Here is a 142,199-nt window from a genome sequence, read left to right on the forward strand (position 1 = left end):
ACAAACAGTAGCTGGGCAGGGTGGCGGGTGCCTGTAATCCCAGCTACTCGGGAGGCTGAGGCAAGAGAATTGTTTGAACCCAGGAGGTGGAGGTTACAGTGAACTGAGACCGCGCCATTGCACTCCAGCCTGGGCAACAGAGTGAGACTCTGCCTCAAAAAAAAGTATTCTGATGAGACTTCTGAATAAGAAGGACTCAGGACAAAATACTTGTACTAGAGCAGAACAGGCAGGGGAGGAACAAAAGTGGAGGCAGGCCAGGTGCGGTGGCTCACGCTTGTAATCCCAGCACTTTGGGAGGCCGAGATGGGCGGATCACCTGAAGTCAGGAGTTTGAGACCACCCTGACCAACGTGGAGAAACCCCGTCTCTACTAAAAATACGAAAAAATTAGCTGGGCGTGGTGACGCAAGTCTGTAATCCCAGCTACTCGGGAGGCTGAGGCAGGAGAATCGCTTGAACCTGGGAGGTAGAGGTTGTAGTCAGCCGAGATCTGGCCATTGCACTCCAGCCTGGGCAACAAGAGCGAAACTCAAAAAAAAAAAAAAAAAAAAAAAAGGGGAGGCAAAGGAAAAAACTCCCTGAAAGCTCATACAATGGCAGGGAGCGAATGTGTCTCTCAGGAATCTCTTGCCTTTTTCACCCAAACATTAAGCCCTCCTCAATCTGCTTTTGGCTTCCATTATAGCCTTTGTTTGGGTTTTGTCAGGAAAACGAACAGTTTTGAAAAAGCACTATAACTGGGCTTCCTCTGGTCTCACACCACACTACAACAATCAACACAGAAGATTTCCATGCTCTGGCTGGGCGTGGTGGCTCATGCCTGTAATCCCAACACTTTTGGAGAACAAGGTGGGCGGATCACTTGAGGTCAGGAGTTTGAGACCAGCCTGGCCAACATGGGGAAACTCTGTCTCTACAAAAAAAAAAAAAATACAAAAATTAGTTGCGTGTGGTGGCCTGTCCCTGTAGTCCCTGCTACTCCGGAGGCTGAGGCAGGAGAATCGCTTGAAACTGTGAGGTGGAGGTCATAGTGAGCCCAGATTGCACCACTGCACTCCAGCCTGGGCAACAGACCAAGGCTCTGTCTCAATGGGAAAAAAAAAGAAGAAGAAGATGACTTCCATGATCCCAAAATATATGGGGATTTCTCCCCACCAACAAGCAGTCGGTTCTGAGGCAGACACCAGCTGGGCACACTCCACTTCAATTCTGACACTCTATCTAGGGATACCGCCAGATCCCAAGGGTTGAGGGCTCAGTCCCCAAGACACCAGTTGCAATTCTAGGCCTCCAGATCTTCTGATGGATCAGCTTCAAGCTGGGGTTTCCATGATCCCTTCTTTGGGTTTGATTAATTTGATAGAGCAGCTCACAGAACTCAGGGAAACACTTATGTCTACTGATTTTTTATAAAGGATATTACAAATAACACAGATGAAGAGATGCGCAGGGCGAGGTAGTTATGGAAGAAGGGGTGAGGACCTTCCATGGCCTCTTCGCATGTGCCACTTTGTGTGTATTCAGGTATCCAGAAGCTCTCTGAATCCTGTCCTCTTGCGTTTTTGTGTGTGTGTTGTTTTTGTTTGAGACAGAGTCTCGCTCTGTTGCCCAGGCTGGAGTGCAGTGGCACCATCTTGGCTCACTGCAACCTCCACCTCCCAGGTTCAAGTGATTCTCCTGACTCAGCCTCTTGAGTAGCTGGGACTTCAGGTGCCCGCCACCACGCCCGGCGAATTTTTTGTATTTTTAGTAGAGACAGGGTTTCACCGTGTTAGCCAGGATGGTCTTGATCTCCTGACCTTGTGATCCGGCGGCCTCAGCCTCCCAAAGTGCTAGAATTACAGACGTGAGCCATCGCGCCCCGCCAATTTTTGTATTTTTAGTAGACATGGAATTTCACCCTGTTCGCCAGGCTGGTCTCAAACTCCTGACATCAAGTGACCCGCCTGCCTTGGCCTCCCAAAGTGCTGGGATTACAGGCGTGAGCCACCACGCCTGGCTCTTGGGTTTTTATAGAGGCTTTATTAGGAAGGCATGATTGATTAAGCATTGATCATTGACCCTCTGCCCTACCGAGAAGTTGAGGGTGGGGCTGAAAGTCCCAACTCCCTAATTATGTCTTTCTCTTTCCAGTGACCAGCCCTATTCTGAAGCTGTCAGTCACATTAGCATACAAAAAGGCAGGCGTCTGGAGATTCCCAAGACTTTAGGAGTTGTAGGCCAGGAAATGGGATGAATACCAGATACGTATTTCACAACATCACACACACAAATAAACAAAAAACACTCAATGCATTTCAAGCACAGGAGAATTAAATGTCAGGAATAGGTGCGTACAAAACCACTGGAAGAACTGGAAGAGCAAAAACCAGGGAATACCAATGCTATCTTCAGGTCAACCACTAAAGCTCTAGTCTAGTACACAGAAATTCCTGCTGGGGAACTGCAAGACATTCCCATTGGTGGACACACCTTCCCAGCTATGTCAAGGTGGGGTGCTGGTAAGCAAGCACATGATGTCTGCAGCAGTCCATGCATCTGTCTGCTGCAGTCAGAAAATAAGAAAATAGTTTTTACCTTTGTTCCATCTCCCAATTCTCTCTCTCTCTTTTTTTTTTTTGAGGCATAGTCTTGCCCTATCACCCAGGCTGGAGTGCAGTGGTGAGCTTTCGGCTCACTGCAACCTCTGCCTCCCAGGTTCAAGCGATTCTCATGCCTTAGCTTCCTGAGTAGCTAGGACTACAAGCACGCCCACCAAACCTGGCTAAATTTTTTTTCGTATTTGTAGTAGAGATTGGGTTTTGCCATCTTGGCCAAGCTGGTCTTGAACTCCTGTCCTCAAGTGACCCGCCCGGCTCGGCCTCCCAAAGTGCTGGGATTAGAGGAGTGAGCCACCGCACCCGGCCCCAATTCTCATATACATATATGTGTGTATATATGCATATTTTTTTTTGGCAGAAGGCAAATAACATCCATCACCGCGGAGCCAAAGGGATCTTGGAATTATTGTTCCCTGGCGTCCAGTCCCCCTGATACATAGAAAGAACACAGACAGGAATAGGAATAAATGCAGATTACCTCCTCCCTCCAATCTTTCCCCACAACCCCCACCATCTGGCACTGAGGAGATCTCCCAACTTTTATGAAGGTTGTAATTTCAATTCCAAATGGCCGAAAAACTTTTCGGAGACATTCAGCCCAGCCCTCCTAGCTCACCACCCGCCTCCGCCTGCCACACAGACATTTTACCTACTGTTCTTTGTGGTGTATTTTCCTGCCCTCTTTTCTGTTAGGTAACTAGAGCATCCTGATGGCGCTGGTTCCAGGTTCTTCTTCCTCAATGCAAGCCCGCCAAAGGAAAAACCAATCAGAGAGAGGTGTTTTTCCCGCCTCGCTCTAAGCCCCACCCCAACCAATCACAAACATCCACGCAGCCCTCCTGGGCATAAAAGAAGCAAACCCCCCATCTCTCTCTGTCTCTCTCCCTCTCCCTCTCCCTCTCCCTCTCCCTCTCCCTCTCCCTCTCCTGCCCGCTCTCGCTCGCACTCTCTCTCCCTCTCTCACTCTGTCTCTCTCTCTCTCTCTCCTGCCCTGCCCTGCCTAGCCTGCTGCCTCCAGTAAAGATCTCTTGGCCGAGCCGGTGTGCCGTGGTCTTAAGTCTGAGAGTCACTGTTTCACTGGTGCCGTGACTCGGATTGGGACTCCCCGCCTCCGGCGGGACCCCAGTCCCCCTCAGACTCAGACCATGCCCCGGCCGGCCTTCGCCCAATTTCCTGTCCGCCGAACAGCGCATCCACCACCGGCTCCTGTTTGGTAAGTCCCCTTCCGTAGTCTGCCGCCTAGTCCTATACTGTGGTGACAGACTCCTGCTTCCCCTCCTCGACCCGCAGGGAACGGAGTTTTCTCCCTCTCCTCCCCGCCCCTCCGGCCTGAGCCTCCGCCCCGAGCCTCCGCCCCGCGCCATACTGTTGGCTACATACAAAAATCTTGGTACCAAGTGGCTCACGGTCCCTCGGCCATGCTGTTGGCCCTTCAGTCCCTTCGCCTTGGTGACGACTAACTGAAGGCCCTGAACCTGATTACAGTGTTCGGCTAACTAGGGGACGCCCTCTTAGCCCTCACTGCCTCTCCGTCCATGGGAGGCTCCGCATCCCTGCCGGCCGACTCCCCCCTAAACTGCCTTCTAGACAATCTGGCTACCCTAGGCCTTGCCGCTGACCTCAAACCTAAACGCTTAATCAAATTCTGCACGCAAGATTGGCCAACCTACCCCTTAGACAACCAAAATGAATGGCCCCTTATGGGACCCTAGACCCTGAAATTCCCCAGGGCCCTTACAATGATTGTGCGCATGGGAGATTGGGCAGAGATCCCCCATGTTCCTAACTTCTCCTATTAGACGGTAAGCCTCACCTCTTTCTGTCCCTGTTAACCCTAACCACAACAAGTGCCATGACTGGCCTCCACTCCAAAAGCCTTTCCCAACCCCCTCCCCTTCCTACTTCCGATTTTAACCCTGCTGACGAACCGCCGCCATATCACCATCCCCAACCTCACCCCTCTGCCACCGCGCCGCCGCCAACAACCCCAGCCCTACCCATCGGAGCGCAGGCAGTCCCCGACCACAATCCTGGCTGCAATTATAACTCCCAAGACGGTGTCACAGCCCAAGACCACTTTGCCACCTGTTTAATAACAGGTCTCCGGAAGGCAGCTCAAAAGGCAGCCAATTTTGATAAACTCCACAATATCAGACGCCATGCCTCTGTGTCCACCACTCACCGCCAACCCCCTGGACCCTGCTTTAAATGTGGGAACAAAGGTCATTGGGCTCGTGAGTGTCCTAATCCCAGGCCACCCAAAAGACCGTGCCCCAAGTGCCAACAATCCGGCCACTGGGCGACTGACTGCCCCAGCTCCCTTGGGGGAGATGGGCCAGACCCCATCCTAAAGCCGATCTCATTAAGTTGGCAGCCTACGACTGACGGGGCCCTAGGACCTCTTCCCGACACACACCATCACCACGCAGGAGCCCAGGGTGCCTCTTGCGGTGAGTAGGCGTCTCGTCATTTCCCTCCTACTTCCTCGGTTCTGCAGGAGTATTAAGGCGCTGTCTCCACCTCTGGCCCTCCTATAGTCAAAGTAGGGGGCCACCCCATGCAGCCAAAGACCACCCCGCCCCTAACATGCTCTCATAAGTTCCTGATCATGCCCCAGTGCCCCCCTTCCTTTCCTCACACTTCCCGGCGTCTCCAGCGACATCTCTCAAGCCGCCGAAGACCTCCTTCAGCAGCTAGACTCCTCCTCTGTTTCCGTCTCAGTACAGCAATCCTGGCTCTTACTTCTACAGGAAGGAATCCAACTGTTAAACACCTCTAATATCTCTCTCTCCAACTGCTTCCTATGTGCCAGCCTTAATAAACCGCCGCTTATTGCTGTTCCTGTCGCCCTCCCAAACGCTACCAACACTTCTGATCATTCACCACCCCGCAGCACCCCCTTAATATCCGGTGTTCCCCTCTTCAATACGTCGCAGGCTGTTAACCTGCTACACAGACTCCCCTGAATCCTTTTCCTTCTGCAATACCTCCACCTCCTACCCTAACTCTTCCGCCCCCAATGGATACTTCTTCTGGTGTAACCACACTCTTTACAAAACAATCAATTCCTCCATCAATACCACCTGCTTCCCCGTCACACTCCTGCCACAACTTACCCTCCTCTCCCTTTCTGAAGGGACCACCGCCTTCAACCTTAACCACCGTCCCATGAATCAGGCCCCAAGAAGAAGACGGGCTGTCTTTATACCTGCCATCCTTGGCCTCTCCCTCGCAACCTCCCTTCTAGGCTCCGCTCTAGGGGCCACCTCCCTCGGATACGGAGTCTCGCAGGTTAATGAATTAAAGATACACCTAGAATCCACTATTGAACAAACTGTGCAGTCACTAGCCGCCCTGCAACGACAAATCACCTCTTTAGCCGGAGTAGTCCTCCAAAACCGCAGAGACCTAGACCTCCTGACAGCTGAAAAAGGAGGCACATGCATTTTCCTCCAAGAAAGCTGTTGTTACTTTATTAATGAGTCCCAGGTTGTCGAGACTAACATAAAAAATCTTAATGACATAAGACAAAAACTCCTCGAAACGAATACAGGCTTCTCACTTTGGGACACCCTAAAAATGCCTCTCTTAGCTTGGGTCCTACCATTTCTGGGACCCCTCCTAGGAATAGCGGCCTTTTGTACCCTTCTCCCCTGCCTAATAAAGTTCATGCAGCAACGAATCTCCTCCTTATCTAACCAGACTTTTAACCAGCTTCTCATCAGGCACTACCAACTCCTAGCAACCGAAGAAGACGACCAGGACTCACCTACCCATGGCCTCCACCTCCAGGACCTGTAATTTCTTAGATTTCCTCCAGGCCTTCCAAGAAGATATGTGGCTCATAGCAGATCCTTCCCTGCCATACGGATGGCTCGCGTCCATAGATGACCTCTACTTACAAGGGACATCTTTAGACTTCACACCCCGGGAAGTGTTCACCTTCAGCGCCGTCTTCCTTGGCCTCCTGCTATTGCTCTGCCCCTACAGTCCTCCAATATCCCTTCCCACGACGCCCCCGTTCAGCAGGAAGTAGCCAGAGGAACAGCGACGCCCACCTCCCCACTTCTTAAAAAACAAAAAAGGGAGGAATGTTAGGTAACTAGAGCACCCTAATGGCACTGGTTCCAGGTTCTTCTTCCTCAATGCAAGCCCGCCAAAGGAAAAACCAATCAGAGAGAGGTGTTTTTCCTGCCTCGCTCTAAGCCCCACCCCAACCAATCACAAACATCCATGCAGCCCTCCTGGGCATAAAAGAAGCAAACCCCCCACCTCTCTCTCTCTCTCTCTCTCTCTCTCTCTCCTGCCCTGCCTATCCTGCTGCCTCCAATAAAGATCTCTTGGCCGAGCCGGTGTGCCATGGTCTTAAGTCTGAGAGTCACTCTTTCATTTTCCATCTCTACTTTCCTGCCTCTGGATAGTCTGTGCCTCCTGGGTACAGAGCCCAGAATCTGTTAAGGGTGATTGGAGGAGGAAACTTAGCAGAGAAGCAAGAAAGAGAACAGGTTCTATTTTCCCCTAGTCTAAGTACAAGTAATGTTCTGATTACTTCTGTCCTCTCTTCCCCATATTAGAACAACTGGAATTTTAAAAGTTCATTCTCTTGCTAAAACTGTCATGAGACAGCTGGAGATGGTACATTTACAAAAAATCCAGTTCTAGATGGCTAACTTTCAAAGCAAGACGACAGTGAAAAATGTTTATCTTAATATCCTTTGTACTTTTGCCGAGTGCAGTGGCTCACGCCTGTAATGGTGGATCACCAGGTCAGGAGATCAAGACCATCCTGCGTAACACGGTGAAACCCCATCTCTACTAAAAATACAAAAAAAAAAAAAAAAAAAAAAAAAAAAAATGGCCGGGCGTGGTGGCACGTGCCTGTACTCCCAGCTACTCAGGAGCCCGAGGCAGGACAATCGCTTGAACCCGGGAGGTGGAGGTTACAGTGAGCCAAGATCCCGCCACCGCACTCCAGCCTGGGAGACAGAGCAAGATTCCGTCTCAAAAACAACAAAATATCGTTTGTAGTTCTACACACACACGTATATGTATGTACAGTACACATATTTAAAAAAACTATATATACACACACACACTTTTTTTTTTCCTGAGTCTCTTTCTGTGGCCCACGTTGGAGTGCAGTGGTGCGATCACATCTCACTGCAGCCTGAAACTCCCGGACTTCAAGCAATCCTCCCACCTCAGCCTCCAGAGTAGCTGGGACTTCAGGCTCACGCAACCACGCCCGACCAATTTTTGTATTTTTTGTAGAGACAGGGTTTCACAATGTTGCCCAAGCTGGTCTCGAATTCCTGGGCTCAAGCCATCCTACCGCGTCGGTTTCCGAAAGTGTTGCGATTACAGGCGTGAGCCATAGCGTTACATATGGGGGGGGCGGAAGAGAGAGAAAGAGGGAGAGAGATAGAGAAGAAGAAGGAGGAAGAAGGAAGAAAGAAGAAGAAAGAAAAGAAATATAGAGAGGGTGTTCAAATCTACTGTTCAAGTGCTTTCCATGTACTTATAATCTCTTTTTAAAATCCCATCCAGCTCTGTTGAGATGAGAAAACTGAAGCTCTGAGAGGTTGAGTAACTTTATCGCGCTCCCGCAAAGATAAAAGAACCGCCATCTGCCCATATTAATTTCCCTGAGATGAAATGTGACAGGGAAAGATACCTCAAAATTAAGGAAATGGAGAGCTTCGAGAATCATCTTCCATCTCCGCCGAGTCCCCCAGGAACTTGGCCTGGAGTCTTTGGGCTGTCCCACCTGATCCTGCCCCAATGCGGCTCCACACCCTGGCAGGGGGCTTACGGAGCGTCCCGGCCCCCGGCACCAGCCAGCGTCGGAGTGGGCAGGACTGGAGACGGCAGCCTTCGGTCCATGGGAAGCGAGACTCTACGGAAGGGCTGGGAAGAGGGTAGGGAGAGGGGGCGGGGGCGGGAACTGTTCCGCCCCCTCCCCTCTGTCTACTTTCATTGGCCAAGCTCTTCCTGGCCCCAACCCACCTCCCGCCTCCAGGGCGCCGCTTAAAGTGTGCGGAGCAGGTGCCTTGGGTGGAGCCACAACTTTGCGCGAGTGTCTTGGTTGAGCGCAGCGCCCATTCATTGCCCGCGAGCGTCCATCCATCTGTCCCGCCGGCTGTCCAGCGAAAAGGGCTCCAGGCCGGACGCAGCCGCCACCCGGGGGACCGAGGCCAGGAGAGGGGCCGAGAGCGCGGCTGACCCTTGCGGGCCGGGACAGGGGACGGTGCCGCGGCCATGCAGTCCTGTGCCAGGGCGTGGGGGCTGCGCCTGGGCCGCGGGGTCGGGAGCGGCCGCCGCCTAGCTGGGGGATCGGGGTCGTGCTGGGCGCCGCGGGGCCGGGACAGCAGCAGTGGCGGCGGGGACAGCGCCGCGGCTGGGGCCTCGCGCCTCCTGGAGCGCCTCCTGCCCAGACACGACGACTTCGCTCGGAGGCACATAGGCCCTGGGGACAAAGACCAGAGAGAGATGCTGCAGACCTTGGGGCTGGCGGTAAGGACCTCCACCCGGCCCTCCGCGGCCTCCCCTCCGCCCTGCCCGGGTTCTGCCTGCGCGGCCTCCCGACTCCTGCTTTGAGCTCTGCTGCACTCCGCGTGGTCCCCGCACCCTGGGTTCCGGGCCGTGGCGTGGAAGCAAATTCGTGCCTTTAGTCCTCGTGCTTTCTTACTTCTTAACTGCTTACTTTCTCCTGCACCCAGTCTTCGTGCCTCAAAAGTGTACATTTTTAAACTACCCCCAGCCCAAGTGGCCCTGTGGATGGACCTTAAGTTTGCAAGAGGAGGAAGACCCCATGGTTAAGGGGGGGCTTACCGGTTAGCTCCGGTTGCAACTGAAATCCAACCCCGAGTGGCGGAATCTCCACCCCACTTAACGATTTTCTTTCCTCCAAGTCATTCTGGCTTGCTCAGAGTTTTCCTTTTCTCTTTAAAAAGAACCCTAATTAGGCGATTTAAATGAGGTTCCCACAAGCCTTTGTAGTCGCAAAACACAGAGGTGACTCTTTTAACTCAGAGGCACTTTCCTCTGCTTTTCGTTTTAATTTTAGAGCGTTGATGAATTGATCGAGAAGACGGTCCCTGCCAACATCCGTTTGAAAAGACCCTTGAAAATGGAAGACCCTGTTTGTAAGTGGCCGGGAGGGCTCCCTTGGACTTAGATTTTTCTGGTCTTTTTGCCTATTGTGGTTCCCTGAAGATCCAGCTCTGGGGTTAGGATTGCTCAGGACTGGGAATGTGTGGATTAAAATAAAACAGTGGCGGGTACCTCCGGAGCCGCGGGAAGGTGGGATATTTGGTTCTCGGAGCAGACAGTTTTGTGTTAGGAGGGAGTCGATGTTGTGCGGTTCTTGGTCTTTATCCTAGGGCCCCCTCGAGCTTCGCCTGCGTTTTGTAGCAGATTCCCCACTTCCTAGGCACCCTCTCACCGGTCAGGGTGCTCTCATACTTTGGGTTGAGAGGTGTCATTACCTGCGCAGACCTGGATAGACTCAAAGGATCTAGGAATTGTCTAAGGTCGTGCAACTGGGGAAGTGACCAGACATCTGGCCCCCCTTCCCCACGCTTTTTAGATCGCAGTAGCTTCCAATTGTTTTCTTACCTCACGTCCAAATTTTATTATTTACCAACTGAAAGACAGCAGTACTTTTCGAGTCCGAATGGTTTTTCTTTTCTTTGTTTTTTTTTTTTTTTTTCGTTTTTTTTGAGACAGAGTCTCTGTCGCCCAGGCTGGAGTGCTGTGGCTTGATCTCGGCTCACTGCAGCCTCCGCCTCCCTGGTTCAAGCAATTCTCCTGCCTCAGCCTCTTGACTAGCGGGGATTACAGGGGCGCGCCACCACACCAGGCTCATTTTTATATTTTTCGTAGAGACAGGGTTTCTTCATTTTGGCCAGGCTGGTCTCGAACTCCTGAATTCAGGCAATCCGTCCGCCTCGGCCTCCCAAAATGCTGGGATTACAGGCACGAGTCACTGCGCCCTACCTCGAATGGTTTTTCTAGAAAAAACACACAAATAAGATTTACATTTGGTTAAGAAAGGTCAGTTTACTCATAGACTTTCTTAGAATTTGATTTTAGGTTTAAAATATTTTTAATGGTCCAAGATTGCTTTTCACGGGTATTTTTATGTGGGTATTTGACTTCCATGGGGTTGGGGGTACAATCCATAAGTCAAGGGCACAGGCAGAGTTCTTAAAAAAACTCATCTGGTTATCTCACTTTCAATCATGGAGATACTTATCTCTTTTTCTTCTAGAGTCAAATGAAGAGAGAGCAGCTGTTTTATTTTGTTGCTATGATAGAAAGGATATAGTGTTCAGATGGCAAGCTTTATTTTGTTTGAAGGTGGACATTTGAGGTCTGGAGCCTATCTGCTTCAGGTTGGCTGCTCAGGCTATGCTGAGGGCTGCTGCCTTTGTTGGTTTCAAATCTCGTGGTCATTGAAGAAAACCTGCATGTTTTGTTGAATTGAACGAATTGAGATTTAGGGATGGCCGGAGGGAAGCCTTATCTATTTCCATTTTAGAAAACCAGAATCCTGGCTGGGCACGGTGGCTCATGCCTATAATCTCAGCATTTTGGGAGGTCTAGGCAGGTGGATTGCTTGAGGCCAGCAGTTTGAGACCAGTTTGGGCAACATGGTGAGACCCCATCTCTACAAAAAAATACAAAAATTAGCCGGGTGTGGTGGTGTGCGCCTGTAATCCCAGCTACTCTGGAGGCTAATGTGGGAGAAACACTTGAGCTGGGCAGTTGAGGTTGCAGTGAGCCAAGATGGCTCCACTGCACTTCAGCCTGAGTAACAGAGTGAGACCCTGTCTAAAAAAAAGAAAAAAGAAAAAAGAAAAGAAAATCAGAATCCTAATTCATTTGATGTGTGAAGAGTGAAGAGTTGTATATCTTTAAAGCAGGGTATTTTAGGTGAATACTTGAACAAGTGAATCCCTTTCTGAGACTTTCAAAGTCAGGGAATGTTTAAGTTAGCTATTTTTATAATATATATACTCTAAAATAAAATGTTCTTTTCAGAGCATTAAAGCCTGGGAAACATGGCAAAGTTGTGTATCCTTTTTTAGTTTAGTTCTTGGTTCCAGCTGAATAATTTGAACATCAAGGGATTCTGATTCTTCACTGTGGAAGTGGCTCCTGAAAAGTAATTTGCAACTTGAATATGAACTTTATTTTTTTATTTTTATTTTTATTTTTGAAATGGATTCTTGTTCTATTGCCCAGGCTGGAGTGCAGTGGCATGATCTCAACTCACTACAACCTCTGCCTCCCTGGTTCAAGCCATTCTCTTGCCTCAGCCTCCTGAGTAGCTGGGATTACAGATGTGCACCACCATGCCTGGCTAATTTTTTGTATTTTTAGTAGAGATGGGGTTTCTCCATGTTGTCCAGGCTGATCTTGAACTCCTGACCTCAAGTGATCCACCCACTCTGTCCTCCCAAAGTGCTGGGATTACAGGCATGAGCCACCATGCCCATGCCATATAAATTTTAAACCTAGCAGCTTCTGTGACATTTTGAGCTTGTTCCATCTAGTTTGGGATGATACACGCAGAGAATATTGCACAATCAGAAGTCTCCCCATTCCCTGAAATGGACCAGTTCTCCAACAAAGCTTGCTTCTTGGAATAGTGAGCTGGGGGTGTTGGGAGAGTGGAGGAGGATGCATCTGCAAAGGATGAATTTTGACTCTGAGGTGTGCACGTGTCATGGTGAATGAATATTCTCCAGGTGGGGAGAGCAAATTGGTGCATGTAAGCTCTGATAGTAGCATTTCCATTTAATAGTGAAGCACCATTACTCAAACTTGGTTTCATGTGAATTCCTGTGTTCTAGTGTAGTCAGGGAGGAATTCTGGATTAAGTATTTGTTTGCCATGTACAGAGAAAACTGTAGTGAGAGCTAGTTATAGGAGTGTTAAATGTCCTCATTGCAGAGTAAAGATTGTGATCAGTTTGGAAATACTTGGGTTACTTACTACACATAACTCAGTAATCTCAGACATTTACGTAGTGCTTACCATGTACTGGACACTCTTTAACGTGCTTTCATGTATTAATGTATATTACAACCCTGTGAGGAAAATACCATTAATACTTCTGTTTTAAAAATGAAGAAACCATGATATTCAGATGATGCACGACTTGCCCAAGGTCATAGCTGGTAAGCGCTGGAGGCAGAATTCAAACCCAGGCAGCACAGCTCTACTGTTCACACACCATCCACTACTTTGCTCTCTCTTCATTTTATCCTTTGCAAGGTCGTGGGTGTACAAAGTGGAAAACTTCTGTCCTGACTCACCTGGAATGTCCAGTTTACAGATGTACACAAACCCAGTTGCACTAGAATCACGCTGCCATATGCCAGCTGCCCCAGCGGAAACACAGCAGCTTCCTGGCAGCACAGATGTGGGAACACTCAGGCCTGCTGCTAGGGCAAGGGAAGGGGTCACGGAAGTGCAATACTGAAGAATGAGCAGTGATGCTCTGCTAGATAAATCTGGAGGACGCTGCTGGAGGTAGTGGGATTAACATGTATAGGACAGAATGGCCAGACAGAACCAGCGAAGGACGGGTGGTTCATCAGTCACAAAGAATGCTCCCCCTCTTCTGGGACAATTCAGGAAGTGCCTTGAAAAAATACTATGATCATGAACTGGCTTGCTAAGTAAGTCATTATTTAGAGAAACAAGCGAAGCTATTCAGTCCAAAATCCTGTCCTGTTCAAATGAATCCCCCATTCCCCATCCACACGCACTCAACAACAACAAAAGGTCTGGAAGGATATGTGTCACTGGCAACACTGGTTTCTCTGAATGGTGCCCTTATTAGTGGTTTTAGTTTTCCTTTAATTACTTTGCAGTTTTGGAATTTTCTGCAGTGTAGGTATTCATTTTATAATTAATTCAAAGTTAAAAATTACTTTATGACCAAAGCCAGTTACTTTTAGCTATGGTATGCCTCACTGTGTAGTCTTTTCAGTGAATTCATCTCAAGGTAACTAGACTGAACTAGACTGAACTAATCTTAGATAAACTGCAGGGATTAAAGTTTACACAAAATTGCACATTGCTTGTGGAAAAGAGAGGAGAAACTAAACCCTCCAATGTTAACATTATTCAACTAGAGCTGAGGAGATGAGTTGTCAGAATGATGGACTTGTGCCAGCTGAATGTTCCAGAGTGACTTCTACTAAATGGTTAATGGAGGGCAGTGAGCGGAGGGAGGGAGCATTGTGTAATGCAGCTGCGGGTGTTGGCTTTGTCACCCTAGCTGGGTTGCTCACTCTCCTGAACTGACCCCAGGGGCAACTAGGCCGGGGCAGCTGTTCCCCAGGCCGAGGCCACGACTTGTCTTTAGCCGGATGATGCCCATTGCCAGGTCCTGCCTGTAGGCCCTGCAGTCTGTGACAAGGCTTTCCTTTGGCCATTCCTGACTCATTCAATTCCCATCTTACGTGAATTATAATTTCTTCTTTAGGATGATTCCAATAAATTTCCATTAAATGACTGTAGCAGTAAAGACTAGCTAAATGAGACAAACAAAGCCTGTAATGAGCTTGCTATATAGCAAGGGAGTCAGGTTTGCATTTTGACAGAGGAGAGGAAAGCTTTATTGTGGAAAAAAGGGATCCTTTAGGTATGTTCTGATCGGAGGTTGTTTACAAGGGAAGCTGTCTGAGGGTTTACTAGAAGTCGGGCATCTGATGTGATTGGTTATGGGTACATATTTGGCTTAGCCTGGTTGGTCCTATGTTGGAAGTGGGGCAAAAATTAGGGAAGCTATCAGTTATTAATCAAGTGCTGGGCATTTGGGGCCAGTTGTTAGGGAAGTTATTGTTGGGTTTCCTGGATTGTCACTAGAGATAGCAATCTGGCTTTCTATGTAAGACTAACTTGCAGCAGACTGGCTTCCTGGATTGTTTATTCTAAGTAAGCGGGTTAGTTTCCTGGACAGGTGTGGGTGAAAGTTCTGTTTTTAAATATGGTCTGGTAATTGCCTATTTGTATATGTAGTCCCTCACAGCAGAATCTGTTTTGTCCTTATATATATTTTTTTATGGTGAAAAGATATATATATATATTTAGAATTAGGCAGCTGGACTCAGTTAAGATGATCCCAATTTTGCTGGCAACATCCAAAGCATCGTAATCAGGAGCCAGTTGAACATATGCCTTCTTCTCTCCATCAGGCCGAATCAGGGTGTTGACCTTGGCCATATCATTGTCATAGAGCTTCTTCACAGCCTGTTTAATCTGCTGCTTCTTGGCTTTAACATCCACAATGAACGCAAGTGTGTTGTTGTCTGCTATCTTCTTCATGGCCGACTCAGTCAGTGGTCAGCGGAAACTTGATGATAGCATAGTGGTCAAGCTTGTTTCTCCTGGGGGCGCTCTTCTGAGGATATTTGGGCTGTCTCCAGAGTCGCAGTGTCTTGGGCCACCAGAAGGTGGGTGGTGTGTGGATCTTCTTTTTTTTGTGGTTGTGGACACATTTCAACACCGCCTTCTTGGCCTTTAAAGGCTTTGCTTTGGCTTTGGCTTTAGGAGGGGCGGGAGCTTCCTTCTTCGCTTTCGGCGCCATCTTGTGAAAAAGCCGTATTTTTGTCATTAATTCTCAATAGGCTGATACCTGACTGATAACCTTGGACAGTCACCTTGTTGCCTAAATTGTTAAATGTTTACTGACTACTATTGAAAGACACTCTGAGGATACACATTTTTTTTTTTTTTTCTGAGACAGAGTCTCGCTCTGTTGCCCCGGCTAGAGTGCAGTGGCATGGTTTTGGCTCACCACAACGTTTGCCTCCTGGGTTCAAGCGATTCTCCTGCCTCAGCCTTCTGAGTAGCTGAGACTACAGGCACGCACCACCAAGCCCAGCTACTTTTTATATTTTTAGTAGAGACAGGGTTTCACTATGTTGGTCAGGCTGGTCTCAAACTCCTGACCTCGTGATCTGCCTGCCTCGGCCTCCCAAAGTGCTGGGATTATAGGCGGGAGCCACCGCGCCCAGTGAGGATATACATTTGAATAAACATAGTCACTATCTCCAAGGAGCTTATATCTTACCTTCTTAACGTAAATAGATCAGACAGACAGTTAAAAAGTTCCAGGGGCCATGAGAGCTGTGGGTAAAATGCCATGAGTGTTCAGAAATGATATGAAATGGGATGGAAAGACAGAGTTAAGAGTTGGAATACATCTTCTCAATGTAAAGAAGCAAAGATGAAGCTGGGAGCAGTGGCTCATGCCTGTAATCCCAGCACTTTGGGAGGGCGAGGGAGGTGGATCATCTGAGGTCAGGAGTTCAAGACCAGCCTGACTAACATGGTGAAGCCCGTCTCTACTAAAAATCCAGAAATTAGCTGGGCGTGGTGGCACATGCCTGTAATCCCAGCTACTTGGGACGCTGAGGCCGAGGCAGAAGAATCGCTTGAACCCAGGAGGTGGAGGCTGCAGTGAGCTAAGTCGTGCCATTGTACTCCAGCCTGGGCAACAGTGAGACTCTGTCTCAAAAAAAAAAAAAAAAAAAAAAAAAAAAACTCAAGGAAAGGCAGTACCTTCATTGAGAAAAAGGAAAGGGAAAAATGCAATGTGCAAGACGTAATTCGGCACGCACTTGAGTATTGTTGCAGGATCATCCCTGATGGAATCTTAAATAATTATGCTATCAATTATTTGGGGGATATTCAAATAATTGTCGAAGTATATCATGGTAAAAGTGGAGTGGTGAAAATATTTGTTTTAAAAGTGATGAGATTACAGGCTCACACCTGGAATCTCAGCACTTTGGGAGGCTAAGGTGGGTGGATTAGTTGAGCCGAGTAGTTCAAGATCAGCCTGGGCAACATCTTGTCTCTTTAAAAAAAAAAAGTAAAAAAAAATTTTTTAATGTGTTGAGTCCTAAAATAAATTATGATCAGTTTTTCCTTTCTTATTAAAATTAGAATCCCAAACTAGAAATCTCAGTCTTGGCTGGGCATTGTGGCTCATGCCTGTAATCCTAGCACTTTGGGAGGCTGAGGCGGATGGATCACTTGAGGCCAGGAGTTCAGCATCAGCCTGGGCAACATGGCAAAACCCTGTCTCTATTAAAAATACAAAAATTAGCTGGCCGTGGTGGTGCATGCCTGTTGTCCCAGCTGCTCAGGAGGCTGAGGCAGGAGAATAGCTTGAACCTGGGAGGTGGAGGTTTCAGGGAAGAGAAGTTTGCAGTGAGCTGTGATTGTGCCACTGCACTCCAGCCTGGGCTACAGAATGAGACTTCATCTCAAAAAACAAAAACAAAACAAAATTAAAGTTAAAAAACCCTCAATCTTGATAAAGTATCTTTTTTTTTTTTTTTCTTTTGAGAGAAGTCTCGCTCTTATCCCCCAGGTTTGAGTGCAATGGCTCGATCTCGGCTCACTGCAACCTCTGCCTCTCGGGTTCAAATGATTCTCCTGCCTCTGCCTCCCAAGTAGCTGGTATTAAGTCGCCTGCCACCACGCCTGTCTAATTTTTGTATATTTTAGTAGAGACGGGGTTTCACCATTTTGGCCAGGCTGGTTTCGAACTCCTGACGTCAAGTGATCCGCCTCCCTCGGCCTTCCAAAGTGCTGGGATTTTCCAAAGTGCTGGGGTTACAGGCATGAGCCATTGTGCCCGGCCTTTTTTTTTTTTTTTTTTTTTTTTTATAAGAAAAGAACCAAAAAAACAGTTCTGCTCTGTCACCCAGGCTGAAGAGCAATGGCACGATCTCGGCTCACTGCAACCTCCGCCTCCTGGGTTCAAGCAGTTGTCCTGCCTCAGCCTCCCGAGTAGCTGGGATTACTGGCGCCCACCACCATGCCCAGCTAATTTTTGTATTTTTAGTTGAGACGGGGTTTCACCATGTTGGTCAGGCTGGTCTTGAACTCCTGACCTCAAGTGATCTGCCCGTCTCAGCCTCCCACAGTGCTGGGATTACAGGCGTGAGCCACTGCTCCCAGCCTATTTTGGGTTTTTTAATTTTATTTTTGAGACGGGGTCTCACTCTGTTGCCCAGGCTGGAGTGCAGTGGTGTGATTACAGCTCACTGCAGCCTCGACCTCCTGGGTTCAAGTGATCTCGCACTTCAGCCTCCTGAGCAGCTGGGACTACAGGCGCATGCCATCATGCCCGAATAATTTTTGTATTTTTTCTAGAGACAATCTTACTGCGTTGCCCATGCTGGTCTCAAATTCCTGGGCTCAGGAAGAAATCCTTCCGACTCTGCCTCCCAAAATACTAGGATCATAGGCGTGAGCCACCTTGCCCGACCAATTTTATTTTTTAGAGCAGTTTTAGGTTCATGGCAAAACTGAGTGAAAGCTGCAAAGATTTCTCATTAAACCCACTGCCCCCACACAAGCGTAGAGCCTCCCATTATCAGCATTGCCTACCAGAGCATTTGCTACAATTGAACCTACATTAATGCATCATTATCACCCAAAGTGTTGTTGTTTTTTTTTTTGAGACCGAGCCTCGCTATGCCACCCAGGCTGGAGTGCAGTGGCATGATCTCGGATCACTGCAACCTCCGGCTCCTGGGTTCGAGCGATTCTCCTGCCTCAGCTTCCTGAGTAGGCGAGACTATAGGCGTGAACCACCACGCCTGGCTAATTTTTGTATTTTTAGTAGAGATGGGGGTTTCATCATGTTGGCCGGGCTGGTCTTGAACTCCTGACCTCAGATGAACTGCCCACCTTGGCCTCCCCAAATGCTGGGATTATAGGTGAGCCACTGGGCCTGGCCTCACCCAAAGTGAAGATTGTTTACGTTAGGATTCAGTCTTGGTGTTGTACATTCTAGGAGTTTAGAAAACTGTAGTATAACATCTATTCATTATTATCATTTTTATTTTAAAACATTTTATTTTTATTTAGTTTTATTTATTTTCTTTGAGACAGTATCTTGCTATGTCACGCAGGCTCGACTACAGTGGCATGATCACAGCTCTGTGCAACCTCGACTTCCCCAGCTCAGGCAATCCTGTCATCTCAGCCTTCCAAGTAGCTTAGACCACAAGGAGGACCACCACACCCAGCTAATTTTTAAAATTTTTTTGTAGAGATGGGGGTCTCAATATGTTGCCCAGGCTGGTCTCAAGCTCCTGGGCTTAAATGATTCTCTCATTTTGGTCTCCCAACATGCTGGGATTATAAGTGTGAGCCACCATGCCCAAATCCTATTACTATTATTATTTAGAGACAGGGTCTTGCACTGTCACCCAGACTAGAGTGCAGCGGTGTGACTATAACTCACTCTAACCTCAAAACATACTCAGTGCATCAAACTGAAATCAATTATACTGTATTATAAATATAGTGCTATTCTTGAGGACTATTACGGTGCATAGGACCATTTGCCCATACATAAAGTGCCCTAGACTACTCAGCTTTTGGTTTTTGGATTGGTGTTTGCTATCACCTTTGTTATCAGTGGGTTATTAAGCTACTATTGCCAAATATTCTACAGCTTCCTCCAGCTGCTTCCATTCTGCACTTATTGAGAGTCAGCTGTAGAAGATAAGATACTGCTTTAGGCACTTGGTGTACAAAAGTCAGGAGGTAAAAGATGATAAAGATATCCCCAGCTATAGGTTATAACTTATAAGGAAATAGGTATTGAATAGTTTAATGGGTCTGCAAATAGGATGGAGACTTAGTCTGAAGTTATGGCATGAGCAGAGGCGTGGAAGTGTGGAAATACATGGTTATTTGAGGGATGGTGAATAGACCATGTGGTTAGAAAGTTAGATTGCAGAGGGACATGAAAAACAAGGTATGGGGCCACAATATGGACGGCTCAGAGCCAAAAGGGATTTATTTTTCCCCCTCTAAGTAAAGGGTAGACAGGAAAAATTACTATAGAGGGAAGTGGAAGGATTGATCCTGTGTTTTGCAGAGTGCCTCTGAGATCAGAGGCAGGGAAACCAACTGGGAGACTGTTGGAGACTTTAGATGTGAGATGTAAATGTGCATTAGTTCAGGTCCACCAGGAAGCAGACACCAAAATGATGTTAGATACACAAGACATTTTTTTCGGGGGTAGAAGCAGGAGAGGGCAGGGGAGCCTCCAAATTAATGCAGGTCTCACTTTGGTGGAAGGGGAGAGAAGTAGAATGAAGACTGGGTAGAAAGAGTCTTACGGTACAGACCTAAGAGAGTTTCCATCAGGCCCACATGGAGTCCTGGAGCTGCAGCTGCCCATGGGAGGAGTCTCATGTTTCCAGAGAATGAATGAGTCTGCATTAGTTTTCGGCAGAGCTTAGTCACTGGCTTTGGGCAGCCCAGGAGAAGCATGGCGGTTTTTTTTTTTTTTTTTTGGAGACAGGGTCACCTAGGTCACTAGGCTCAAGTGCAGTGGTGCAATCTCGGTTCACTGCAACCTCTGCCTCCCAGGCTCAAGCAATCCTCCCTCCTCAGCCTCCCTAGTAGCTGGGACTGCTGGTGTGAGCTACCACGCCCGGCTAAATTTTGTATTTTTTGTAGAGACGGAGTTTTGCCATGTTGCCCAAGCTGGTCTTGAACTCCGAGCTCAAGCAACCTGCCTGCCTCGGCCTCTCAAAGTGCTGGAATTAGAGGCGTGAGAAGCATGGTTTTGGGTTTGTTTTTTTTTTCTTTTTGAGACAGAGTCTTACTCTGTTGCCCAGGCTGGAGTACAGTGGCGTGATCCCAGCTCACTGCAGCCTCCACCTCCCAGGTTCAAGATTCTCCCGCCTCAGCCTCCTAAGTAGCTGAGATTACACACCTAGCTCATTTTTGTATTTTAAGTAGAGATGGAGTTTTGCTATGTTGGCCAGGCTGGTCTCGAACTCCTGACCTCAGGTGATCCACCTTCCTCGGCCTCCCAAGTGCTGGGATTACAGGTGTGAGCCACAGTGCCTGGCCAGAAGCACGGTTTTTGTACAGACACTGGTTGATCCAGAGAGGCAGGAGGTGAGGTTGTCAGTCAGTTTCCAGATGGGGTGGTGATGTTGATGTCATTTATTAACAGAGGGGGAACAGGGAGAAGAGGAAGGAGAGATTGGGTCTTACTTGAGCAGAACTGTATTTGAGGTATTCGTGGAATATGCATTTGGAAAAGTTGAAGCAAGAGTTGGAAAGTAGAGTCTAGAGATCTAGAAAGAGAAGAGATGGAGTTGCAGATTTAGTAAGTTTTCTGAACAAATTCAAGAGAATTAGTGAAATTTCCCAGGGATGGAGAGTGGGGAAGAAAGCAAAAGCCAGGATACAGGGAAATAAAACATGCAGAAGGAGAGAGGCAGGGCAGTCTGAGATGAAGTCATCAGTGGCAGGAGGATATATTTTCAGGCAGGGAGTTGTGGACCCCTGTGTCGTATTCTGAACCTTTCTTAGGCAGAAGAGGGAAGAAAGTCTGCATAAAGACATTAGGATCCTCCAAGGTGGGAGGAGTTGAGGGGCTGCATTTCTGACGATCTCTCTGTATGAGAGACAGGAAGGCTGAGACTGAGCACTAGGGAAAAGTGAATTGCAGAAGAGCTATTGTGCGCATCTGGGTGGCGAGGGCCCTTGATCAGCCTGCAGACAGGGTCTGCTGAGAGCATCCGGGTGGCGAGGACCCTCCATCGGCCTGCAGGCAGAGTCTGCTGAGAGCATCTGGGTCGCGAGGACCCCGATCGGCCTGCAGACAGGGTCTGCTGAGAGCATCTGGGTGGCGAGAACCCTTAACTGGCCTGCAGGCAGAGTCCGCTGAGAGCATCTGGGTGGCGAGGACCCTTGATTGGCCTGCAGATAGGGTCTGCTGAGAGCATCTTGGTGGCGAGGACCCTCGATCGGCCTGCAGGGAGGGTCTGCTGAGATTGAATAGCGGGAATTTGTAAGGCCTGTTTGACTGTCCTCCACCCCACCATCAGTCAGTGACCTGGAGGCAGAAACAGAGAAATGTGGTGACTGAGTTCAGCCGAGGGGAGGACTTCAAGGTCCGCTAGTCAGCTCAGTGAGGTTGAGAGAGAGGTGGGGCAGTCCCACCCACATTCTGTCTGGAAGCTCAGTGACCCGCCTCAGGAGGCTGGGAGTGCGGGCCTGGGCTGCACCAGGGTGGGTGCTAGAGAACAGGAATGTGAGCCGCTGTGGGCGAATCTGTGTTGTGACTTCCATTCTTCGTGTCCTCTTCCCACCCCATCAAATAGCCTGTGCCTTGCTTAAACAAGTCTCAGTTTTACAATGTATGAATAACTTTGATCTCATTTTGACTCAAGTTTGCTTTACTTTTTGTTAAGTCCAGAGTATTTATACAAAAATGCAAACTGAGAATTTTAGTAAGAATTCTCAATGCCTGTATCATCAACATACTAACTGACTGAACAATGAAGAAATAAAATTTTGGAAAGTCTGAAATTATTGTAGACATTGCATTATTTTACGCAACTTTCTTAATAGCTACAGGTTTCCACTGATAAATGTTTCTCTGAGGCTCATGCATTGTGGGATGTAGTTGAACCAAATGTGAGAACAATTTGTGCATTGATTCGTCATCATGAGTCTGACGGGTGAGTTCCTGGGAATATTGAGCTAGCCGTATGTGAAAGTTTAGGTGAATTTTCATTACAACACATTGATTCACCTGTATTTTCTGAGCATTTCCTATAAGAGATTACAATTTACTTGGTGTGATTTTGGGTTGGAATGCAAATTTCTCCATATGACTTGTTTTTGAGGCAGGGTCTCACCCTGTCCCTCAGGTTGGAGTGCAGTGGCATGATCATGGCTCACTGCAACCTCAACTTCCTGGGCCAAAGAGATCCTCCCACTTCAGCCTCCCGAGTAGCTGGACTACAGGCATGTGCCAAGACATGGACTAATTTATTTCATTTTGTAGAGACGGGGGTCTTGCTGTGTTGCCTAGGCTGGTCTCAAACTCCTGGGTTCAAAACATCCTCCTCCCGTAGCCTCCCAGAGTGCTGGGATTACAGGCGTGAGCCACCGTGCCCGGCCCATATGCCACTGATCTATGAAAAATTATCTTTTTCTCAAGCATGATACATTGTTTGAGTTGGACTCTTAGGACCTAGCCTTCCCTTCTTGTTCTTGCTCTGTAGGCCATGACAATATACCTCTGGGGCAGCAAAGAGGGAAAACAAATCCTCTGGGACTTGCACTGATTCAAACTCAGCATTTGTCCTGATTACATAGGTCAGCTGGTATTCCAGATAAATACTATGAATTGCAATGTTTCTCTGTACATTTCTTAACATTTGTAGATTAAATGAAAAGGGGCCTCCCACAGGAAGGAGTATGATCCAAGTTCGAAGAGTAAAATAACAGACATAGCATCCCTTGTCCCACTCCCCACTGTGAATGTTGTTTTGGTTTTGCTACAGCTGATAGGTTCTTGAAGCTGTGCATCTCTTGGGTGATCAGGAAGAGCTGCAGAGACTGCAGAGACCAGGGACCAAGGAGTCATCAGAAACACAGCTGGGACATGCCTCAACTCCTTTTCAGTGGAGATGTCCTGAAGAGGGCGGTAACCCCATAGGGTCATAAAGGACTGAATGAGGCGTGGTATTAATTGGCTGAGCAAGAAGACAGAGAAGAGCCTGGCAGGATTAGAGCAAGGAGACTCAGAGCCCCAGCTTGGGCCTGCATGCTGCTGCCCTGACCACATCCTCACACATGCCACAGCTCTGCCGGTCTACAAGGGTTTTAGGTTCAGTTTCCTCTGTACACTGTCCAGAGCGTATGGATTGACTTGGCTTCCTGGAATGATTCAACACATTCCATGATGCAGCTGACTTTGGTAGTGAAACCCTCCTCTGCCCAGGTAGGAAACTTGACAAGTAATAGGGAGTTGGGTCTATGGACTCGGTAAGTGGGCTTGATCCAGGTGGCTATGGGGGAGAGAAAGGAGTGCTATAAATGACTGGGTGATGTTGGGGAAAGGCTCAGCATGCAGATGGAATTTGCATCCAAATTCTGACTTCTGTTCAGAAAGATGAGAAAGTCCTGCCATGCTGTCATTCATGGTCTGTTTATCTTGATTGACACCCCAGCCCCAGCCCATGGTTCCCTCGCAACTTTACAGCCAAGGATTAGGATGTTGGCAAGAACAATCTGCCCAGGCAGTCTCTGTCCTCACATTCTGGCCCCAGCTTTCCCCTCACCCTCTAGCAGAGAAAGGCCTTTCTCAAACTGGTGACACTGGGCAAATTCAAATATGAGTGTGTTGGTTTTCAGTACTGATGATTTCCTTCGAGACCTTTTCCTAGTGTCTTGCTAAGCACATGGAGGGCGAAGAGTGAGGGAGGCTCTGACGCGGTTAGTGGCTGCTGTCTGTGAGGTGCTGCTGGCCGGGCTCCCCAGAACATGGTCTGTGGATGGCCTGCCGATGCCCGGGACCGATGGGATATACACCCATGCACCCATGTATTTTACAAGGAGGATTTCATTCTACATGCAACATTTTAATTTTATTTATTTATTTTTTTTCTCAGACGGAGTCTCACTCTGTCCCCCAAGCTGGAGTGCAGTGGCGCTATCTCAGCTCACTGCAAGCTCCACCTCCCGGGTTCACACCATTCTCCTGCTCAGCCTTCCAACATGTTAATTTTAATTTCAAATACACAATATAGGCACATTGTTCAAAACTCAAAAGCACAAAAAGATATACGGGGAGACCAGGCGGGGTGGCCCATGCCTGTAATCCCAGTATTTTGGGAGGCTGAGACTGGAAGATTGCTTGAGGCCAGGTGTTTGAAACCAGCCTGGGAAACATAGCGAGACCTTGTCTCTCTTAAAAAAAAAAAAAAAAAAAGATATATAGTGAAAAGCAAGCCTCCTTCCCACATCTACTACCTTCTATTTATTATCAATTTCTTGTGAATCATTGCAAACATGTTCTGCTAATATATAAACATATGCATATATAATTATTTTTAAAATATAAATGATAACATAATATTGTGTGTATATATATATATATATATATAGTATAAAACTTTAGGTATAGCATTTTCAGATTGTCAAAGAAGCAAAAAGCAAAACCTGAATACATTTTCCCTTATAAATGAGGCCAAAAGAAATTGTAGGGCTGTGTTTGGGGTAATGGGTTAAGGATGGGAAACAATGTGTGTATGTGTGTGTGTGTGTGTGTTTAGTTGTGGCACGTATCTTGACTCATACAGATTGCCTGTCCATTTTAATAACATTTTTCCAGTTCTTGTGGAAATTCACATAAACAGGATATTAAAACCTAATCCTAGTAATGTATTGAAAATTTAACAGCTATTGGGGGGCCGAGGTGGGCAGATCACCTGAGGTCAGGAGTTCAAGACCAGCGTGTCCAATATGGTGGAAGCCAGTCTCCACTAAAAATACAAAAATTAGCCAGGCCGGTGCCTCTAATCCCAGCTACTCGGGAGGCTGAGGCAGGAGAATCGCTTGAACCCAGGAGGCGGAGGTTGCAGTGAGCCAAGATCATGCCGTTGCACTCCAACCTAGGCGACAGAGTAAGACTCCATCTCAAAAAAAAAAAAAAAAAAAAAAAACCCAAAGAAAATTTAACAGCAAAATCATCTTATTGCTATTGGAGAGTATTTATTTGATGCAATGGTTAGTGCAAAACTGTTGCTATTTTGGGCGCAGTGGCAAAGGGGTTGCTATAGAAAGGCTCTTATGTAGAATGATGTAAAGAGGAAGCATTCATTCTAAATTCTGAGAAGCAGCAGCAGTGCAAGTTCTTACCTGCAGATTGTTAGGAAGTGATGCCTAGGGGCCACTGAACTCTGTTTTTGGTACATTAGGACCAGGAGATTAGGCAATGCTCTGAGGCAGAAGAATAAACAAGGTCAGAAGCAGGCATTTATTCTGCAAGAAAAGAACTTACTGTGTAGGTTCCTGAAGGATTGCCTGAATTCCTTCATGGCCGAGAGTGCAAAATAATGCGCAGCTGTTGGCTGCCCTGCATAGCCATAGGCAAGGATCTGGAAGATGCCATCTTGTCTCTAAGTGTTTCTTTCTTTTTCTTTAGGCAGGGTCTCGCTCTGTCACCCAGGTGGGAGTGCATTGGCGCAATCACTGCTCACTGCAGCCTCCATCTCCCGGGCTCAAGCAATCCTCCTGTCCATTCTTTGATTTTTTTGTAGAGACGAGGTCTCACTATGTTGGTCAGGCTCGAACTCCTGGGCTCAATCGTTCTGCCTCGGCCTCCCAAAGTGCTGGGATTACAGGCGTGAGCTACTGCCCCCAGCCTTCAAGCATTTCTTAATGGATGCCCCCTTTTCTCATTTGGTCTCTTTCCCCCCTGGTTAGTTTCATTGTAGTTCATGTTCAGGAATTAGGCTTGTGCACAGGAGCACGCCGGTTTTGTCCAGTTGAAAGGAAAAGTGTGAGGAATGTGCTCTGCTATGAACTTTGCTCTGGGGGGAAAATCTAGTTTTCTTTTTCTCTTTTCCCATTTGCTGTCCAAGGTTTGGATGGCACAATCACCTTCTCAGAATGCTTCTTTTACTACTTAGGAGGAAAAGGCTGCCACTTTGGGATTTAAGGACCCCATACCGTTTCCTCTAGAAAGGGAGCTCTTTTCCACGGGAGAAGAGGTGTACAGTGGTAGGAATTGTGTGCTTAGTTAGGATTTGGGGTTTTATTTAGACATCATCATGTCCCTTAACTTGGACTTAGAGACTGGATTCTGTGAAGTTCAATTTCAGGTTGGTTCATCAAGTAGATCTCTGATCATGGACTTTTCTGTGTTCTCTCCTTTTCTCTGCATCTATTGCTGTCTTGACATCAAAGTAACTCAAACTCTGGGCTTCTAGGTACACTGGGTTGGTTCTTCTGCAGATCTGGCCAAAGTGATATGTCATGAGTGGGTATGAGAAATGGCAACCAGTGAACAAACATTTGAAACAATTCAGACACTCACTAGGCTGTATGTTTGGGGAATTCTTTTTACTATGTGTGACTGTGGAAGCCTGAGGTCTTAGATTTTATCACAGTAAGAAGCAGCTTACCCCTCTGTTCATCAAGTCACAGACTGTCTTGGCTTCTAGCTGGGAAGTTTTTGTTGGGAAGTTTTGTAGTGTTGGGCAACGGATGAGTGAATGGAAAGAAGCATGACTAGGGGTCTACCCTTAATGGCTCAGAAATGTCCATTAACTTGTTGTATAGGGGACAGCTCCTTCTATTAACTCACTTTGTTCTCAACAGAAGGTAAAATTGGGCATAACTACCAGCTATCATGAGAACCAATCCAGGAAAACTAATTAGTCCCAAGCTGGATGGGGACAGAGTCCACAGGTGCTTGAGAAGTTTGGCTGGTCATATAGAGACTAGGGTATATATTTATTGCCTTAGAAACTTCTTTGTCCCATGTTTGACAGTTTTTATGCTTCTGGGTCTTACAGATAATTAATATTTTGTTCTTTATTTAAGCTAGTTTGCCGTCTTTTTTTTTTGAGACGGAGTCTCGCTCTGTTGCCCAGGCTGGAGTGCAGTGGCGGTATCCTGGCTCACTGCAAGCTCTGCCTCCCGGGTTCACACCATTCTCCTGCGTCAGCCTCCTGAGTAGCTGGGACTACAGGCGTGCACCACCACACCCTGCTAATTTTTTTGTATTTTTAGTAGAGACGGGGTCTCACCGTGTTAGCCAGGATGGTCTCTATCTCCTGACCTTGTGATCCACCTGCCTCAGCCTTTCAAAGTGCTGGGATTACAGGCGTGAGCCACTGCGCCCGGTCCTTTTCTTTTTCTTTTCTTTTATTTTTTTAAGACGGAGTTTCACTGTTGATGCCCAGGCTGGAGTACAATTTTCCTGTGAAAGGAAAATTCAAATCTCTCTTATACTTGAGAGTCTAGGGACTCCAGACATCACCATCCCCCATAGTAGCTCTGATGATTTTCACATTTGAATGAAACACTTGAAATTTTTAAAAGGCCAATTAGTATAAATGAAGGACAAAATAATTAATTATAAAGACCCATACAAGTGGTCAGTCTTGAAACACAGTGGCAGGCACCATCTTAGTTCTTGTGTTTCTTCTTCTGTCAAGTGAAAAAATAAACTACCACTTTTATCTTCCGCAATACTCCCATTCAATTGAGCTGCTTCTTTGTATTTTTTATTTTTTATCTTTTATTTCAATCCTGCTCCTTCTGTAGTCAACTGAGCTTCTTGACTGGTCTCCTGGAGCTAATTGTCAGGACTGGGGTGGTGCCCCACCCCCTTCCTGGGATCCTAGCCTCCTCCTTCCTTTGGGTGAGATCCTATCTACTCCTTCCCAGGAGGTGGCCTCTGCTGCAGACCCGTAAAACTTTAACCCCACCTTTCCTATCAGTGAGAATTAACATAACAGCTAGGGCTACTATTACAGGAGTGGAAAATAAAACCATAGTAAAGAGACCTTCTAAAAGTCTGCAAGCAAAATCTAAACACACTTGAGCACCTCTCTATGGGGCGAGAACATAGATTTTTGCTGAAGGCAGGCAGAGGGGTGGCATTTTGTGTTCTCAGAGGGAAGCGATCTGGAGTTTGGTTTAGTTTAGGATTCTTCTCAGCTTCTAGTCCCGTGCTCCAGGGCTTCCATCACCTCCATGACTTTCCTGAATCTGAGTCCTTGAAGTGCATTTTTCAGAAAACTTCGATCCTACCCTTCTCCTTCCTTTGGGTGAGAGCCTATCTACTCCTTCCCAGGAGGTGGCCTCTGCTGCAGACCCATAAAACTTTAACTCCACCTTTCCTGTCAGTGGGAATTAACATAACAGCTAGGGCTACTAACATAGGAGTGGAAAATAAAACCATAGTAAAGAGACCTTCCAAAAGTCTACAGGCAAAATCAAAAGAACACATTTGAGCACCTCTATATGGGGCGAGAGCTAGATTTTTGCTACAGTACCTACTGAGGGACTGTAATTGTGGTTCTTGGCACAATAGCCAAATTCCTATCTCTCTAATCCTATTTTGTTTCTTGGGGCTGGGTATGAGGAAGGAGAGTCCTGCACTGGAAGAATTATGTTAGCAGTTTCACTTACTGTGAGGACTGTTGGTTTAAATAACCCTTTTGGCTCCCACCAATGTCCATTTAGCTATTTCTAATTATTTCAACTACTATAATATTATTTTTCTCCAGGCATGCAGCCAATTAAAAGTCAGCCATTGAGTTGGTTCTCTCAGCCGTGCTGCTTGTGGAACAACATGACTGCAAGGCTGTATTGCTTTCCTTTCCCATGCCAGGCTGTGTGAGTGAGAGAGCAATCAGTGCAAATCTTTGGGCTGGATAACTGGCAGTGCTGGTTTGACCTCTGGCCAGGTCACTCTGAGGGATTGTGGGGGAGGCTGCTGCACCCCTCTGCACAGACTTCCAACACATCCCAGAACCGTAGCACCAGCTCTCTTAAGCCAGAGGATAATGTTAGTTAGTAAAGAGAATGATGCTATTTGGGTCGATTACTTCCACTACTAGAATCTTAATGATGTGTAGGAAACCGTGTCTGGCAAAGTGCTGGAGTTCACCTGAGCCTTTTTTTTTTTTTCTGGAGACAGTGTCTCACTCTGTCGCCCAAGTTGGAGTGCAGTGGCGTGATCTCAGCTCACTGCAACCTCCGCCTCCCGGATTCAAGCGATTCTCCTGCGTCAGTCTCCCAAGTAGCTGGGATTACAGGCACACGCCACCAGGCCCAGCTAATTTTTGTGTTTTTAGTAGAGACAGGGTTTCACCATGTTGGCCAGGCTGGTCTTGAACTCCTTGACCTCAAGTGATCCTCCTGCCTTGGCCTCCCAAAGTGCTGGGATTACAGGTGTGAACCACCACGCCCAACCAACCTGAGCCTTTTTTAACTGGCCAGCTGGGCCCAAGAGTATTACCGTGTCTCCTAAAAATGACTGATATAGTTTTTTTATTAGTTTCCTGTGGCTGCCATGTAATATAGTACCACAAACTAGGTGGCTTCAAACAACAGGAACCTGTTCACTCCAGTTCCGTAGTCAGAAATCAAGATGTTGGCAGGGTTGGCTCCTTTCTGAAAGCTCTGAAGGAGGATCAGTTCCCTGCCTCTCTCCCAGCTTCTGCGGGTTGCTAGCAGTCCATGGCACTCCTTGGCCTGTGGATACATTGCTCCAGTCTCTGCTGCCATCATCATATGGCATTCTTCTTGCATGTGTGTCTGTGTGTCCCAATTTTGCTCTTCTTATAAGGACACCAATCATTGGATTAGGGCTGACCCTAATCCAGCATGATCTCATTTTAACTTGGTTACATCATTGGAGACCCTATTTTCAAGTAAGGTTGTATTCAGAGGTACCATGGGGTTAGGATTTCAAAGCATCATTTTTGGGAACACAATTCAACTCGTAACACTCCTCTTACCCATCTCCCTCCTGGACTATAGTGCTGGCCTCTTACTGTATCTCCCTGAGCCAGGGTCTCCGCTCAGTGACCTTTCCACACCATCAGTAGAATTATCTTACTATATTGTAAAAAGAATCATATTATCCAGCTTGATTTCCAAAGACTATGCTCAGTTTGACAGACAGAGCCCTTCACAGGTTGTTGTCATTGGAGAACTGGACCAGTGCAGAACAGGGACCTGTCCCCCCTGCACAGGATCATAATTGAAGCCGGACTCGCCTACAAGGCACTGCTAATTAATCTTTCCTCCTGCTGAGCGTCTGAATCATTCTGCCCCAAGAAGATTATTTGGGAGGTGACTGGACTTTTTGCATGATTGTTCCTGGGGATGTTTTCCTTGCTTATCTTCTCAGATGTGGGTTTATTGCATTTTTACTTATTTCCTAAACTTTCAATGAAAGAAGGCAAGATCATCTTCCATAAGGTAGTTAGATTATATTACTCATGAGACTAATACCTTCAAGACTCTCTTTCCTTACTCTACTGTGGCAAAGTACCATATCTCTTGTGAATTTATTTCCTGGGAAAGCATGTGGAGTGCGGAGTGTGTGAGTGTGTGAGTGTGTGTGTGTGTGTGTGTATGTGTGTGTGTGTGGTGGAGGGTAAAAGTATTTTACTTGAGGATAAAGATTGATGCAAATAATATTCAGATAGAGTTCAATAGGGTTAAAACAATGTAAAGTGTCTTCCTTGCCAGTTTGCTGTCTTAGGTTTTGCTGTACCTACGTTTTTCTCTGACAGAGGAACAATAAAATAAATGAATTCCTAGGGTTAAGTGACTGAGCCCGCAAGAAGATCTTAAAGAAGACAGCCATTGGGAGGCCGCGGCGGGCGGATCACGAGGTCAGGAGATCAAGACCACGGTGAAACCCCGTCTCTACTAAAAAAATACAAAAAATTAGCCGGGCGCGGTGGCGGGCGCCTGTAGTCCCAGCTACTCGGAGGCTGAGGCAGGAGAATGGCGTGAACCCGGGAGGCGGAGCTTGCAGTGAGCCGAGATTGCGCCACTGCACTCCAGCCCGGGCGACAGAGCGAGACTCTGTCTCAAAAAAAAAAAAAAAAAAAAAAAAAAAGAAGACAGCCATTTGCCTAAGTAGTTAAATCCAAGTTAAATTTTAGTAGCATGATCTATCTCTATGCAGAGAGGTAAAGAAAGAACCATATGATGTCATTTGTATCTAAAAAGTACCCTTCAGTGGCAGGGTGCGGTGGCTCACGCCTGTAATCCCAGCACTTTGGGAGGCCAAGGTGGGCGGATCATGAGGTCAGGAGTTCGAGACCAGCCTAGCCAATATGGTGAAACCCCATCTCTACTAAAAATACAAAAATTAACCAGGTGTGGTGGTGTGAGACTGTAGTCGAAGCTACTTGGGAGGCTGAGGCAGAAGAATCGCTTGAACCTGGGAGGCAGAGGTTGCAGTGAGCCAAGATAGAGCCACTGCACTCCAGGCTGGGTGACAGAGCAAGACTCCCTCTCAAAAAAACAAAAAAGGACCCTTCAGTATAAGAGCTGTCCATGTAGCAGCTCTCAACTTAGTCCAGTGAGTTAAAGTGTGAGACTGGATTAGTGATCCTTTAATTTAAAGTCGTGTGACCTCGGCCAAGTGACTGTCTTCAATCCTCAGTGCCCTAGGCTGCACGAAAAGCGTATGGTACAATTCCTGGCAGAAAATGTTCAATAAATTTCAAATGCTATTATTATTTTGTGATTATACGAATGACCCAAGAAAGGGTCCCACCTGCATCCAAGTATGTTTATACTTCTTAATTACCAAAGTGCCTTCATGAGAATGCTGGTAGAAACTGCATGAGGATGTGTTTTTTTTTCTTTCTTTTTTTTTTTTTTGAGACGGAGTCCCGCTCTGTCGCCCAGGCTGGAGTGCAGTGGCGCAATCTCGGCTCACTGCAAGCTCCGCCTCCCGGGTTCACGCCATTCTCCTGCCTCAGCCTCTCCGAGTAGCTGGGACTACAGGCGCCCGCCACCACGCCCGGCTAATTTTTTGTATTCTTAGTAGAGACGGGGTTTCACTGTGGTCTCGATCTCCTGACCTCGTGATCCACCCGCCTCGGCCTCCCAAAGTGCTGGGATTACAAGCGTGAGCCACCGCGCCCGGCCTTTGTTTTTGTTTTTGTTTGAGATAGGGATCTCACTCTATCACTCAGGTTTGAGGGCAGCGGCGCCATCTTAGCTCACTACAATCTCCGCCTCCCAGGCTCATGTGATCCTTCCACCTCAGCCTCCCAAGAATCTGGGACCACAGGTGTGAACCACCACGCCTGGCTAATTTTTTGCCTTTTTTTGATAGAGACAGGGTTTCACCGTCTTGCCCAGGCTGGTCTTGAATTCCTGACCTCAGGTGATCCGCCCACCTCAGCCTCTCAAAGTGCTGGGATTGCAGGTGTGAGCCACTGTTCACAGCCCTGCATGAGGGTCTTTGATTACAACTGATATTTTCTATTGTTGGGTGATGGCCTTTTTTGTAAGTGGCCCTTTCGGTGACACAAAGGAGGAATGTGCAACTGAGTAGAACAATTTTAGAGAAAATGTAGATTATGTGTTAATTAGACTGAAGCCGTGCCTACTTCTAGAGAGTATAAGGCAGTTTAGAAGTAAAACACAGTATTTTACTGGGAGTAAGACAGAATTTTTATTTAGCGTATATACAGCAGAAATAGAAAGGGAACAGAAAAAGCCTGGAATGAGGCAAGTGTTAAAATGGGCAATTCTAGCAAACAGAACCGAATAAGGAACAGTTAAAACAATGGTGAGGGGCCAACCTTGAGGAGAAATTGAGTGTTGTTTGGGGATTTTTTTTTTTTTTTTGAGATGTTGCATACAGTACTTAGTGTTGGTTGGATGGATGACTCTTACATTTTCCATACAATTATTCTGTCATAAATACTCAAAATGAGGGATTTAAACTGTAATTAGAGCTCTTTTCTGAGACATCTTCTCTCTGTAACATTTCTCTTTTTCCCACAATCAGGTGAAAATGAAATCCTTGCAACTCTGCATGCCATTTCAAGCAAAAACCAGATCTGGAGATCGTATATTGGCATGGGCTATTATAACTGCTCAGTGCCACAGACGATTTTGCGGAACTTACTGGAGAACTCAGGATGGTAATGTATTTCTCGATTCAGGAAGAGGACTACTGTGATTTGTGTAAATTCTCTCCATCCTCCATCTGTCCCCTTGCAGTCTCAGAGCCTCCACACTGACACCCACCTCCCAGTGCTGTCTCCAGCCTCTGGGAACCTAGTGGGTTTCTCTGGATCGGGAAATGTTCTTGCTCAAATGTTGAGGAAATAGAAGTTTCTTCCCACTTCCAGTCCCATAAAATCTGCTAGGATGCTAAATTGTGGATCTGGTCATCTCTTCCTCTTCTGCAGCTTAATTTCTGTGCCGTATTTGAGTAAGATGTGAAACCTGCAGGTGGGCAGATTCAGGCCTTTACTCCTCCTTGGAGACACTGGGACATAGGCTGCTTCTGAGCTATCTCAGTGAGTCAGTGGTGGAGTCTGGGAGAGAATCTTGGTCCACTCTCTTCTGTCAGGATCCCCCCCGACCACCCTGCCCAGACGGAGTCTTGCTGTGTATCCCAGTCTGGAGTGCAGTGGCATGATCTTGGCTCACTGCAACCTCTGCCTCCCAGGTTGAAGCAATTCTCCTGCCTCACCCTCCCAAGTAGCTGGGATTACAGGCGCCCACCACCACGCCCAGCTAATTTTTGTACTTTTAGTAGAGATGGGGTTTCACTATGTTGGCCAGGCTGGTCTCGAACTCCTGACCTCAGGTGATCCGCCCCCTTCGGCCTCCCAAAGTGCTGGGATTACAGGCGTGAGTCACCACGCCTGGCCCTTCTGTCAGGATTTTTAAGGGGGACAGATAATCGTGTTCCCTTCCCCTCCCACCCCCAAAATTTTTGATTCACAACTGAGTGACAAAAAGACATGGTGTTGGAGATCATAATATCGGCTTTATTGCTAGCACTTTCTAGAGAAAGAGAACATGTGCATTCTGTAGACAGGCTCTTCCAGAAAAGATAAGAGAGAGAGGCCTGAGCTATGCATGCTCAGTTACTTATTCCAGTCTCACCTCAACAGTTAGATAAGTCACTACTACTTCTTCTTCTTTTTTTTTTTTTTTTTTCCTGAGACAGAGTCTCACTCTGTCGCCCAGGCTGGAGTGCAGTGGGACGATCTTGGTTCACTGCAACTTCTGCCCTCCGAGTTCAAGTGATTCTCCTGCCTCAGCCTCCCGAGTAGCTGGGATTACAGGCGCCTGCCACCGCGCCTGGCTAATTTTTTGCATTTTTAGTAGAGATGGGGTTTCACCATCTTGGCCAGGGTGGTCTTAAACTCCTGACCTCGTGATCCACCCACCTTGGCCTCCCAAAGGGCTGGGATTACAGGCGTGAGCCACCGTGCCCAGCCAAGTCACTCCTACTTCTAGGTGTGTGTGTGTGTGTGTGTGTGTGTGTGTCCATCTGTGTCTGTCTCCTGTCCACTCCGGTCCTCACTGATTGTGTGGTGTGTGTGTGTGTCTGTCCGTCCACGTCTGTGTCTCCTGCCCACTCCAGCCCTCACTGATAGAACAACACTGAAAGCATTTCTCCTGCATTTGAGAAAATACTTCTAGTCCACTTCCATGCTATTTTGTTGTTTTCCATTGCTGTTTGCTGTATGATGTAAAGAACCAAAAAGGCCAGGCACGGTGGCTCACACCTGTAATCCCAGCACTTTGGGAGGTTGAGGCGGGTGGATCATCTGAGGTTGGGAGTTTGAGACCAGCCTGACCAACACGGAAAAACCCTGTCTCTACTAAAAATATAAAATTAGCTGGGCGTGGTGGTGCATGCCTGTAATTGCAGCTAGTTGGGAGGCTGAGGCAGGAGAATTGCTTGAACCTGGGAGGCGGAGGTTGTGGTGAGCCAAGATTGCAGCATTGCACTCCAGCCTGGGCAGTTCAGGAATCTGCCTCTGTTGTTCATTGGGAAATAATGTCTAACTGTAGAGGAGGAAAGGTGGGGACTCCCAGGCTCTTTTTTCCCATCTTTTTGGATTGGTGCCATTTTATACACCAGAAACACTGAGTTGAAATTTTATTTCAAATGATGAATTAGTCTTAAAAGGAAGACATCTTATTTGAAAATATAGGTGTCCACTTTTCATTTCCAGCATGGAAACAAATCAAACATAGATGGAGTATGATGATAATTCCTAGGTGATTTTTAAAAAATTAGTTTGTGGAAGAGGTAAGTTTAATTTCTAGCAGGATCATCATGACACGAGGACAGAGTAAGTTGTTGCCTCTGCAATTCAAAGTTTTCCTAGCAAGGGGCACAGATTGGCTTTCAGATTAACATATGTAAAAACCAACTTTACTAAAGGGAATGCAGGCTTCACTAAATGGGAAATCATAAGTTGTACCAACAGCAGCTTTTGAAATACCCAAGTACATGCTCCCAATCAATGAGTGTTAACAACTTGATAAACACTTTGCATCTTTGTCTGCTTTTCCGTCATTGCAAACGTAATCCTGGTGCGTGCATGTGCTTTGTCCTAGATGCAATTATTTTTATCATATCATTATAGGAGTCAGATCTCTCAGCACAATCATTCCTGTATTTCTGTCCCTGTACATAACTCTTGGTTTCAATATGCTCCACTTTATTAATAAAGGGACAGGAAAATCAAAGAACTAGTTTCTCTGTAGCGTATGTGAATGCATTTGCATTGATGAAGGCTTCTTTTTCATTGTGGTATTGGTAAAAATTTGAATGTAAACTCCAAGGTTAATTTCAAAAGAAAATGGCCTCTTTCTCTTCCCCCTTAAGAAAAGCCTCAAAAGTACGTGAACGGGCTGCAGCATTCCATCCGTCTGAATACTGGCCAGCAGCCTTTGCTCTTGTGGCCGTACAGAATATTCACCTTATTGCTTTCTGGCTGTGGGCAGATGTTAATTTACCATAGGAGCAGCCAGTGTTTTGAGAAGGAGATGATGTTGTCCTGTACTTTTCATTTACTTTTTGGGTGCATTTTAAATACTGTTTCTTTCTATTCTCTGAAAGCTGATCTGAACCAGAGAGTGATATTACATCCCACTAGCGCTGATAGGGAGGTCTGTACACATGTGGGTGGTAGATTTCACATTATCATCCTTCTGAATGGTTGCCATAGAGATGGAACCAACAAATTCCGGAGACGTGAGGGGAAAATAAATGGATGACATAGCCTCGAAAGAAAACAAACATTTGGGCTCTTGCAAGAAAATTTACATCAGGTCTAGAATTTATTTTACGGGGTTCACTATTCCAAATTTTCAACTACTGATAACATCAGAACATTTACATTTTCCTTGTAGCTATTTCTGTTTTGTATATTTTTGGCAGCAGGATTAAAATGAGAGAATCTCAGAAGTGTTTGTCTTGCAGACCCCCATGAGCCCCTTTCCCAAATTCCAAAAGAAAGTCACAGCCAAAATGATAGAGAACACTAATTATTTCGGGTTAAATATTAATGCCATGTTGAATATATCAAGCATCCTATTTGAGCTGAACTAAATGCCTTCTTGGATGCGCAGATACCTTTTTATATGTTAAAATATATTTAGGAACAAACCAGTTGAGTTAGTCATTTGGAACATAGACATTATAGATCACAGGCACATTTTCTTAATCATTATGTTTTACCTAATTGAGTTAAACTCTTGTAAACATGATGGCAGGCCTTGTGATAGCATTTTTCTCCTGAAATGAGGGTTATTTATCATCTCTCAAATCCGAGGCTCACTGTCCTTTAATAGATCATTGCTAAGAGCATTAATACCTGTTTAATTTCAGTAGTGCCAAAAACCTCTAGACTAATACAAGAAGTTTACATTTAAAAGGAGTGAGATTACATATTTGGCATCTTTGCAAGACAACCATTTTAAAGGTCTCTAACTTTAGCAGTGCTAAATAACATTAACCTCACCTTGGACTTATAAAAGGGTTGAGAGAGAAATATTACATAAGGGATGAAAAATTTGTAACTAATTTGAATAAATAGTTTTTAAGTGGAAATATGTAATAATATCTAAAGAGAATTCTGCAGAAGTCCTTTTAGGAAAGGTCTATCAGCATATGCTTTAAAAACTCTTTGGAAGATGAAAACGAAAAAAACTCCAACTTTTCAAGAGCCAGTGGGTCATTGAAAATACTGATCCTGAGCCAGGCGTGGTGGCTTGTGCCTGTGTTCCCAGCTCCTTGGGAGGCTGATTCAGGAAGATCATGTGAGTCCAGAAGTTTGAGGCTGTAGTGCCCAATCATCGCACAGGTGAACAGCCACTGCACTCCAGCCTGGGTAGCATAGCACAGGCCTGTATACAAACAACAGAAAAAATCCTGATTAGGCCAGGTGCGGTGGCTCACGTCTGTATCCCAGCACTTCGGGAGGCCAAGGTGGGCAGATCACTTGAGGTCAGGTGTTCGAGACCAGCCTGGCCAACATGGCGAAGCCCTAGCTCTACAAAAAATACAAAAGAAATTAGCCAGGCATAGTGATGGCACCTGTAATCTCAGATACTCAGGAGGCTGAAGCAGGAGCATCACTCGAACCCAGGAGGAGGAGACTGCAGTGAGTGGAGATTGCGCCACTGCACTCCAGCCTGGGTGATAGTGAGACTCCGTTTAAAAAAAAAGAAAAGAAAATACTAGTTATATACTAAGTCGTGTTTTTTTTTTTTTTTTTTAAAGACAGGGTCTCCGTCTGTCACCTGGACTAGCGTACAGTGGTGCTCTAATAGCTCACTGTAAACTGGAACTCCTTGGCTCACGTAATCCTCCTGCCTCAGCCTCCTGAGTAGGTGGGACTTACAGGCCCCTCGCCAGGCTAATTTTTTTTTTTTTTTTTTTTTTTTTAAGTCAGAGTCTGGCTCTGTCCCCCAGGCTGGAGTGCAGTGGCACCATCTCGGCTCACTGCAAGCTCCGCCTCCCGGGTTCATGCCATTCTCCTGCGTCAGCCTCCCGAGTAGCTGGGACTACAGGCGCCCGCCACCACGCCCGGCTAATTTTTTTGTATTTTTAGTAGAGACAGGGTTTCACTATGTTGGCCAGGATGGTCTCGAACTCCTGACCTCGTGATCCGCCCACCTCGGCCTCCCAAAGTGCTAGGATTACAGGCTTGAGCCACCGCGCCCGGCTATTTTTTTTTTTTTTTAATTTTTAGTAGAGACAAGGTTTCTCTGTGTTGCCCAGGCTGATCTTGAACTACTTGCCCCAAGAGATTTTCCTCCCAAAGTGCTGACAGGTGTGAGCCACCACACCTGGCCTGTATACTGAGTCTTAAAACATATACAGACACATATAGACAGAAAGCTAGGGATTTTAAAAGTTTTTGAATTTCTTATGATTCAAAATAACTTACAGATGCTAATTTACAGTTGCTATTATTCACTTGAATAACCTTTGGACAGTACATTAGTCTGATTTGAGCATTAAGAAAAATATCTCATATAGGTGATGTTATTTCCATTGAAAGCCAAGAGATAGTGGCTAGAGCGACGTTTAGTTATTTGTCCCAGTTCGCAAGTACACTCATGCCCTGTGTAGTGATATTTTGGTCAGTGACAGATTGTATATATGACAGTGGTCCCATAAAATTGTAATTCTGTATTTTTACTGTATCTTTTCTGTATTTAGAAACAAAAATACTTAACCATTGTTTTACAATAGCCTATAGTATTCAGTACAGTAACATGCTGTACATGTTGGTAGCCTGGGAGTGATAGGCTATATCACGTAGCCTAGGTGTGTAGTAGGCTATACCTTCTAAGTACATGTAAGTACACTCTAGGAAGTTCACACAACAATGACTAAATCACCTAATGATGTATTTCTCAGAACATATTTCTGTTAAGCCATGCATGACTGTAGAAACTTAGTAAGATTAAGGCTTGGCACAGTGGCTCACTCCTGTTATCCCAGCAATTTGTTTTTTTTTTTTTTTTTTTGAGACGGAGTCTCGCTCTGTCACCCAGGCTGGAGTGCAGTGGCTTGATCTCGGCTCACTGCAAGCTCCGCCTCCCGGGTTCCCACCATTCTCCCGCCTCAGCCTCTCCGAGTAGCTGGGACTACAGGCGCCCGTCACCACGCCTGGCTAAGTTTTTTGTACTTTTAGTAGAGACGGGGTTTCACCGTGGTCTCGATCTCCTGACCTCGTGATCCGCCCGCCTCGGCCTCCCAAACTGATCCCAGCAATTTGTGATGCTCAAGTGGAAGGATCACTTGAGCCCAGGAATTTGAGGCCAGCCCGGACAACATAGTGAAATCCTGTCTCTACAAAAAAAAAAAAAAAAAAAATTGAAACCCAGGGCTTCAGCTGGGCGTGGTGGCTCACACCTGTATTCCCAACATTTTGGGAGCCTGAGGTGGGTGGGTCGTTGAGCCCAGGAGTTTGAGACCAGCCTGGCCAACATGGTGAAACTCCATCCCTACAAAAACATATAAAAATTAGCTGGGCGTGGTGGTGCGTGCCTGTAGTCCCAGCCACTCAGGAGGTTGAGGTGGGAGGATTGCTTGAGCCCAGGAGATGGAGGTTGCAGCGAGCCAAGATCAGGCGACTGCACTCCAGTCTCAATAAAACAAAACAAAAACCAAAACCCAGTGCTTCTTAATACTTAGTAGTTTTGAAGATGCAGGGATATCTGTGAATCACTGTGTTGTTTAAGAGAATGCAGACAGATATGCTCTTTCTGGAGAGGAACATGGTACTGTGCCCTGGGAGCCTTAGAACTAATTATCAGGTTGGGCATGATAATTACACATGACTCACGCCTGTAAACCCAGCATTTTGGGAGGCCAGGGTGCGCGGATCACCTGAGGTCAGGAGTTGGAGACCAGCCTGGCCAACATGATGAAACCCTATCTCAACTAAAAATACAAAATTTAGCTGGATATGGTGTCATGCACCTGTAATCCCAGCTACTCAGGAGGCTGAGGCAGGAGAATGGCTTGAACCCAACAGGTGGAGGTCGCACTGGGTCGAGATTATGCCACTGCACTCCAGCCTGGGCAACAGAGCAAGACTGTATCTAAAAAAACCTGAAAAACAAGTTATCATATATAATTTGGAATTCTACTTCTAAGAATGTATCCTTAGACAAAGATAAAGATCTTAACTATTATGCTATTTCTAATATTTGAAATCAAAAGTAATATTCAACTGGAAGGAACTCGTTAAATAAATTAAGATTTACATGAAGAAATTATAACTTAAATAATTTATTTCATAAATTATTTAATACCATAGAGCAGTTAAAATCATGTTTTTGGATAGTATTTAAAGATGTTATGTTAGACATTGTTCATGGAATAATGTTAACTGAAAAAAGTTAAGATACAAAAACTTCTTTTATTTTTAGTAGAGACAGAGTCTCGCTATCTTGCCCAGGCTGGTCTCGAACTCCTGGTGCCAGTGATCCTCCCACCTTGGCCTTCCAAAGTGTTGGTATTACAGATGTGAGCCTCCACGCCTGGCCAGTATAAACAGATTATGATGTAGAAAAGAGATTGGAAAAAATGCATCTGAATGTTAACTGTAGTTATGTTAAAGTTTGGAAATTGAGTGATTTTATTTTCTCAATAGTTATCTGGGTTTTCCAACTTGTTACAAAGAACATATATAACATAATCATAAAAACAGTGGTAAATGTGTTCCTGACACATAAGAGATGGTTAATGAATGGTAGCTGGTTTCTTTAACATTTGGAACATACAATGAAAAGAAAATTTAGTGTTAATCATCTCACCTCCCAGAGAAAACCAGCTTACATTTCGGTTCATCTACTTTTTTTTTTTTTTTTTTTTGAGACAGAGTCTCGCTCTGTCGCCCAGGCTGGAGTGCAGTGGCTTGATCTCGGCTCACTGCAAGCTCCGCCTCCCAGGTTCACGCCATTCTCCTGCCTCAGCCTCCTGAGTTGCTGGGACTACAGGCGCCCGCCACCATGCCTGGCTAATTTTTTTTGTATTTTTAGTACAGACGGGGTTTCACCATATTGGCCAGGCTGGTCTCGAACTCCTGACCTCGTGATCCGCCCGCCTCAGCCTCCCATTGTGCTGGGATTACTTACAGGCATGAGCCACTGCGACTGGCCTGATTTTTTTGTAGAGGTGAGGTCTCATATCTTGCCCAGGCTGGTCTCGAATTCCTGGGCTCGAGTGATTGCCCACCTCAGCCTCCCAGAGTGCAAGGGTTACAGGTGTGAGCCACCGTGCCCAGCCTCCATCTACTTTTCTTTCATCTACTTTTCTTTCTTTTTTGAAAGCTTTGAAACCAACATGTTCTTATCTTTGACAGGGAGTGTGGTGGGGAAGTTGCCTTTCCAAGCAGTACAATATCGAGACTTTGAAATAATTTCCTGAGACTTGTATTGTGGTGTTGGTGTGTGGCTATGTGTATGTGTGTATGTGTGTGTGAGAGAGAGAGAGAGAAAGAGTGTGTGTAAGAGAGAGAGAAAGAGTGTGTGTGGGAGTGTGTGTTTGTGTGTGTGTGTGTGTGTGTGTATACAACAGAATGCAGTTTTGCTTGAACAGACTGGCTTAGCAACTGTAAATTAGTTTGCCAGATTCTAAGTGGGTGGTGAACTGGAATGAATGAGGCACACAATACATGGTGTACGCAAATAGAAAGGGAAATCTGAACAGAAATGGGGTCATACAAAAGGCATAGACAACAGGCAGGCAGTTGTGATCTCGAATCAGACGAGATCTACACACATGGCTTGACACCGTGAAGACAGATGTGGCACTCCTCCAGCCAAGTGCTTAGATTGCTTGGCTAATAAAAACTTTCATTTTACTCGGAATCATTATTTATCGTGTAGAAACACATACACATGCAGGAATACACACATACAAGCTAGTCCATCTGATAAATAGCAAAGACTTAGTATATCCATAAAGACAGGCACAGGATATACAATAGGAAGAGAGAGAATAATGTTCCAAAGAATTCATCACAGCATAGAAAACAACAGAAAAAACGAGCAGTGTCTGCTAAAAAGGAAATGATAATTAGACAATGTGAATATAATACTATGCATTCATTGAAAATGATGCTGTAAAAAATATTTGCTGATGTGGGAGATGTTCGTGATGTACTAATTTTTTTTTTTTTTTTTGAGACGGAGTCTTGCTCTGTTGCCCAGGCTGGAGTACAGTGGCGTGATCTCAGCTCACTGCAACCTCCACCCCCTGGGTTTAAGTGATTCTCCTGCCTTAGCCTCCTGAGTAGCTGGGACTACAAGGTGCGTGCCACCATGCCTGGTTGATTTTTTGTATTTTTAGTAGAGACAGGTTTCACCCTGGTAGCCAGGATGGTCTCAATCTCCTGACCTCGTGATCTGCCCGCCTTGACCTCCCAAGTAAAATAGGTCAGGTGTGGTAGCTCTTGCCTGTAAGGATGAAGGAACTAAATTGGCTAACTCACATATCCAAAGCCACATTCTTGGCTAATAATTGAAGGAGATAAAGTTAGAATCCAGGTTTATGTTGCCTTCTAAACATTTCCATCCCGGAATTTCAGTAGCCATAGAGTTAACTGCCATGGACTCTTAGTAACTGGATAATGAGAATTCTTAAGTAGACCTCTATTAATTTCTTAGCATGTAGAACTTCTCCTGGTTAACATAAAACAAATATCCAAATAAATAAATAAAATGTTTGAGTATTACATGTTAGATTCTTGGATGCTTTCCTATTGTAAAATGTGAATGAGGTCTTTTATCTAGGGGAAAGATAATAGCAAATGAAATTTCTGTTTATAATATTATAGGTAGCCTCAAGTGCAGTGGCTCATGCCTATAATTCCAGCATGTTGGCAGGCCGAGGCAGGTGGATTGCTTGAGCTCAGGAGTTCAAGACCAGCTTGGGCAACATTACAAAACCCTGGCTGTACAAAGAATACAAAAATTAGCCGAGCGTGACGGCATGTGCTTGTTGTCCCAGCCACTTTGGAGACTTAGGCCAGAGGATCTCTTGAGCCTTGTACATTGAGGCTCAGTGAGTTGTGATCATGCTATTGCACTCCAGCCTGGGTGACAGAGCGAGACCCAGTCTCAAAAACAAACAAACAAGCGAGACCCTGTCTCAAAAACAAAGAAACAAACAAAAAACAAGAAAACCAGAGAGATAGAAAAATAAGTACTGCTTATCCCCAAACAAAGGGTAATATTGTTACCATGATTTAATTCTAAGCTTCTTTACAAAGGCCAAAAAGAAGCTTACTGATGTGTTATGTAATTCTCCTCAAGATAGGCAAATTATTTTCGGGTACTGAATTCTAAAATGATAGCATTTTGTGTGCTTCTCTAAACAGCAGAGTCAGTTTGGACAAGACCTTTTGTTTCCCTTGCAGGATCACCCAGTATACTCCATACCAGCCTGAGGTGTCTCAGGGAAGGCTGGAGAGTTTACTCAACTACCAGACCATGGTGTGTGACATCACAGGGCTGGACATGGCCAATGCATCCCTGCTGGATGAGGGGACTGCAGCCGCAGAGGCGCTGCAGCTGTGCTACAGGTGAGAGGCCTCCCAAAGTGCTGGGATTCCAGGTGTGGGCCACCTCGCCCAGCCTTGTTTTCTTTTTATAGTATATTGTGAATATTACTTTAGTCAGCTTTCTAGAGTATGACTTTTTTAAAGAAACTGAAAAACTCAAGAGGTTCAAAAACTTAGAGGTTGGATATTTCCTCTCAGCGTCCTTCTTGGTGTCTCCACCTGGATTTTGGTTGGGGCTGGGGAAGATCAGACGGGAGGGCTGAGGTTGGCAGGCGAGGGGTAAAGACATCTGCACATTTGGTGAGGGGACTATTTTTGGGAGAAAGGACAGGGAGCCGGTGCCAGGTCCCCCACTGGGAAGTGCTGGCATGGGGAAGCAGCCAAGCGCAGGCCTGGGGGCTGTGAGGGTGGCTCCAGGGGCCAGCAGGGTTGTTTGGGGGACAGGGTGAGGTCTCTCAAGGCAAGGCAGTGAGGCTAGGGTGGCAAAGTGACCTTAAACAGCTGACTCGGCACCTAGCTTTGGGAGGGCAGAGGGTGGGAGCAGGGGAGAGGGAAGCTCAATTAGGAGTGGACTTTGGATAGATGTGGCTGGGGGTGGAGGTGAGGGTGCTTCAAGGGCAGGTGTGGGTCAGACGTGAGGATCCCCCCATAACACACACGACTGAGCACCCGGGAGCCTCTCCGTTGTTCCTAACCTTGGCAGCATAGCTGAGTGTAAAGGCGTGAGGGTCTCCGTTTGGTGGGGTTGTAAGAGGGTAGCGACAAAGGTCCTGGCACTGTGGTCAAGGGTGGATTCTCAGGCCCATAGAGTAGGACTTCTATTATCTCCATGGTACTTGCATGGAAGTGCCATAATTTATTTAATCTCTCATCTATTACACATATAGTTTATATCTGTCTCTTACTGCTATTAATAGTACTTCATGTGCATCCTTATAATAAATCTTTGTCAAAACTTCTGATTATTTCCTGAAGAGCCATGTCTAGAAGTGGACTTACTGAATCAGGATGGTTCTCCAGTTCTTCGCCTTCCCTCATTTGCCTTGCCAGTACTTAGGAGTGTACCTTCCTGGTAGAATTCTCATGTAGATGGTCATGTGGTTGGGAAAGATGCACACATGCTTGCTGTGTCTTAGGTTTTGTGCCCCTAGCCCTGAATGCCCATGTAAGCCTCTTTTTTGGCTTATGCAGAGTTGGGGTGGGGAGTGAGCTCCATACTTGGTTAGCAGGTTTAGAGGCCTCTGGTGCATTCCAGACATAGGCCTTTCTGATTCCTGAGCAGCCGTTGGGGGTGGGTTCAGGTTCTCCCTTCTGTCAGGGACACACAGCAACAAAAGAGTGCCGTCCACCCGCCTCTCTGGTTATTATTTTCAGCTTTTCGCTAATTTTCATCTTCCCTCTTTTTTTAAAAATTGCTTTTTATCTTATTTCATGTATTTATTATTTATTTATTTATTTATTTATTTATTTAAGACGGAGTCTTGCTCCGTGGCCCAAGCTGGAGTGCAGTGGCGCAATCTCTGCTCACTGAGAGCTCCGCTTCCTGGGTTCACGCCATTCTCCTGCCTCAGCCTTCCAAGTAGCTGGGACCACAGGCGCCCACCCCCGTGCCCGGCTAATTTTTTTTTTTTTTGTATTTTTAGTAGAGACGGGGTTTCACCGTCGTCTCGATCTCCTGACCTCATGATCCGCCCCCCTCGGCCTCCCAAATTGCTGGGATTACAGGCGTGAGCCACTGCGCCCGGCCGAGTTAGTTTATTTATTTTTATTTTTTTTATTTTTTTATTTTTTTTGAGACGGAGTCTCACTCTGTCGTCCAGGCTGGAGTGCAGTGGCGCTATCTCGGCTCACTGCAAGCTCCGCCTCCTGGGTTCACGTCATTCTCCTGCCTCAGCCTCCCGAGTAGCTGGGACTACAGGTGCCTGCCACCACACCCGGCTAAGGTTTTTTTTTTTGTATTTTTAGTAGAGATGGGGTTTCACTGTGTTAACCAGGAGGGTCTCGATCTCCTGACCTTGTGATCTGCCTGCCTCGGCCTCCCAAAGTGCTGGGATTACAGGCGTGAGCCACCGCGCCCGGCCCTCAATTATTTTTTTGAGGCAGGGTTTGACTTTGTCACCCAGGCTGGGGTGCACGATCTCAGCTCACTGCAGCCTTGACTTCCCCAGTTCAAGTAATCTTCTTACCTCATCCCCCCAAGCAGCTGGGACTATAGGCCCATGCCACCACCATGCCCAGCTAATTTTTGTATTTTTTATAGAGATAGGGTTCTGCCATGTTGCCCAGGCTGGTCTTGAATTCCTGAGCTCGAGCAATCCACCCACCTCAGCCTCCCAAAGTATAAGGATTACAGGCGTGAGCCACCATGACTGGCCAATTTTATTTTTTTAATACAAAAATTGGCTGGGCATGGTGGCACATGCCCGTAGTCCCAACTATGTGGGGGCGGGGTGCTGAGGTGGAAAGATCACTTGAGCCCGGGAGGTCAAGGTTGCAGTGAGCTTTGATGGCGCCACTGCACTCCAGCCTGGGCGATAGACCGAGACCCTGTTCCCCTCCACCAAAAATAAAATAAAAATAAATAAATATACTGTTTTATTTATTAATTTATGTATGTATGTGTGTATGTATTTATTTATTTAAGACAGAGTCTCGCTCTGTGGCCTAGGCTGGAGTGCAGTGATGCGATCTCGGCTCACTGCAACCTCTGCCTCCCGGGTTCAAGCAATTCTCCTGCCTCAGCCTTCCGAGTAGTGGGATTACAGGCGTGCACCACCATGTCTGGCTAAGTTTTGTAGTTTTAGTAGAGCTGTGGTTTTGCTATGTTGGCCAGGCTGGTCTTGAACTCCTGACCTCAGGTGATCCACGCATCTCGGCCTCCTGTAAGGCTGGGATTACAGTTGTGAGCCACCGCACCTGTCCAGTTTACACTTGTATCTATCTAATCACTGTCCTTTGCTTTATTTTCTTTTTCCTCATGGTATATTTGAAACATTTTGAACCATTTTTAAAAAATTGTTATTGAATAAACAGAGAAATTGAACCATCTTAAGACTGACTTTCTAAATGGGGTTAGAATGGGAACTGGATCTATGAGGAATGCTAATCAGTAAATGCTATTAGTTATTGATGACTCAGTTTTTTTAATTTTTTTTTTGAGACAGAGTTTTGCTCTTCTTGCGCAGGATGGAGTGCAGCAGTGGTGCAATCTTGGCTCACTGCAACCGCTGCCTCCCTGGTTCAAGCGATTCTCTGGCCTCAGCCTCCCAAGTAGCCGGGATTACAGGCAGGCACCGGCTAATTTTGTATTTTTAGTAGAGACGAGGTTTTATCACGTTGGCCAGGCTGGTCTCGAACTCCTGACCTCAGGTAATCTGCCCGCCTTGGCCTCCCAAAGTGCTGGGATTACAGGCGTGAGCCACTGCACCCGGCCTACTCAGTATTTTTTATACCGTGCTTAGACTTACCCTCGGTACTATGTTTGCTTTGCATTCTTAGAAGATAGTCCTATTTTTTTAATGTTCATGTTGGAATGTGCTTTTTCTTTTCAACAGACACAACAAGAGGAGGAAATTTTTTGTTGACCCCCGTTGCCACCCACAGACAATAGCTGTTGTCCGGACTCGAGCCAAGTAATTAATTTTATTCTTGTTTTAAACTCAGTATAATGTCATGTTCATCTCTGCTGTTTCTTTCTCTTTCTCACTTCCAAACTGATTGGAGGTGAATCTGAAACAGGGTTTTTTGCTGTTTAAATTGGGGTTGCTGAGTTTTGCCTTACCTCTCACTTTCTCCTGGGGATCTGTCTGGTAAGTAAACTGTGTCAGAATTGAGTGGGGAAATACACAGTTGCCATTGCTTTATAGTAAGTTGTTGTGTTTTGTTTTCTTCTTTTTTTTTTGAGACGGAGTCGCGCTCTGTTGCCCAGGCTGGAGTGCAGCTGCGCGATCTTGGCTCACTGCAAGCTCCGCCTCCCGGGTTCACGCCATTCTCCTGCCTCAGCCTCCCGAGTAGCTGGGACTACAGGTGCCCGCCACCACGCCTGGCTAATTTTTTTCGTATTTTTAGTAGAGACAGAGTTTCACCGTGTTAGCCAGGATGGTCTTGATCTCCTGACCTCGTGATCCGCCCACCTCGGCCTCCCAAAGTGCTGGGATTACAGGCTTGAGCCACCGCGCCCGGCCCGTTTTGTTTTCTTTTTGTAGAAAGAATAAAAATATTGTTTTGATCAGGTTTTGGAACGTTTGAAAAACAGAGAAAAATGGGACTCACATACAACTGTTAAGATTTTGTGTGTATTCCTTGCAAACGTAGTTTACAGAGGATGCGCAGAGTGAGATGCGATGTAGTTTAAAGTGTAGTACTTTTTTTCGTGCTGTAATCAGGTAAAACAATCCTCACAACAACCACTATTTGCAGATATTTGCTTTCCCTTTGTAAAAGTTGAGCATTCTTCCTCCTACCCATACCACCATCCCTTCAGAGGGGGCGTTTCTGACATCTAATTGTCATTAGTTTCAGGATCTAAGGAAATTCTTCCTCTTTGTCTTACTTATGGTTTTCCATTCACTTAAGAGTGATCCCAGGTGAAAGAGGTGATGGCTCTCTTGTTACAAATATTGGCTCATTAACCCTAGGAAGCAATGCTCCTGGGCCTCTCTCAGGAGTGGATTGTGACAGGAAAGGGCAAAGGGGAGTCACAGGATAGAAGAGAGGAACAGAAGCAGAGCTATTGGATGCGTTTGAGTTGCTGTGACGCAGTTGCCACTGAAGTGCCTGGTGTGGGATGGGATGTGGGCAGGGGTGGGAGGCCACTGTGGGAGGGCACAGAAAATGAATGCTCTCTTACTGAAAAAAAAACGTTAATTAATTTCCCTTGTAAACCAAAAGCATGATTGTTCTTTGTTGTCTGTCTTTCCAGATATACTGGAGTCCTCATTGAGCTAAAGTTACCCTGTGAAATGGACTTCAGTGGAAAAGATGTCAGTGGAGCATTGTTCCAGTACCCAGACACAGAGGGGAAGGTGGAAGACTTTACGGAACTCGTGGAGAGAGCGCATCAGAGTGGGGTAGGCATACCTTTCTCGTGGGGGTCCGTGGAGGTGTATCCCAACTTGTATCTGTCTACCTATCTCTCTCTCTGTCTTTTCATGTGTCTTAATTTCTTTACCATTATCACATGGAATGGTAAAACTCTCCTTCCTGCTTCCTTGCTGCTACTTTTTTCTGTTCCCAGGTTCCTGGCACATGGTGGGCACTCAGTATGTATTTACTGAATGAATGAATGAATGAATGAGCAATGGAGTTCCCAGGATGTGAACGCACTCTGCTCGTCTTCCTGTAGTTAAGATAATTTGCTACTCTCCCGCTAGTCTCAGGGAAAGGTAGCAACCTTGTTCCTTTTCTCTCATTTCCTTTCTAGAGCCTGGCCTGCTGTGCTACTGACCTTTTAGCTTTGTGCATCTTGAGGCCACCTGGAGAATTTGGGGTAGACATCGCCCTGGGCAGCTCACAGAGATTTGGAGTGCCACTGGGCTATGGGGGACCCCACGCAGCATTTTTTGCTGTCCGAGAAAGCTTGGTGAGAATGATGCCTGGAAGAATGGTGGGAGTAACAAGGTAAAGGGGCTCATGTTTCTCTACTTTTATTGTGATTGTGATTTCCCTGATTTCTTCTGATCATAAATGTTGATTTCTATCTGAATTCAACTGGGCCATGTTGAGTCAGTTAAGGAAATGCACAACATAGATTCAGAAGAACAATTCTGTTTGGGATATGAGCCAGTACTTCTCAAATACTATAAATTTGTAAATTTTTGAAAAATTTTGTGTATAATTTACAATATATCGAAGTCATATAATGCATGGAATTGTTGAAGCCTTGGTGGAACAATTGATGGAAGCCTTGAAAGACTAAATATTTTAGGCATGTTTTGTGTCTGGACAGTTTCGTTCTCAAAAGCATTATGCCACATGGCTCTGTAAAGACAAATGCACTGAAAGACTAGAAAGCACGCACCGAGTTTGCTCTGCGTTCCTTCCTAGAGGCTTCCGCCACGTGGCCATTTGAGTAATTTCCAAATTTCCAAATGTACTTTCCTGATTGCTTCTCCTTGGTGAAACTTCTCAGATTAAAAACGTAGATGTTTGGAAGTACTCTTTGTTCCTTAAAAAAAAAGAAAAGAAAAAAAAGGGCTGGGTGTGGTGGCTGACACCTGTAATCCCAGCATTCTGGGAGGCTGAGTCAGGCAGATCACAAGATCGGGAGTCCCAGACCAGCCTGGCCAATATGGCGAAACCCTGTCTTTACTAAAAATACAAAAATTAGCTGGGCGTGGTGGCGGGCGCCTGTAGTCCCAGCTACTCGGGAGGCTGAGGCAGGAGAATCACTTGAACCACGGAGGTGGAGGTTGCAGTGAGCCGACATCGTGCTGCTGCACTCCAGTTTGGGCAACAGAGCAAGACTCCATCTCAAAAAAAAAAAAGGAAAAAAAAGGAGCGGGGGACATAGATGCATTCCAGGATTATTACTGGGGAAATTTAGAAAAAAAAAAATTATCTTTTTGACCTTTGATAAAAGCTGGACTTTAACATAAGTGAGTAGGCTGAATTAGTGAATGATGTGATGATAATGTGAAGTGTGTTTTTTTAAAATTTTATTTATTTATTTATTTATTTTGAGACCAAGTCTCACTCCGTCACCCAGCCTGGAGTGCAGTGGTGTAAACATGGCCACTGTGTCCAACTAATTTTTAAAATTTTTTGTAAAAACAGGGTTTCACCAAATTGCTCAGGCTGGTCTTAGGGCTCAAGATCCGCCCACCCCAGCTTCCCAAAATGCTGGGATTACCAGGTGTAAGCCACCATGCCTGGCCCCTGTATACTTTAAATCATCTTATAACACCTAATGTTATGCAATAGTTGTTACACTGTATTGTTTTTAAAAATTTGTGTGATTTTTTTTTTTTTTTTTTTTTGGGACGGAGTCTCACTCTGTCACCCAGGCTGGAGTGCAGTGGTACGATCTTGGCTCACTGCAACCTCTGCCTCCCAGGTTCAAGTGGTTCTCGAGCCTCAGCCTCCCAAGTAACTGGGATTACAGGTGCCTGTCACCATGTCTGGCTAATTTTTGTATTTTTATTTTTAGTAGAGACGGGGTTTCACCATGTTGGCGAGGCTGGTCTCAAACTCTGGACCTCAAGTGATCCGCCCACCTTGGCCCCCCAAAGTGCTGAGATTATAGACATGAGCCACCATGCCCGGCTTGTAAAATTTGTGTGATTTTTAATTGTTGTGTTATTTTTTATTTTTTCGAATGTGTTCAGTCTGTGATTGGTGGAATCTGTGGTGCAGAATCCACAGAGAGCCAACTCTTTTAGATTTTGTCAGATATTTCCACTTTTCCTGTGTCTCCTGAGAAGTTCAGAGTGAAACTTAATCCTCCTAGTCACCATTATTATATTTGTCTGGGAAATTCCTGCAAAATTTTCTTTCAAAATTCCTAAACTTGTTGTATATACCTTGGTGTCTCAGAGTACAGTCTAAAAATCAGTAATCCTGCTGGGCGCAGTGGCTCATGCCTGTAATCCCAGCACTTTGGGAGGCCAAGGCGGGCGGATCACCTGAGGCCAGGAGTTCAAGACCAGCCTGGCCAACGTGGTGAAACCCCGTCTCTACTAAAAATACAAAAATTAGCTGGGCGTGGTGTCGGGAGGCTGATGCAGGAGAATCGCTTGAAACTGGAAGGCAGAGGTTGCAGTGAGCTGAGATCGCGCCACTGCACTCCAGCCTGGGCGAAACAGCTAAACTCTCTCAAAAAAAAAAAAAAAAAAAAAAAAAAAAAAAAAAAAAAATCAGTAATGCTGTTTAGATAAGGAACATTTAGAAATTGTTTCTTTATGAACTTGCACCCAAGTACATTTGCAGAATTCACTTCAAGCTGGAAAGGAAAGAAGTAATTCTATTTATAGCATCGTCTAGTGCTGTGATCATCTGTGCTAACTGGATGCCTTATTCTTGGTGTAGAGACGCCACTGGGAAAGAAGTGTATCGTCTTGCTCTTCAAACCAGGGAGCAACACATTCGGAGAGACAAGGCTACCAGCAACATCTGTACAGCTCAGGTAAATCACACGTCTGACCTGACTACTGAATGCCTTATGATATACAGAAATGAGCTACTCATTCATTCATTCATTTGTTCATTTATTCACTACCTCCTGAGCAGTGAGCACACCAGAAATGGCAAGATCTTGTTGGTGTAGAAGGCTTGTTGTCTTATGAGAACCAAAATACAGTGTTGGCTGGGTGCGGTGGCTCATGCCTGTTAATCCCAGCACTTTGTGAGGCCAAGGCAGGCAGATTGCTGGAGCCCAGGAGTTGGAAACCCGCCTGGGTGACATGGTGAAACACTGTCTCTATGAAAAATAAAATAAAATAAATTAGGCGGCAGTGGTGGTATGCTCCTGTAGTCCCAGGTGCTAGGGAGGCTCAGGTGGGAGGATCACCAGAATCTGGGAGGTTGAGGCTGCAGTGAGCCATGATTATGCCACTGCACTCCAGCCTGAGTGACAGAGGGAGACTCTGTCCCCAGCTGCTGCCCCCACAAAAAATGTTAAAAAAAAAACACTATGTTTTACTGGTGTTCTTTATATGCACACCCTTTGCCTATGCTTTCTCTTCACCATACATGTTTTAATATTAAAAAAATAAAAAGCATTATTAGTTTCATTTTACCCGTAATCACATCCTCAGATCCAGAACAGGCAAAGCATAAGAAAGGACAAAAGAGACCACTCTTCACTTTTATGTACACACTTAAAATATATGTAAATAGAAAGATGGATATCAGGGTCTCTAGTATTCTTGGCATTGAGCCAGGTTTGTTACGGGTGGCAGTTGAGACACCGTCTCTTAGGACTGAGAAGGAGCCTCTCTAGGAAGGGGTTGAGGAAGGCAAAGCGAGGGCATTTGAGATAACTGTGCTTGAGGGGATGGTGGTAGTCATGAGGCACTCTTACTGGGAGATTATGACTGGCATTCTTTTTTTTTTTTTTTTTTTTTGTGGCAGAGTCTTACTCACTCGCCCAGGCTGGAGTGCAGTGGCGCTATCTTGCCACACTGCAACCCCTGCTGCCCGGTTTCAAGCAATTCTCCTGCCTCAGCCTCCTGAGTAGCTGGGATTACAGGTGCCTGCCACAGCGCCAGGCTAGTTTTTGCATGTTTAGTAGAGACGGGGTTTCACCATCTTGGCCAGGTTGGTCTTGAACTCCTGACCTCATGATCCACCCACCTCGGCCTCCCAAAGTGCTGGGATTACAGGCATGAGCCACTGCACCTGGCCATGTCTGTCATTCTTTAAAAGGATGGGATAAAGCAGGAAGAGCTTCCTGGGTTCTGACCAGGGTTCTGGGTTCTGCTCCTTGAAGTTGTTCCAGGGCTTAGGTCGAAGTGTTTGTGAAACCCAGCCAACCCCTAGGATCAGTTGGAGGCCCACTCCTGAGCACAGGATCCATTCTAAGTGCATCTCTTTTTTTTTTCTTCTTTAAGACAGAGTCTTGTTCCTGCGTCACCCAGGCTGGAATGGGGTGGCGCAATTTTGGCTCACTGCAACCTCTGCCTCCCAGGTTCAAGTGATTCTTGTGCCTCAGCCTCCTAAATAGCTGGAATTACAGGCCACCACACCCAGATAATTTTTGTGTTTTTAGTAGAGGCAGGTTTCATCATGTTGGTCAGGCTGGTCTCAAACTCCTGACCTCAAGTGATGGTCCTGCCTGGGCCTCCCAAAGTTTTGGGATTATACGTGTGAGCCATGGCACCTGGCCTCTTTTTTTTTTTTCTTTTTTTTTTTTTTTTTTTTTTTTTTTTGAGACGGAGTCTCGCTCTTTCACCCAGGCTGGAGTGCAGTGGCGCGATCTCGGCTCACTGCAGGCTCCGCCCCCCGGGGTTCACGCCATTCTCCTGCCTCAGCCTCCCGCGTAGCTGGGACTACAGGCGCCTGCCACCTCGCCCGGCTAATTTTTTGTATTTTTAGTAGAGACGGGGTTTCACCGTGTTAGCCAGGATGGTCTCGATCTCCTGACCTCGTGATCCGCCCACCTCGGCCTCCCAAAGTGCTGGGATTGCAGGCGTGAGCCACCGCGCCCGGCCTCTTTTTTTTTTTTCTTGAGACAGATTCTTGCTCTGTTGTCCATTCTGGAGTGCTGTGGCATGGCCATAGCTCACTGCAGCCTCAAACCTCAACCTCCAACCTCTAGGGCTCAAATTATTCTCAGCCTACTAAGTAGCTGGGACAATGGTTACATTCTACCACGCCCAGCTAATTTTCAAAAAAATGTTTTGTAGAGACGAGGTCTCGCTTTGCTGCTCAGGTTTGTCTCAAACTCCTGAGCTCAAGTGATCCTATCTTGGCCTCCCATAGTGCTAGGATTATAGGCATGAGCCACCGTGCCTGGCCATTGTAATTGCATCTCTTCTATGAAGTGTCAGAGAGAGATATCAGAGATGCTTCAATGGGAGGTAGAGTGCTCTTTTGTCTCAGGGCTTTGGCGTCTAGAACCACCTCTGAAAAGCTTCTCCAGGAAGGCAGTGGGCAGTAAGATCTTATAGTTGGTTCTGCAGCCACGGGTCTTTGGAGCCGTTTCCTCAGTTGGTCCTTTTGTATTATGTTTTGCCTCAGGAAGGTGCCACCTCTTTTCAAATAAGAGCTCTTCCAGTGTCATAGGAAGGAAAGCTGGTTGGCACAGGCTTTTCCTCTGTTGAACAGCAAGCTGACCTTTATTTATTTGTTTTTTTTGTTTTGTTTTTTTTTTTTGAGGTGGAGTCTTGCTCTGTCACCCAGGCTGGCGTGCAGTTGCCCAATCTCAGCTCACTGCAACCTCCGCCTTCCAGTTTCCAGCGATTCTCTTGCCTCAGCCTCCTGAGTAGCTGGGATTGCAGGCGCCTGCCATCATGCCCAGCTAATTTTTCTATTTTTAGTAGAGACAGGGTTTCACCATGTTGGACAGGCTGGTCTCGAACTCCTGACCTCATGATCTGCCCACCTCAGCCTCCCAAAGTGCTGGGATTACAGGCATGAGCCACCGTGCCTGGCCACATGGTGATCTTTATATGATGGCCTCACTTTCTGTAGCTTACCCTCCATTTGTTGAATTATCTGCTTATGTTTTCCCTTTCGGTGCAGCTGACTGCTCCTGTCTTGCTGTTTCTCCCCAAGTTCTTCCAGGTTTCCCTCTGATCATAAGTCCATTTAGGGCCTCAGTTTTCTGCTTCTAGGTTCATTTTCCAGGTGAACTTGGGCTATCTGCAGTGAACCAATTATTTTCGTTTCTTTCTTTCTTTCTTTCTTTTTTTTTTTTTTTTTGAGATGGAGTCTTTCTCTTGTTGCCCAGGCTGGAGTGCAATGGCGTGATCTTGGCTCACTGCAACCTCCGCCTCCCGGGTTCAAGTGATTCTCCTGCCTCAGCCTCCTGAATAGCTGGGATTACAGGCACCCACCACTATGCCTGCCTAATATTTTTTGTATTTTTAGTAGAGATGGGGTTTCACCATGCTGGCCAGGCTGGTCTCAAACTCCTGACCTTGTGATCCACCTGCCTTGGCCTCCCAAAGTGCTGGGATTACAGGTATGAGCCATTCTGCCCGGCCTTATGTTCCTGTTGCTCAGTTTCTTCCAGTTCATGTATAGCTGATAATTTATTATTTAACTTGGGTTGAAAGGTCTGTATCTTTTCCAGCAATTGTTAAAATGTTTGCCCTGGAGATGGCCATACTCCAGCTTGTCTGATTTTCATCCTCTTATTTTGATGATCTTCTAACCCTTTGCTGTCTATTTCACTGCATATGTGCCTTTTCATAGTTGATTGCATGAAAGAATTAGTCATAACTCCACTTTCACTCTTTGTAAGCATGCAAGTCTCCCTGTTTTGTTAGGAGATGACTGGTGTCTTTGAGTTGTTCCTTTTGTGCTGTAGGTCTTTGACCCCCGCCTTCTGTTGTAGCAGCTGTTCCACATTCATCTCACTCTTGCTCTTCTCTCTTGTCACTGGGGCGGGTGGGGGGGTCCACTCTTAGTTTCGCATCGTGGATGGGGCATGACTCCTTTTTAATCTCTGAAAGTGTGTTAATGATTCTTTTTTAAATAAAATTTTCTATAGGGAGTCTCTCTCAGCCTATTCTGGCTCAGCAGGCCCCATCCTAAAACAAAACTGAAAAAAACAGGGTGCAGTGGCTCACACCTGTAATCTCAACACTTTGGGAGGCCAAGGCAGGAGGATTGCTTGAGTTCAGGAGTTTAAATCCATCCCAGGCAACATAGTGAGACTCCTGTCTATATAAAAAAGTACAAAAATTAGCCAGGTGTTGTGGTGCACACCAGTATCCCAGCTACTCAGGAGGCTGAGTTGGTAGCAGTGCTTGAGCCTGGGAGGTCCAGGCTGCAGTGGGCTGTGATCACGCCACTGCACTCCAACCTGGGTGACAGAACCAGACCCCACCTCTACAAAACAAAAAGGAAAAGAAACAATTTTTCTATAAGTTTGTGGCATTACTACAGATGTCTGAATTTTCATTATGTTCTGTTCTTTATATTCTCATTTCTTTTTTTTTTTGGAGATGAGTCTTGCTCCGTCGCCCAGGCTGGAGTGTAGTGGCGCCATCTTGCTCACTGCAAGCTCCACCTCCCGGGTTCACACCATTCTCCTGCCTCAGCCTCCCGTGTAGCTGGGACTACAGGTGCCTGCCACCATGCCTGGCTAATTTATTGTATTTTTAGTAGATACAGGGTTTCACCGTGTTAGCCAGGGTGGTCTCTATCTCCTGACCTCGTGATCTGCCTGCCGCAGCCTCCCAAAGTGCTGGGATTACAGGAGTGAGCCACCGCGCCTGGCCATGTATTCTATTTCTTAGCTTCTACCACAATAAGCAGCTCTTTCATTAGCTTTTCTTATTTTTTATATAAAAATCTTTTTAAAACAGAGATGGGAGTCTTACTTTGTTGCCCAGGCTAGTCTTGATCTCCAGGCCTCAAGCGATCATCCTGCCTCAGCCTCCCAAAGTGTTGGGATCACTGGTGTGAGCCACTGCATTCAGCCTGTTGGCTTTTCTAAAGTCAGGTGTAGTAAGGAATAATTTACACTTTATTAGCTTTTTTTATTGAGATGTAACTCACCATAAGTTTCACCAGTTGCAAGTATACAGCTCAGTGGTTTTTACTCTATTTACAAGGCTGTGCAACTGTCACCAGTATTTAATTTCAGAATATTTTTATTACCCCCAAAAGAAATTCTATTCCTATGAAGTAATCACTCCTCATCCCTCTTCCCTTCCTATAGCCCCTGGCAACTACTATTCTACTTTCTGTCTCACTGGATTTGCCTATTCTGAATATTTCATATAAATGGGATCATACAATATGTGGCTTTTGTACCTGGCTTCTTTGCATAAGGTTTTCAAGGTTCATCCATATTGTAGCATGAATGTGTACTTAATTCTTTTTTTTTTTTTTTTTTTTTTTTTCGAGACGGAGTCTCGCTGTGTACCCCAGGTTGGAGTGCAGTAGCACGATCTCAGCTCACTGCAAGCTCCGCCTCCTGGGTTCACGCCATTCTCCTGCCTCAGCCTCCTGAGTAGCTGGGACTACAGGCGCCCGCCAACACGCCCGGCTAATTTTTTGTATTTTTAGTAGAAACGGGGTTTCACCGTGTTAGCCAAGAAGGTCTTGATCTCCTGACCTCATGATCCGCCCGTCTCGGCCTCCCAAAGTGCTGGGATTACAGGCGTGAGCCACCGCGCCCGGCCTACTTAATTCTTTTCTATGGCTGGGTAATATCCCATTGTTTGGACATGCCACATTTTGTTTATCCATTCATCAACTGGTAAACATTTGGGGTGTTTCAGATAAGCCTGCTGTGAACATTTCTGTGTAAATTTTTGTGTGGATGTAATGTTTTCAGTTCTCTTGGGTATATTCCTGGCAGTGAAATTGCTGGGTCATATAACTCTACATTTAACATTTTGAGGAACTTCCAGACATTTTTCAAAGTGGCTGCATTATTTTACTTTCCTACCAGCAGCACATGAATATTCTAGTTTCTCCATATTTTCACCAATGCTTGTTACTTCCTGTCCTTTGGTTATAGCCATCCTATTGGATGTGAAGTGGTAATCTCATTGTGGTTTTGTTTTGTATTTCCCTAATAACTAATGATTTTGAGCATTCATTAGCTTTTGATGCTTTTAAGTACCTTAATTAGATTATTGTTATTTTATTTATTTATTTTAGAGATGGGGTCTTGTTACGTTCTTCTTGCTGGTCTTGAACTCCTGGGCTAAAGCAATCCTCCCACCTTAGCCTCCCAAAGTCTTGGGATTACAGGCGTGAGCCGCCGATTCAAGCCCATTGTATTTTTAAATTTGTCCAATTTGTGAAAGAAATTGTCATTTTCTTGGTCTCTATTTTAATTTCTTGGTTCTTCTTTTGATATTCTAATGCCCTTTGAAATTTTTACAAAGTGGTTTTATACTTCTCATCAATTTGTTGTTCAGCCGTGTGATATAGCTTCCTGATTATGGAAGGAATCATCTCTAGATTAAAAAGGGACATCAACCAACCTCTACAATATTGTGGTGGAGGCTTCCAGGGCATTCTGTGAATGTCAGGCCTGGGTTTCTGTTTCCCAGCAACACAGCCATGAGCATTTGGGCACAGTGTGTCATAGATTCTTTACCTCAGCCTCGCCCTCTCCACAGCTGTAAAGTGCTGTGGAGTTTCTGTATTTATTTCTGATTGTTGTAAGGAGTCCACAAGAGTGTTTACACTTTGTCTAGGACTTTTAGTACAAGAATGTCTGTTTCCGTGTTTTCTGATGTCTCTTTCTCCTCATTTACTTCCTTGTTTGCTGACTTCACCTTTGGAAGCTGTTTCTTATTTTGCATTGGCTCTGTAGAGACTTCCTCTAGTAGTCTAGTAGAAAAAAAGATGTACCTAACAAAATGGACCCAGTATTGAACATCAACTGTATTTTGCAGGGACAGGGTTTCGTATTGTCAACCGGGCTGGAGTCCAGTGGCGCAATCATAGGTCACTGTAACCTCGAAATCCTGGGTTCAAGTGATCCATCTTGGCTTCTGGAGTCACTGGGACTACAGTTGCAAACCACCTCGCTCCCAGCTGAAGTGCGCATTTCCATTTTTGCCAGTCCTTTGCCACGAATTCTCCATTCAACTCTTGGTTGGCAGAAGTTCAGCCTCTAGTGTTTTATTTGAGTTCTTAGGAGAATTTTATTCCTGACGTTCTTGAATGTTTAAAAATTGCTTGTTCCTTTTTATTCTTGAAGAATTGCCTGGTTGAGTGTAAAATTCTCAGATTTCACTTTTTGTCCCTGAGGTCTTTATTGCTTCACTGTCTTCCAACATTAAATATTGCTTCTCAATGTCTGATGGTAGTGTGATCTTTGCCCTTAAGGGTGACATGATTTTGCTGCATGGAAGAAGCCCTTTGTAATGGTCAAATGTGAAGGTTTAGTATAGTAATAACTCCAGCGTGTCTTGGATGATGGTTCCCTTCAGGTAGTCAGGCAGGTTATACATTAATTGTCCCCAACTATCAAAGAATGTAGGAAATCTGATCATTTTGTTTTGTCCCTGTCTTCAGTTTTGACATCCCAAGTCAAGTAATTACGCCCTCCCACTAATTGTCTTTCATCACATGATTCTTTAAATGTTCTTATCTTTTAGGCACTCTTGGCGAATATGGCTGCCATGTTTGCAATCTACCATGGTTCCCATGGGCTGGAGCATATTGCTAGGAGGGTACATAATGCCACTTTGATTTTGTCAGAAGGTGAGTTGGTAATCTGTCTAAAACATGTGGGTGTAATAAAATTGATAAAGTTGAGTAAAATTGAAAATATTGCATGTCCAATACTGTAAGCAAAACTGAAAGTCAAATGAGAAACCAGGAAAAATACTTTTGACATCTGTGATTGAGTATTTTGTTGTTTGCTTTCTTTCTTTCTTCCTTTCTTTCTCTTTCTTTCTTTCTTTCTTTTTCTTTCCTTTTTCTTGCTTACTTTCTTTTTTTCTTGCTTGCTTGCTTGCTTTCTTGTTTTCTTGCTTTCTTTCTTGCTTCTTGCTTGTTTGCTTGATGGAGTCTTGCTCTGTCTGTCTCCCAGGCTGGAGTGCAGTGGCACGATCTCAGCTCACTGTAACCTCCACCTCCCGGATTCATGTGATTGTCCTGCCTCAGCCTCTCGGGTAACTGGGATTAAGGTACACACCACCACGTCTGGCTAATTTTTGTATTTTTGGTAGAGACAGGGCTTTGCCACGTTTTCCAAGCTGGTCTCGAATTCCTGACCTCAAGTGATCCGTCCACTTCGGCCTCTCAAAGTGCTGGGATTACAGGCGTGAGCCACCCTGTGTGGCCTAGACTGAGTGTTAATATTTTTTTCTCTTTTATTCCTGGCAAGCTGTGATATTTTTAATATATAGAACTCTTACTTTCCTACCGGCCCCAAACATAAGAAGGGTGAACACCCTAATAGAAAAATAGGCAAGAGACATTAAATGTAATTTTAAAAGAAATAAGTATACAAATAAATGGCCAGTAGACATAGAATTTTAGCCCCATTATTAATGAAAGAAATACAAAATAAAGCAATAAACTAGTATTTATCCCATTACATTGGCAATCAGAAGAATGCAGCTATGTGGTGACCTGGACATGGTTACTCATTTCTGTAATTTCAGCTACTCTGGAGGCTGAGCCAGGAGGATTACTTGAGGCCAGGAGTTCAATACCAGCGTAGGCAAGACCGAGACCGCATCTCTATAAAAAAATAAAAATAGGCCAGGCACAGTGGCTCATGCCTGTAATCCTAGCACTTTGGGAGGCTGAGTGGGGGTGGATCACTTGTGGTCAGGAGTTCAAGACCAGCCTGGCCAACATGGTGAAACCCTGTCTCTACTAAAAATACAAAAATCAACTGGGAGTGGTGGCACACTCCTGTAGTCCCAGCTACTCGGGAGGCTGAGGCAGGAAAATCGCTTGAACTTGGGAGGCAGAGGTTGCAGTGAGCCAAGATTGCTCCACTGTACTCCATCCTGGGCAACAGAGTGAGACACCATCTCTCAAAAAAAAAAAAAAAAAAAGGTGATTAAATCATGGTGCATCCATATGTTTGACTATTGTACAGCCATTAAATATGATTTAAGATAGTGATCTATAGGAAAGCATAGATGAGACCAGGTGTTGTGGTTCACACCTATAATCCCATCATTTTGGGAGGCTGAGATGGGAGAATTGCTTGAGTCCCAGAGTTCAAGGCCAGCCTGGGCAACATGGCAAGATCACTATCTTCAAAAAATTTAAAAAATTATTAGCCAGGTGTGGTGGCATGAGCCCTTGATCCCAGTTACTTGGGAGGCTGAGGCAAGGGGATTGCATGAGCTTGAACCCAGGAGTTTGAGGATGCAATCAGCTATGATCACGCCACTGCATTCCAGCCTGGACAACAGAGTGAGACCCTATCTCTTAAAAAAAAAAAAAAGTATAATTAGATATATATATATATATCTGATATTACCTGCTTCCCCCATTTCTTGAGAAATAATAACACCAAAATATAAGCAGTAAAGCAATTGTATGGTGATTTTCCTTACTCTTTTATATGTATTTCATAATTTTCTACAGCATAATAATAAACATGTTTAGTTTTTAAAAAAGCAATCACCAAAGCACTCCCCAGGACCAGCAAGAGTCTAGTAGAATTTATCTCTTTGTTATTCTGTGACATGTGAATGGCTGAGAGCAGGTTTCTATATCAGAGATTGGGGGCTCTCCTATCTTGTATAGGTCTCAAGCGAGCAGGGCATCAACTCCAGCATGACCTGTTCTTTGATACCTTGAAGATTCAGTGTGGCTGCTCAGTGAAGGAGGTCTTGGGCAGGGCCGCTCAGCGGCAGATCAATTTTCGACTTTTTGAGGATGGCACAGTAAGTCAAATTTTCAGTATTTTTACCAGTTTTTCAAATTTTCACATCCTTTCTCATTAAAAGCTTTTCTCTTTGTTTTTAAAATATCAAAAGTAAAACTTCAGGCACAGTCCTATTTTTTCATAAGCAAATGTTATTTACAATATGCAATACTGTGATCTTTTCAGTAAAGGATCATTCACCCTTTGCTTTCTTTTAGACTTTGTATTTTCATATGTGGGACTGAAATGCACATATTTTGCTCATAATACTCCTCTCTTCACAGTATGACTGACTTTAAGATAAAGGCTCTGATAACTGACATGCAGGTTAAGGGAAGAAAATCTCCCCAATCTCTGACAAGTAGGTTAAGGGAAGAAAAAGATAAGCATGTCTAGCTTCAGAAGGAGTGTCCTGCAGCCATGGAATGTTAAAGTTCAGAGGTGGCTGGCAAAACTCGAAGCCTTTTGAAGCCTGGGACTGGTCTAGCCACCTTCCTCTAAGCCTTAGCTTGGATGTAATTGTACCCTGATATTTTGGAATGATGGGATTTTGTTTAGCGCCATCTCCCCTTTGACCTCTCTTGGGATTCCTCCAGTGATCTGGAGTTTAGAGTTGATGTTTTCCATTTTGTTTTTGTTTCTGTAGCTTGGTATTTCTCTTGATGAAACAGTCAATGAAAAAGATCTGGACGATTTGTTGTGGATCTTTGGTTGTGAGTCATCTGCAGTAAGTAAAATAAAAACACGCATTCCTCGTCATAACTATTGGAGGTGGTAGCAAAAGTAGCTTATCCCCTGAGTGTGGGGGAGAAGGGACCCAAGTGTGACATTGGTAGCTTGTTGTTAAAATTATTCCGCTGACTGTCCCTTGCTAGTCACTGCTGACAGCTGGAGGTCACTGCTGCAGGGCTCCAGCCAGTATTATGCAGCCAGGCTAGTTGGAAAGATTGTTAATGGTGTTTCATTGGAAGTGCCTCTAGGCTGGGGATGGTGGCTTACGTCTGTAATCCCGGCACTTTGGGAGGTCAAGGGGGGCGCGGATCACCTGAGGTCAGGAGCTCGAGACCAGCCTGACCAACATGGAGAAACCCCGTCTCCACTAAAAATACAAAATTATCCAGGCATGGTGGCGCATACCTGTAATCCCACTTACTCAGGAGGCTGAGGCGGGAGAATCACTTGAACCCGGGAGGCGGAGGTTGCAGTGAGCTGAGATCGCGCCATTGCACTCTAGCCTGGGCAACAAGAGCAAAACTCCATCTCAAAAAAAAAAAGAAAAAGAAAAAAGAAAGAAACTGCCTCTAATACAAAGATGCAAGACATTGGTATCTTGGTTATGTTATTCATTGGAAAATTATGATATTCATGTAATACATATTTATTGAGGACCCAATATGTGTCAGGTGATCCACCCACCTCGGCCTCCCAAAGTGCTGGGATTACAGGCGCCACCGCACCTGGCCTATTTTCTTCTAAGCTTTAGTAGTTTTAGCTTTTAAATTTACATCTTTGGCCAGGCCCAGTGGCCCATGACTGTAATCCCAGCACTTTGGGAAGCCAAAGCAGGTAGATTGCTTGAGCCCAGTAGTTTGTGACCAGCCTGGGCAGCATGGTGAAACCTCATCTCTAGAAAAATACAAAAATCAGCCAGGTGTGGTGGTATGCACCTGTAGCCCCAGCTACTCAGGAGACTGAGGTAGGAGGATTGAGCCCAGTAGGGCCGAGGCTACAGTGAGTTGAGATCGTGCCACTGCACTCCAGTCTGGGTGCTAGAGCAAAACCCTGCCTCAAAAAATAATATATAAATAAATAGATAAATAAGTAAAATTATATATTTGATCCATTTTAAGTGCTTTGTGGCCCAGCCACCCAGAAACCTGGATGTCCACATGTGGCTCCAGGCACAGGTCTGGCCCTATCATCTCTGTGTTTCTCCTTCAGGAACTGGTTGCTGAAAGCATGGGAGAGGAGTGCAGAGGTATTCCAGGGTCTGTGTTCAAGAGGACCAGCCCGTTCCTCACCCATCAAGTGTTCAACAGGTTTGTGTGTCTTGTGTGACTTCTGCGTTTTGTGCTTTGGTAATCAGCTAGGGAGCTCGGCAGAGTGCTGCTGCTGACTTTGCCTGCTGTGGCCTGGTTATTGTGGCTCAGTCGTGGCTCATAAGTATCTCATCCTCATAAGGATCCTGACTTGAGAAAAGCACACTTTGTTTCCTGGTGACTCTGATCCCTTGGCACAGTCAGGAAGCAGGGATTTGGGATGAATAATTGCCAGGCTGAAGTTCACGCCCAAGAGCCCTATATCCTCTTCTTCCTAACCTTCAACTCATACCCACAGTCAGCTTCTTGTCCAAGACATCCTCTGAGGTTTGTGGGGATCTGTGCCCTTCTCTCTGAGTGTAGTTGACCTACTGTCCATGGCCAAAATTGATCTGCATTTTGAAAGTGGATTTTGGTGTGTCTTGTATTTCAGGAGGATGTGCATGGACTCATATCTACTTTTGGGGCCCCTAATTCTGTGTTTTGTGTTCACAGCTACCACTCTGAAACAAACATTGTCCGGTATATGAAGAAACTGGAAAATAAAGACATTTCCCTTGTTCACAGCATGATTCCACTGGTAGTTATTTGTGGCCTTTTTTCTCATTTCCAAGCTACCTCAATCCCACCTCTCTTGGTCCTACCTAATATGCTCCAAGAGCAACCAAGGGGTGGCCATGCTGGGAGAATGGAGGGTTGATTGATGGACTATAGAAAATCACTAATGTGATACATTTTGGATGTTCTTCTTAAAGGGATCCTGCACCATGAAACTGAACAGTTCGTCTGAACTCGCAGTAAGTAGCTCACTTCTATAAGTGGATATTCAGCAAGGGGCAGTGTTCTAGCTTCCACCTAAGCCCAGAACTAGTGAAATCTACTGGGACTGTGATTCTGTGATTGAAGAACTATTTTAATAATTCTTTACCTTGCTATTCAGCAATCTTGGGAGTAACCCTGTATTTCTCATGACTTCATCATTTAAATGTATGGCTAAACTTACTGTTTTTTAATAAAATTAATTAAATGTATATGGCATTTATGCCTTTCTATCCGATCCGTCCCCCACCCCCATCCCCTTTTAAACCTGTCATATTAAAAGCTTTTTAAAAAAAATTGTTTATAGTTCTGAATCTCAGGTAGCATTAAGAACCTTAAGCCTTCTTTCTAGAAATCCATTCCTGTATCAGAAACATAGGGATTCAAGTCAACGGAAGATTTGTGCAATTTGCTGTTGTGGTTGGCAAGTATCTCTACTAGGCCAGGATCCATTTTAGCAAAGCTTTTTTTTTTCTTTCTTTCATTTCTTAACGTTTATTCTGATGTAACAAATCATATCAGACAAAAGAAATCATTTTATATCATGATAAGATTTCCCTCTCCATTTTTGTAAAAAAGAGAGTCAAGGTCTTGCTATGTTTGCCAGTCTGATCTCAGACTCCTGGCCTCAAGCAGTCCTTCTACCTTGGCCTCCCAGAGTTCTGGAAATATAGGTGTGAACCACTGTGCCTGGCCTACCCATTTACTTTTGTGTTTGTTTCTTGTTCTACTTAGTGAAGAAAGAGAACAGTATATTGCTATATAAGAGTTTATGCCAACCATACCTGAAGCAACTCATTGTGTTTCATGGAAAGAAATCTATTTTGGGGGCTTTTTTTCCCTGAAAAGTTAGCAAAACATTGTATTTTTGTATAAGTTCCCTTTTTGGACAACTATGTCCCACTTTTAAATGAAGACAGTAATGGTACTTACCTTATAAGGTTGTGGTGGAACTTAAATAAATTAACATATGTATAGCGCTTAGAACAGTGCCTGGCACATAGCTTTTCTCATCATCATCATCATTATTATTAAAGCTATTATTGCTATTGCTATTATATATGCATTTTTGTTTTCTTTCTTTTCAGCCTGTCACATGGAAAGAATTTGCAAACATCCACCCTTTTGTGCCTCTGGACCAAGCTCAAGGATATCAGCAGCTTTTCCGAGAGCTTGAGAAGGACTTGTGTGAACTCACAGGTTATGACCAGGTCTGTTTCCAGCCAAACAGGTAAGGGCATTTCTTTTCTTGTTGTTTCAGTAACGTATTGTTGTATAGCATACACCACAAAACTTAAAGGCTTAGAACAACAACTTGTTATTTGTGTTATTCTGTGACTTGCTAGACAATTCCACTCCACTGGGGAGAGCATGGCTAGAAGGTGCATCGTGTTCTCGCTCACATAGCTGGTGAGGAGTTGTGGGCTGGGAGTGCATTTGAGGATGTTCACTAGGGCCATAGTTTTTCTCCATATGGGGCTTTCCTTGTAGTTCCTTGAGCTTCCTTGTTCCTTACAGCACAATGTCAGGGTTCAGAATGCGTGTTCCCAGATGAAGCATGCAGAAGCTGCAAATCTCTAATGGCCCAACCTCCTAAGTTACACTGCATCCCTTCCAGATTAGTCTATCTATTAAAGCAAGTCACAAGGCGAGCGCAGATTGAATCGGGGAGGGGACAACACCTGGGTGTGAATGTTGGGAGATGTGGTTCATTGTGGGCTGTCTTTGGAAGCTAGCTTACTACACCTGTCAGTGACACAGCATAAGAAGAAGGATCAAGCACACATGCTGAATTCCAACAAGTGTCTCAGTTTAGCAGGGCCAGGAAAACCTGGATCCTGCTTTGGTAATGTCACTAACTTTGAAAGGTCCCTTCTCCTCTTCCAGCCTCAATTTCTTTGTAAAGGAAAAAGTTTGAAGAAGAACAGTGATTTTCAAAAGCAACAGCCTCCAGCAAAATCTCCTGGGCACTTGTTAAAAATAGAAATTCCAGGCCCCACTCCAGACGTACTGATCATAACCTCCAGGGGTTGAGACTAAGACTCTTTATTTTTATTTTTATTTATTTATTTATTTTTTGAGATGGAGTTTTGCTATTGTTGCTCAGGCTGGAGTGCAATGGCGTGATCTTGGCTCACCGCAACCTCCGCCTCCCGCATTCAAGCGATTCTCCTGTCTCAGCCTCCCGAGTAGCTGGGATTACAGGCATGCAGCTAATTTTGCATTTTTAGTAGAGATGGGGTTTCTCCATGTTGGTCAGTCTGGTCTCTAACTCCCAACCTCAGGTGATCCGCCTGGCTCGGCCTCCCAAAGTGCTGGGATTACAGGTGTGAGCCACCACGCCCGGCCTAGAATCTTTATTTTTAAGACAAAGCCAAGTGATTCTAATACACAGTCATTTTGGAATCCCCTGGATTTGTGGTTTCTCTGCCTTCATGATGATAGATGACAGATGGACAGATGATAAGATAGATAGATAGATACATAGATAGATGAATGATAGATGGGCAGGAATGATGTTATCAGTGTGTGAGTTTTCATTTTAGAATATCTTTAGAAAATTGAGTTATGGTATCTGCCCCTAGGTTCTCCACCTCCTACTGCTCAAAGTATAGTTCTCTACCAGCAGCCTCAGAGTTGACCCGTCTGGGAGCTGGTTAGTAATGCAAGATTTCTGTTTCAAGATGCCCTACCTTCTGTTTTGTAACATAGACTACACAGTAAAGCCATGTACTTTGTAAAAACAATACACTCTATAAAATACAAACCCTTTGGGAAGAGGGTATGTGGCAATGAAAGGACACAGTGCTCTCAATTGTGTCTTAAAGTCTCACTTCATAAATAGGTAGGAGCCGACAGCATGAAAGTCAAGCTTTAGTATACCTTTGTTAGAACTTCATTACTCGTTTTTGTTTTGTTTTGTTCTAAGAGACGAACCTCAGTGAATTCTTAACCTTGAGTCGATGATAGTTATTAAATGTTGAAAATTAAGAAATTTCGCCCTCTAGTGACGGAATATAATCACATCTTCACTGTCATATTGGAGAGTGATTTTTGAAGGCTATTTTAATTCTGGTTATTAGCCCTTGCAATAAATTATGATCCCAGCCAGGATCCCAGAAGACTGACCTAAGAATCAGGAAATTTGTCTTCTTAAAGCAGTGGTTTACAACCTTGGCTAGGAATTAGATCCCATGGTGACTTTATAACATTCCCGATGCCCACATCACAATCCCAGATTGAATCATAATCTCAATGGAGAATGACTGGGGTGAGGGCAGGGACCCAGGCGTGAGTATTTCTTTAAAGTTCCCTACATGATTCCAACTTGCAGCCAAGGTTGAGAACCAGTGTCTTAGACTATTTCTCCGCTGCTTTTCCCTACATACCTGGTGTTCTTTCTTTGTCCTAATTTTTCTCATTCGTATGATGGGCAGTGAGACTCCACATCCTATCCCAATCTTGCAGAGCGTAAGAGATCTTCATCACGATGTCATTCCTGGCAATGATGTCTTCTCTAGTTCCTGAGATTCCCAGCTATACCATCCATTTCCAAGAGCTGATTTGAGCATGGTAGGGGCTTTGCACAATGTTTAGGCTTAGATAAAGGAATGAAGGATGTTTCAGGTCGTGAGCAGAAGCTGCTGTGACAGATGGGAAGATGCCTTATTCTTTGTTGAGAAAGTACAAGGGCCATGCTTCTAGTGAGTAAAGCAATTTGATGTCTTAATTTGCAGAAAAAAGGAAGGGATACACCACATAGTCCATATATAAGTGATTTTTTTAAACCTTGTTTCAATCCTGTTTTGGCTTATTTGTGCTAATCTCTGTACAAGTGGATGACAAATTCCTTGTCTTATAATTTTTCTGTGTCTACAACAGGGCTTACATATTGGCTAATTTGTCATGATTTACTGCTGGCTAGAGTCTAGTGAAATCTAGGGGACCTATATGCACTTCACGTTTTTTGTAAGAAGAAACACAGGTTTCTTGACTGCTCTGCACAGAGGGAGAATTTCGAATACCATGTCAGCCACTGACGTTATACTCAAAATAGCAGGTGCAGTCAGAGATGTCATCAAGGAATCATTTCCTGGTAATTTCATTTATACCTGACTAATTAGAGTCAGTCGGTGTGTCTGTAGAGTTCTGTAGTCATAAAAGTTTTGAATCTGAATGTTTCCTTTCCCTTTCATTATTGTGTGATATTTCAGATATAACCATGACATAATTTTTAGGAAGTAGCCTTAGTAGTATTTCACAACTCTAAAGTATTTTTTCTTGTGGTAAAATATACATAACACAAAATCTACTGTTTTAAGTATTTTTAGGTGTACAGTTCAGAGGCATTAAGTATATCCACACTGTTGTACAGCCATCACCTTTATCCATCTGAGAGCTTTTTGATTTTCTCAAATTCAAGCTCAGGACCTGTTAAACAGTAACTCTTCATTTCCTCTTTCCCCTTTTCCGTGGCCCCTGGTGGCCTCCATTCTACTTTCTGGCTCCATGAATTTGACTACTTTAGGAACCTCGTATAAGTGGATCATACAATATTTGTCCTTTTGTGTCTGGCGTATTTCAGTTAGCATAATGTCTTCAAGGTTCATCAATGTTGTGGCATGTGTCAGAATTTACTTCCTTTTTCCTGTTTTTCAGACAGGGTCTCATTCTTTTGCCTAGGCTGGAGTGCAGTAGCAGGATCTTGGCTCACTGCAACCTTGGCCTCCCAGGCTCAAGCGATCTTCTTGCTTCAGGCTCCCACTTAGCTGAGACTACTGGCATGCACCACTATGCCTGGCGATTTTTAAAAGTTTTTGTAGAGACAGGTGTCTCGCTACGTTGCCCAGGCTGGTCTGGAACTCCTGACCTGAAGTGATCCTCCTGCCTTGGCCTCCCAGAGTCCTGGGATTACAAGCATAATCTCCTGCACCTGGCCTACTTCCTTTTAAGGCGAATATTTCATTGCATATATATAGCACATTTTGTTTATCCATTTATCAATCGAGGGACACTTGAGTTGTTCCATCCTTTCGGCTGTACTGAATAATGCAACTTTACATTGATGTACAAGGATCTAGTTGAGTCCCTGCTTTCAGTTTTTATTTTGGTATATATTCAGAAGTGGAGTTGTTGGATATAGGGTAATGTTATGTTTAATTTTTTGAGGAATCGCCATACTGTCTTCTGCAGGGGTTGCACCATTTAACATTCCCACCAGCAGTGCACAAAGTTTCTGATTTCTCCACATCCCCCACCAACATTTGTTATTTTCTGTTTCCTCAAGTAATAGCAATTCTGATAGGTGCGAAGTGATATCTCATTGCGGTTTTGATGGACATCTCCCCAGTGATTAACAATGTTGAGCATCTTTTCATATGCTTACCATGCATTTGTACATCTTTGGAGAAACGTGTATTCAAGTCCTTTGCCCATTTTTTAATTGGGTTTCTTGGGAGATTTGTTGTTGAGTTATAGCAGTTCTTTTTTTTTTTTTTTTTTTTTTTCTTTGAGACAGGGTCTCGCTCTGTTGCCCAGGCTGGAGTGCAGTGGCGTGATAACGGCTCACTGCAACCACTGCCTCCCAGGTTCATGCCATTCTCCTGCCTCAGCCTCCAGAGTACCTGGGACTACAGGCGCCCACCACCACACCCGGCTAACTTTTTGTATTTTTAGTAGAGACAGGGTGTCACTGTGTTAGCCAGGATGGTTTCCATCTCCTGACCTCATAATCCACCCGCCTCGGCCTCCCAAAGTGCTGGGATTACAGGCATGAGACACCATGCCCAGCATTTTGTTTTTTTTTTTTTTTTTTTTTTTTTTTTGAGACGAAGTCTTGCTCTGTCGCCCAGGTTGGAGTGCATTGCAACGATCTTGGCTAACTGCAACCTTCGCCTCCCAGGTTCAAGCACTTCTCCTGCCTCAGTCTCTCAAGTAGCTGGGATTACAGGTGCCCACTACCACACCTGACCAGTTTTTGTATTTTTAGTAGAGATGGGGTTTCACTATGTCGGCCAGGCTGGTCTCAAACTCCTGATCTCAGGTGATCCTCCCGCCTCAGCCTCCCAAAGCGCTGGGATTACAGGCGTGAACACCACACCCAGCCTATATATTCTTAATTCCTTATCAGATATATGATTTGCAAACATTACCTCTCATTCCATGAATTTCCTTTTCACTGTTTACAGTGTTTTTTTGATGCACAAAGGTAACTCTAAATATACAATAAACATAAAGGATTTGCACCTTATCTAAAACAATGTCTGTGGCCTTCTCTAGTAAATATTATCTTTTGGTCAGCCTGGATAGTCTAAACTTTACCCACTCTTAGTCCATTTTTATGTACAGTAACTTTTTCATTCCTACTATTGATGATCTACCATGGTACAATTTAGATTTATATTCTGTATTTTCTGCGTTGACCTGACCTATGAGAGAGACACAGACCCTGACTGGAGAGGAGGGCTCTGCATTGGAAATGCTATGTTATTGACCCAAATACCAGTTGGCTCTGAATGCTGGTAACTGTCTGTCAGAGATGCCACTATGCCTCTGGTATGCTTGTGTCTTATTTGGGGTTTCCCAAAATCAGGCCCTGAAACAAGGACTTCAGTACGTTTATCTAGTTGCTGATCCCGGAAAGCACAGTGAAGTACAGAGGTGAGACAGGGAAGTGAGGAAAGCTGGAAAAGGTTGTATTCGTGACCAGGTTATCACCATCACTGTGTGGGGTTCTAGAGCTCAGTCCCACTGGGGGCACTGTGGGAGACTGGATGGAACATGCCTCCGATTTGTCCCAATGAAGAGCTGAGGAAGCCAGAGTATTGACCAACTGCTCCTTCCTTGCCCAGAAAGGACTGAGAAGCTGGAGTTAGCAAGAGTTGTTCTTCGTTTGTTGAGGGCCTCTCCCCGGGGGCCTTAACCCCTCAATACTTGAGGCTTGGTAGTTATGGGCTGTCTGTCTTTCAACCAAGAACGTGCCTGGCAGAGAACATCCTCAGGTGGAGAGACACAGATGCTTGAGTTCAGATATGGTCATTTCATATAGGAGCTGTCCACAGAAGCTGGAAGTGAGCTTCAGGATGAAACAAAGACCTGTGAGCAGGACAATGATCCTGTCTGCTACAGGTTGCCTATAGTAGGCATGGCCTTTGGCAAATGGATAATAAGTATTATATAACTAGATTAAGGAAGGAGAAGAGATGCCAGTGCCTTTCATGGGAAGATGGCAGCCTGCATGGGTCCTGAATGGAGAAGTGGACTGACAGGCAGGTAGGATCAGGAAGTGTTATGGAGCAAATGGGCTTGCTGCCTGATGTGCACAGAAGCCAATAACTACACTTGATCTTAGCCAAAAGGCCGAGAAGCGATAGAAGCCAATAACTATGGCACCAGCTTTTGAGAAAGAAGGGCTTTATTTATTGCAAAACCAGCCCGCAAGGAGATAGGAGTCAGCTGAAATTTCTCTCCCCGATTTGGGGTCTGGGGCAAGTTTTAAGGGATCAGAAGGCAGGGAAAGGGACTTGGGAATGCTGGCTTGGCAAGGTCTAATTAGAGGGCTTCAGATTTGACAGCTTACAATAAGTATGCTGAGCCCTACATCTTCCAGGTCAGTAGACCCCTCACTTCTGAAGAAATTCTGGTATGCAGGGTCTGATTCTCTTCCAGTCTTGTTGGTTCCGAGGTGAGGAATCCCTGGTTCTGGGTGTTGTTAGAAGTCAAAGCTTTTTCTATTGCACATGCCCAGGCTACATGACTTACAACTCTGGACTCTGTTATAAGGTAACTCAACATTTTGTTATCAACAGAATAGGCCCAGTGTGGGCTGGTCCTGAGATTGTAGAAGCAGAGAGCCTGCAGGAGTCAAGGAGCCCTAGGGTGAGGGTAAGAGTTCTTTGGGGCCTGAAGAGAACTTGGCTTATGGAGATCCACAATCCCTGAGAGGAAAGGCAGTTGCCTGAAAGAATTTTCCTGGGTCGAAGGTCTCTCTGGTCCTCAGGGTGCTTCAGGGGAAATGAAGAGTGGGGCCAGGTCTTCCGTAGTTTTGAGACTGTGTGGATTCTAGCCTTTGTAGGTGTTGATTCTCCCAGTGATGCTCCCACTGCACCCAACAGAGGACTGACAGCTTGCAGACTGGTTCTGCTGCTGAAGATGTTGCAACAACCTGAACTCAGCCCTAAGGGTGAATGGAGGCATAGCCAGCAAAGGGAAAATAGCTGCGCACCTCACTGGACCCAGCAACAGAGAGGAAGCACAGGGAGAGTGCTCAGAACAGGTTGCCCAGGCACCTAGCATTATAGGCACTGGCGTGAGACAAAGTCAACTAGTTATAGCAATACAACTTTGATCTCAGAGCTGGCTGACGTTCAGTATTAAGTAAAAACGCCATTCTGGAACTAAAACCATGAGTTTTAATTTTGAACAACCAGGACTGGGCACGGTGGCTCACAATACCAGCACTTTGGGAGGCTGAGATAGGAGGATCACATAAGGCCAGGAGTTTGAGACCAGCCTGGGTGACATAGTAAGACCCCATCTACAAAAAAAATAATAAAAATATCAAATAAATAATCAGGATGGAATACTCTTGAAAACAAAATTAGTGACTTGGAAAGTTACTTGGAGGAAATATTCCAAAACAAAAACCCAAAATAATACAGATTAAGGCTGTGAGGGAAAAGTTAAGGAACTCAGAAGACAGATTCAGAAGACTCAGCATTTGGGGATGAGAACATGGAAGAGTTAATTAATATTCATCTGAGGAAGTGAGAAAAAAAAATCATATAACCAAAATGATGGTAAAAAAAGAAATGATTAAAGATAAAAGCTAGAATGAATGACCTAGAAGATAAAATAGTCACAAGGATTAATAAACACAAAAACTGATTATTTGAAAGATCCAGTGAAATCAGTTAACTCTTTTCTTGCCTAAGGAAAAAAATATATATACAAATAAGAAATGAGAAAGAACATACCCAGATATAGATAAAATCAAAAGAATTATAAAAGAATAGCATATGCTACCCTGCATCAACAAATTTAAAAACATAGAGAAATAAATGATTTCTTAACAAACATTTAGGAACATAAGGGCATGTTGAAAACAGATTAACAGAGGCTGATCACATGGAGTGAAACTAGAAATAACAGAAAGATGAGCAAAATTCACAAATATGTGGAAATTAAATAACACCCTCACAAATAACCAGTGGAACGAAGAGGAATCACAAGGAAAACTAGGAGGTACTTTGAAGCCAGGTGCAGTAGCTCATGCTTGTAATTGCAGCACTTTGGGAGGCTGAGGCAGGAGGATCACTTGAGCCTAGGAGTTCAAGACTAGCCTGGGCAAGATAGCAAGGCCTCATCTCTCCAAAAAAATTAGCCTAGGATGGTGGCAAGCACCTGTGGTCCCCGCTACTCCGGGGGCTGAGGTGGGAGGATCACTTGAGTTCAGGAGGTTGAGGCTGCAGTGAGCCATGATCACGCCACTGCACTCCAGCCTAGACAACAGAGTGAGACTCTGTTTCTAAGAGAAAAAAAAAAGTGAGGAAGTACTTTCCAATGAATTAAAATGAAGATACAGCATATCAAACATCATGGGCTGTAGCTAAAACAGTGCTAACAGGGAAGTTTATAGCTGTAAATAACTACATTAAAAAAGAAGAAAGAGCTGGGTGCCGTGGTTCATGCCTGTAATCCCAACACTTTGGGAGTCTGAGGTGGGAGGATCACTTGAGCCCAGGAGTTCAAGACCAGCCTCGGCAACCTAATGGGACCCTGTTTATACAAATTAAAAAATTAGGCCGGGCGCGGTGGCTCACGCTTGTAATCCCAGCACTTTGGGAGGCCGAGGTGGGTGGATCATGAGGTCAGGAGATCGAGACCACGGTGAAACCCCGTCTCTACTAAAAATACAAAAAAATTAGCCGGGCGTGGTGGCAGGCGCCTGTAGTCCCAGCTACTCGGAGAGGCTGAGGCAGGAGAATGGCGTGAACCCGGGAGGCGGAGCTTGCGGTGAGCCGAGATTGCGCCACTGCACTCCAGCCTGGGCGACAGAGCGAGACTCCGTCTCAAAAAATAAATAAATAAATAAATAAATAAAATTAGCCAGGCATTGTGGCATGCATCTGTGGTCCCAGCTGCTTGGGAGGCTGAAGTGGGAGGATCACTTACACCCAGAGGTCTAGGCTGCAGTGAGCCATGTTCACAGCATTGCACCCCAGCCTGTGACACAGCAAGATCCTGTCTTGAAAAAAAAGAAGCCTGGAGCAGATAGTGAGACTTAGTCTCTACAAAAAGTTAAAAAAGTAGCTGGGCACAGTGGCGTGTTTCTGTAGTCCCAGGTACTCGACAGGCCGAGGCCAGAGGATTGCTTGAGCCCAGGAGGTTGAGGCTGCAGTGAACTGTGATGGTGCCACTGCACTTCAGCCTGGTTGACCCTGTTTTAAAAAAAGAAAAAAGAAGAAAGATCTTAAACCAACCTAATCTTCCACCCTAAAACAACAGAGAAAGCAGTAAATTAAGCTCAAAGCAAGCAGAAGGAAGGAAAGAATCAGGATTCAAGCAAAAAAAATCAATAACATAGAGATGGGGAGCAGGAGAGGAGGGGAATTATAAGAAAATAAAATAGGCCGGGCGCGGTGGCTCACGCTTGTAATCCCAGCACTTTGGGAGGCCGAGGCGGGCGGATCACGAGGTCAGGAGATCGAGACCACGGTGAAACCCCGTCTCTACTGAAAACACACACAAAAAAAATTAGCCGGGCGTGGTGGCGGGCGCCTGTAGTCCCAGCTACTCGGAGAGGCTGAGGCAGGAGAATGGCGTGAACCCGGGAGGCGGAGCTTGCAGTGAGCCGAGATTGCGCCACTGCACTCCAGCCTGGGTGACAGAGCGAGACTCCGTCTCAAAAAAAAAAAAAAGAAAAGAAAATATAGTGAAATAAAATAAAATTTAGAACAACAGATGTTACCTGCGTAAAACTGCATATGTGTGTGTGTGTGCACAGGGGCATAGGTGTAAAGATGTATGAAAGGATAGGACTCAAACAGTTGTCTCTAGGTGGTAGAATATCAGGTGATTTTACTTTTTGTCCTTATGTTTTTAGATTATTTAAAATTTTTAAAGCCTTGATCATATGTTATGTAGTCAATTCAAAAAAGAGACACTTTTATGGTGGAGAACATGCATATTGTGAAACAACTAAATGCATAGTAAGTTGGTTATAGGCTCATTTGCACCTGGTTCTCCTGATCGCAGAGGGTTTCTCCATCAGCTGATGGATATGGGACAAAGTTGGCTTTGAAGCTTGCCCTGGGGCTGGAGGCAAAACATACCACCTCCATCTGCCTTAGCAACACCTCCATCCTAATAAATACAGTGAGGAAGTCTCCCAAGGCTCCCAGTACAAACTCTGCAGAATAGGATAATATTTAACATCAAGTGGACTCAGAATACAACTCTTTGGTTCTCAAATGACCAAGTAGCAGAATGAAATGTAACTTTCAGGCTTGCATCTGGATTTCTCTGTGTGTGGCCCTGCTGGCTCAGCCTCATCCTTGCTGCTGCGCCTTTCGATGCTGTCTTCTCATCCAGGGCATTTCTGTGTTATGCGCACAGAAGGCTTTTGTTCTTTCTGCACTCATTCCCTGCCCACATATATGCTGCAGCAGGGACCTCTTCGGTGAATTTTCTTTCTAAGAGAGAATTCATCAGCTCAAGGGAAAGGTTAAGATCTAGAAAATGTGAGGTTTTTGAAGGCTCTGTTATGTGGCTTCCTACCAAGTCATGCTGTAGGTTTTTCTCCTAGCAACAGAAAAGTGAATGAGATTTAATTCAGGAATAGACAGTAATAAGGATCATAAAAAGGTTTTATAAGTGCTATAGATTGAATGTTTGCATTCTGTCAAAATTCACCTATTGAAATCCTAACTCCAGGCCAGACGCGGTGGCTTATGCCTGTAATCCCAGCGCTTTGGGAGGCTGAGGCAGGCGGATCACCTGAGGTCAGAAGTTTGAGACCAGCCTGGCCAATGTAGTGAAACTCCATCTCTGCTGCAAATACAAAAATTAGCCAGGTGTGGTGGCAGGTGCCTGTAATCCCAGCTACTCGGGAGGCTGAGGCAGGACAATTGCTTGAACCTGGGAGGCAGAGGGTGCAGTGAGCCAAGATCACACCACTGCACTCCAGCCTGGGCGACAAGAACGAAACCCCATCTCAAAAAAAAAAAAAAAAAAAGAAGAAAAAAATAAATTCTAACTCCAAGGTGATGGCATTAGGAGGTGGGAGCTTTGGCAGGTAATTAGGTCATGAGGGTTGTACGCTCCTGAATGGGATTAGTGCCATTATTTTAAGTAAGACCCCAGAGAGCTCCTTACCCCTTCCACCATGTGAGGACACAGCAAGACCCCAGCCATCTATGAACCAGGAAGTCCACCCTCACTAGACGCTAATGTCTGCTGGCTTCTAGGATCTTGGACATCTCAGCCTCTAGAACAATGGGAAATAGCTTTCTGTTGTTTATAAGCCCCCCGGTTTTTGGCATTTTGTTATAGCACCTGGATGGATTAAGACAATAACCATAAATTTTGTCAAGAAAACTTTGCTTGATGTAGCCAAGCCTTTACTGGTCTTCCTAGTTCCTTAGGACATTTTGACCCCAAGGGTGTTTGAAGGGCCTGAAAGAAAAAATGTCAAGAAGCTTATCCCTGTTTTCTTGTATTTATTTGTTCAACCCATAAACCCCGGGGAGGGTTTCCAGCTTGGTGTAGAAAACAGCCAAATAATATTTAATTACCTTTTCATTTCCCACTGAGCCCAGCGGGGCTTGCTTCAGCTTTTTCTCCATAACACTTTGCCACTCTTAAAATCCTTCAGCAGCTCATAAGTACATTCTAAGAATTGCTGGTTTAGAATTATGATGTGATGTTTAAGGCAGACAGAAAGAGTAATTAACACGTCCCATGGATATGTAAAGTGAAAGACAAGTTGAAATTATTATTAGCTCACTTGGCTTAAAAAATTGAGGAAGTTGTTTTGTCCTTAAAAACTGCAAACTGATTGTGAATGTAGACGGAGCTGGTCACTGCTTTTCTCAGAATCTCCTTCATGGGAAGATTCTTAAATTGAGGTGTGAACAGGATTCTCAATGGCTGTCAGAATTAATTGTGCATGAGAATCACCTGGAGGACTTGTGCAATTACTAAGCCTCACCCTACAGTTTCTGATTCAGTAAGTCTGGAGTAGAGCCCCAGAATTTGCATTTTTAACAAATTCCCAGGTGATGCTGAGGCTGCTTGTTTGGCTGCCAGCCTGTGAAAACCACTAGGTTTACCAGAGGTTCTTGGACCTGGCTGCATGTTCGAATTATCTGGGGAGACTTTGAAGAACGCAGATGCCCTACCTACTGCACAAACCAATTACATCAGAGTCTTCACTGAGGGTGGAGCCCATATGGGAGAGTTTTGGGGGGTTTTTTTGCATCTTTTGAGACGAAGTCTCACTCTGTCGCCCAGGCTGGAGTGCAGTGGCATGATCTCGGTTCACTGCAACCTCTGACTCCTGGATTCAAGCAATTTTCCTGCCTCAGCCTCCCAAGTAGTTAACTGGCACTACAGGTGCCCGCCACCACACCGGCTAAGAAGTGGGAGAGTTTTTAAGCAAAAAACTCTCTAATTCTAATGTGCATCACCGGGTTGGAGAGCAATTTGGCCTGGAGGAACACCAAAGAGAGAGGTTTAGCAAGATGGATGTGGTTACCATGTGCATATCATAAATAATTTAGTGCAGGGAGGGTCAAAAGCCCGCTATTTGCCGTCTCCCTCTCCTCCCTTCCTGAGCTCATGGTTGACGTCGTTGATCATTTCTGGTAAGTTTTCCACCGAGCCTAGTGCAGCTTCAGAAACAGAGTGCTCTGGGGGCCAAATATGAGAGACATGTAAGCCCTCTCTGATTTCCCAAAGAAACATTCAGAATGCCAGGAAGAAGAGAAAGCAGGGTGAGGGATGAGGAGAGCCGTCTTTGGGGAAATGTAAAGCAGTGAGAAGGAGCTCCTCTCTCCCAATTTACTTAACTCTCAAGAGTGTATTTTGATTTTTGAAGTTTGTTAGACTTTAGGGCAGTGGTTCTAACACTGGACTGCACCCCAGAATTTCTGATTCAGTATTCCTGGAGTGGAGCTTACGAATTTGCATTTCTTTTTTTTTCTTTTCTTTTCCTTTTTTTTTTTTTTTTTTTGAGACGGAGTCTTGCTGTGTCGCCCAGGCTGGAGTGCAGTGGCATAATCTCAGCTCACTGCAACCTCCACCTCCCAGGTTCAAGCCATCCTTCTGCCTCGGCCTCCCAAGTAGCTGGAATTACAGGGGCCCACCACCACTCCCAGCTAATTTTTGAATTTTAGTAGAGACGGGGTTTCACTGTGTTGGCCAGGCTGGTCTTGAACTCCTGACCTCAGGTGATCTGCCTCCCAAAGTGCTGGCCTGAATTTGCATTTCTAACAAGTTCCCAGGTGATGTCGATGCTCTCTATTGTATGGGGACTAGACTGAGCGTGAGAACCACTGCTCTGAGGCGCTCTTCTGATACCAGCTGATTTGTCTACGTTTTTTGACTAGATAGCAAAGGTTAATTATGGAACTAAACTTATGTCAAATTGATACAGATCGCTAAGAACATTACAGAATGACGTGTTGAGGGGTTTTGATTTTAAACCTATAGAGATAGAGACCTGGGTAACGTTAGGGTACTTGAGACATGCGATACATGGAGTTTCAGTGGTTAAAATCATACCGTTTGCAAGGTATTTGTACTGTTAAATTGTTAGTCACCTATTTTTTCCACCTGGAAGATAGGACTCTGCACCCATTTTTCCCTTATTTTCTTTAGAGTGGTCCTCTGAAGATGCCATGAACTGAAGTGGGTCATTTTGACAGTTGTTGTTAGGATCATTTTACTGCCATCATTTTTACCCTATCAGTTTCTCAGCTGATGTTTCACTTGCATCATTTTTGTTTCTCAAAGTAAAGGAGAGTTTGGATGAGGGGAGTCTGACATCAAAGATGTCCAACACCAAACCCTTACGTATCACAAGCAACTGTGAAGTATTTCCTTCTGGGGGATGACACCGGGCAGGAGGGATGGGGGTTGCTTTTTTCTTCTTCTTGTTTTGCTTTGTAACCCTTCTGCACTGATGATGGATCTTTTTTTTTTAAATCACATACATGTATTCTTTTATTTGTTTATTTTTTAAGATAGAGTCTTGCTCTGTTGCCCAGGTTGGAGTACAGTGGCACGATCTCAGCTTACTGCAGTGTCTGCCTGCCGGGCTCAAGCGATTCTTGTGTCTCAGCTTCCTGAGCAGCTGGGATTACAGGTGTGTGCCACCACACCCAGCTAATTTTTGTATTTTTATTAGAGACAGGGTTTCTGCATGTTGGCCAGGCTGATCTTGAACTCCTGACCTCAGGTGATCCACTTGCCTCCACCTGCCTCAGCCTCCCAAAGTGCTGGGATTACAGCGATTCTTGTGTCTCAGCTTCCCGAGTAGCTGGGATTACAGGTGTGAGCCACCATGCCCAGCCCACATAAATGTATTCTATTATAAAGATTTTAAGTTCACCTGTGAAATAGGTAGCATTATGTCCACGTCACAGATGAGATCCAGAGGAATAATTTGCTTGGAGCCAAACAGCTTTGAAAAGGGCAGCAAATAAAAAACAACTTTGATATTAGAGGCGAGAGAAACTCGCGGGTGGCTGCAGGAAATATCTGTTTGTGAGATCTGCCTGGGAATGAGTGACTGTAACATGATCTTGTTGTAGGAAACATTTAACAGTATGTGCCACCTAAGGGCTCCTGTTTGCAAACAACAGAAAATGGCTTGCGTTAACTTCAGCAGGAAAATAATTTACAGGGAAGTTATTGGGCAGTTCACAGAGTTGATGGGAAAGCCGGAGAATTAGACTTCAGCAGTGAGCAAGACCCAAGAAAGGCTGGCAGCAAAAAAGAAAATGGAGTCTCACCATGGGAAGAGTCACCATCCTCACTGTGGAAAATATTTAACTGTCCCATTCCTTCGGTCCGTCCATCCAGATTCATAATGTCCTGGCTGGAGTATTGCACAGGCTGTTTCGCACCTCCATGTCTTATTAGTGTTTAGTGACTGGGAATGTCTAATCGTTCTTGTTTCATAGGGGAGTGTAGGACCCTGTCTCTCCCATAGACTCACACAGAAGAGGGAATTCCCCCAGAGAGTAAAGCCACTGAAAGGCTCTGCATTCCCACACACACCTCTAAACTCAGCACCAATGAAAACCCAGTGGATTTTCAGCATCCTAATGTAACCCTCCTTCGTACTTCTAAGCACATTGACAGCATGTCCACGTGTCATTTTCCCAGCATCATTTCCTGAATTGCATTTGTCCTTACTGTTCGTTGGCTATGGTAGTTTGCAGATACTTTCTCCCATTCTGTAGCTTGTCCTTGTATCGCTAATGGGAGCAAAAGTTTTTAATTATGATGGGGTTCAATTTATCAATTTTTTTTTTTTTCTTTTTTTATCAATTTTTTTTTCTTTTATGAATTGTGCTTTGGGTTTCAAATCTACCCTAGATCCCAACAATTTTTATTCTGTTTTTTGTTTTTCCCAGAAATTTCATAGTTTTATGTTTTACATTTAAGTCCATGATCCATTTACAGGTGATTTTTATATAAGCTGTGAGACTTAGATTGTGCCTATGGATGTCTAAGTGTTTCAGTTCCATTTATTGAAAAGGCGATCTTTCCTCCATTGAATTACTTTTGCAACTTTGTCAAAAATAGTTGGGTGTATTTGTGTGGATCTATTTCTGGATTCTGTATTCTATTCCATTGATCTATGTGTGATCTATGTGTACATAGGCTTGATTATTGTAGCTATATATGATAGTCCCCACTTATTTGCAGTTTCGGTTACCCATGGTCAACTGGCTCAAAAATATTAAATGGAAAATTCGAGAAATAAGCAATTCATCCTAAGTTTTAAATTGTGCACCATTCTGAATAGTGTGATGAAACCTTGCAGCGTCTTGTTCCATCCCACCTGTGATGTGAATCAGCCCTTTGTCCAGCATATCCACTGTGTATATGCTACCCACCCATCAGTCACTTAGTAGCTGCCTTGGTTATCAGATCAACTGCTATGTTATCACAGTGCTTGTTTTCAAGGAACCCTTATTTTATTTAGTAGTGTACCCAAAGCACAAGAGTAGTGATACTGATATAGTGTTATAATTGTTCTGTTTATTCTTAGTTATTGTTGTTAATCTCTAACTGTGCCTAATTTATAAGTTAGATTTTATCATAGGTATGTATGTATAGGAAAAATCATAGTATACCTGGGATTGGGTGCCATCCATGGTTTCAGGCACCCACTGGGTGTCCTGGAAGATATTGCCTGCAGATAAGAGGCGGCTACTGTTAATAAGCCTTGCCATCAGATAAACTGATTTGTGTCAGTTTCTTTTTTTTTTTTTTAAAAAGTAGCTATTCCAGTTACTTTGCCTTTACATATGTATTTTAGAATAATCTTGCTTATGTCTACAAGAAAATCATTATTTTTGGGGAGGATGATGTATATTTTAGCTTCTAAATGTTACATTTTGTACAAAGGGCTGTATGCTAGATGCTATAGATATCATAGGTAGTTGAAGGGAACAAATTCACCTCATATTTAAACTTAGAATTTATCACTCATAAAATAAATATTTTTCATGAAAAATTATCATTTTAAATGTAATAAAATATTTTTTAAAAAACATACCCTGCGAAACTTTTGTTTTTTTTTTTTTGAGACAGAGTTTTGCTCTTGTTGCCCAGGCTGGAGTGCAGTGGTGCGATCTCAGCTCACTGGAACCTCCACCTGCTTGGTTCAAGTGATTCTCTTGTCTCACCCTCCTGAGTAGCTAGGATTACAGGCACCTGCCACCACGCTCAGCTAATTTTTGTATGTTTAGTAGAGATGAGGTTTTGCCACGTTGGCCAGGTTGGTCTCGAACTCCTGACCTCAGGTGATCTGCCCGCCTCGGCCTCCCAAAGTGCTGGGATTACAGGCATGAGCCACCATGCCCGGTCAAGTAACTTCTTAAGAAGTTCAAATATAAGAAGTAAAATAGGTCCACTGCTTATAAATAACTTCAATGGGAACTTCACTGAAATCACACACTAAAGGCGGCCATCTGTGCACAAACTATAATGGTGTGTTAAAAACCATAAAATGATTTTCAGAATGTTTAGGGAAAATTAAAACAAAAATAGATATGGTCAGTCTAGAAATTTGGTAATTCAAAAATATATAAATCTTAATTTCTTGGTACTATAATTTTTAAAACTTTAGAATCCACAGCGTGGTCTTTTCTTATGGCACATTTTTAACATCTTTTGACTTGTATAAAAATACAACATTCTATTTGAGAACACAAATACTGTTTTCTCCATATAATTACAATGTGATTCAACGGGAGTTTTGGTGACTGCTGGTGTTCACCATAAATTATTACTTTAGTGCATTCTGCAATCTTGCAAAATGGGTTTCATGTTACCTTTTGCATATATAAAAAGCATGCAGCTACAGTGACCCATCTCCAAATATTCCAAAGCAGTCACCATCTGAGAAGTTGTTTATGGTGTCTGTAAAGTTAGCCACGATGTTCCCCCCTGCCCCCATGAGACTGAGTCTCAGTCTGTCACCCAGGCTGGAGTGCAGTGGCGTGATCTTGGATCACTGCAGCCTCCACCTCCTTGCTTTAAGTGATTCTCCTGCCTCAGCCTCCCAAGTAGCTGGGATTACAGATGCACACCACCACACCTGGCTAATTTTTGTATTTTTAGTAGAGACAGGGTTTTGCCATGTTGGCCAGGCTGGTCTTGATCTTCTAACCGCAGGTAATCCGCTCGCCTCGGCCTCCCAACATGTTGTGGTTACAGGCATGCAGGCATGAGCCACTGTGCCTGGCCTGCAACATCCGTTTCTTTTTGTTTGTTTGTTTGTTTGTTTTTGAGATGGAGTCTCACTCTGTCGCCAGGCTAGACTGCAGTGGTGCAATCTTGGCTTGCTGTAACCTCCAGCTCCTGGGTTCAAGCGATTCTCCCGCCTCAGCTCCCTGAGTAGCTGGGACTACAGGTGCCTGCCACCACGCCCAGCTAATTTTTGTACTTTTAGTAGAGACGGGGTTTCACCATATTATCCAGGCTGGTCTCGAACTCCTGACCTTGTGATCCACCCACCTCGGCCTCCCAAAGTGCTGGGATTACAGGCGTGAGCCACCATGTCCGGCCACGACATCCATTTCTAATTATCAATATGTTTGGCTAGGGTTCTTAGTAAAGGGAAAGATAAATTAATTTTTAAAATTCTTAAAATTTGTTTTTTCTTTGAACTCCTGTTCTAACCTTGGCAAAAGAACTTTTAGCTCTTCTGAACTATCACCCTCACCCTATCTCTGCCATGTCATCTACAAATTCTTTTTTTTTTTTTTTTAAGTTAACATTGAGTATTTCTCCTGAACTTGCACACCTATGATGATACACTGATACTGAAAGGGCCTGGGTTATAGTCATCACAATACTGTTGAATTCCATCAACTCCAACTATTTTCACCTTGTGGGTTCTTATACCTGTTTTTCAGTTGTTCTACTTTTTCTAGTCTATTGAATTTCTTTTGGATTCTTTGTAGAATGAATCTGAGTTTTGGAAGAAGTTGTCTGCTCAATTTCCCCATTCTGCATTAAACAGCAGCTCCTTAATCAGCCTGAGTAAATGCCATACACTGGAGGGTCTTGTTTTTCTTTTCTTCTTTTTTTTCTTGAGGTGGAGTCTCACTCTGTGGCCCAGGCTGGAGTGCGATGGCGTGATCTCGGATCACTGCAACCTCTGCCTCCCAGGTTCAAGCGATTCTCCCACTTCAGCCTCCCAAGTAGTCTGGATTACAGGCATGCACCACCATGCCTGGCTAATTTTTTGTATGTTTAGTAGAAACGGGGTTTCACCGTGTTGGCCAGGCTGGTCTCGAACTCCTGACCTCAGGTGATCTGCCCACCTTGGCTTCCCAAAGTGTTGGGATTACCAGTGTGAGCCACCATGCCTGGCATGGAGGACCTCGTTTTTCTAAGACAGTTTAAGCTGTGCTCACATAAACTTGGTGTTTCTGAGACTCCCCGTTCACTGGCCAGCCCTGCAGCTCCAGACCATTCACTACTTCATTTTAAACAGATGTCAGAAAAGCACTGACCTAGCCTCTCCTCCATATATAATAGTTTGCTGATGGTTGTTTAGTCTGGGTTATGTAGATAGCAATTATTTTTCATAAGACTTTTCTACCAACAGGTGGCACTAACAATTTGTTTTAATAATACCCCAGTAGTAATCCTTGTGTCACATTTGAGTATATCATTTGCACTTTTTGAGTTGAAACATAGCTGATTTTATAGATGTTTAAGGCCAAAGAGAGAGAGAGAGAGAGAGAAATCCAGCATTTCTGATCAAGTCTTTAGCATGTTGCCTTTCTCCTACACTATTGGCTCATAGCCAGTAATCTGCCTCTTCCTTCATTCCTAGTCTACACCTTGATTGCCCTTTCAAGAAAGTCAGATGAATAGAATTCATGAGAAAAACATAGGGGTAAATATAAAATGTTTTTCTTGAGGTTCTTTACCGTAGGGGAAAGGATGACATTCATATTGATTGCCTGTGCTGGAGGAATTCAATTTTTAAAATATTTACTAAATACTTATTGGAGAACTACTACATGCAGAGTACTTCAATCTATCAAATATTCTTTATGTCAGTGTTCTTGGAATAGAGAATACAATTGTGAACAAGGTTGACAAGATTTTTGCCTTCAGGGAAGGCCTCTCTGAGGAAGTGACAAAGAGCTGGATTGGTGGCTTTGGGGAAGGCTTTGCAGAGAGTTGTAGCCAGTCGAAGAATGGGCAGGATTTGGCTGAGAAGCATTTGACCTCGATGATCTCATCACATCTGCACTGCGTGATGGGTACCATTGCTATCCCCATTTTACACATCTCTCAGGCACATAGGCACAGGGAGATGAAGTTACTAGTGATGTGAGTGGTTTCCTGAGGCATGGCATATTCATTTTCTTGTCCTCAAAATAAAAAAACCTCAAATAGGCTAGGACTTGTTTTTCAGAAGCCAGGAAAACAGAAGAGCAGTCTTTGCCTTTCTTCTTGGAAGAGAGCGGAGAGAGCTGCAGCTGACTCAGTGCGGGTGATGAGGAACGGGGTGACTCAGGTCTTGTAAGACAGGCTTTCTTTCTTCTTTTCTTTCTTTCTTTTTTTTTATTTTTTATTTTAGCTAAACCCCCCAGTTCTATCAATCAGACAAGAATTCTGCTATGAAAGAAAATCAGCATTTGCTCCCACAACTCTCCGTCCTTGGAGAGCTCAGTGTGCTCAGAAGAGCAGCACTGCTTGCAAAGGGAGCCTGTAGCTCTGGGAGGCAGGCTGACTCCACACCGAAGTCTTCATCTCTCACTGTTGGCCATTTGGCATGCAGCACTCTGACCTCAGTTTCTTTGTGTGCAAAATGGGGGTGATAGCATGGAGAACATATATATTTTTTAAAATTCTCACCTATTTTCTGTGGGTAACATTTAAAAAAGTTATTGTATTTTTAAATTTTCATTTGTTTAAAGTTTAAATTTTTCTTTTTTTAGTATTTAATTTTTGCCTTCAGCTTCTGCAGACATACATATTTTGAATGGGACTGATACATCTATTACTCATTTCCCTTCCCTTCCTGCACGGGGTACTGGGAACATTAAATAACAGTCTACGATTGAGTCAGCATTGCTCACTGGAATGTTAGTCATTGCATATGTCCTGAAAGTGGCGCCTTCCAGGACCGTTGAGGTGAGGATGGCCAGCCCCTAACAGCCATCTGCATCCGGGGCCTGGGAGAGCCGAACCTGAGACTGCCAGGAATGGTGTCACATTAAAAGTGCCTCATTCTTTTGGGGCTAATCAGGCTCTTGACTCGATATTTGGTGACACTAAGACATTATAAAGAGTGATGATTGGTTTTCACCTCATAGGTGTGCCTTCCTTGAACCTTGTTAAGATGTTGACACATTACCCATTTAAAGGGGGAAAGAAAAGGGAAAAAAAGGAAAAAATTGAAGTTCATTGTTCTAGGTGTGACAATTGTGTTTGTAGTTATTTATTTATTTTTTGAGACAGGATCTCATTCTGTCACCCAGGTTGGAGTGCAGTGGCGCCATCTCGGCTTACTGCAGTCTCCGCCTCACAGACTCAAGTGATCCTTCCATGTCAGCCTCCCCAGTAGCTGGTACTACAGATGCATGCTATCGCACCAGGCTAATTTTTTGTACTTTTAGTGGAGATACTGTTCTACCATGTTGCCCAGGCTGGTCTTGAACTCCTGAGCTCAAATAATCTGCCCACATCAGCCTCCCAAAGTGCTAGGATTATAGGCATGAGCCACTGCACCCGGCCTGTAGTTATATTTTTAAAAACAATACTTATCTTTGAAGGCTGCATATTGACATTTGAACTGATGATAGGATGTTTGAAGTTTGCTTCAAAATATATAGTTCAGCATGAAAGTGGTTAGTGAGGAATATAATTGGAAACAAGACTGACTGTAAACCAAATTGTTACAGCTGGCTGACACATACATGGTGGTTCCTTTTGTTCTTCACTGTATTTTGGTATAGTTTTGAAATTTTTCATAATAACAAAAGGCTATTTTCAATGCATGGTCCTGAGCAAGGGTATGAAAAGCTCCATCTTTGGGTAGGAGTGGTTGAGCTGTAGTGCAGCTGTTGCTTTGATTGTTTTGATTGTTCAAGACCTTTTGACTCTGGCAGAGCTCCTTGATGAGCTTCTCGCAGTGTCTGGACAATGACCATATGTCACGTGCTGGTGAACCCCTGGCCAGGGCCCAATAAATATTGAATGAGTTAATGACAGCCAGAAGACCTAACCGTGATGCTTTTCTTCTTGTCTTTGCAAGCGGAGCCCAGGGAGAATATGCTGGACTGGCCACTATCCGAGCCTACTTAAACCAGAAAGGAGAGGGGCACAGAACGGTGAGTATGGCAGGAGGTGGTGCCTGCTCACCATGGGGCACAGAGGTCCTGGCTCTCAGGGTCCCTTCTGTGGGACATTCCCTTCAAGCCTTCTTGGAAGCAGATGAGGGAACATATAGTCAAGAAACAAATTTCTGTGAACTAGCCATTATGATCCTTGCTTCCAAGACATCCCACTTGACCATTTTGAGGAAAAACATTCAGAGATAAAAGACTTTTGCTCAAACCCGGAATGCAAACGTCAGCTAGTTGGCTGTGGAACTGCTCTCTAGGGAGCAGAGGGAGGAAGAGGGCAGGAATGTTGCCATTGCAAGCATCCTCTCCTTGGCTCAGCCCCGGCCCTGGGCCTGGATGAAGGGCAGAGACCATGCTTTAATTCTTCAGTAACCCCTTTTGTGCTGAAGCCCAGTTCTGGTCATGTGTATGCTCAAAAAATATTTGTTGAATAAATAAATTCTCCATTAGATGATTCTCAACTTCAAGTACCAAAAAAGGCGTAAAGCAGAGTTCACGGGCCTGCTTCATTGTTTGCTTTGGATATGAGAACCTGGTCTCCAGGATCCCAACCGCCTCTTGGGGACCACTGTGGGGACCAGCAGGTACTAATGGACACCACTCGCCCCTCCAGGGGCAGTGCCTGTAGCAGTGACCTTGAAACTCAGGCCTCAGCTTGTGCCAGAGGAGGCCTGTGTTCCTGGTTCCTTCATTTTGATGGCCAGTGCTATGCTAGAGTTTGTACTGAGCTGTGGAGTGGAAGTCCTTAATAGGAGCATCCCCTAGGAGCTGAGAGCAGGGCAAAGGCATCTGCTGATACCAGAGAGTTGCAGACAAAGGGTGTAGGGTGGTGCTCGCTGGCTAAGTAAGTAGGGTGGAGTGGTAGTGGCCCGATCTTAGTCCATTTCTGGTTTTATTACCACTGGAAGGTTACTTATGGCTAGTTGCCTGGAATTTGCAATAAAGAATGCTGAAAGTGTTTCACTTCCCTTTCCTAACGGGAAAAGAAGGAACATTTTTTTCCCTCCTTCCCTTGTGTAGGTCATCTGATTCCACAGGTGTGTCTTTCCAGGCTTTCATCTTGGTTGGGGAATAGAATTTTTTAAATTTTTTTAATTTTTTTTTTTTGAGATGGAGTCTTGCCCTGTCCCCCAGGCTGGAGTGTAATGGCCCAATCTCGGTTCACTGCAACCTCTGCCTCCCGGGTTCAAGTGAATTCTCGTGCCTCAGCCTCCTGAGTAGCTGGGATTACAGGCATGCACCACCACGCCAGGCTAATTTTTGTATTTTTAGTAGAAACAGAGTTTCACCATGTTGATCAGGCTAGTCTCGAACTCCTGACTTCAGGTGATCCACCCTCGTTGACCTCTTAAAGTGCTGGGATTATAGACGTGAGCCACTGCGCCCGGCCCTATTTTTTTTTTTTTTTTTTTCCTCTTCATAGCTCACTGCAGCCTTGAATTCCTGGGCTCAAGGAAGCCTCCCAAGGTGCTAGGGAGACCAGGATTACAGGCACGACCCTCTGCACCTGGCCCTGGAATTCTTGTCTAAAGATCTTTGAAAAACAGGCCATTTGTGAATTGAATAAATGATTAAACCCTGGTCAAGGACTGCTTGCCAGTCCAGAAAGAAGTGAAGTGGTCAATCAGACAGACAGAGACCCTGAAATTCCTCCACAGTTTGTTCATTTGTGGTTCTGAATTCTCACCTTTCTAAAGAATGATTAGTTTAGAACTATAATTGCTCTTGGGATCTGAGAGTCTCGGCACTTTCACAGAATCAGAAAGGAAACTTTGCAGCTCCAGGTGTCCAGCCAGGAAAACAATGCCAGATTCTCTCCTGTCTGTTTTTCCCTCTCGGCTTCCATGTTCTGGGGTCGTCTCTGGAGTTCCTCTTCGTTAGTGTCTTTCACCACGAGGTGCCCAGGAGCCTGGTGATGCTGGAAAGGGGCAGCCTGTCTTGTGTAACATCTCCACCCCACTCCTCCACTGCTTAGCAGAGAGGCCGCAGAAAGCAGTGTTTGGAGAAGGCAGGTGACTAGCTAATGGCAAAGGGCCAGCTAAAATCCAGATTCTTTCCACGCAGTGATGCTTCCCACCCCTCGCCATTTCCCAAATTCCCCAATCTGACACCAGGAAGTAGCTGTGAATGTCCAGGAGCTGGGGACCAAACTGGAAAGGCCAAGGAGAAAGAATGAGAGGCCTTTGGGTTTGGCCTGGGCGGGGTTCTTCCGTGACTCGTGGATTTTTTCTGGTTCCTGTTCCCTCTCTTTGTGTTTTCCTGTCCTCCTTCCCTTCTCCACCCACTGTGTGTGATGTTTCTCTTGGCCCCATTGCCCATCCTGCCATCACCGAAGTGTCATGAGAGGCCATTTCGTTCTGCAGGAGGGAGAGGGGCTGGATGCTGCGCTTCAGGGACAGGGGGAAACGGAGAGGCAGGGAAGCCCTCCAGCCACTGAGCTGGTAGAAATACAAAGCTCATAAGCCTGGAAATGTTGGCATCCTTCTGGATCAGAAATTTTAATTCGCTCGGGCATGGTGGCTCATGCCTGTAATTCCAGCACATTGTGGGAGGCTGAGGCAGGCAGATCACCTAAGGTCAGGAGTTCAAGACCAGCCTGGCCAACATAGCAGAACACTGTCTCTACTAAAAACACAAAAATTAGCCAGGCATGGTGGTGCATGCCTGTAATCCCAGCTACTGAGGAGGCTGAGGCAGGAGAATCACTTGAATCCAGGAGGCAGAGGTTGCAGTGAGCTGAGATCACACCACTGCACTCCAACCTGGGCAACAGAGCGAGACTCCCTCTCAAAAAAATTTTTTTTTTTTAATTAAAGCCAACTTTCTTAGAGAAGAAAATGATTTAGTATTCACTAATCAGGGAAGATTTTTTCACATCACTGATGTCTGAGGCAGCTGCTCCCACACAATAGATTCTAATGGAATCCAGCAAAATATATCCTTCTTTTTTGAAAGGGAGTGTGGGGAAGTCATGTGCAGGGAGTGTGGGGAAGTCATGTGCTACAGAAGTGCCTGGGCTCCTGATGGGCCTTTTCTTTCAAGCTGCTTTTTGAAGTTATTTTCACATTTTCTCTTAGGTTAAATTTCAGAGGTTCCTAAAATGGAATGCCTAACTTCCTGATTTATGAGTTTACCTTGGGAGAATATAAATTTATTTAACAAACACTTATATGGCAATTACCATGTACCAGGCTTGGCCTTTAACACTTTATAATTAATATTTCAATTTGTTAGTCAAATCCTGATGTATTCAGCAGACCTCCAGATCTTACAAAAAAATAAAAACTCTAAAGAAAAACAATTAAGTTTGCTGTACAGAGTCTGAGTTTCCTATACAAAGGGAAAACATTGATCAAAGGAAACAAATTATGTGTATATGTAAATCAACAAAGAAAGCTCAAAACCTGTATGGGAATATTTTTTTTTTCCCAACTGCCTGAGACAAAGTAGTGGCCTTTGATCGTTAGATTTTACCAGTGGTAAGACATCAGTTTCCCTTGCACAGGAGATCTCCTTAACCCTTCACTCATTCAACAAGTCTAAGGATGACCTTATGCCTATTCTATGCCACGCAGCACCCTGGGGAGTTTAGAAAACATAGCACCTCCCTAAATGGGCATCAATGCACCAAAAGCTGGATTTGCTTTGGATAAACCAAAACTTCAAATCTGGGTCCTGTTACTTCCACATCCCTCACAACAATACAATTTTTTTTTTTCCCCAAGAGAGAGTCTCGCTCTGTCACCCAGGCTGGAGGGCAGTGGCATGATCTTGGCTTATGGCAACCTCCGCCTCCCGGGTTCAAGTGATTCTCATGCCTCAGCCTCCCAAGTAGCTGGGACTATAGGCGTGCACCACCATGCCTGGCTATTTTTTGTATTTTTGGTAGAGACAGGGTTTCACCATGTTGGCCAGGCTGGTCTTGAGCTCCTGGCCTCAAGTGAGCCGCCTGCCTCAGCCTCCCAAAGTGCTGGGATTACAGGCGTGAGCCACCTCGCCCAGCCAACACTACAATTTTAAACTGAGGAAAAACTTAACATTATAAAGAATAATTAAAGTCCTCTAAATCCTCATAGAAAACCAGAAATGTCTGACAGCAACGTATAAATGAGTCCTTGACAAAGCCACTGTGACTTCTCTTTCCATCGCTCCTTGTACCAGGATGTGTATTAGTTTCCTGTGGCTGCTATGATAAATTGCTACATGCTTAGTGGCTTAAAACAACACACATTAATTTTCTTATAGTTGCAGAGGCCAGGTATCAGAAATTGGTTTCACTGGGCTAAAGTCAAAGTGTCGAGAGAGCTGATTCCTTCTGGGGGAGACAGGGGAGAATCTCTTTCCTTGCCTTTCCTGGCATCTGCAGGCCTCCTGCATTCCTTGGCTCGAGCGTCCTGCTTCAGTCAGCACATCTCCTGCTCCCTCTGTGGTCACATCTCCCTCTGCTTCCCTCTGATGAGGACGATTAAGAATATATTTAGGGCCCAGGCCAAAATCCAGAATAATTTTTCCGTCTCAAGATCTTTCTTTACCTTAATCCCATCTGCAAGTCCCTCTTACCATATAAGGAAACACCCCCAGGTTCCGAGGATTAGGACAGGGATGTCTTTGGGAGCCCGTCATTCAGTGTGCCACAGGGTGGTTGATGTTTTTACATGTTTGTGTTTCAACAGAACTCACCTGATACGAATTCTTCATTTTGGCTTTCTATGAATATTTTATATTTATTTTTAATATTCCGCTTTCTCCTTCTTATCAATATTCTGCCCTGAAGGGATCCTTCCATCCAACAATCTTTTTGTAGACTAACAATACCTGTGAGAGAGGACAGTGCCTCCAGCTTGGGTCCTGAGAAATTAAAGAAAAAAATTAACTACAAAAGGGAAGCATTCAAACAAGAAAACGGATTTGAGGACAACGTGACATAACCAGTATGAGACCAACAGCTGTTCTAAAGGGGCACAAACCTTCTGACAGTAGAAGAGTGCAAAGTAGTCCATGTTTGCCTTTGGCTAATGTTTTCTTTTTGTACACGTGTATTTTTCTTAAGTAGACTCTTTTGCTGTTTTTGAGGAAAGAGCTGTAAGCTAAGATTTAACTTCATAGCCTATTTTCAATAATGCCCGTCCATTTCTCTGTGGGATACAATATAGGAGGATGATTTTCAGGGTAATCATGGCTTCTCTTTGATGCTTTTTGTTGGGGAAAACCTTGTGACTTACTTTCCCACTGGGACACATCATCAGTTCTACAAGAGCCTGTGTCCACATGGTTGTTTGGAGGAAATGAAGGATGATTTGAGTCTGAGAATTCTAGCATTGCACCTACTGTCCAGCTTCCAACAAAATTCAGTGCAGCTGTAAGCTCTAACTTAGGCTCAGCTCTTGAGGCACTTTCCCTTGATTTCCTTAACCTGAAGCTACATCCCCTTCTCCATGTTTCTGCTGCATCTCTGGACACTAGACGGTCATTCACAGGCCACCATTGTTAGTGAGTGTGTTGTGTGAACCCAGGGTGGGGGATGATCATTGTTATTTTTACCTGTTTTTTTTTTTTTGAGACGGAGTCTTGCTCTGTTGCCCAGGCTGGAGTGCAATGGCGTGATCTTGGCTCGCTGCAACCTCCACCTCCCGGATTCAAGCGATTCTTCTGTCTCAGCCTCCTGAGTAGCTGGGACTACAGGCATGCATCACCACGTCTGGCTAATTTTTGTATTTTTAATAGAGACAGCGTTTCGCCATCTTGGCCAAGCTGGTCTTGAACTCCTGACTTCAGTCTCTCGAAGTGTTGGGATTGCATGTGTGAGCTACCATGCCCGGCCAGGTTGATTTTTTTTTTTTTTTTTTTAAATATGGAGTTTCACTCTTGTCGCCCAGGCTGGAGTGCAATGGCGCAATCTCGGCTCACTGCAACCTACACCTCCTGGTTTCAACCAATTCTCCTGCCTCAGCCTCTCGAGTAACTGGGATTACAGATGCCTACCACCACACCCAGCTATTTTTTGTATTTTTACTAGAGATGGGGTTTCACCATGTTGGCCAGGCTGGTCTCGAACTCCTGACCTCAGGTGATCCACCCGCCTCGGCCTCTCAAAGTGCTGGGATTACATGCGCGAGCCACTGCACCTAGGCGGGTTGATCATTTTTAATGCTTAATTTATGGTTCTTATAGAATCTAATAATTTATTACAGAGTAAACATCCAATAAATATTGATATAATTGGTGCATTGGTACTGGGAAGCCTTGGAATTACGTCTGACATTATCATCTGTCCTGGATAAGCCAAGCAGAGCACTGAAGCTGTGATGTGGTCCCTGAGTCCTTGAGTTTAACTTCCAGTCTCATGTTCTTTTAAGGTGCTTTCTGTGTATCCTGAGACAAGGTTAGAATAGGCCCAGGCCTATTTTTAGTGTACTGGGATAAGGGAAGATTGTGTTGATTTCCTGAGCATCTTTAGGGAACAATATTTAGGGATTCATATGGAAACTCTTTTTTTGGACATTGTTTTGCAATGACAAATAATTAAATTGTAGCAGATTTTAAAGCACTAGTGTTCAGCTTAAATAAAAACAGGTGGTGTCTAATTTGTGGTACAAGCATGTTGTAGTACTTTTCTCTCATTATTCATAGTCTGATGATGATTTTTCTCTTTCTTTGCTTCCTTTCTATTCCGCAGGTTTGCCTCATTCCGAAATCAGCACATGGGACCAACCCAGCAAGTGCCCACATGGCAGGCATGAAGATACAGCCTGTGGAGGTGGATAAATATGGGAATATCGATGCAGTTCACCTCAAGGCCATGGTACTTGTCTTCTCTTTAGCAGATGGGAGAGGCCGGGGTGGGGAGCGGTGGTGGGGATCAGGGACTTGATGGATTATGTAAATGTCTTATCCTGCATTCTACTGAAAAGTCTGCAGTTCTTCCTTTGACCGGAGTCTACTCTACCCCTCCCATCACCAACAAGGAGAAATCCCTGTTCTCTAATTCCAGCTTGTGTAAAAAACTGAGTGAATTATTCATGGTGGTAGTAAGAGTACTCCTTGCAGGACCTACCTGCCTCTTTCTGCCCAGTCTTCCCTCTCCTTCTCCCCTTCCCCACTTAATAATCAAAATGACAGTCACACTTACACTTAATCTTTGTGTCAGGAATTGTAACACAAATGTCAGCTTTGCAAATATCCATGACTGTGCCAGCCCCATCGTGCTGAATTCCTGGCATCATGCAGCTTGGTTTCCACCAACCCCCACTCTCAACCTCCCAACCTCCAGGAAGAAGTTGCTTAGCAACCGTATCTGCTTCCCACCAGCGGACTGGCGGCTGCATCTTAAGCGGGAAGGAAATCATTGGAATAGCAATGTGATTTTGATGGTGGTGTTATGAGGCATGGAGACTGGGAACTCTGTGTAGTTGCCTTCTAAAGGAAGCTGAAAATCCACAATGCTGCACCTCTCTTCAATCCACCCCTACCCTTCCATTGCTCCACAAAGCTTTTTTCCAACAAGTGTTCCAGGCCAGTAGTTGAAATTATTAAGTCCCTCCGTTATAGTAATATAGGACGTGACTTACCTGGCCACCCCCATGTTTTCAAACATACCTGCTCTGATATGCTGGCCAGGAAAACAAACAGGGACATGACTTTTATATATGCTTGCCTTCTGTAAAAGGAAAGAATGAAGAAGACTTTTATTTACAGAAACACTCCTTGTGGGAATTCTTTTTTTTTTTTTTTCAATTCCTGTTCTTTATCTTTTTGTTTGTTTGTTTTGAGATGGAGTCTCACCCTGTCGCCCAGGCTGGAGTGCAGTGGCGCGATCTCGGCTCACTGCAACCTCCGCCTCCCGGGTTCAAGCAATTCTCCTGCCTCAGCCTCCTGATTAGCTGGGACTACAGGCATGTGCCACCATGCCCAGCTAATTTTTTGTATTTTTAGTAGAGACAGGGTTTCACCATGTTGGCCAGGATAGTCTCAATCTCCTGACCTAGTGATCTGCCCCCCTCAGCCTCCCAAAGTGCTGAGATTACAGGCGTGAGCTACCACACCTGGCCTCTGTTCTTTAGCTTTTAAAATGACAATAGTTGTACATAGTCATGGGGTACATAGTGATGTTTCTATACATAAAATGTATAGAGATCAGATCAGGGTAATCAGCATATCCATCATCTCAAGCATGTATCATTTCTTTGTGTTGAGGGAATGTTCAGTATCCATTTCTAACTATTTGAAATTATATATTGTTAAAGATAGTCATCCTGCAGTGGTATAGAACTCTACAACTTACTCCTATCTAGCTGTAATTTGGGAATTTTAACTTCAACAGAAGGCAAGGGAAAGGAACGGATATGAGAAGATGAGCAGAGAGATTAACTATGAGAATGGACACACCTAGAACCACAAACATCTGAAATCATTATTGAGATGGCTTGAACCAAGGGAAAACCACCTTAGAGAGTTGGGCCCAAAATATCCAAAAATCTTGTGAATAGTCCTTTTGGTCTGGACCATAGAGACCTAGCCTGAAAGGATCTTATTATTTCTTTTTTCTTTTTTCTTTTTTTTTTGACCTGGAGTCTCGCTCTGTTGTCCAAGCTGGAGTGCAGTGGTATGATCTTGGCTCACTACAACCTCCACCTCACCGGTTGAAGCAATTGTCCCTGCCTCAGCCTCCTAAGTAGCTGGGATTATAGGTACCCACCACCATGCCCGGCTAATTTTTGTATTTTTAGTGGCGACGGGGTTTCACCATGTTGGCCAGGCTGGTCTCGAACTCGTGACCTCAGGTGATCTGCCCGCCTCGGCCTCCCAGAGTGCTGGGATTATGGGCGTGAGCCGCCACACCCAGCCAGGGTCTTATTATTTCTTTGGAATGATTTGTGAAGAGAGTAATGGCTGTGGTTTTTTTATTGCTGTCATTGTACTTTGAGACAGTTCCAGGAAAGTAAAGACCGAGACTTCATCTTTCTTCATCCTTTAAAATAAAAGGTAAGGATTTGGCCAAGGAAGAAACATATCCTCCCTCAATGTCCTTCTCTACCCCTTTTCTTTCACAGGTGGATAAGCACAAGGAGAACCTAGCAGCCATCATGATTACATACCCATCCACCAATGGGGTGTTTGAAGAGAACATCAGTGACGTGTGTGACCTCATCCATCAGCATGGAGGACAGGTCTACCTAGATGGGGCGAATATGAACGCTCAGGTGGGAACTGGAGAGGCCCACCCTTAGTTCCCACTGAGAAAATGGATATGTGAAAAAAAAAAAAAATTCTGACTTCTTGAGAGGCTTCCTGCCTGAGGGAACTCAGACCCACGACCTGACCACTAGTGGTTGTTGATCTCTTTTGGCCTTGGAAAGCCACTTATCCTGGCATCAGCTTTATCAGCTGTGAAATGGCTCAAAGGGCCCAATCCTGATTACTTGGGGGACAGAGGATCTATGTAATGTGAACCTCTGAAGAAATGCTGTTGGGAGCCCCTGCAGGAGAGGAGTCACACAATCTTTTTGAGACTCTTATTGGTGTTTGCTTTTTTCCTTCCTTTCTTTCTGTCTTTCTTTCTTTCTTTCTGTCTTTCTTTCTTTCTTTCTTTCTTTCTTTCTTTCTTTCTTTCTTTCTTTCTCTTTCTTTCTTTCTTTCTTTCTTTCTTTCTTTCTTTCTTTCTTTCTTTCTTTCTCTCTCTCTCTCTCTCCCTCTCTCTCTCTCTCTCTCTCCCTTCCTTCCTTCCTTCCTTCCTTCCTCCCTTCCTCCCTCCCTCCCTCCCTCCCTCCCTCCCTCCCTCTCTCTCTCTTTCTTTCTTCCTTTCATTCTTTCTTTCTTTCTTGTCGGAGTCTCACTCTGTCGCCAAGGCTGGAGTGCAGTGGTGCGATCTCTGCTCTCACTGCAACCTCCACCTCCTGGGTTCAAGCAATTCTCCTGCCTCAGCCTCTCAAGTAGCTGGGACTACAGGTGCATGCCGCCACACCCAGCTAATTTTTTTTTTTTTTTTTTGTATTTTAGTAGAGACGGGATTTCACTGTGTTGCCCAGGCTGGTCTTGAACTCCTGAGCTCAGGCAATCCACCTGCCTCGGCTTCCCAAAGTGCTAGGATTACAGGCGGCGTGATCTACCACGCCCGGCCTGTTTTTTTTTTTCCTTACCATTTTAGACTCTTTCTTTGGTTCTGATTCATTTCACAAGTGTAATCCAGAGACTATCTATTGGTTCCGTAGCATAAATGAATTCTATATCTTTGGTCACCATCAAAATTAGTCCTAACACCCAAGTGGTGGGACGGCTAGTGGGATATCATGCCTGGTATCTGGATCATCTCAGGAAAACTGCCAGCCTTGCTTTCCCTCTCTCAGTTCACCCTCCTCCCTGGTGCCCCTGCAGCCTCTGCCATCATTGTGCCCAATGGGGCCATTCGGTAACGTGCATCATACTAAAGCCGACCACGCAGGGGAAGGTAGCACTGCTCAGGGAAGAGTTGCCTATTTCAACAACGTGGAGGTTCTACCCTTTCTTGTGTTAGAGATGCTTCTCTTCCATTGTGGTGTGGATAATTAGGAAGAGATTGTGTATTCGAATCCATATTTTTAAATCTAAATTGGGCTAAATGGTCAGTTGCTATTTCCTTAGCAACCACAAGCACTCTGCCTATAGGATGCCAGGTTGTGACTACGGAACTGGGCCAGTGTAGAGGACATTTCTGTGAACACCATGGATGTGGCTCTACCTGCTTTTCCCCTGAGGGGAGAAGGCAGCACCAGCCAGCCATGGCCTTCACACTGGAGGGTGTTTCCAAGCTCTTGACTTTTGCTTTTGGCCCTTGCCTTTGTGATAGGTGGGAATCTGTCGCCCTGGAGACTTTGGGTCTGATGTCTCGCACCTAAATCTTCACAAGACCTTCTGCATTCCCCATGGAGGAGGTGGTCCTGGCATGGGGCCCATCGGAGTGTGAGTTCTGGGCTGCTGGTTTGAGGATGGCTTTGGAGACAGAATGAAGGAGTGGCCCTAAATAGACTACTCATCCCATCAAAGTCTTCATGTGTTGAGGATACCCTCATTGGTGTAGTGCACTTGTAGGGGCTGGGGGAGGAGCAGCAAAATGGGTGCTTTTAGGGGATTTCCAAAGAAAAGCGTAATTAGATTTTATTAACCATAACATCTGGCCTCACTGAGCTTCCAGTTGCACATAGACAGCAGGTTTATTAACAGAATACTGAATAGGGAACTTTACCTGAGCATATTATTGTAACTGGAATATCGGCACTAGAAAGTGCCTTTTGGACTTTCGGATTTCCAAGCATTTTTTTTTTTTTTTCTTTTTTAAAATCAGCTAATGGTTCCATTGAAAGTGAATTAGATATAAGGTGTTGAGATAAGTAACACATAAGTAAGGAAGAAACAAACCTGGTTACTAGAAATAATTGGAGGAAGCCAGAGTAGGACTGAAGGAATGTTTCTTAGCTATGGATAACTTTTTACACTGAAATCAAATCATCTTGGGAAAATGATGATGAGAGCAGCTGTTTTCCTGAGCTGCTTCAGTCTCCCAAAAATATGCTAAAGAAGCCAGTTTTCAGAGTTGCTGGAAGCTTGGCCTTCTTACTTGTTTCTTCTTTCTTGTTTTTTGTTTTTTTTTTTTGGCTACTGTTAAAGTGAAATTCATTTTGATGATGATTATTTCTAGTAAATGTGTGAGCTCCAGTGCTTCAGCTGTCAGGGAGGTGGGGAGAATGATGTTCATGTCAGCCCATGGGGCATCTTCTCATTAGCCCTTCCTATGTCCATCTTGGGAAAGTGTATAGGGGTGAGGGAATGGGGCTGGGAAGGGGAGGGAGGGACATGGAACTGCACTGTTTCATGGCTGCCTGCCCTCTATCAAGTCCTCCACCACAGTTCTTGGGTGAGCCCTGGGACACTGATGGCTGGTGGACCTCCACCAGAGGAGGAAGGAAGGAAGGATCGCTTCCTGAACATCTGCCTCCCAGCAGGTGGAGAGTCCCTTCCACTGTCAGAGCTCCTCTGCTAAGAACAAGGCTTTCTGGGAGGGCAGAGAACCTTCCCATTAGATTAAACTGAATTGTTTACATTTTCTGAATTTGCACTTAAAAAAAAAATACAGGAAGAAACATCTTGCCCCGTTTTTGCCCAATCATCCCATCATTTCACTAAAGCGGAATGAGGATGCCTGTCCTGTGGGAACCGTCAGTGCGGCCCCATGGGGCTCCAGTTCCATCTTGCCCATTTCCTGGGCTTATATCAAGGTGAGGCCTGGGAGTATGTGCAGGTGGGTGGGGGCGTCAGGTATGGGTGGGGACCGGATTCTGCAGAATTCTTTCTTGGCTTAAAAAGAAATAAATTCATGATCTGAGATGTGGTTCAAAGAATATTGCTGATGACCTGGGTGGAAGAAACCTTCCTAAAGAGATGAGCTAAAAATCATTTCATCTCTCCTTCATTACACTACTTCTTTTGGGTTCTCAGAGTGGGTTTAACATCAGAGAAACTGAAGCACCAGATATATTTTTCCAGACACAGCTAAGTTCCATGAGTCATATGGATGTTCTGGCCGCGTCCTTTGGTTTCCTGCAGGATTTATATAGCCCCTTCCGAGTGAAAAGCAGTACATGTACTAATTATTCCACTTTGCTGAGATCCTGCTATATATCTCACTTTGCTATATATTTCTTGGGTGGGGGCCAGAGGAGAAGATGAAAAGTAGCGGAAATTTGCTTCTCTGGTGGTTTCCCAGAGCTCTTTGGCCTTTAGGGCTTGTGGCGCTGTGCTCTCTGCGTAATTAGTCAGAGTACAGGCTTCCTTCCTTTGTCTTATTCCAAATAACACCAGGGCCAGAGTTGATTTTCTACAGTTCTTGTTCACACTGCCCTGCTCACCTCCTGGACTGACAAGACTGTGAATAGGGACACTTGTTTGGCTGCTAATTAGAGCAGTCTCCCCAAAGCAGTGCCCCTCTTTAAAGGAAGGGGGGCTCCCACTGAAACAAAACCCCCAAAATGCAGCTATGCCAATCATTCCAGAGGACATTGTGGAGCTGGCTGTTTATTTCTGGAACAGCATGGCATTTATGATTCTTCACGAAAAGTTTCTTAGAAGCCAGAACAATTCTGTACCTCAGAGACTAACACTTGCTTTTTAAAATGATACTCAAGTTGTTTTGCAAACAACACAAGCAATCAGAATAAAGGTCTGCTTCTCTGTAAGCAAAATCAAATTCCCACTTCCCTTTTGATTTCTGGGTTCTGTAAATCTGGGTTATTTGTATGAACATATTTGGGTTGGAGATGACTTCCCACATATAGGAAATAAATGCCCCAAGGTTGGTTTGGCTACATGCCTGGAACACCAGCTGGTGCCTCAGTTTAAAAACTAAATAAATAAAGTAGGGTTTAAGCTGCCCCCTCTGGCCTTGGGCCTTCTCTCATTTCAGGCTGTTGTTACTTATCCCCTGGACTGTAGCTTTAGCTGCTTCTCTCCCTGCTGCAATTCCACAGGCGCACCTACAGGACTGCTAGACTCACCCTAGGCACCCACATATCTCTCCTGGCTTCCTGTTGCTTTACCTGGTTCTCACTAGCCTGCACAAAATCCTTAGGGGATTCTTTCAGAATGCACATGCCTAGGCCCCATTCCAGGGAGAACCAAATTGAGCATATGTAGGGTTGGACTTAAGCCATCTGCGTTTTAAAAAAATCCCCCCATGAGACATAGGTTGAGAGCCAGTGGTTGGCTGGACAAAGTCGAAGTCCTTCCTAGAGAAGGTTCGGGCTTAAAAATGGAGTCACAATTCACCTTGCCCTACATCCACTCCCAGATGACAGTCATGTGCCCTCCCCTTCCACGCCTTCATTTCTGCCATTCTTCTCACCTGGTATACCTTCCCCTTTCTCTTTCCCTATCCAAATTCTGCTTATTTCTAAGTTTCTAGCCAAGTTCTGGCTTTATTCTAGGAACCCTTCTTTGACCAGCCTGGAGCAATGTGGCCCCTTTTTACTTTGGACCCCCTTAATGATACCAAAGTACTACTGTTGTCTTATTTGGTGCTCTCTCATTCTCTTTACATTAGTTATGTATTTAGTATATATGCCAACTCCATCACATGTGAGGTACTCTGGGAAGAAAGTAGGCCATCAGAATTGGTGCAGTCTTGATTTGAAGTTCTTTGCAGTGATGACGTGTATCTCTTATGATCACAGGGACTCTTAACTACCAGGACAAGATTGAGCAGTTTTTATACATAAGCAGCCTCTACTAGGGACAGTGGGAAAATAAACCATACAAAACTGCTTCCGTGGAGATGTTGGCCCAGATCCCATCGGATTCCTGGCAATTATCAAGACCTCTCAAATTCATAGCAAACAAACAAAAAATCCCCAAACACATGTAATTTAAGAACAATTCTTTTCTCTCTTTAAATAACACAGTAGTCAGTAGTCAACTTGCCCTGTTGTAGGCTTTGCTACTACAATAAAGAACGTAAAACTACTATTAAAAGAAGAAAATGAAAATGTATTACAGGCTTAGAGGGATCTGACAGATGTCCTTGTTGGAATTTTCCACTCATCTCTACTCCAGAATCATGGTGGGCTGCCCTCCTTTGTGGGTGGAATTTATCTGGGAGTGTCTTTTGGTTGGTGTCTTGACATTTGTGTTTGCCTGTTCAATGGCTAATGGCTCTTTTTCCCTCTGTTGCAGATGATGGGAGGCAAGGGCCTTAAACAAGCCACGGAAACTGCGATATTAAATGCCAACTACATGGCCAAGCGATTAGAAAAACACTACAGAATTCTTTTCAGGGGTGCAAGAGGCAAGTATCAACTTTAATCTATCATTACTTTGGTTTTTTTCTTGGCCAAACTAAATTTGACCTAGATGTGCTTTTCTGACATGGGCAAGAGACTTCTGTTTCTTAGCATATAGGAGAAAATAGTGTAGAGTTCTTGGAAATAACTCTGGTTTATTTTATTTTATTTTGTTTTATTTTATTTTGTTATTTTTGAGATAAGAGTCTTGCTCTGTCACCCAGGCTGGAGTCCAGTGGCAGGATCTTGGCTCACTGCAACTTCTGCCTCCCGGGTTCCAGTGATTCTTCTGCCTCAGCCTCCCAAGTAGCTGGGACTACACATGTGCACCATCATGCCCGGCTAATTTTTATATTTTTAGTAGAGACGGGGTTTCACCATATTGGCCAGGCTGGTCTCGAACTCCTGACCTCAGGTGATCCACCTGTCTCAGCCTCCCAAAGTGCTGGGATTACAGGTGTGAGCCACCACGCCCAACCATAACTCCACTTTAGTTAACTGTTTAGGGGCATTACTATATGCAGGTTTCTCCTAGGCTCCTAGTCTACACAGCAGCCCAGGTCAATAAAGATTCCACTACACTGAAATGTGTACATAAATACCATGAGCTAATTATTTACGAAGTGCTATGATATGCCTTGAAAGAGTAGAGTAACTCAGACTGGGTAGAGGCAGGATGGAATGGTTGAGAGCGCCTTCTCGCTGGAGCCATTTGAGATGGGTCTGGAAGCCAGCATAGCTGATGAGAGCCTGAGTAAGCAGAGACACAGGAGCAAACCAGAGAAAAGAAAGCTGTCTGGTCTGGAGTGAAGGATGGGATAGGGGAGAGGGAGCAAATGACACTGAGCCTGGAAAGGTAGCGTGGGGCCTTGAAGGTCTGGGAAGGTCTTGTCACCCTTGAGCTGGACAATAGCCATTAAAGGTTTTTGAGCAGGGGAGGGTAGGGATTCATGAAGAGACTGTTAACACTGTTAAGACAGCGGCAAGGGGGAAACATGCCTTAGAGGTAGCAAGGGGCTGGGGTGGTGGCTCACCCCTGCAATCCTGTAATCACACCTGTGATTGAAGTTTAGCTAGCCTCTAGGGCTTACAATAGAGGGAATAATAGGCAGGGGAACAAAGTCACCCTGGAAGTGATGGGAGGGAACTAAAAACCAGGTATCCTTTTACACATTGGGCTGTGGGCTCAGGACCTAATAGCTGAGTCTTGGAAGTGGTGAGGCCCCAGGAAAGAGTATTGAAGGTGAGAAGCCAGAACAAAACGTCTCAAGTAGATGGCTACATTAAGAGGGAGGCAGAAGTCGGGTGCCTGGTGAGGGGCATTCCACACTTGAGGCAGCTTTAGAACCCTGGCAGCGCTTGGCACAGTGCCTCTCCCTCAACACCTCTGCCTGGCCCTCCTGCTGCCGTGTGGCTCCACCTCCTCCCTGCAGCCTCCACTCCCTCCTCTTGCCCACCCCTGACCCCACCCCGGAGCAGCTGTTCTCCCACTTGGTATTGTCTGGCTCTGTCCCTCTGACTCCAGGGTCCAGGAGAGGGTGGAGGCTGCGCCTGCTTTGTTTCTCTGGCAGTCAACAGACAAATGCACGTGATGATGCATAATAAGGAGAGACACTGTAAAGAGCGGGTGGCTGATTTAATCTTACTTAAGTTTATTTCGATTTTTTCTACTTTTACTGAGGTATGATTGACATCTGATTTTAAATTATGAGTCTTAAAAGGAACCTTCGTCTGTAACAATTAGCAAGCCTTTGGTAGCCTTTGAAAGTAGTTTGGGCACAATGGTGAGGCAGACGCTGGATGAGGCAGATGCTGGAAATGGGCTGAGATGTGGGTGGAGGTCGGGAGGGAGAGGGGAGAAGGATTCCATGTTTGCAGGTAGTGAAGGAGGAGGGGGCTGCTTCAGTAGGATGTAGTTATATTTTCTTTTTAACTATGAAAACAACATCATTTTAAGCTGTGAGAAGGGAGAGTGAAGATACCTTTGAGAGAAAAACAGATGGGGGAACAGTCACCCTGGAAGGGAAAGGCTGGAACTGAGAACCAGGTACAAGTCCTTGCTGTGGGCCCAGAGTGAGAGCAGGACAGACTGGGACCTGGAGCTTGGATCAGAGAGACAGACGTCAGGAACCAGCCCACCCGCCTGCACCTGGGCAACAGTAACAAAGCGCTTATGGGACCTTGGTTTCTCTGGTCCAGGTGGAATGTACCTCTATAGCTGTGATCTTCAATTTAACGGCTGGTCTTACCTTATAAATCAGTATCCAAAGGGGTGGTTCCACAGTTTCAAAAAGAATAGGACCACATAACCAGAAGTGCTGGTTAAAATGCTCCCCAGAGAGCAGAAAACATGGTTGTGGGCAACATGTCTCTAAGCAACACAATAAAATGCTTCTGTGAAGTGGGTACTAAAGAAGCGACAAGAGCTACTAATTAATTCAAATCTAGCTTAGCTCCTGCTCTGTGAAATGTATCCTGCTTGTGTATTGGCTTTAAGGAATAGCTTCAATATTTATTTTGTCAGATTACATAAATAATGTATATATGCTCAGCATGGACATTTTGGAAAATAATAAAGCATGACAAAGAAAATGTAAATGGTCCATGGTTTCATCAATCAGTTATAGCCATTACTAATATTTTCTGTATTTCTTCTCCTCTTTGTTTGTACAATTGATCATACTACAGATAGTTTTATTAGTTTGCTGTCCAGGCTGAAGTGCAGTGGTGCCATGGCAGCTCATTGCAATCTCCAGCTCCTGGGCTGAAGTAATCCTCCTAACTCATCCTCCCAAGTAGCTGAGACCACAGGCACACACCCCCCACACCTGGCTAATTTATATATATATATATATATATATATATATTTTTGTAGAGACGGGTCTTGCTCTGTTGCCCAGGTTGGTCTTGAACTCCTCTGCTCTAGTGATCCTCCCACCTCGGCCTCCCAAAGTGCTGGGGTTATGGGTGTGAGCCACTGCACCCGGCCTACAAATACAGTTTTTAGCCTGTTTTTAAACTGTATATTATGAGCATTTTCCCCTGTCACTAAATATTCTTTGAAAGTGGTGCTGTCAATTCCATTATATAGATGTGCCATGATTTAACCAACTGTATAGTTTTTCTTCCCTTTGTTTGCATTTATTACAATGTGGCAATGAGTATCCTTTGCTTGAAATTTTAAAGAATTTTGCCTGATAATTTCCTTAGGAGAGAGTCATAGAAAAAAATTATTATCTCAGAGGATATAAATGCACTGAAGCTTTTGACACGTATAGCTTCAATTTTTTTCCCAGAGACTTTGTGCCAATTTATCTCACAGTGATAACATATGAGAGTGGCCATCACACGGGGGCCTAGTGAGGACTGAGAACTACACAGAGAACAAGAAAACAATATATCATTGCCAATTTGATAGGTGAAAATGACCTTATTGTTTTAGTATATGTAGCCAGTGCGCTCAATGTTTCCCTAGTTCTTAGTGCCAGCCTTGTCCATCCAGGGTAACTGTGTTCCCCCATCTGTTCTGTCTACTTCACTCTCCTTCACAGCCAACTCTCTGATTTCACAGCTTAAAATCATGTTGTTTCCATATTTTAAAAAGATATATAACTGCATCCTATTGGTTTTTTCCCTAATTGATTATTTGTTCGTATTTTAAACTTCCTCACGTTTAATTTTATTTAGTAGCAGCCAGGTGCATTGGTTCACGCCTGTAATCCAAGCACTTTGGAAGGCTGAGGCGGGTTGTCTAAAAGTATGACACTTACATTTATATATAGTACCTAATACTTAATAGTGATAAAGAGTATGCTGCTGACTTATGTATTTACTACATAATGCTTTTTATCATTATTATTATTATTATTGTTATTTTTGAGACAGAGTCTTGCTTGGTCACCCAGGTGGGAGTGCAGTGGTGTGATCTTGGCTCACTGCAACCTCCGCCTCCCAGGTTCAAGCGATTCTCCTGCCTCAGCTTCCCCAGTAGCTGGGACTACAGGGGTTCATCACCACGCTCGGCTGATTTTTGTATTTTTGGTAGAGACAGGGTTTCACCATGTTGCCCGGGCTGGTCTCAAACTCCTGACCTCAGGTGATCCTCCCACCTTGGCCTCCCAAAATGCGGGGATTACAAGTGTGAGCCACTGCGTCTGGCTCCCATCATTATTTTAGAGTGTATTTCTTCTACTCTAAAAAAAAAATGTTAACTGTAAAACAGCTTCAGGGCGGTCCTTCAGGAGGTATTCCAGAAGAAGGCATTGTCATCACAGGAGATAGCAGCTCCGTGTGTGTTACTGTCCCTGAACACCTTCCAGAGGACAGGATATCGGAGGTGGGGCTGGGTGCTGTGGCTCATGCCTGCAGTTCGAGCCATTTGGGAGGCCAAGGCGGGAGGGTTGCTTGAGCCCAGGAGTCTGAGACCAGCCCGGGAAATATCATGAGACCTGTCTCTTCCAAAAAAAAAAAAAAATTAACCACCATGGTGGTGCACACCTGTAGTCCCAGCTACTTGGAAGGTTGAGGCAGGAGGATTGCTTGAGCCTGGGAAGTTGAGGCTGCAGTGAGCTGTAATGGTGCCACTGCACTCCAGCCTAGGTGACAGATTGAGACCGTGTCTCAAAAAAAAAAAAAGATGTGGAGGTGGAAGACAGTGATATTGAGCATCCTGAATCTGTAGGCCTAGACAAAGGTGTGTGTTTGTGTCTTAGTTTTTAACAAAAAAGTTTAAAAAGTAAAAAGAAAATATAGAAGAAAGCATATAGAATAAGGATATCAAGAAAGAAAATATTTTTGTACAGCTGTACAATGTATTTGTGTTTAAAGTGTTATTACAAAAGAGTCAGAAAGTTTTAAAAAATTTAGTTTATAAAGTAAAAAGTTGGGCCGGGCACGGTGGCTCAAGCCTGTAATCCCAGCACTTTGGGAGGCCGAGGCGGGTGGATCACGAGGTCAGGAGATCGAGACCATCCTGGCTAACACAGTGAAACCCCGTCTCTACTAAAAAATACAAAAAATTAGCCAGGTGTGTTGGCGGGCGCCTGTGGTCCCAGCTACTCGGGAGGCTGAGGCAGGAGAATGGCGTGAACCCAGGAGGTGGAGGTTGTGGTGAGCCGAGATCGCGCCACTGCACTCCAGCCTGGGGGACAGAGAAAGACTCCGTCTCAAAAAAAAAAAAATAGGCCAGGCGCGGTGGCTCACGCCTATAATCCCAGCACTTTGGGAGGCCAAGGCGGGCAGATCACTTGAGCTCGGGAGTTCGAGACCAGCCGGGCCAACATGGTGAAACCCCGTCTCTACTAGAAATACAAAAATTAGCCAGGCATGGTGGCAGGCACCTGTAATCCCAGCTACTCGGGAGGCTGAGGCATGATAATCACTTGAACCCAGGAATTGGAGGCTGCAGTGAGCCGAGATTGTGCCACTGCACTCCAGCCTGGGCAACAGATTGAGACTCTGTCTCAAAAAAAAAACAAAAAAACAGTTACAGTAAGCTAAGGTTAATTTATTTTTGAAGAAAAAAGTTTTTTTAAATAAATTAATATAGCCTAAGTGTACAGTGTTCACAAAGTCTATGGCAGTATACAGGGATGTCCTAGACCTTCCCGTTCACTCACCACTCACTCACTGACTCATCCAGAGCAACTTCCAGTCCTGCAAGCTCCATTCATGGTAAGTGCCCTACACAGATGTACCATTTTTTATGTTTTATGTCGTATTTTTGCTCTGTCTTTTCTATGTTGAGATATGTTCAGATACACAGATTCAGACCATTGTGTTACAATTGCCTACGGTATTCAGTACAGTAGGAGCAAGAGGCTGTACCATGTAGCCTAGGTGTATATATAGTAGACTTTACCAACTACTTTATGTAAGTACACCATGCTGTTTCCACAATGACAAAGTCATCTCACAATGCACTTCTCAGGACGTATTCCCTTCGTTAAGTAACGCGTGACTATATTCTGCTAGAATGAGGAAAGAAAGGAATTACCTCAGGTAAGATGATACTTTTTTTTTTTTCTTTTTTTTGAGATAGAGTTTTGCTCTTGTTGCCCAGACTGGATTGCAATGGCGCAATCTCAGCTCACCTCAACCTCTGCCTCTCGGGTTCAAGCAATTCTCCCACCTCAGCCTCCTGAGTAGCTGGGATTATAGGCATGCACCACCATGCCTGGCTAACTTTGTATTTTTAGTAGAGACAGTGTTTCTCCTTGTTGGTCAGGCTGGTCTCAAACTACCGACCTCAGGTGGCCCGCCCACCTTGGCCTCCCAAAGTGCTGGGATTACAGGCATGGGCCACTGCCCCAGCAAGATGATAACATTTTAAAGGAAGAATTGCAAAAATCCACAGCTGTCTACTTTTGTGAGAGGCAAAGGTTTGATCTGAATGGAGTCCCCATTAGTAGGAGGAGATGACTTTGTTAGTATCCCAATGTTTTCTTTATGTTTTAATTTCTTATATGCCTATCCTTTTTTTTTTTTTTTTTTTTTTTGAGACACAGTCTTGCTCTGTCACCCAGGCTAGAGTCCAGTGGTGCAATCTCGGCTCACTGCAACCCCCGCCTCCCGGGCTCAAGCAATTCTGTCTCAGCCTCCCACTGTGATTACAGTGCCCACCATCGCACCTGGCTAATTTTTGTATTTTCAGTAGAGATGAGGTTTCGCCATGTTGGCCAGGTTTATCTCGAACTCTTGACCTCAGGTCATCTGCCTTTTTTTTTTTTTTTTCCATCAGACAAACACCAACTTTGCCTGCAAATACCTGTCCTTGCGGAGGTTTCTAGGTGGCCCTTGCTGTATGGGTGGGCAGGGGCCTCAGGGGCTGGGCCCTCATGTCCTTGGCTCACGAGTGACCCTGCTCAGTCCCACTTACCTGACCTCACATTCTCAGGAAAACCGCATTCTAGCTTGAACTACAGGGAAACAGCCAGGAGGTTTGATTCTGTTAGTCATGTTCTGTGAATTTCAGCTAAAAGGCTCGACCAAGCATTGATTGCCCAGCAGAGCTTTCCAGAGTAGTTACCTAGTGAGTTCCTTTATTCCTTGGCAGCCACCTTGAGGATGGGGGATAAGTAAGGTCTGGTCCTTTCTCTCAAGGAGGGTTTTGAGAAGCCCTATTTTTCCACAGCACACTCCCATATTGTTCTTACCCTCAGAAGACAATCAACATATGGGGGTGGTGGTTCCCACTTAGCCACTCAACGTTTACCTCGCTTTTCCTTCATCCCACCCCCTCCTGTCCTCCTTGCCCCTTTCACATGGTACCTTCTCAGCTATAATCACTGTTAGATCCAGCAGAAACACCTACTCTGTGAACACTAAAACTTGGTGCTGAGTGGTTTATTCAGTTTCCACTTGATATCGCCCTAACATTGCCCTATAGCAGGTTTGTGTGTCCTAAAAGCTGCAAAGAACATCTTAGGATCTGGTTTGTGACAGCCACCAAGTTGAAATTTCATCCCTTTCAGGGCTCACATTGAGATGGAGAGAGATGCTGGAATTCCACAGCAGTTTCTATTTGAACGCAATAGAGTATGCATTTAGAAAAAAACATCTGAACCTCATTTAGAAAATGGAGCTCTTCCTAAACCTCTTGGCTATGGTGGGGGCCTCTTCAGATGGCACTGTGGTATTAGCAGTGCTGTGTTGGGCTTGGCTTGATGGTGCCTTTCAGCTATTACTGAACCTCTGCTTGGAAGACTCTCCTCCTGTCCTGCCAGCAAGAGTGCCTCCTCCCCCACTGTGTCCCTCCCCTCCTCCCCCCCCTGCTGTCTGGTGTCATTCTGAGCAGCGAGCTTCCATTAGCCTTCGTCCTCCAATCATTGGCACAATCAGGGCATTTTGTTTTGTTTAAGAGACGGTCTTGCTCTATTACCCAGGCTGGAGTACAGTCACATTATCATAGCTCACTGCAGCCTCAATCTCCTGGGATCAAGCGATTCTCCCACCTCAGCCTCCCAAGTCGCTGGAACTACAGATGTCTGCCACACACCTGGCTAATTTTTAAATATTTTGTAGGATAGGGTCTTGCTTTGTTGCCCAGGCTGGTCTCCAACTCCCAAGCTCAAGCAATCCTCAGCTGAGCATTTAAGAGTCCTGGTATTAATAGTTGATAAAAACTTAGTCTAATGATTTTCCCCTTGAACATTCCACTTACTGTTTCAGCATTTTTTTTCCTATGTTTACCTACCCATGAATAGGATTGTCTACTTTTTTTTGTTTGTTTGTTTGTTTGTTTTTTGAGAAAAGGTCTCACTCCATCACCCAGGCTGGAATGCAGTGATGTGAACTCGGCTCACTGCAGCCTTGACCTCCTGGGCTCAAATGATTCTCCCACCTCAGCCTTACACATAGCTGATACTACAGGCAAGCACAACTGCACCTAGCTAATTTTTTGTGTTTTTTTTGTAGAAACAAGCTCTCACTATGCTGCCCAGGCTGGTCTCAAACTCCTGAGCTCAAGCGATCTTCCTACCTCGGTTTCCTGAAATGCTAGGATTACAAGTGTGAGCTACCGTGCCTGGCTGAATTTTCTGCTTTTGAATCACACTCCTTACAATTTATTCTCCATTGTTAGAAAGCATGTTTTGGCTGGGCGCAGTAGCTCACGGCCTGTAATCCCAGCACTTTGGGAGGCTGAGGTGGGGGGATCACTTGAGCCCAGGAGTTTGAGACCAGCCTAGCTATAGTGAGACTCCATCTCTACAAAAAATATAAAAATTAGCTGGGCATGTGGTGCACACCTGTAGTCCCAGCTACTCTCAGGAGGCTGAACTGGGAGGATTGCTTGGGCCCAGGAGTTCAAGGCTGCAGTGAGCTGTGATGGCGATACTGCACTCCAGCCTGAGTGACAGAGCGCTCAACCGTGTCTCAATTTCTTTTTTCCTTGAGACAGAGTCTCGCCCTGTCACCAGGCTGGAGTGCAGTGGCATGATCTTGGCCCACTGCAACCTCCGACTCCTGCGTTCAAGCAATTCTCCTGTCTAAGCCTCCCAAGTAGCTGGGACTACAGGCATGTGCCACCATGCCCAGCTAATTTTTATATTTTTAGTAGAGATGGGGTTTCACCACGTTGGCCAGGATGGTCTTGATTTCTTGACCTCATGATCTGCCCGCCTCGGCCTCACAAAGTGCTGGGATTACAGGCTTGAGCCACCGTGCCTGGCCCCTATCTCAATGTTTTTAAAGTTTTTTTACTTTTTTCTTCAAGCGTGGTTTAAAAATATGCAGTTTCAGTATATTCAGAGTCTTATGCTCTTTATAGTTGTATTTTCAAACAAAACCACATCTTTTTTTTTTTTTTTTTTTTTTGAGATGAAGTCTCACTTTGTCTCCCAGGCTGGAGTGCAGTGGTGTCATCTCGGCTCACTGCAACCACCACCTCCCAGGTTCAAGCGATTCTCTCACTCAGTCTCCTGAGTAGCTGGAACTACAGGCACCCGCCCCTACACCTGGCTAATTTTTGTAATTTTTTTTTTCGTAGAGATAGGGTTTCACCATGTCGGCCCGGCTGGTTTTGAACTCCTGACCTCAAGTGATTTGCCTGCCTCAGCTTCCCAAAGTGCTGGGATTACAGGTGTGAGCCAATGAGCCCAGCCCCACCTCTTTGATATTTATTCATTCTATAAGAAGCAGAGCATTTCGTAGACTGTCTTCAGGGGCTATTAATTACTGGAGCTATTCTTCACAGGCTTGAGAAGTTATGCTTGCTCTGAGTCTCTGTGAGTGGATTCATTTTTGCTGAGAGTGAGGAAAGTGGGTTAAGAAGAAAGAGTACATCATTATCTCATGAGTAGATACTTTCCTGGAAGGAAATTCATCAGTTGGTGGACTGTGGAATTTGCGAAGCCCCGGAGGAATATTGGTCTATTTATTAGAACGCTGACTTAATGGTTTATTCCTGATGATGGTTGTGTGGTCAGTAGCTCATTCTGGGGAGCTACTGGCAGCCTGGACCTAGAGAAGAGGCCTGTTTATGAACTACAGGTCGAATATCCCTAATCTGAAAATCTACAATTTTTTCTAAAAATTTGTATTTATTTTTTTGAGACAGGGTCTTGCTCCTATTACCCAGGCTGGAGTGCAGTCGTGTGATCGTGGCTCACTGCAGCCGCGACTTCCCAGGCTCAGGTGATTCTATTTTTAGTAGGGATAGGGTTTTGCCATGTTGCCCTGGCTGGTCTGGAACTCCTGATCTAAAACGATCTGCCCACCTCAGCCTCCCAAAGTGCTGGGACTACCAGCATGAGTCACTGTGCCTGGCCTGAAAATCCAGAACTTTTGGATGCCAACATGAGGCTCAAATAAAGATCTGTAATTTCAAATAAGGGATGTGTCATTGGTAGAACAAAGTGAACTGGGTCACACAGACTTTGGCCTCATTAACTCCTTGTTACTTATGGTACATTGTTTGATGTCCCGTATTTCTAATTCTTTGTTTGCAGCCTGAAACCAAAACATCAAAAGGTCCTTCAAAGAAACATAAAATTCTATATGTGTCTTATGGATATGTTTAATATATCCATATCTATATATACGCAAAAGTAATTATTTGATGTTGAGGGTAAAGTTGCTGAAAAGTGTCAATGGCTCTAGAAATATTTTGTATAAAAGGATCAGGACTATACGATGCGTTTAACTGTTGCAAGTAGATTTTATGTCCGCAGGATAGAAATAATCTCATCCCCAGACACCTCTGGTCATATGTTCCAGTAATGCCTCCCACCTGCCATTAGCCATAATCAGCTTCACAGGTGTGTAGTGAGCTGAAGATAAGACACATTGGCCCAGTGTGCTAAACATTTTTATTTGTAGTAAGACTAAATGAAACCTTTATTGCCAATAATAAACTTACCCAGTGCCCATGGTTTATTGGTCCTCACTGATACACATAAAAAGCTGATGCACTTATTCATTAAATTACTTATTCATTTGTTTGGGTAGAACAATAAGCTGATGCTAATCATGGGCTGAAACAACTTTCCTGAACAGGTTATGTGGGTCATGAATTTATTTTGGACACGAGACCCTTCAAAAAGTCTGCAAATATTGAGGCTGTGGACGTGGCCAAGAGACTCCAGGATTATGGTAAGTGGCTTTTGACATTCATGCCACCGCCCATGCTGGCTGTGGACCACTACTTCCTAAAGCACAAATGGAAAGTGCAGGCACCACAGTAAACTGATCTGGGGGATAAATGGGGAGCTCAGGGTTCTTGGCAACCTCCAAAATAATAGAGAAAAAAGTTTCCTTATGACTGCACTGGTCCTGCCCTTCAGAAGATATTAAAATATGCATCTTGAATCCATTAACAGCCAAGAAAAGTGTTTATAATTAAAATTAAAACCCCTTTGAGTTGCAGTGAGTGTAGTGGTGAAGGAGACAGAGCAAGTAACCCATCGAAGTGGTAGAGACAAATGGCATTGGAGTTTTATAGCCACCTCCATCATGGCGTAGCTGTTTCAGCTGCTTCTAGAGATGAAGAAATAAGTGTAGTAGTTTTCACAAAGAAAATGCAACTTTTTTTGAAGCATTTTGAAAGACATGGACACTTTACCTGTGCATTAGTGGGTGTTCATTCATCTCAGCTCACTACATTTTCCTAGTGAACAACGTTATTAATATTATAATATTAAGATCATATTACTTTTTTGGGGGTTGGGGAGACAGAGTCTCACTTTGTCGCCCAGGCTGGAGTGCAGTGGTGTGATCTCGGCTCACTGTAACCTCCACCTCCCGGGTTCAAGTGATTCTCATGCCTCAGCCTCCCAAGTAGCTGGGACTACAGGTGCACACCACCATACCCAGCTATTTTTTAAATATTTTTAGTAGAGATAGGGTTTCACTATGTTGGCCAGGCTGGTCTCAGATTCCTGAGCTCAGGCAATCCACCCACCTCGGCCTCCGAAAGTGCTGGGATTACAGCTGTGAGCCAGCACACCCAGCCAATATTACTATTATAATAATATGAAAATAATAATAATGTCAAGGATCTTTCAATTCTCAGAAAGGCTAAGTTGGGGAGAACGTTGCCATTCAATGGATATGGAGTCCTATCTGAGTTTTAATGACTTGTTTTGGGAAAAAAAGAAAAAAATCTTTAATAGTTTCACTACTGCATCATAATGGGAATCCCACACGTGTGACTCACTCCTCTCTCGAATGAATGATCTTATTATGCAGTTACGCTGATAATAGACAGGAAAGCCAGAGAAAGGCTTCATTAATGAAATTACCAATCCCATCCTCAAGATCTCTGCTTGGCAACCCTTGTAACAGTAGAACTCCTTTCCCCTGACAGCCTCCCGGCTAGCGATTCGGTAATGGCCGACTCAGGATAACACACTCAATTTGTGGATGCCTTGCCTACTTCACACATCTAACTGCAACAGCATTTGCAAGGAGAGAGAGGAGGGGCTCACAGAGAGGTGGTAACTGAAGTTACCACCCAGTGTTTCTGAATCATGTTGTCCCCTGACCTCAATGTTATTTTGATGATTGACAGAACCGTTTCCACACTTGTCCAAAAGCCCCAAATTGTCCAGGTGCCTGGCACATAGTAGGCACTCAACACATAGTGTTAATAAATGAGAGACCAAATGAATAGCTAAGTCAAAAAACAATGAACATGACAACACAGTTTTCAGGTCTTAAGCATAACTGCTGAATGTGAATTTTTAAGGAAGAGAGCTAATAATCTGTATATTTAACATGCAGCTTCTGTATGAGTCTTTTCAGGCAATTTTGGGGCATACTGCCTTACACAGCAGTTCCAGGCTAATTATCAGACCAATTATCAGAATCACCTGGCATGTTTTATGACTCATAGATTTTTGGGCCCTACCTTGGACTTCCTGAATCAGGGTCCAGATGCAGGAATTTTTTTTGCAAGAACTTCTCAGGTGGTTCAAAATATGGGGACCACTACAGCAGGATATGTTGGAATGAATTTGCTCACACATGGAATTAAGGGCAGACGTGATAGGTAATCAGCTTGTTCTCTTAAAAAAAAAAAAATCCCTGTCTGGTTTGAGTGACAAAGGTGTATACATTTACCAAAACTCATTAAATGGTACAGTTAGGATCTGTGCATTTCACTGTAAGTTTTATCACAAAAATAGGTGAACAGATATTGAATTCTAGTCATGATGTATATGCTGAAGGGTTTAAGAGTGAAGTGTACTAATGACTGCAGTGTACTTTGAAATGCATCAGAAAGTAAGACGGATGGCTGGATGAGTAGATATATGATAAAGCAAACAACAGCATTGTGGAATCTAAGTGGTGGGTATATGGGTGCTCACCTACAGTCCTTTAAACTCATCTGGATGTTAGTGGTTTTTTTTTTTTTTTAAATAGAGACAAGGTCTTACTCTGTCGCCCAGGCTGGAGTGCAGTGTTGTGATCTTGACTCACTGCAGGCTCACCTGCTGGATTCAAGTGATCCTCCCACCTCAGCTTTCTAAGTAGCTGAGACTACAGGCACATACCACCACACCCAGCTAATTTTTGTATTTTTTGTAGAGACAGGGTTTTGCCATGTTACCTAGGCAGGTCTCAAACTCCTGGGCTTAAGCAGTCCACTGGCCTTGGCCTCCCAAAATGCTGGGATTATAGGTGTGTGAGCCACAGCACCTGGCCTGAACATTTTTCAATAAAATGTTGGTAGAGAATGTTTTAAATCATGCAGATGTGACTTTAAAGTACTCCATGTAATAATGATGCTCACCAGAATTTGAGAACCACTGCACGTTGGGGCAAGATTAGTTCAGAGGTGTATCAACCTGGGAGTTGTTCTTCAGCTTTTAGAAGTTTCATAGGCCCGGTATGGTGGCTCATGCCTGTTATCTCTGCATATTGGGAGGCAGAGACAGGCAGACTGCTTGAGCTCGGTAGCTGGAGACCGGCCTGGACAACATGATGAAACCCTGTCTATGCAACAACAACAAAATTAGCCGGGCATGGTGGCATGCACCTGTAGTCTCAGCTACTTGGAAGGCTTAGGTGGGAGGATCACTTGAGCCCAGGAGGTTGAGGCTGCAGTGAGCCGTGAGTGTGCCAGTGCACTGTAGCCTGAGCGACAGAGCAAGACCCTGTCCCCTTCCCCCGAAAAAAAAGCTTTATAGAAAAAATACAAGAAATGGAAAACATTGTTTTTGATTTTTGTCCTGGAAATCTCTCTCTTGACTATGTATCTTGTTGCATCACCTTACCTGTGAAGACCTTTGGAAACAGAAACACACCGAGCCTGTGTTCAATGTAAAGGCAAAGGCTTTCCACATACTGGCCAAACTTGTTTCCTTATCATACAAAATGGGGACAATAAGATTTGCTCCAGGGTCCTTAACACTTGTTATCTCATTATTTAACTTTTGATAAGCTATAATATTTTTATTTCTCTTAATTGCACATAATACATGATAATTACTGAAAGATTCTAAAATATAATCAAAGTGAAATAAAAATCCCAGTCTCATTTTCTGGCCATATTTACAGTTAACATTTTATGTTTTCTTCAAGGCATCTTCCCTCATAAAAATATACATACGTTATATAAGTACTTTGTCCTTTTATTTATATATAGAAATGGGATATCATTATGTGGCTTGCTTTTTTCACTTAATATTTTTGAATGTTTAGCCAGTTTAACACATTCACATAATTTTGAATGGTTGTCTATTTACTGTATGGGTGCTCTGTAAAATTTGCTTATCTGATCCCCAGTTGTTGGATATTAGGTTGTTTCCTAAATTTTTCTTCTATAAACAGCACTGAGATGAGTCCCCGAATACATACATTTGCAAATGTATCTGATGATTTTCTCAGGATAAAATATAAGAAGGGATAGGAACTTTTCTTCCAAACTAGGTAGGCCACTGACTTTCAGTGAGGCAAGTTCTCCTGTCTCCGTTTGCAGGATTTCACGCCCCTACCATGTCCTGGCCTGTGGCAGGGACCCTCATGGTTGAGCCCACTGAGTCGGAGGACAAGGCAGAGCTGGACAGATTCTGTGATGCCATGATCAGCATTCGGCAGGAAATTGCTGACATTGAGGAGGGCCGCATCGACCCCAGGGTCAATCCGCTGAAGGTGCGTAGGCCCTGGAACTTTGCTTGAAATGTTCCTTAAACTAGAAAATGATGTCTGGACAGTGTACCAGCAACTCCTGAACTCTCAACTGAGGATGATACTCTTCCCTAGAATAAGGTAATTCTTCTGAGAAGATGCAGTTGTTACTTTGAAGTTTGCATCGTCTTGAACAGCATAGCAGTTACTCAAGGATGATGTGGTTGTGGAAGCTGTCCACAACTGTCTAGTTGGAGAATTTGTAACATTCTGCATCTCTGTTTGATGTACTGTAGTGAGATTATGGCATAAATAAAATTTACATATTTACATCACAAACTCTGTACAAGCACACATTCTTATATTAGAGCAGTTATCTCTGAGGAAACTGGATTGACATTTGGACTGGATGTTACAATATTTATGCCCCATGGTGGGGAAAAGTTGGTTGGGCATTACTCTGCCGCTTCCAAAACATGTTAATTTTACATCTGGTCAGAGTCCTAAGTTTCTTGTTAGTCCAGATATTAAGCTGGAAGATCAGGAGTGGAGAATACCATGAAGGCTGTGGTTGTGTCTTCATGGCTATAAGCCAGAGAACAAGTCTGTTATGCCTGCAGCAGCTGGAGCAGGTTCCCAAACTGCCTACCTGTAGGAGATGGCGGGGACCAGTGACTTGCAGAAGGCAGGCACCTCTCTAGAGGTGAGTTCACAGAGTCATGGAGGCATACAAGATGATTATGCTTACCACCATTTATTTCTCTTTTCTCTCTGAAGACTCCTGCTTCTTTCAGGATTGAGGCTATTTTTTTAAATGGCAATAAACATTTCAAAGAGCATAATAGTGAATTATAATACAAGTGGATACTACTACTCATAGGATGATATCAGATTTTAAAATGAGCCAAATTATGCTATATGCTGTTTATTAACATATGCAGTAATAGTATAAACGCATGATGAGAATGGTAAACACCAAATTCAGAAGAGTGGTTAGCACTGGGACAGGGATATACAGGCAGCTCCAAATGTGTAGGTAATTTTTTCTAAAAGGTGAAGCAAATATGACAGAATGGGGACTTTGCTGGGTGGTAGATGTGATGATTATTACCGTAACGTTCTGGTATTTAAAATATTTCACAATTACAAACCACATTGTACCCCGCTAAATTGAAAGAAAACAATAGCTTTCTCTGCCTGGGCTCCTGTCAGAAGCTTGACGGTTGAGGTGCAGGGTGGGAGGAGAAGAGAGTGTATTGCTCTGACCCCTCCTCTGTCCGTCTCTCTGTCTCAGATGTCTCCACATTCCCTGACCTGCGTTACATCCTCCCACTGGGACCGGCCTTATTCCAGAGAGGTGGCAGCATTCCCACTCGTAAGTTCTCTGAATCTGAATGTGCCAGCTGGGAAGGCACGGGCCAGCTCCTATCCTGGGGGGTGTATGCTCTTAGCCTCATCATTATAGAAACCATATGCGGGGCACCTTGTGAAATAAGGGTCTTGAAAAGGAATGAGGAGCAAAGAAATTGGCTTTCAGAGGCGAGGTCACACAGTATCAACCACAGATCTGGGAACCCATAGGGAACACAGTGGCGGAAAGCTGAATACGAGTCCTGCCCAGTGGACCAATGTGTTTCCCTCCACCGTGGGACAGGGAGATGGTGCCCAATACAACCTTCCTTTCCTTCCTGATTCTTGTATGGAGGAGAAGGTTCTGTGTAGTCTGTTTGAGTGAGGTAGGGAGAAGGCTCAAAATGTGCCAAATTATGCTATGTGCTGTTTATGGATCTGTGCAGTAATAGCATAAAAACATAATGAGAATGTAAATCCTGTATTCATTGGAGAGGAGGGCAAACAAATGATGCCTTTTTTTTTTTTGAGACGGAGTCTCACTCTGTCGCCCAGGCTGGAGTGCAGTGGCATGATCCCGGGTTCATGCCATTCTCCTACCTCAGCCTCCCGCTGGGACTACAGGCGCCTGCCACCATGCCTGGCTAATTTTTTGTATTTTTAGTAGAGACGGGGTTTCACCGTGTTAGCCAGGAAGGTCTTGATCTCCTGACCTCGTGATCTGCCCACCCAGGCCTCCCAAAGTGCTGGGATTACAGGCGTGAGCCATCGCGCCCAGCTGATGCTTTTTTTTAATCGTTCAAACTTTTATTTTAATGCACAGTATGAGAAATTAACTTTTTTTTTTTTTTGAGATAGAGTTTCACTCTTGTTGCCCAGGCTGGAGTGCAATGGCACAATCTCTGCTCACCACAACCTCTGCCTCCCAGATTAAAGCGATTCTCCTACCTTAGCCTCCCAAGTAACTGGGATGACAGGCATGTGCCACCATGCCCGGCTAATTTTGCATTTTTAGCAGAGGTGGGGTTTCTCCATGTCGGTCAGTCTGGTCTCGAACTCCTGACCTCAGAGGATCCGCCTGCCTTGGCCTCCCAAAGTGCTGGGATTAAAGGCATGAGCCACCGTGCCCGGCCGAGAAATTAACTTTTAAATCAACTGAATTGTATGGAAAATGACATGGCAAATAAATTAGACCTATGTTAAAAGAGAAGGTCAGCTAAATATCCAAACTTAAGGATATAATGGGCACAGAAAAACATAGTTTCCAAAGTCTTCTTTAAGCAGTTGAAGTCTTTCACTTTGCTATAAACTGGTCCAGAGATCAACAGCACATAAGGATGCTTAACAGGGGTGGTGATCAGGGACACGTCTCCTGGGAAATGCCTTTTTTTTTTTAAATGGTAATGTAGGGTTGGATTTTAGGTTCTCAGAATATTTGTTGGGCTGATGGTGTCTTAGGTTGTGGGAATAGCATTGCCACCTCCTTTTCCCTAAGAGAAACCTCTCAGAACATCTCACAGCATTTCCATCGTTTGTCCTTTGCAGCCCTTTGTGAAACCAGAGAACAAATTCTGGCCAACGATTGCCCGGATTGATGACATATATGGAGATCAGCACCTGGTTTGTACCTGCCCACCCATGGAAGTTTATGAGTCTCCATTTTCTGAACAAAAGAGGGCGTCTTCTTAGTCCTCTCTCCCTAAGTTTAAAGGACTGATTTGATGCCTCTCCCCAGAGCATTTGATAAGCAAGAAAGATTTCATCTCCCACCCCAGCCTCAAGTAGGAGTTTTATATACTGTGTATATCTCTGTAATCTCTGTCAAGGTAAATGTAAATACAGTAGCTGGAGGGAGTCGAAGCTGATGGTTGGAAGATGGATTTGCTTTGGTATTCTGCTTCCACGTGTGCTGGTTGCCTGGATTGGGAGCCATTTTGTGTTTTGCATAGAAAGTTTTAGGAACTTTATAACTCTTAATGTGGCAAGTTTGCAGACTTTATAGATGCTATCCTGGAGACTTAATAGACATATTTTTGTTCCAAAAGAGTCCGTGTGGACTGTGCCATCTGTGGGAAATCCCAGGGCAAATGTTTACATTTTGTATACCCTGAAGAACTCTTTTTCCTCTAATATGCCTAATCTGTAATCACATTTCTGAGTGTTTTCCTCTTTTTCTGTGTGGTTTTTTTTTTAATCTGCATTTATTAGTATTCTAATACAAGCATTTTGATTGGAAGAATGCCTTTCTCTTGGTCTACTTAGTTTTACCACCATTACACCCTAGATTCAGTGGGAGCTGAAGGGCAATAACACCCAACCCAATAGCCATTGTTACATCATCACTTTTGCCTTTGACTGGCTGAAGAAACAGTTGTCTTGGTCAACAGTGAAGGCCACTTTGGCCCTTTTTGTTGGAACTGAGTTACACTGCATGTAACTGTACTCCAGCTATGGAATTTCAATCAAATAGCAATTTAAGTCCAGAGGTAATAAGCCAAGCACTGGTGCTCCTTCAGTTTTCCCGCTCTGCCTTCCTTTGCATAAAGTTTTCATCCTCATGGTCTCAAGAAGGCTGTTGCATTTCCAGGCATCACATACCCATTCTAGTTAGGATTAAAAGGGAAGAGCAAAAGCCAGGCATGGTGGCTCATGCCTGTAATCCCAGCACTTTGGGAGGCTGAGGCGGGAGGATCACCTGACGTCAGGAGTTGGAGACCAACCTGGCCAACATGGTGAAACCCCATCTCTACTAAAAATACAAAAAATTAGCCAGGCATGGTGGTGCATACCTGTAGTCCCAGCTACTTGAGAGGCTGAGGTGGGAGAATTGCTTGAACCTGGGAGGCAGAGGTTGCAGTGAGCTGAGATTGCGCCACTGCACTCCAGCCTGGGCAACAGAGTGAGACCTTGTCTCAAAAAAAAAAAAAAAAAAAGAGCAAAAGGCAGATTCCACCCAAATCTGCTTCTTTTGAAATGTTTTCCAATAGGTTCCACTCAGTAACTGCTGCAGCTTGCCAAAATTGGTTCAAATCTCACTCCCAGCTACAAGAAAGTGTGGGGAAGTCTGTTACCTGGGCATGTGACTGGCCCAAACAAAATCAGGAGTATGTTAATTTTTAAAAAGGTGGGGAGAATGGGTTTTAGGTTGGCAACTAGCATGCCTGCCACAAATGACTTTGCCTTAGAAGTAGCAAATGCTCTAATCATGACTACTTGGTTCCTTGCATGGCGGCTTCCTCCAACATTACTCAGTATCCCTAGGCTTTAATGCTAGTGATCTGGACATAAGGTCTGGGTACTCTATTGAATTATCTGCAAGTATTCCACTTATTTTTATATTTGAAAAGTTTATACAACAATTTACTTTAGCCTAACAGAGCAGTAGAGAAGTGATGGGATTCACGGTTCCTTTTTTACACAGCAATTAAATGGTATCTATTAAATAGTGCATCTCAGGTATCAGGCAATTTTTTTTTTTTTTTTTTTTTTTTTTGAGACAGTCTCATTCTTATAACCCAGGCTGGAGTACATTGGTACAATCTCGGCTCACTGCAACCTCTGCCTCCCAGGTTCAAGTGATTCTCCTGCCTCAGTCTCCTGAGTAGCTGGGATTACAGGTGCCCACCACGAGGCCCAGCTAACTTGCATATTTTTAGTAGAGACGGGGTTTTGCCATGTTGGCCAGGCTGGTCTCGAACTCCTAACCTCAGGCCTCCAATTCCTGACCTCAGCCTCTCAAAGTGCTGGGATTACAGGCGTGAGTCACCATGCCCGGTTTGGTATTCTTTTAAGTGTTTGAAATATACTACCTCATTTGACCCTCACAATGTTCCACTCTTACACATGTGGAGAAGGGTATGAAGACATGCCTAAAGTCCCACTACCAGCCAGTAAGAGGGAGGGGCAGAATTTGGACCCAATCTTACTGGCACCAGTACCTATCAGCCAAAACAGGATACCCTGCTGCCATGGCAACTGCAGACCTGGGGACTCTGCCCTTCCTGTGTTGGAAACCCTGCTTAGTGCAAGCTAGCCATCAGGGCCTGGGGCGGCCCCTTCTTAGGAAGGACAAGTGTATGACAGTAAATAATGGAAGCAAACAGCAATTCTTTTCTACTTACTTTACACAGTGTTTACAGTTGAGTGCCAAGGTTGTTTCCATGGCTATTATCCATTACTTGCCCCCAGAAAATAGCAGAGCCAAACATAGGCGATTAAGAGTCAAGTGAATCACTTGTCCTTCACTATTAATTGCTCATGTAGTACCTAACACTTGTGCCAGTCTTTCCCTGCCCCGGGTCTCATCCTGCAAGGCACTGCCCCTTGGAGCAGTCCCCAGTCGCCTTGCTTTGCTAGTCATTCTCTGTATTTCATCCTAGCCATTCTGTGTATTTCATCATTTCAAAAATGCCTTCTTCACATCCCCATGAAATAGGCTTTCTCTGTTATCTTCTATCCTGGCCCTTGGTTTGTTTCCTCCTGTACCCTGGGCACAATTTTTTTTTTTTTTTTGAAACGGAGTCTTGATCTTTTGCCCAGGCTGGAGTGCAGTGGCGCGATCTCGGCTCACTGCAAGCTCCATCTCCCGGGTTCACGCCATTCTCCTGCCTCAGCCTCCCGAGTTGCTGGGACTACAGGCGCCCGCCACCAGGCCCAGCTAATTTTTTTGTATTTTTAGTAAAAGCGAGGTTTCACCATGTTAGCCAAGATGGTCTCGATCTCCTGACATCGTGATTCGCCCGCCTCGGCCTCCCAAAGCGCTGGGATTATAGGCATGCCCCACCGCGCCCGGCCCATAATTAATTTTTTAATGTTCACTCAGTTTTTGTCTCTTTGTTTTGGTCTCTCTAGCAGAGACCGTATCTTACCCATTGTTGGATTCTCAGTGCTGAGCCAGGGCCTTCCAAGTAGTATGTGTTCAACAAATAAAAAGAAATATGGGCCAGGCGTGGTGATTCATGCCTGTAATCCCGGCACTTTGGGAGGCCAAGGACCGTGGATTGCCTGAGCTCAGGAGTTCAAAGACCAACCTTGCCAACATGGTGAAACCTCGTCTCTACTAAAAATACAAAAAACTAGCCGGACATGGTGGTGTGTGCCTATAATCCCAGCTACTCAGGAGGCTGAGGCACAAGAATCGCTTGAACCCGGGAGGCAGAGTTTGCAGTGAGCCGAGATCACTCCACTGCACTCCAGCCTGGGTGACAGAGCAAGACTCTGTCTCAAAAAAAGAAAGGAAAAAAGAAAAAAAGAAGAAATATGGTGGGCTGGGCACAGTGGCTCACCCCTATCATCTCAGCACTTTGAGAGGCTGAGGTGGGTGGATCACTTGAGGTCAGGAGTTCAAGACCAGCCTGGCCAACATGGAGAAATCCTGTCTCTACTAAAAATATAAAAATTAGCTGGGTGTGGCAGTACGTGCCTGTAATCCCAGCTACTCAGGAGGCTGAGGCAGGAGAATCACTTGAACCTAGGAGGCCGAGGCTGCAGTGAGCTGAGATCAGCCAATGCACTCCAGCCTGGCGACAGAGCCAGACTCCATCTCAAAAAAAAAAAAAAAAAAAAAATTGAATGATCTCAAAGAGGCACATTGCCATGGAAACTCATATTTCCAATGTCTGCTGTGAGCAGTTCTGTTAAAGATATGTACAAAATGCCAGAGCTTGAAGATGGGGCCTCTGAAATGGCTTTGTGTAGAGTGTGTCCGCTAAAATTTTTCTGTTTATCATGGAAAAATATACATAATACAAAACGTAGCACATTAACCATTCTCAGGTATACAATGTATGAGTTAAGTACGTTCACAATGTTGGGCAGAATGTGCCTTTTGAGCAGAGGTGGTTTTTTCAGTCAAGTGAAGCAGCGGGAGTGGAGAGGAGCAGTTTTAAGACTGGGAGCCTGAGGCCGTCATGCACACCCATCCTATGAACTGGGTATCCCCTCTGCGTCCTCACAGCCCTGGGCCCTAGCCACTTCCACCTGGGACCCACCACAGGCCACTGAGCACAATCCTCACCTGGCAGCCTGGTGTGATAAAGAGCAAGAGCCCTGGCCCAATCTGAAAACCTGTGAGACCTATATGCTCCAGGAAACAGCCCAAACCCTAGCCAACATCTGACCAACAGTTCTGTCCCAGAGCCCTGCAAATCACTAAAAGGGCTCACGTTTCAGCTTCTAAACTGTTTGTCTCAGATGGATTCATGCACCCCGAAGTGGCACCTAAATCCTTTTTCTAAATGAGGGGCACTAGTTTTTTCATTGGAAACCTGATGCCCCTTATCCAGATAAAGGGTTGCCTCTCAACTTGCATTATTCACATTTCAGGGAACTTTCCATAATTCTAGGCCTTTAAGGGATAAGGCTGGACTTAGTTAACCTTGCATCTTTTATGCAAGTCTTGCCATTTTAAGAGAAAGCCCCCTTTTCCCTGGCTTTGGCCAGGGATCCTACAGTTAGTTCCAGACGGGTGCTTTGGCCTTGAGCTCTGATCTGCTTGGCTCCTTGCTCCTGCCAGCACTGAGTCAAGAAGTCTCTCCCCGATGCTCCACTCTTCCCCAACCAACCAGGCAGCAAGATTGCTGAACTGAGTGGACCACATGGGAGCCCAGATCTGAGACAAGATATAGGGAAGGGAGTGAACATCCCAGGGATTAAAATGTCTGAGAGGTTGAAAATTGTGTTCAGAAGGCCAAGCGTTGTGGCTCACACCTGTAATCCCAGCACTTTGGGAGGCTGAGATGGGCGGATCACCTGAGGTCAGGAGTTTGAGACCAGCCTGGCCAACATGGTGAAACCCTATCTCTACTAAAAATACAAAAATCAGCTGGGTGTGGGGATGGGCACCTGTAATCCCAGCTACTTGGGAGGCTGAGGCAGGAGAATTGCTTGAACCTGGGAGGCAGAGGTTGCAGTGAGCCGAGATCACACCACTATACTCCAGCCTGGACGAGAGAGTGAGACTCCAACTCTAAATAAATAAATAAATAAATATAAGGAAAACTGTGTTCAGAGAGCAGCAGCCCCTGAGAGTAGGGCTGGTGGCAACATCCCTGGATCATTACAGTATCCCAGGATGGGAGGCTGAGGGGCTGGAGGACCACCTGCTATGGATGCGGGTCACTATCCCTCTATGTAAGATAAATGTAGAGCATGTTAGTGTGTGTGAATATTATTTTCTTTTCCTTACTGTGGCCTTTTTCTTCTTTCTCTTCTGTTCATAACATGTCATTCTCATCCTCTGCTGCTCTGAGTGCTTCATCATACCCTCTCCCTGCTTCTCCTCTAGTCCTGGTTTGGGCCTGCCTCCCAGCTGTTGCTTTTCACCTTGCCAAGCTCTCACTCCCCAGCCTTCGGACAGGTTCCTTTGGTCTGGAGCTTTTTCCACCACTCTCCACCTCCCATACATACAACTCCCTGGGGATAGAGATAAGTCTCTGATATCTCTGTTAAATTCTGCCGTCAAATCATCCATACCAACGTTTGTTTGAATATGTTGTGAATTTGGGACAGGGGGTGATCTCTGATGCCTAGAACTGGAAAGCGTTTTCCATAAAAGCAGTACTGCTAAGTTATGGTTTAATAGGCTTTTGTAGGGTAATCTAGTATCCTACCCTTTTCCTCCATATCAAGCTTGTCCAACCCACAGCCCATGGTCTGCATGTGGCCCAGATGATTTGAATGTAGCCCAAGATAAATTTGTAAACTTTCTTAAAACATTGTAAGATGTTGACTGGGTGTAGTGGCTCACACCTGTAATCCCAACACTTTGGGAGGCCAAGGCGGGCGGATCAGCTGAAGTCAGAAGTTCGAGACCAGCCTGGCCAACATGGTGAGACCCTGTCTCAACTAAAAATATAAAGCCGGGCTTGGTGGCACGTGCCTATAATCCCAACTACCAGGGAGGCTGAGTGGGGAGGATAGCTTGAAACTGGGAGGTGAGGCTGCAGTGAGCCAATATCGCACCACTGCACTCCAGCCTGGGTGATACAGCGAGACTATATCTCAAAAAAAAAAAAAAAAAAAATTATAAGCTTTTTGCTTTTTTTTTTTTTTTTTCTTTTAAGCTCATCAGCTATCATTAGTGTATGTTATGTGTGCCCAAGACAATTCTTCCAATGTGGCCCAGGGAAGCCAAAAGATTGGACACCCCTGCATATCATTGTTCCTATGGGAAGTATTTCTACAAATTCATACAAACAAAAGATTATTTCCTTTTCATCCTACATCAAGAAAAAGATCATGGCTTTCATTCTTTCACAAATTAACTTCTGGAACAAAGCTGGGGATTGCATGCAATTTCTTCTGAATTCAGCAGTATCTATGGAGGACTGAAAAAAACCTACAAATTCCTTTTTAAGTGGAACTGCGTGAAAGCAAACAACTCTGGTTGCTGTAAAGGTCTAGGGTTTTCAGAACTAACACAAGTGAAATCTTAGTGTGCTTTTCATCTGTTTGTTGCATTGTTGCATTTAGTTTAACCTCACTAGTAAAGCATTTGTACAGTTCTGGGTGTAACATTTTAAATGTCCTACAAAAGAGTTGTGAAGAACATTTGAAAAATCAAAACAAAAAACTCAGTGAGACTCAGAAGATTTAAGTGCATTAAATAACAACCAAAGTCATAAACTCCCAAAAAACAGGGTGGAATCCAACAGCTCCAGGAGTGAGGTCAGTCATCCTAAAAAAATGCAGACTTCCCCCACCGGTGCTGCCACTGGGAACTTGATCTAAAACTGCTACTTGCAGCAGAAGCAGCAAGCAGCCAAAGTTGAACTAGATGCAGATTCTTTCTTTAAAAGTCTGGCATAAAGAATGGGGAGGAAAAAAAAAAGATAACTTGCTTGTGTTCAAGACATTTCATCCAATATGAACTACAACGGAATATCAATGTTATGCAAAATACAAAATCTAGATGTTTTTATCGGTTAAAAGAAGCTTACTGGTTATATGCATTCCAAGATACAATGAAGAAAATTCTATCCATAGACAAGGCAGTTGCGGTAGGCTATTAAATAAACTTGCAAATAGCAAAGGACTGAGTATAGTCTCTGGTATCAGACATGTTGGAGGGTGGGAATGGAGAGTTAGCTAGCAACTTTTTTTTTTTTTTTTTTTTTTATAAAGACTCTATCAGCCAGGTTGGAGTATAGTGGCTCAATAAGGGCTCACTGCAGCCTTGACCTTCCTGGCTCAAGCGATCCTCCTGCCTCACCCTCACAAGTAGCTGAGACTACAGGCGCATGCCACCATGCCCAGCTAATTTTTTTGAATTTTAGAAGATATTAGGTCTTACTATGTTGCCCAGGCTGGTCTCAAATTCCTGAGCTCAAGCAATCCTCCCGCCTTGGCCTCCCAAATTGCTGGGATTACAAGTGTAAGCTACTGCATCAGTCCAGCAACACTATTTCTGTATTTTGTCAAAAAGACAGCTGTTAGCTTGGGACAGTGTCTGCCATTCATAGAAGTGCTGTCAATCTCAAGCCTAATGCTACTAATCATGAGACTATTTTGGGAGAAGAGGCTGAAGGAAGGTGCTATAGTTAAGCAGGCTCAATACAGTCCTTAAGCAATTATTTCCCAGAAGTAAGTTGCATTTAAGATTAAAGCTCGGGGCTGGGCGCGGTGGCTCACGCCTGTAATCCCAGCACTTTGGGAGGCCGAGGTGGGCGGATCAAGAGGTCAGGGGATCGAGACCATCCTGGCTAACACGGTGAAACCCGTCTCTACTAAAAAAAAAAATTACAAAAAATTAGCTGGGCATGGTGGTGGGCGCCTGTAGTTCCAGCTACTCGGGAGGCAGAGGCAGGAGAGAACAGTGTGAACCTGGGAGGCAGAGGTTGCAGTGAGCCAAGATTGTGCCACTGCACTCCAGCCTGGGCAACAGAGTGAGACTCCGTCTCAAAAAAAAAGAATGAAGCTCAGCCAGGCACAGTGGCTTACACCTGTAATCCCAGCACTTTGGGAGGCCGAGGTGGGTGGGTCATTTGAGGTCAGGAGTTCGAGACCAGCATGGCCAACATGGTGAAACCCCGTCTCTACTAAAAATACCACACACACAAAAAGTAGCTGGGCGTGGTGGTGCACGCCTGTAGTCCCAGCTACTCAGGAGGCTGAGGCAGGAGACTCATTTGAACCCGGGAGGTGGAGACTGCAGTCAGCCAAGATTGCACTACTGCACTCCAGCCTGGGCGACAAGAGTGAGACTTGGTCCCCCGCAAAAAAAAAAAAAAGAAAAAGAAAAAGAAAAAAGCCCATGGTAATTATATAGATTCAATGCCATCCCCATCAAGCTACCAATGAATTTCTTCACAGAATTGGAAAAAACTACTTTCAAGTTCATATGGAACCAAAAAAGAGCGTGCATTGCCAAGACAATCCTAAGCCAAAAGAACAAAGCTGGAGGCATCACGCTACCTGACTTCAAACTATACTACAAGGCTACAGTAACCAAAACAGCATGGTACTGGTACCAAAACAGAGATATAGACCAATGGAACAGAACAGAGCCCTCAGAAATAATACCACACATCTACAACCATCTGATCTTTGACAAACCTGACAAAAACAAGAAATGGGGAAAGGATTCCCTATTTAACAAATGATGCTGGGAAAACTGGCTAGCCATATGTAGAAAGCTGAAACTGGATCCCTTCCTTACACCTTATACAAAAATTAATTCAAGATGGATTGAAGACTTACATGTTAGACCTAAAACCATAAAAACCCTAGAAGAAAACCTAGGCAATACCATTCAGGACATAGGCATGGGCAAGGACTTCATGTCTAAAACAGCAAAAGCAATGGCAACAAAAGCCAAAATTGACAAATGGGATCTAATGAAACTAAAGAGCTTCTGCACAGCAAAAGAAACTACCATCAGAGTGAACAGGCAACCTACAGAACGGGAGAAAATTTTCGCAACCTACTCATCTGACAAAGGGCTAATATCCAGGATCTACAATGAACTCAAACAAATTGACAAGAAAAAACAAACAACCCCATCAAAAAGTGGGCGAAGGATATGAACAGACACTTCCCAAAAGAAGACATTTATGCAGCCAACAGACACATGAAAAAATGCTCATCATCACTGGGCATCAGAGAAATGCAAATCAAAACCACAATGAGATACCATCTCACACCGGGTAGAACGGTGAACATTACAAAGTCAGGAAACAACAGGTGCTGTAGAGGCTGTGGAGAAATAGGAATGCTTTTACACTGTTGGTGGGACTGTAAACTAGTTCAACCATTGTGGAAGAGAGTGTGGCAATTCCTCAAGGATCTAGAACTAGAAATACCATTTGACCCAGCCATCCTACTACTGGGTATGTACCCAAAGGATTATAAATCATGCTATTATAAAGACACATGCACACGTATGTTTATTGCAGCACTATTCACAATAGCAAAGACTTGGAACCAACCCAAATGTCCATCAATGATAGACTGGATTAAGAAAATGTGGCACATATACACCATGGAATACTATGCAGCCATAAAAAATGATGACTTCATGTCCTTTGTAGGGACATGGATGAAGCTGGAAACCATCATTCCCAGCAAACTATTGCCAAGGACAAAAAACCAAACACCGCATGTTCTCACTCATAGGTGGGAATTGAACAATGAGAACACTTGGACACAGGAAGGGGAACGTCACACACTGGGGCCTGTTGTGGGGTTGGGGGGGGAGTAGGGATGGCATTAGGATATATACCTAATGTAAATGACGAGTTAATGGGTGCAGCACACCAACAAGGCACATGTATACATATGTAACAAACCTGCACGTTGTGCACATGTACCCTAGAACTTAATGTATAATAAAAAATAAAAATAAATTTAAAAAAACATAATTTGGAGGGAAGTAAAACTAGTGTGAGCTACTTGTCTTAAACGTAGAGACAAAGCTTACCCATTAAAAGACTATCCTAAAGGATACAGGTGAATGAAAAAAGAAGTTTAGAATACATACAATATATCATTTGTATATGTTTTCATTATAACACTTGAAATACCTACATTTTGTTTATTGAGACCTATACATAGGTGTATTAAGTACAAAAAAAGACTGAAAAGGTATCAAGAATTTTGCAGTAATGTCTTGGGTACGGACAGGAGTGGGAAGTGTGACTGAAAGTACGTCAGCTTCATTTGTATTATTTTATTATTATTATTATTATTATTTTTTTTTTTTGAGACGGAGTCTTGCTCTGTCCCCCAGGGTGGTGTGCAGTGGCGTGATCTCGGCTCACTGCAAGCTCCGCCTCCCAGGTTCAAGCCATTCTCCTGCCTCAGCCTCCCAAGTAGCTGGGACTACAGGCGCCCGCCAACACGCCCGGCTAATTTGTTGTATTTTTAGTAGAGACGGGGTTTCACTGTGTTAGCCTGGATGGTCTCGATCTCCTGACCTCGTGATCCGCCCGCCTCAGCCTCCGAAAGTGCTGGGATTACAGGCTTGAGCCACCGTGCCCGGCTTATTTTATTCTTATTTTTGAGACGGAGTTTTGCTCTTGTCACCCAAGCTGGAGTGCAGTGACGTGATCATCTCGGCTCATGGCAACCTCTGCCTCTTGAGTTCAAGCGATTCTCCTGCCTTGGCCTCTTGGGTGCCTGCCACCATGCCCGGCTAATTTTTGTATTTTTAGTAGAGAGAGGGTTTCACCATGTTAGTCAGGCTGGTCTCGAACTCCTGACCTCAGGTGATTCACCCACTTCAGCCTTCCAAAGTGTTGGGGTCACAGGCGTGAGCCACCGCACCTGGCCTTATTGTTTTATTTAAGAAATAAGTACTTAACAACGACCAATACTGAATAGTCTGCATGCTACAGTATTTGTCGTCTCCATCTTTTAAAAAGAAAAACCTCAATAAGCATAGAGCATAGCACAGATGTTACTTTCCTTCTTTGTCGCGTTGTTGGGAAGTCTGTCATATACTATAGACACATAGGTGTTTAATAAATATTATTTTTCTTAGGCCAGGTGCAGTGGCTCACGCCTGTAATCCCAGCACTTTGGGAGGCCGAGGCGGGTGGATCACGAGGTCAGGAGATCAAGACCGTTCTGACCAACATGGTGAAACCCCGTCTCTACTAAAAAATACAAAAAAACAGCTGGGTATGGTGGTGTGTACCTGTAGTCCCAGCTACTTAGGAGGCTGAGGCAGGATAATCACTTGAACCCCGGAGGCGAAGGTTGCAATGAGCCAAGATCGCGCCACTGCACTCCAGCCTCGGCGACAGAGTGAGACTCCATTTCAAAAATAAATAAATAAGTAAATAAATAAATAAAATGAAATACCTGTTTTCTCTGAAATAGAGTTCATTTGTGGTAAAGTGTTATGGTTTCTTAGATTAAAAATCTGTCTTTGAAAGGCTGCTTTGGGCACTTCAAATTCCACACAAGATGGAGCCAAGTATATTCCACCCTATTCCTCTTGCTAATTATAAATAAAATCTAGGCACTCTCGGATATGTGGAATATCCTGGGAGTAAGCTTCCTGGGGTCTTTCCTATACTTACTTTTTGCCTTCTTTTGCTTTCTTTTGGCTTGGGTGCAATGGTCTACAACCAGAAAACATCAGTGGATACAGACAAAGAAAAAATGCCAAATGAATGGGAAAAGGGGTAACCCTGCAGGAGAAAAAAACCTGCCTACTCCACATGAACACCATGGGAGAAAACCACACCCATTCTTCCTGGTCACTGGGTCTGGCCAAGACTGTGGAGTGGACCCTTGTAGACTATGCCTGCCCTGCACTGAGTGATTGGCTGCAAAAAGGCAGCACCCCATCCACCCCAAGTAGAGATTGAAGTGGGATTGAAGAGAAAAGGGAGCCAGAGAAATGGATTCTTTAAATCTTTGCCAGAAGTCTTGGGCAGACCCTCAAGTAGACTATGCATCACACTGACCATAATTCAACACAGCAAAATGAACTGTGAGTGGCTATAGTTCAGGTTTCAGATTGGCTTCTAGGTAACACCCAAGCGAGGCCGACTAGAAGAGCACTGCAAAGGCTTTGAAAACTAAATTTACATTGAAACCCAGCCCATAAAAGTTGGCCAGAACATGCACTCTGAACCTAAACTGCTGGATTTCCTTATAAAATAGAAGATTTAAATAGAAATCAGAGTCTCATAGTACTCACAATGTCCAGTACACAATGCAAAATTACTGATCCTATCAAGAAACAGGACAGTTTCAACTTGAAAGAACATTACAAAGACCCAAATGGAAATTTCAGAATAGAAAAATATACCATCACAAATAAAACACTTACTGGATGGGCTCAACAGAAGAATGTAGATGATAAATAAAAGAATCAGTGAACTCAATCACTAGAAATTACCCAATCTGAACAACAGAATATAAAGCAAATAAAAATGAACAGAATCTCAGAGGCTTTTGGGACAGTAATGAAATATTTAATATTCATGTCACTGGAGTTCCAGCAGAAGAGGAGAAGGAGTGGAGAGTTGAAACCATATTTAAAGAAGTAATGGCTAGAAACTTCCCAAATTTGACAGAAGATAAACATCTAGAGTCAAGAAGCTGGTTGAACTCAAAACAGGATAAACATGAAGAAACTCATTCTCAAACACATCATAATCAAATTTCTGAAAACTAAAGACAAAAATTCTTGAAAGAAGCCAGAGAAGAGCAATGCATTATCCATAGGGGAAAAACAATATGAGTAACAGCAGATTTCTTGTCAGAAATCATTGAAGCCAGAAAGAAGTGGCAAGATATTTTCAAGTGCTAAACAAAATGCCATCCCAGGAAAGTGAAAATATCCCTTAGGAATGAAGGTGAAATAATGACATTCTTGTATGAAAGAAAACTAAGACAAGTTGCTACTCGCAGACCTGATCTAAAAGAATTACTAGAGTAAGTTCTTCAGGCAGAAAGGAAATAATAGAAAAAAACTTAGAAAATTAAGTTTGGAAAGCGCAATGGCAAGGGGAACCATCTGGGTATTAAACGATTCTTGTCCTTCACAGTTTAAAAAATTATGTTTGGGCCAGGCACAGTGGCTTATGCCTATAATCCCAGCACTTTGGGAGGCCAAGCTGGGTGGATCACCTGAGGTCAGGAGTTCGAGACCAGCCTGGCAAATATGATGAAACCCTATCTCTACTAAAAATACAAAAAAACTTAGCTGTGCGTGGTGGTGGTGGGCACCTGTAATCCCAGCTACTTGGGAAGCTGCGGCAGGAGAATCGCTTGAACCCGGGAGGCAGAGTTTGTGGTGAGCCAAGATTGTGCCATTGCATTCCAGCCTGGGCGACAAGAGTGAAACTCAGTCTCAAAAAAATAAAATAAATTATGTTTGACACCAAAAGCATGATGCATAAAATAAGAAACTGATGAATCAGACTTCATCAAAATCAAAAGCATTTTTCTGAAACACCCTACTAAGAGGATGAAAATGCAACTAACGTAACAACAACAAAAAATGCAACTAACAGCCTGGAAACAATATCTGCAAATCAACTAACTATCTAACAAAAATACACGCTGGGGAAAAGACAGTGTCTTCAATAAATGGTCCTGGGAAAACTGGATACCCATATGCAGAAGAATGAAACTAGACCCCGTCTCTCACCGTATACACAAATAAAATAAAAATGGATGAAAGACCTAAATCTAAGACCTCAAACTGTAAAACTACTACAAGGAAACATTGGGGAAACTCTCTAGGATATTGGTCTGGGCAAAAATTTATCGAACAATACTCCACACAAACACAAACAACCAAAGCAAAAATGGACAGATGGGATCACATCAAGTTAAAAAGCTTCTGCACAGCAAAGGGAACAATCAACAAAGTGAAGAGACAATCCACAGAATAGGAGAAAATATTTGCAAACTACCTATCTGACAAGCGATTAATTATCACAATATATAAGGAGCTCAAACAACTTTACAGAAAAAAAATCTAATCAATTAAAAATGGGTAAAAAACTTGAAAAGACATTTCTTAAAAGAGATACAAATGGCAAATAGGTATATGAAAAGGTGCTCAACATCACTGATCATCAGAGAAATGCAAATCAAAACTACTATGAGATATTATCTTACCCCAGTTAAAATGACTTTAATCCAAAAGACAGGCAATACAAATGCTGGTGAGGATGTGCAGAAAAAAGAACCCCTGTATACTGTTGATGGGAATGTAAATTAGTACAAACATTATGGAGAACAGTTTTGAGGTCCCTCAAAAAACTAAAAATATAACTACCACATGATCCAGCCATCCCACTGCTGGGTATATACCTGAAAGAAAATAAGTATATCAGAGATATCTGCACTCCTATGTTTGCTGCAGCACTGTCTACAATACCTAAGGTTTGGAAGCAACCTAAGTGTCCATCAACAGATGAATAGATAAGAAAATGTGGTACATATACACAATGGAGTACTATTCTGCCATAAAAGAATGATATCCAGTCATTTGAAACAACACAGATGAAACTGGAGATCATTATGTTAAGTGAAATAAACCAGGCACAGAAAGACAAACATCGCATGTTGTCACTTATTTGTGGGATCTAAAAATCAAAATAATTGAACCCATGGACAAAGAGAGTGCAAGGATGATTACCAGAGTCTGGGAAAGGTAGTGAGGTCTGGTAGTGGGGAGGTGGAGATAGTTAATGGGTACAAAAAATTAGTTAGAAAGAATAAGGCCTTCTATCTGATAGCACAACATGGCAACTATAGTCAATAATAATTGTATATTTTAAAATAACTTACATCATATAATTGGATTGTTTATAAGTTGAAGAACAAATGCCTTGAGGGGATGGGTAACCCATTCCTTGTGATGTGCTTATTTCACATTGCATGCCTGTATCAAAACATCTCATGTACCCCATAAATATATACACACCTACTATGTACCCACAAAAATTGAAAATTAAAAAAAAGTTAAATCTAACAAAAGACCAGTATTCAGAACATATAAGAAATTTTAAACCCAACAGTAAAAATCAATCCAATAAAACACGGGCAAAAGATTTGAAGAGACACTTCATGGATATGTAGGATGGCAACTAAACACATGAAGTGATGACTAAGTCATCAGCCATCAGGAGAATACAAAATAAAGCCATGATGAGATACTACTACACATCTATTAGTATGTCTAAAATAAAATTACTGACCATACTTAGTGTGGACAAAAATGCATGGCACTGGAATTCACACATAACTGATGGGAATGTAAAATGGTACAGCCACGCTGGGAAATGGTTTATTATAAAGCTAATAATATACTTATCATACCACCTAGAATTATGTCCACACAAAAGTCTGCACAGCAATATTTATCAGCTTTATTTATAACAGACAAAAACTAGAAACATCCCAAAAATCCTTCAAGGCATGAGCAGATGAATAAACTGGAATACTACTCAACAATAAGAAAGAAAGAAACTATTTGATATATGCAATAACTTAGATGGATGTCAAGGTTATCATGCTGTGGGGGAAAAAAATCCAGTCTCAAAAAGTTACACACTATGAAATTCCACTTATATTTCATTCTTGAGATGACAAAATTATAGTGATGGTGAACAGAACAATGGTTGTCATGAGTTAGGGTTGGGGAAAGTTGTGACTCTAAAGGATAGCAGGAGAGAATTTTTTGATGATGGAACAGTCCGTCTTCTATTATGGTGGTGGTTTATACCACTACCACCCTATGTATATATGTATAAAATGAATGTATATATGTGATAAAATTCTATAAAACTATACGTACACACACCCAAAAATGAGTTCATATAAAAACTGGTGAAATTCAAGTAAGCTCTTACTTACTATTATTGTACCAGTGTCAATCTCCTGGTCTGGACAACCTACTATGATTACGTAAGATGCTATCCCTGAGGGAAACTGGGTGAAAAATACATAGAAATTCTCTGTACTATTTTTGCAGCTTCTTGTGAGTCTATAATTACTCCGGATTTAAAAAGAAAGGCCGGGTGTGGTGGCTCATGCCTGTAATCCCAGCACTTTGGGAGGCCAAGGCAGGTGGATCACCTGAGGTCAGGAGTTTGAGACGAGCCTGGCCAACATGGTGAAACCCTGTCTCTACTAAAAATATAAAACTTTAGCTCAGTGTGGTGCCACATGCCTGTAATCTCAGCTACTCGGGAGGCTGAGGCAGGAGAATCGCTTGAACCAGGGAGGTGGAGGTTGCAGTGAGCAGAGATCACGCTATTGCATTCCAGCCTGGGCAACAGAGCAAGACTCTGTCTCAAAAAAAAAAAAAAAAGAAAATTAAAGAGTTTTCAACATGAATTGGGGGGATTGTTCTTTATAGAAATGGAGTATTTTATAATAACTTACGGATTTGGTAAGGTCACATTTGTGACACTTTGTTAAATATCTGTGACCCAAATAAAAACATTATGTTGGGGGTGAGGGGTAATTTAGTAGTGGGTGGATATAAGTCCAAAAGGTCATCTAAGATTTACTGATTTCTTGAGTAGACATCAACTAGGTAAATTCAAACGATAAAGTATTTGAACAATCTAGTTCACAATCTTCCACACAAATAGATAAAGGGTAAATGTATGTTGGATTTCTTAAGTAGACATCAATCTAGGTAAATTCAAACAATGAAGTATTTGAACAATCTAGTTCACAATCTTCCACACAAATAGACAAAGGGTAAATGTATGCGGGAAGTGAAGGGCACCTCAAAAATTTCTCTTGGCATCTAGAAACTGGCAAAGATCTATTCTGAATCTCCTTCGAGTCAAAGAATTTCCATGCAAAATGCCCATGGGATTACTGTACTTTCTACAGTTACCATTTTCATCTATTAACTAGAGACTTCACTAGAGACTTATTTTAAATGCCTGTATTTTCTCCTCAAGAAAATCAATGAGTTAAAAAATTCTTGGCTATGGTAAGGAAACAATATTTCAGAAATAAAAGTGAATTCACGGTTATGTCATAAAAGATCTAAGCTGAGTAAAGAGGGTGATGTTATCCAATCTGGGGCACTTTAAGGAGGAAAAGCAAATGGTATTATTCATAATAATTTTGGAGCAACAAGTGCAAATTGGATCTTTCCTGGGCAAACTGGCACTCAGGGCCACCCTATCTGTATTAATAATCTTTTACTGCATAATAATTACCCCACGGCTTAATGGATTAAGACATCAACATTCATCATCTTTCTGTGTCAGGAATCCAGGAATGATTTAGTTGGGTACCTGTGGCTGAGGGTCTCTCACAGGGTTGCAATAAATAGCTGAAGTCATCTCAAGGACCCTCTGGAGGCGAATCCACATCCAAGCTCACTTCTGTGGTTTTTGGTAGGCTTCAGGACTGTTGGCCAGAGACCTCTGTTCTTTGCCACATGTGCCTTTCCATTTGGCAGCTCGCAGCATGGCAGCTGGCTTCCCCTAGATTGAGAGAGAGGGTAGTCCAAGTAGGAAGCCACAGTATTTTTGTGACCTAACCTTGGAAGTGACATCTGATCACTTCTGCTGTATTTTGTTGTTTACAATACAATTTAAGTCCAGCCCACACTCAAGGGGAGGAGATTATACCAGGGCATGAAGAGCAAAAGGTAGGAAATCACTGGGGTCCATCTTAGAGGGTGCCTACTATATTACCAACCAATTTATAAATCGCTTAAGTCAATTGAGTTGGGTATTAAAGAATTAGCTCTAAAACACTGAAAATTTTAGATTCAATATTAAAAGGCCAATTAAATTCAATTCCAGGCCAGGCATGGTGGCTCACGTCTGTAATCCTAGCATTTCCGGAGGCTGAGGCCGGTGGATTGCTTGAGCTCAGGAGTTTGAGACAAGCCTGGGCAACATGGTGAAACCTCATCTCTATAAAAAATACAAAAATTAGTGAGGTGCGGTTTCACATGCCTGTAGTCCCAGCTACTTGGGAGGTTGAGGCAGGAGGAATAGCTTGAGCCCAGTAGGTCAAGACTGCAGTGAGCCATGATCACGTCACTGTGACAGAGACCGTCTCAAGATAAAATATAGAATGAATTCAATTCTATACCTGCAGTTAGGCTGAGGAAGTTAGGAATGTTTTTATCAGTCAGGATAGGCTAGGTCATGCTCTGCGAACAACTCAAAAATTTTAGGGTCTTGCATTTACATCTCTCTCATGTTGCATGTCCACCACAAGTTAGCTGGGTGCTCTGTACCATTCTTATTCTGAGATCTAAGCTGACAGAAAAGTCTCATCTGGAGTGTTACTAGTCTCCATGGAAGAAGAAAGAAAACTCTGAAGGGCAAGGAAATGCCCTGCCTAGAAGTGGTATATAGCATATCTGCTCACGACTAAATGGCTAACTCGTCACATGGCCCTATACAAACACAAGGAAGCCTGGAAGAACAATCCTAGCACGTGCACTTCTGAGCCGAAGATACCTGGCGAACAGTACAAATGGCTACCACAATCCACTCTGTCACCAAGTATGCAACCTATTCTTGTCTCTCACAGTAGTTATATACCCTCTAGAGTGGTTTATAATTTTAAAAAACTGACAAAACCAAGTATTAGAGAGGATGTGGGGCAACCATAAATCTCACACACTGCTGGCAGGAATGTAAAATGGTATAAACCACTTTGAAATGTCATTTTTCTTAACAATTAGTGACATTGATGGGTTGTACGGTAAGTACATAATTTTGTAAGAGTTTTCCAAAGACTGACAATGGCTCACAGCAGCTTTGTAACAGCAAAACCCTGTAAACAATTCAAATATCCATCAGATAAATAAACCGTGGCATATCCATAAATATTACTCAGCAATACATTCAAATTTTGGCAGTATCTAATTGTTTCATCTGTTGCATCTTGTCTTCACAATCATGTTTACTTCCGAGAATTTTAATCTCAAATTACTCTTCACATGGCAGCCTGCTTTATTCTGTCAATGCAATGCAATTTCACAGTTGCAAATCTAGTCATGAAAGAGTAAGAAAACCATCTTCATCTTTTTCAATAGCAGTCACTTGGTCTGCCTGCATGGTCTACCCAGTGAAGGTATTACATCTTTTTTCTGTGTAGGATTATATTAAGCCAGGTTACTAAATATCACTTCCTTCAGGAATTGTGACAGTCTAGTTGCAGGGACCAGACAGAGTGGGCAAGCAAGGATAACTCTTTCCAATGTAAGCTCATGGTGAATGGGCCATCAAGCTCAATTCTTCCAATCAGGGCTGTCCTGAAGAATAGGGAAAGGTTTCATTCTTAATAGGCAAATAGCAGCTATTGGGCATCACAGCAGATGTCTACTCAGCTCTTCCAAGCAGGACCTATACTGAAATCCAAAGCTTTAAGTATATAGGTAGGGCCCCTTTCTGTTAGCTGTTATAACAGGGTTATGAGAGTTATGGATGTTTAGATTGCCAGCTTCTGAGTTTGCCAACTTCCAAAAGCTTACCAATGTACTCAAACACTAGCATGCACATATTTGTTGAGTGAACCATATTACCTAGAAGTGAGTAAAACTAGAAAAAAAAAGTTTAAATCCTGTCCAAATTAAAGTGATTACTTCATAGTAATTACTGTAACCTACCAAATGTAATAAATTCCAGTGAAAAAAGCTTCTTTCAAACTTAGGACTGAGAGACAACCAGGTATTATGCACCTCCTGAAGGACAACCACATCACCTACGAAAAAGTCTTACCCATCCCCCACCCCCAAAAGTCAAGTCTGAATCTGATCATGCTTTAATTCTAAACTACCAATTAACTGAAAATAAAGAGAAACATGTTGAACTACACCACAGGGTTCCATTATCTATGTTCTGTCAGAAATGCTTCAGAACAAACAATCCAATTTCAACATACTAATTGCAAAGGGGAAGAGGGAAGAGGGGGAAGAAAGATTGAGGGGATGTATACAGATTAAAATATTCTTGAGATAGCAATTAATCACAATGTGAGGTCTTTATTTGGATCCTGATTCAGACAAACCAACTGAAAACAAAACAGCAATTTATGACATTTGAGACTATGGAAATTGGAACATTTACTAGATATTTGATGATGTAAAGAAACTGTTAATTTTTTAACATGTTTAAGAATAGTATTGTGGTTATGTGTCCTAAAAGTCCCCATTTTCTCGATACCAACTGAAATATTATGTAAAAGAACCTTGATGATTCAAAGGTTCAATAGTTGCTTAGCTTTGGGCCATTCTTCACATCTGTGAATATGCTAAGCCACAATCAGCCTTCTTTCCTAGTCTATCATGTTATAGCTACAGTTCAGACAATACAAAGCGGAACTGTGGGAATCAGCTATTTCGCTAATCAAAGTGGTAGAAATAAACCAGTTCAAGTAGCTGAAACTGGAAGGTATTTCCCACTCTTCATGCAGAAATGCGGCCAATACGAGAGGGGATATAGTATGAATGATGCAATTTAATGACTCATTTTCAATTTAAGAAGATCCTATTTTAAATGCAATGCTTCAAAACAAAAATAATGCCAATGTTTAGCTCTGAGAGACAATAGTTCCAGGCATTTACCACAACCTGATTTGGAATTTAGTTAAATTCAGGAAAAGCACTGAAACTAGTTGGCCATATATCCAAGAGTGAGGGCCTGCCTATATAGCAAACATCACCAGCTCTGGACACAAGACTGCCTAAGTTTATGGCACAGATCCACCTTTTGATTGTTGTATGACCTTTGGTCAAGTTACTTAACCTTTTTGCGCCACTAATATTCACCCATAAGATGGGGATAGCATTTGTTGTTGGTAGAATTCAATGAATACACATAATACATACAAGTGACTAGTACAAAGTAAGTATTCAATGAACGATATTTATATGGCTGTGAACTTAGGGATGGAAGGATGGAAAGACTGGATCACATTAAAACTTTTCTCTGATGAAAACAGTGTAGTTTTTTTGGGGGGGTGTGACAGTCAACAAGGTCTTGCTCTGTCACCCAGGCTTAAGTGCAGTAGTGTGATCGCGGCCCACTACAGCCTCAATTTCCTGGGCTCAGGCAATCCTCCCACATTAGCCTCCCAAGTAGCTGGGACTACAGGCACACACCGCCACACCCTGCTAATTTTATTTTTTGAGAGACAGGGTCTTGTAATGCTGCCCAGGCTGGTCTTGACTTCCTGTGCTCAAGTAATCCTCCTACCTTGGCCTCCCACAGGGATTACAGGTATAAGCCACTGTGCCTGGCCTAGCAGTACAGTTTAGATAACAGAACGTTTTAAAACATTCTTATGTCTGTGAAGTAGCACTGATTAGACTAAAACTGAACACAGGACAAACTACAGAAAATGGTCACTAGATTACCATTTTAAATTCTTTTCCTATTAGAATAAACTTAAAAAAAAAAAAAAAAAACAAACTGAGGGCAGAGCGCGGTGGCTCACGCCTATAATCCCAGCACTTTGGGAGGCCGAGGCAGGAGTATTACGAGGTCAGGAGATCAAGACCATCCTGGCTAACAGGGTGAAACCCTGTCTTTA

At 44.3% G+C, this 142,199-nt stretch overlaps 2 protein-coding genes and 1 pseudogene across 3 annotated transcripts; 2 read left to right on the forward strand and 1 right to left on the reverse strand.

Moving 5' to 3' along the window:
- The first annotated feature begins 3,627 nt into the window (after positions 1-3,627).
- LOC129490404 (uncharacterized) lies at positions 3,628-6,906 on the forward strand. Its single transcript, XM_055294286.2, has 2 exons — positions 3,628-5,053; positions 6,306-6,906. The coding sequence occupies exons 1-2, from the start codon at positions 4,456-4,458 to the stop codon at positions 6,311-6,313; spliced, it is 606 nt and encodes a 201-aa protein (XP_055150261.1). The 5' UTR covers positions 3,628-4,455; the 3' UTR covers positions 6,314-6,906.
- Positions 6,907-8,632: 1,726 nt separating this feature from the next.
- GLDC (glycine decarboxylase) lies at positions 8,633-120,942 on the forward strand. Of its 2 annotated transcripts, XM_063609191.1 has the most exons (26): positions 8,652-9,116; positions 9,670-9,748; positions 32,980-33,115; positions 43,391-43,555; positions 47,089-47,166; positions 48,456-48,603; positions 48,957-49,153; positions 51,560-51,656; positions 59,269-59,374; positions 61,388-61,527; positions 62,155-62,235; positions 63,450-63,547; positions 64,043-64,127; positions 64,303-64,344; positions 65,455-65,597; positions 87,390-87,465; positions 94,157-94,282; positions 96,531-96,680; positions 98,303-98,415; positions 99,587-99,728; positions 102,178-102,289; positions 111,772-111,864; positions 113,280-113,375; positions 117,205-117,377; positions 118,648-118,728; positions 120,249-120,942. In XM_063609191.1, the coding sequence occupies exons 1-26, from the start codon at positions 8,862-8,864 to the stop codon at positions 120,390-120,392; spliced, it is 3,156 nt and encodes a 1,051-aa protein (XP_063465261.1). In that variant the 5' UTR covers positions 8,652-8,861; the 3' UTR covers positions 120,393-120,942. The 2 variants fall into 2 exon arrangements, with proteins under 2 accessions (XP_055150260.1, XP_063465261.1); XM_055294285.2 differs by lacking the exon at positions 111,772-111,864 and having other exon boundaries at positions 8,633-9,116.
- LOC129490501 (large ribosomal subunit protein uL23-like) lies at positions 14,670-15,266 on the reverse strand (annotated as a pseudogene).
- Positions 120,943-142,199: the final 21,257 nt, after the last annotated feature.

The sequence above is a fragment of the Symphalangus syndactylus genome, chromosome 9 (genome assembly GCF_028878055.3).
Source record: "Symphalangus syndactylus isolate Jambi chromosome 9, NHGRI_mSymSyn1-v2.1_pri, whole genome shotgun sequence".
NCBI lineage: Eukaryota > Metazoa > Chordata > Mammalia > Primates > Hylobatidae > Symphalangus > Symphalangus syndactylus.

Coding starts and splice junctions, on each gene's coding strand:
- LOC129490404 (XM_055294286.2), top strand. CDS start 4,456: ATGACTGGCCTCCACTCCAAAAGCCTTTCCCAACCCCCTCCCCTTCCT.
- GLDC (XM_063609191.1), top strand. CDS start 8,862: ATGCAGTCCTGTGCCAGGGCGTGGGGGCTGCGCCTGGGCCGCGGGGTC. Junction 87,466..94,156: donor AAGGAGAGGGGCACAGAACG/GTGAGTATGGCA, acceptor TCTATTCCGCAG/GTTTGCCTCATTCCGAAATC. Junction 94,283..96,530: donor CAGTTCACCTCAAGGCCATG/GTACTTGTCTTC, acceptor TTTCTTTCACAG/GTGGATAAGCACAAGGAGAA.